At 45.9% G+C, this 144,179-nt stretch overlaps 2 long non-coding RNA genes across 3 annotated transcripts; one reads left to right on the plus strand and one right to left on the minus strand.

The window, feature by feature from the left end:
- Positions 1-4,891: 4,891 nt before the first annotated feature.
- Positions 4,892-92,374, minus strand: LOC111937227 (uncharacterized). 2 transcript variants are annotated; one of them, XR_015277922.1, is made up of 5 exons: positions 92,215-92,374; positions 27,576-27,702; positions 25,625-25,720; positions 24,224-24,441; positions 4,892-9,341 (listed from the first exon to the last, which is right to left on the minus strand). It is a non-coding gene; the product is annotated as an uncharacterized LOC111937227 (long non-coding RNA). The 2 variants fall into 2 exon arrangements; XR_002868502.2 differs by lacking the exon at positions 25,625-25,720 and having other exon boundaries at positions 92,215-92,370.
- LOC147649790 (uncharacterized) lies at positions 50,028-60,903 on the plus strand. Its single transcript, XR_015277921.1, has 3 exons — positions 50,028-51,124; positions 54,698-54,991; positions 56,779-60,903. It is a non-coding gene; the product is annotated as an uncharacterized LOC147649790 (long non-coding RNA).
- Positions 92,375-144,179: the final 51,805 nt, after the last annotated feature.

The raw sequence follows: 144,179 nt of genomic DNA on the forward strand, positions 1-144,179 counted from the left end.
CAGTGCTCCCTATTGCATCCCTTCTGCTACTCTGACAGCAAAATGGTTTTCTAAGGGTTTTTTTTCTAAGGGGGGCCCATCTGAAGGGATTTTGGGGATGGGAGGGAAGGTTCACACTGAGATGATGCTCGTGGCACACCCTGAAGGTGCTGGGGGGGACCCACCATCCCACCAGGCATATGCAGGAAACTTCAGTGGACGTGGTTTAAGCCATAAAGATGGATGTTTTCAGTTGGGTCAGTCTTAAATAGACTGGAGGAAAGGTTGGTTGGGAAAAAAGTGAACAATAATCATGTCCAGAAAGAGGAATGAGAAAACAATAGTTCTTTCCTAAAGGAGAACTGAGGGGGGAGCTGGAAAGTTGTGAAGGGCTTTAAAAAGTATCAGGCAAAACAAATCTCTTTTACCACGTTTTTTTAGCTGGTGGAAATGTTTCAGTGACAGAAGTCTGTTAGTGAAGCAGAGTCTTTTATTACCATGGGCTCATTTATCTGCTGGCTCTTGATCTTCAGCATTTGTGAGCTTTGGGAGTACCCAGTTGTAGCTTGGTGCTGCACAAACAACACAGCAGTGCTCCCTCTCCTGAGCACAACTTTGAAAAGTACCTGAGGGGGTAAAACAGAGTGGGGATCCCCCAGGAATGTGATTAGGAAGAAGCCTGGGGATGAAGTTCACTTGCTGCCTGCATGCCAGCCAAGAGCTTAATAAAATCCCAGCAGAGCAGAGATTTCAAAGAGTCCAAAGAGAATTGTATCAGAAGTTACAATTTTGTGGGAGAGGGAGGCATTTCAACCTCTTCAGGTGAGGAAAAGAGTCTGGTGACCCACTCAGCCTCCTGGCACTGAGTTCCTCTGCATGTGTTGAGCCACATCTTCTCCTGGTTGCCCCAAACCTCCTTCCTACTCAACACCTTCTGTTCCCAAAGATGCTGAGTCCTGGAACCTCCCTGTCCCCTGAAAAGACCTGCAGGGTTTTGCATGCCAGGCCCATTTCCCTGGGGAGTGAAAGTAGCTTCATTCAACCCCTGAGGCCCCAGGAGCTTCTCCCACAGCTGTCATTGCAAAGCTCTACCTGAGCCCCAGCTGGTGGACAAGTGGTGATGGGTTGGTGGCACCAAAGCCAGACTGTGCTCAGTGCTCTGTCCTGGTGTGGCACAGCTCAGTGCCATGTTCACTACCTCCACTGATGCTTTCACCCCTTCCCCCATTTATATCCCATTTTAAGGCCTTCTTTGGCAATGTTCCATCTGCATAAACGCTTCACCTTACAGCAGAAAGGGGGATGAGGCACCACACAGACCCCCAACAGTCCCTTCTCTTCCCTGCCTGCCTTCAGCCCCTCAGTGTTCACACAAAACATGACATGAGAAGATCAGAGATGGTCACAGAGCCTTGGCTCCATGAGACCACGGTCCCTCCCAGCATCTGCAGTTCAAATCATAAGCTGGGAGAATGCTGGGCTCGTGGCAATGGTCTCCCCAGAGTGTCACAGGAGGTGAGCAGAGAAATCTGCCTGTGCTGCTCAGAATGGGCATAAGGTGTAGCCAAAAGGATTATAAAAGGGTAATTACTGGGAAATACATTCTAAGAGCAAGGCTTTTTGGGGCAGGAACAGGGGATGGACACCCTCCCATGCTGTGCAATTTCATTCAAATGGAAAAACCACGGTGGTAGCGAGGATGAGGCATCAGTCACTCACAGGCATAACCAAATGGTGCCAGCACCAGCAAGGCACAAAATCTGAGGTCTTCCCAGCTGAAAAGAAGATTTAAGAGTGCCATTTCTTTGGTATTTCAAGGAGAATTAAGGCTGGAATAATATGGACATGCCTTTGACAAATTGTTGTGGTTTGAGCCCAGCTGGGATCTCAGCTCCACTCACTCACTCCCCAGGTGGGACGGTGGAGAGAATTGGAAGAGTAAATCTAAGGAAACCTGTGGGTTGAGATAAAGACAGTTTAATAGGTGAAGCAAAAGCTACACAAGCAAGAAAAACAAACCAAGAAATTAATTCCAGACTTCCCACGGGTGCTCAGATGCTCATCCCCAGGACAGCAGGGCTCTCACATTTGGAATGGTGACTCGAGAAGGCAAACACCATCACTCCAAAACTTTCCTGCTTCCTTCTTTCCCCACTTTTATATGCTGAGCATGATGCCATATGGTCTGGAATATCCCTTGCACCAAGTGGGGTCAGCTGTCCTGGCTGTGTCCCCTCCCAGCTCCTTGTGCATCCCCAGCCTCCTCACTGGAGGAGCAGGAAAAGCCTCGGTGCTGTGTAAGAAATGAAAACACCCCTGGGTTATCAGTACTGTTCCCAGCACAAATCCAAACCACAGTCCTGTGAACAAAACCAGCTTTACCCCAGCCAAAAGCAGCAGACAAATCACTTCGGAGTATGATGTTTTAAAAAATCAGTATAGTTATATTGCTATTTCCTCACATGCAGTCACATTTGCACTACTATAAAGAAGCTTTAAATGGCCACAGACTGGTCTCCCCGTATTGGACAAGCTACAGCAATACCAAGCAATTCCTACAGCTGAATATCTGCACCTGCCACAAATCCCTGGCATTAAATCAGTAGAGCCTCGATATCTGTGCACAAGCCCATCAAATGTGCCTTTAAAAACTCTTCCCAGCACATCAGGCTCAGCCACTTAGGAATACTTTCTCCTAAATACTTCAAGCTTTTCCTCCCCCTCATTTCCAAGGGTTTGAATACCTTGTTGCACACCTTGTAAAGCTATTTAGGGATCTGTGATTGATTGGTTTTGATCTGGGCCATAAGTAGTTTTGAAAATCCCTCCACATATGAACAATGGCTTTTAAAAAGAGGTCATGCAACCAAATTGCTTTGAACTCTAATAGCATTTAAGCCTCTAAACTCTTTAGGCTTATTTGAAAATCCAGCCATGAAGTTTAGATTGTTTTAACCTAAGAAGAATTGGAGGTAAACTACTGAAAACCACATCCCTCCTGGGCCTGCAGTGCTGAGCACGTGTGTGGGAGGGGAAATCAAAAGTGGCTCTAAATAAAAAAAGTAACCTCTATAGTGTTTAAAAAAAAAAAAAAAAAAAGCAGAAAAATGAAAACATTAACTATGAGAAAATAATTAGGTTATTAAAATGTTTCTGGTATCAATAATCAAATCTGCCATTAAGCACTGAAAAAGCTTAGGCTTATACACAATGCAACATTTGGATTTTAGGACTAATCCAAATTTTGGATTTGTTTGAAATAAAAACCAAACCCACACCAACCTTTACAAGGCATCCTATGAGCATCAAGTGCCAAACTGATGGTAAGGAATTTTTATACAGTGAGGGTGGTGTGGCCTGGGTTGCCCAGAGTGGGGGTGGATTCCCCATCCCTGGAAGTGTCCAAGGCCAGACTGGACTTGCAGCAACCTGGGATGGTGGAAAGTTCCAGTTCCCAGGGCAAGGAATGGAATGAGATGAGCTTTAAGGTCCCTTCCAATCCAGAGCATTCCATGATTCCATGATCTTGGAGGAGACACACAGCCACAAATGCCACCACAGCTCTCCTGCACTGAAACCCCCAGGAGTGTGAGCTCAGCACAAGGATTGACCCAAAGTCTTCAAAAACCATTTGTCCCCCCATTGCTGTTGATGTGCTTGGCACAGGCTCATGAAGCCCATTTCAGAAAGGTCATTGAGGTGAGACCTGCTGCAGCAAGGGCTTTCAGCCAAACCTGGAGTGTGGGGAAGCTCTTTGCTCTCTGTTTCAACTGAAAAATCCAGAGAAATTGAGTTTTCTTTACCAGTGCAGTTTGACAAGGCAGCCACGTGTGCCTGCTGCTGTGAAATCCATCCTGGAATTCCTGGAAGGGCAAGGATGGGGCTGCTGTGCCCATCTTTGGTGCTGACTTTGTGCCACGGGGAATTTCATCATATTCAAATATCTATTTCCTGTGGAAATGCTGCCACTCAAAGATCTACAGAGATAAAAGGAGTTTATACCCCAAGGTGCCCTGGAGATCAGAGTGTGAGACTGCTCTGCCAGGGTGGCCTTTGGGTGCAGCACTAAAAAGTCAAATTTCCAGCAATAATTTGGTCTTTCCTGCCCTGCACTGAGTGATTTTGACTTGCACTGATTCTCACTTCTCCCACATACACACTTCACACACAGCAGCAAGTCTCCAGATGAAGGGGAAAATTGCCCATTTTCCTAACCATTAAAAAATTCCTTGATTGTATTCAACAGTTTCTGGGTTTTCTCTCCTCCCTCCCCTTCACTTGGTGATATTGTCATCCTTCTCCCTTTGGTGCTATTTCAGTATGAAAAAAACCTGATTTTAATTTAATTTAAGAATGAAAAAGCACACATTTAATAAAGTTTACGGGTACTGAGAGGCTGTGCTCTCTTTTTGCTGGTGGCAGCAAGCTGGATAAAGAGGGGGCAGGTTTATGAAAAATGGGGGAAAACCACAAAATTACCCATTTGTGTCTGATTTTAGTCTCCTAAACCTAACTTCCTCCACGTCTCTGCCTCCTGTGAACTCCCCAGTGGCATCACTGGCATTGTTCCTGTGACCTCTTGTCTTCCACCACATCCAGGCCAATGCCATGGATTGGTGCAAATCCTGCAAAAACCCTAAAAACAGTCAATTCTCCCTTGGCTGTCCCTGCCCTGCCACGTCCACAGCTTTTCTCCATGGGGATGGATGAATTCCTGCTCCCCCTGACCTGGGTAGCTCAGGAATGGTCCCAGATCACAGTGCACGGTGTGAAACCCGAGGGGAAAGGAATTCCTCAAGAAATATATACAGTGGAGAAGCCCCCCCTGTATCAGGTTTGCTGTGTGGTCAAGTAAAGTGATATTCTATTTACCTTTTCAGATGTATAAACAGATTAAGTCCCAGGGAAAATATGCTCCTAAACTTCATAATATTTTATTAAACCACCGAAGTTTAATATAATCTTTTGGCTTCCACAGAAAAATTTTCCATTTCTTTTCTGAGCACCTTTGATTTTATTTTCTTTTAATTACCATTATCCGGAGTTAACAATCTAGGGTTTGCACTCCACCCAGAAGGGACTATCCAGATTAGAAGTGGAGAATTCTGCTGAAATACAGAAATATCGATGTGACGCTAAGAAGTCAACGACACCTGGGCAGAAAACTCTGGAGAAGCCAACGTGCAGAATTAATTCTGCTCAGCCAGGCAGAGGCAAGGCTGCATTCCTCAGTTCACAGCATTTATTAGTGAAGACATTGGCCAGCCATGGCTTTTGTAAAGAGTTATTTCTCCTTCATCTTCTGCCTGTCCACGCGGCCTCCATCGGAGCTGCGCCTCCATCCTGGGGCAGCTCCGTGGGGAAAGGTCTCGTTAATCCAGGGCTCAGCCCTGCACCATGGACACAGCTCTGGATCCTCATCCATCAGGGTGTGGAGCTGCAGGAGGAGGACACCACCGTGCCGAGCCTCCAGCACACGGCTTGGCCCCTGCCCTTCCAATTCTGCTGGATGAGGAATGCCCTGCAGGCAGTGTGGCTCGTGGGGAAAGCTGCTGGGAGCCCCCCTGGCTCGTGGGGAAAGGTGCTGGGAGCCCCCTGACTGGTGGGGAAAGCTGCTGGGAACCCTCTGGATCATGAGGAAAGCTGCTGGGAGCCCCCTGGCTCGAGAGAAAAGGTGCTGGGAACCCTCTGGATCACAAGGAAAGCTGCTGGGAGCCCCCCTGGCTCGTGGGGAAAGCTGCTGGGAGCCAAGCAAAGCCCCTCAGGAAAGCACCTGCACTGCAGCATGGTTAATTAGCAATAATAATGACCATCATCGTGGCACAGTTCTTTAGACAGCTCAGAAACTCCTGGAGGCCAAATCCGCGGCTGTGAGCGTTACCCCAGGGCCTCAGCACAGCTGAGGAACTTCAAATGTTGCTTGTCAGCCCCACCTGTGTCTCCCTACAGCTCAGATCAGTCCTGGAAATGGAAGGTCCTTCTTCCCAGACACACCAGCCTCTCTGAGGTTCTCCATTTGTGGGTTAAACTTGCTTGGCCAGAGTTTCTCCAGCTCATTTCTTTTGTTCTTCCCCCAGCCGCTGTGATCTGGGGCGTGTGAGCAGCACTCTAAAGGAAATGACTGGGAGGTATTGGCTGGGGAGCACTTACCTTCCCTTGTACAGGGCTTATGGAAGAGAATCAATAGATTTTCTATCCAGTTCACTGCTGGGGACCCCCTGGCTGGGCACAGAGGAGATGGCAATGGACTGAGAACACTCTCTTGAGAAGGACGGAGGAAAGAGGCCAAACGCATCCTATCGACAGGGCAAACACAGTCACCAATCTAATTACTCACCTTTCTGCACACTCACAGCTCTCCAGGGCTCTGCCAGTGCAAAAGGACCACCAGTGGTTTTCTGGGATCCATGGCTTTGCAATTTGGGCAGGCTGCAGAGAGGAGCGGGGCTGGGGGAGGCAGAGGGAGCACCCAGCAGGGCCCCCAGCCCATCACCAGATCTGATGGAATGCCAGGGACCATTTCCCTGCTGGGTTTTAATCAGCTCTGTAGAGTTCAGACAGGGTCTGTGGACCAAAGTGAAGCTGCAAGTCCAAGTTCCTGTCCCACAGGAACATCTCTACCCACCTGCCATGGGAATTACAAAGACAAAACCAATGGCAATGTCACACCATGACTTAAAACACCCCTCACTGTTACCCTTTGCTTTGGCTCAAGCCCAGCATTGTCCTGAGACCTCACTCCCTCATTTTCCACAATGGGAAGATTCAAGGTTAAATGAAGAAATTATTTGTATGACTCCTGGGAGCTGCTGGGGCTCAGGGCACAGCCAGCTCTGCCTGTATAAATTGGATGTTAACCCTGGACATGTGAGTGAGCAAGATGTGAGCTCTCCCTGGCCTGCAGTGACCCTGGTGTCTGGAAGATGCTGCTGATGTAGTAAAGGACTGCACATACACATCTGGGATCATGTCTGGCCTTTCACCAGCTTAGAAAAGCTTGTAAACAGCAGAACTGACCTTTTTCCAGCAGAGCCTGGTCCCAGATTTAACATTCCACACCATCCCAGAATGGCTTGGGCTGGAAGGGACCTTAAAGATCATCTCATTCCACCCTCCAGCCATGCTCAGGGACACCTTCCACTATCCCAGGCTGCTCAAAGTTCTGTCCAACCTGGCCTTGGACACTTGCAGGGATCCAGGGGCAGCCCCAGCTGCTCTGGGATCCCAGGGAATGGGCATCTGAAGTCAGAGTTTTATGTTTGAACCACCTAAACCCCTCCCAGACACGATGTGCCCTGGCTGGGGAGGGCGTGGGGACAGGGAGGGGTTCGAGGTGCACGTTGGACCCTGGGCATTGTCACTCCAGAGGGCAATGCCACCAAGGAGCCTGCAAGCACTGCCTGCACAGCCAAACTATCCCACTAGCCTGGGAAATTCATCCTGGCTTGACAGCCCAGATTTTACCAGCTTTACTGAAGAGAAAATTGTCATATGCTTCCACTTTTCAAGGAGCTGAGCTGTCCTTTTGATAGCAGCTGCCAGCATAAATATACATGAGAAACAGGTTTTCAGTTCCTGAGAAATGTCTAAAAATTGTAAACAATCCTCAAGTCATATGGGGATAAACAGTCAGAATTTCAATATTGTTTATAGTTTAAAAAAGCAACAGTTGTCTGAGTCGAGTCAAGCCAAGTCCTTTTGAATAGATAATTTTCAAACATTTGGTTTCAATTCTCCCAAAACTTCAGCAGAGAAGTCCCATTCATGGAATATTTAGCTTACAATTCAAAATGAAAAGTATTACAGAGAAAACTGGATATTTCTATTTCAAAGAATAAATGGCCTCAGATACTGAATCATCTTGAAAACCCTTTTTAGAAAAAAAGGAGAAACAAAACCACTCAGCCAAGAAGTTTATCCAGGCTGTTCTTCTGCCTAAAATTCCAGTTTTGCTGAGTTAGTTGTTTGTTTCGCTTAACAAACAAGAATATTTCATCAAAAACACAGTCCTGCTAGTCAGGCTGAGAGCAGACATGTCCCTCCCTGTCCCCCCACCCTCCAGCCCCACTCCAGCACCGAGGTTCTGCAAGGGGGAGAGTGGAAAAGAGAGTTCTTTCATTTCCTCTTTGCATTAGAGTTCATTAGGAAAAATCCACAGGAAAATTTCCCTCATTGTGCCTGAATTTGCATGTCTTTGTGGATGTTTAAATTATATTTTCCTGTGTTTGGGGTTTTTTTCTCTCCTTTTTCATGTGTCTTTCCTGTATCACTGACACTGGATTACTTCCCTGCTCACGATTAATTGCTGAAATAATTTATTTTGCTTCTGTCACTGTTCCTCAGCTGGATGGCTCACAAAACCAGAATTTGCTAGTTCTGTTGGTAGGAAATTATTTATTTAAGCTATTTGTTGGTATTAGGGAATAATCAGTCAAATTTCATGGCAGGACTCCTTTTCCTAGGCTGGGTAAGACATCTCTCAGGACTAAAGGAAAAGTTACTAAAAAGCTTTACTGGATGCATTTTGGATGCTTCACTTCCCCTACTAAAATCACAGAACAATTAAGTTTGCAAAAGCCCTCTGAGATCATCCAATCCAACCATTAACCCAGAACTGCCAGGTCCACCACTAAACCACATCCCCACTGAGCCACATCTGTGCATCTTTTTAACACTTCCAGGGATGGTGATTCCACCACTTCCCTGGGCAAAAATGCACCAGTCCTGATGGTGTTTTGAACCAGAATTTAGTTCTTTACTCAGAGGGTGGTGAAGCCCTGGCACAGAGAAGCTGTGACTGCTCCTGAATCCCTGGCAGTGCCCAAGACCAGGCTGGACAGGGCTTGGAGCAGCCTGGGCCAGGGGAAGGTGTCCCTGAGCATGGCAGGAGTGGAACTGGATGAGCTTTAAGGTCCCTTCCAACAGAACCCATTCTGTGATTCTAATAAATCAACTGACATTTTGGTTTGGATTATTGTTGCTGTCCTCTGATCCAGATTTCCTAGATGGACACGGGTGTGAGTTTGTGCACACCAAGGGTTCTTCCTTGGAGATTGGAGCATTTGGAGCTCTGGCAAATCCTCTGTGCAGAGGATCAGAGAGTTCCTGCCCTGAAACACAGTGGAGGCAGCAGAAAAAATTAAAAGAAAAAGGCTCCCAGATGTTTCACTTGACTTTCTATCAGGCTCTTTGCTACCTGTGTGGCCTTGGCAGAGCACTGGGGTTTCTTGGATGTGAGCTCCCGTGCTCCTGCTGGATCCATCCCAAGGTAGGGAGCTGGCTGCTGGTCAGAGAGGAGACGCCAAGCTGCAGCTATTTCCTCCTTTCTCTCCCAACCCGTAGGCTGTGCTCCAGTATCTCTGCTGAGAGAAGAAGTTTTTTGTTAATCAAATGAAATAAAGATTGGAGGGATGAAAGGGAAGGTTGGAGGGAGCTGCAGGTGGGGAGAGCCCACGAAACTGGAGCAGCAGCTGTCTCTGTAGGGCTTGGTCTTGCAGAAGTGTCATTTGTGCTTCATCCTCCTTCTCTACTCCATCTCCAGCCTGGCCTTGGAGCAGTGAGGCTTTTCCACCTCTTCCTTCCTCCCAGCCTTTCTCCCCCTCACACAGACACTGAGTGTGGTTTTGGGCACTGGGTAAGAGCAGCCACCACGCTGAGCACACCGCTCACCACCCAGAGCTACCCACACACTGCTCGGAGAAAACAGTGATTAATTCTGCCAGATACAGGGTTTGGGGATTTCCATGCCCAGCCCTCGGCCCTCATCCTTTCGTGTGCCAACCACCCAAACCCAGAACGAGCAAATGAATGAGCTCCAGGGCATAAAAATCACTCTCTGCCTTAGTAATCTCAGTTCCAATTTATTGGCGTATAAACTACCAATTTCCTTCGGTTACTCCCTGCTGGAAACTCCTTTTCCAAGCTCTCCTTCCTTTGCAGCACCACCACACCCATGTCCAACCAGACATGACACCAACAGCTCCTGCAGCTCTCCGTACACACAGGGTGTAGCTCCATCCTCGGCCTTAGGTTCAGGCACTTTGCCCCACGGTCAATTGGAAGCAGAGACACTCAATCCCCCCCTGTTCTTTTTATACAACACCCTGCAAGCACTGAAATTCAGCCAGGTTTGGGAGGTATTGATAGATGGGTGGACAAAGTGACCCTTGAGCCAGCTCAGGAGGATTCTGTACCCCAAGACAACGGAAGAAAATTTCTGCTTTTACATCAAATTCCTGGCCACCTTTAGGCAAGAGGCTGCCACGCTTCAGGAGCCTGTGCAAAGGTCTGGTTTGAAGATTGGCATCCTTGCACTCAGGTTAGATACTGCAGGACTTGTACCATCCACATCAGCTCACGTGCAGCCCAGCCAGGTCCTGGTCCTGGCTCCCTCTCCGTGCTGCCAGTCAAGAGTCCTGCAGCTGGTGGGTGCTGCAGTCACTGCAGCCAGTTCAAGCTGCAAGGTTCAGTCTCCAAGGAGCCAGAGGAGCCTGTGGATGGAGCTGGCTGGCACCTGGAGGCAGGGAACCTCTCCTGCCAGGGCCCTGCGCTGTGTTTCCACATTGAGTCAGCTCTAATGGGAAATGACAGCTCATGAAAGCTGCTATTTATGGCCCTCTAAAGAGTTCATTTCCCCCTGCTCATCCCAGCCCCTCAATGAGGTTCTCTCTGGCTTGACTCCAAGCCCAGAGACAGAAGTGTCTGGAGAATCCGTGGTGGCCCCAGGAGCTGGTGCTGCAGCAGGGTTTTCCATGGGTGATCCCAGCTGTCTGTGGAGCACAGCCAACAGCTGGCTCCTGCCCCACTGCAGAGCCCAGGCCCATCCCAGCTCTCCTGTCCAGCTCATGAGGTGCTTTTGGTGGTCACCAAGGCCTGTCTGTGCAGTTTTCTTCAGTATTTGAGTGCCTCCACAAACCCCTCCAGATGTGTTTGTGTTCTGGGACACACAGAGCAGGCACAACATCAACCACTCTGCCGTTTATCTCCATCTGGCCACATTTGTCCCTCCAAACCCTAAATGACTTCTCCAAACATGGGGGCTCCTAGATGTCCCTCTTTTCTCAACTTTCCTAGCTCTAAAAACTTCTAGAAGACTTTTCATTTCAAAGAATTTCAGTTTTCATCACTAACCACTGGGGTGGCTGCACGAAGGACCTGGAACTTAGGTCGAATCCTGTGTGTAAGGTCCTGCAGCTGCACACCTTGGGATGTAGGCTGAGAAGCTCTAAAAGGATTCAGAGAAGACACATGGGAATGGGTGAAGCTCTGGAAAATCCTGGAAATCCTGCCTTAAATCAAGCAAAATCTATCTTGCTTAAAGGCAATCTTTTCTCAGTCTGTAAGAGAAGAGATCCAAGACTTACAACAACCTGAGCTTGGACCAGGGCCTTGGGCCACTCCTTTGGTGCTAAGTTTGATCATCCAGGTCTGGATTTAATCGTCCTCTGTTGCAGGCTGGCCAGCTGTGCTATGGGGTGGGAATTAATTCTTCATTTATACCTCACAGTTCTGAGACTTAATTGATGGAAATTACTCTGCAGAAACCCACCACGTAACTACCAGGAAAATAACTCCAACTCACAGGCCCTAAGACTGTGAGACAGGCAGTCACATGAAAGGGTAAATGCAGCTTTTTGAAAAGAAATCTCAAAGAAATCAACTCTTACCTCCAAAACCCTGACTGTGGCATCATTTCTCAAGGAAGGGGTTTCTGCAGAGGATACTGAGGTGTTTCAGCAGGATGACTTGGTGGATAATGAGGTGGTGGCAGGGGGCCAGGGTGAGCTGCTGGCTCCTCTCAGAGTCCTGTGATGGTGCCACAGCTGTGGCCAGCAGGAAGGGACAGGATTCCTTCATCACAACCTGACTTCTCTGGGCTCACCCATCTCCTGGGACAAGCCCTCCCCACCTCTGCACTGACTGGAAATGCTGCCCAGAAGGGAGCTCACCAAAGCTCTGGAGCTGATCCCTGCACCCATGGGGTGCTGTCTGCAGGAATGCTCGTGCTCCAGCAGCTGTCAAAGCCAAGGGTGTGACCTGAGATGGACCAAAAGAGTGTCACCACCTCCCTAAAGCCACGTGCCAAAACTGAATCAGCCTGAGAAGAAGCAGGAGTATTTAAAGGTGCCTCGGGATGACATTCATGAGACAGCATCACTTCCATCCCTGACATCCTGGAACCCAACAAAGCTGATTTTTGTGTCAATCCAGCACTTCTGGCACACAGCAACACTCTGTCTTCCATTGTGGGGGGAGAGAAAGGGGTTCCAAAGAGCCATCACTAAGGTATTTGGCCAAATAGTGCCTCATTGTTTTTGTGCCTGCCCATATCCATCTCCTGCTCATCCTCCCTTTCGCTTTTTGCTAAGGACCTACTGCAGGCAGATTTTAGCCATCCCTCTCTGGTGCTGTCACAGTGGAAATCTTCATGTCCAGAGGAGCTCAGTGTTCAGCTTCTCCATGAGAGTGGGGTACTGTGGCTGGGATTTTGAGAGGGGCTGCTCTGAAGAGGAAGGACCAAGGGATTTGTGTCTCCCTGGAAGGATTTACATTTCCACAGCAGACTTTCAACAGCATTAACAGCCAAAGCCCAAGAAGCAAAATGTCTATTTGTGGGTAATAAAGGCAGACAGATGCCCCCTGCATGCAAACTGCCAGTGCCTCTGAGACAAGAGGCTCTAAATAAATAATAACAAATCCTAGAGCTGAATGCACAGTTGCTATTTGCATCATAAATAAATGAGGAGGCTTTTATTTACTCATTCTGGGGGCAGAGCACAAACCAGAGGAAATCCTCAGAGCCCCCACACCAGGGGCTGTCATTAGCTCAGCACAGCTGCCCAGTGCCCTGCAGCTGTTTGCCCCAGGAGATGCACCCACTGCTCACCAGAGAGGAACAACCCACACAAGGTCTCCATCACCATGGGGAGATGGAGAGTGACCTGGGGGTCCTGGTCAGTGGCAAGCTGGACATGAGCCAGCAGTGCCCTGGCAGCCAGGAGGGTCCTGGGGGCATCGGGCCCAGCGCTGCTGGCCAGGCAAGGGAGGGGATGTCCTGCTCTGCTCTGCACTGGAGCGGCCTCATCCCTGCTCCTGTATGCCTTTGTGGGCACCACGATAAAATAAAGATATTAAACTACTAGAAATCATCCAAAAGATGCCATGAAGATGCTGAAGGGCCTCGAGGAGAAGCTGTGTGAGGAGTGGCTGAGGGCACTTGGTCTGTTCAGGAGAAGACTGAGGGGAGTCGCAACTTCCTGGAGAACAGCTGCCACGAGGATGGCAAAGCAAACTGGTTTTGTTTCCCATTAGAACATTCATTTTTAGCTCAAAAAACATTGGTTTACCTTCTGGGACATACACCTTAGTGTATGGCCTCTTGCTGTTGAAGGAGGGTAGCTTTCCTATGGGCCCTGGTGGGTCATTTATTCACAGAATTGCAGAATGATTTGGTTTGGAAGGGACCCAAAGAAGAATTCCAGCACCTGCCATGGAGGGACACCTTCCACTACCCCAGGGTGCTCCAAGCCCTGTCCAACCTGGCCTTGGACACTTCCAGGGGTGGGACAGCCACAGCTTCTCTGGGCAACCTGTGCCAGGCCCTCACCACCCTCAAAGGCAGGAATTTCTTCATAAAATCCTAAATCTGTCCTCCTTCTGCATAAATTCAGTCCCCCTTTTTCCCATCACTGCATGCCATTATCCAAAGTCCCTTTCCAGTTCTCTTGGAAGTGCCTGAAGTGGCTCTAAGGTCTCCCTGGAACCTTCTCTTCCCCAGGCTGGCACAAGAGTTGCACAAGAGTTGGAGGAATGCTGGCTTGAACTTCTCCAGGGCACAAGACTTTTTAGCTTTATTGTTTGCTATTTTTAAACAGCTGGGGTTTGGGCAGCTTTCTAGGTCATAACAAAATTAAGAAAACCAAAATTTCTCCTGTTGGCACTGCCTGTGTCATGGAAAGCACATGGGTGATACATTTCAGCTGAAAAGATTAAAGTTTTGCTGTCCTATAAACAACTGCAAAGAAGCTCTGATAATAGGAAATGTCAGAATTCTTACTAAGAGCAGAATTAGTGCCTGCCTGTAGCACATGGTGCTGCCTTCAGCCAGCTTTTTCTATGTCATGTCAGCAGCTGCAGGCAAGCTGCAAATAGTTTCCTATCTCCTCTAGCCTCCAGTCTCCAGGAATTGACTGACTTCCCTAGAACTCTTTTGGATTTTCACTGGCTGTGCTGCAGCCAGGACACAGCAGCCAGGGTAGACTGAGGCAAGGCACTTCTTGCTGCCCCAAAACCTGAGGAGTCGGGGTCTTTACACAAGGGGAGGATGGAGGAAATGCACTGTGGAGCTCTCCCTTTCCTTGGCAGAAATCTGCATCCCTCTTCCAGCTTGAGTGGAAGTGGGGCCTTGGAGGAGATGGTGAGAGCAGAGCCCTGTCCTGGTCCTGACCCCAGCAAGAATTCCCAGTTCAGGGAAACAGCCCATTCCAGTCTGGATGGAGGGTGAGCACACCACAGGCCAGACTGGGAGCAGGAGGCTGGCCTGGAACAGAGGCTGGACAGAGCTAGGAATAAAGTAGGGATTTATTGAAAGGCTTTAAAGGACACACCTTGGGCAGCACAAGAGCCTGGCCAGGGCCTCACCTAAGATGGACCAAAAATGGTCCCAAAATGCACAACTGGTCACGAGGTCTCACATTTTCATCAGTTTTGGTCCATCTGCATATCAGGGTTAATTGTCCAGTCACTGCTCCAGGTTATGGAGTCCCATCCTTGTTTTCTCTCTTCATTCCACCGTTGTTTCTGCTTTTGGGCCTGAAACTTGTAAGGGCTGTCCTTGGTATGGAGCTGGAAAAGGAATTGTTCTGTCTGCCTGCTCTGTGAAGAGAGCTCACTGACACTGAACATGAAGCTCAGAGCTGCACACCTGGGCAGGGCAGAATATGAAAAATATAAAAGCTAAAACTGAAGGCATCACCTCTGCTGACAATCTGGCAGGCCCACCATCCTCCCTGATGGGGTTAACACACCTGCACTGCATTGCTGCCTCTTCCACTCACCTCCCCACCACCACCCAGCACATCTGCTGCAATTAAGCAGCCAGGACTCAGTTTCTTCATGCAGGAAAAGCCCCATCTTTATTGAATAGTTCATATTTTTACAGGCTTATCAGAATGCACTGTGCAAGATCTAATTGGCTGACAATACCCTGACACTCAGTTTATTGGTTGGTAAATGGTATTTTGCTTATCTATTAAACTTTTTTATTTTTGGTTAGTTTACATATTTTTTTTTCCCTACTGATTCTCCTGGGACTGATTTCTTGCTTTCACAGGTGCAGACTGTTTTTCTCACCAGAGCAGGCTGTTATTTAAACTGATTGTCATTCCTCTGATTCTTTCTCAGGGGAATTAAACAGGCTAACTGCACTTAGCCAAAGTAGCAGGCCTAAATCATGATTTTATAAAGCCTTTCTTTTATGATATCTCTACCTGTATGCAACACACAGCCCTACCCCTGCCTCCTGAGCCCAGCCCTCCCCACCACATGCAGCATTCCTGAAGGCTGCTCAGGCCATTCCCTAATCTCTGCTAATGGATGGGATTTTGTCATGATCATCCCCTTAAAGTCCTCCAAATAATCTTCCTGGTGTTTAAGGCTCTTTCCCACATGGTATCTCTAAAAATACAGCAGGAAATGAAAGAAATCAGCTCCCTGAATTTTTTTTTAAGCCAGAAAAATAAATGATGTGATTAATTATTCTGAAAAATACTGTGTATTGTTCAGCCTCTATAAAATAGAATGCCTGATTAATTAAACTATCTGAGAATGTGCTGTTATTCACTGCAGCACAATCAAGACCTAAATCTGTGTCTTGCTCTCCCTCCTCTGAGCTGGAAATGGTTTTATATTCCATCTTGCTTTAAATTATACACATCAAGTTTGTAATAGGACACGGTCTATTTTGTTGCCAAAAGCTGCTACATAAGATCACCTATTAAACTGTGCTTTTTTTTTTTTTTTATGACAAACAAGAAAAATGACAAAACAGCTACTGAGCATCTGCTAACGAGGACCAAACGAGTCCCCAGGCACTGTTTCTGCTGTGCAGGGGCTGTGTTATTGTCCCCCCACTCACCAGACACCCAAAGGAGCACACAGGGCTTTATAAAACCCAGTGTCAGCCCCTGAGAGGTCACAGCTCTTGCTGGGTATGAGATCCTGCCCAGGAGTTGTGTCCTGGCAGGCTCCAAGCAAGGAAATTCATCCCTTACATGGAACAAGGTGGTGGGAGAGACCCTGGCTGGTGTTCAGCCTCTGGCCAGGGATGAGGGGGTGGGAAAGCAAGGCTGGTGTGAGATGAGTTAAAGCTGAGGTTTGGAGCTGGTTCCTCAGCCAGTTCAATCCTCCTCCCAGCCCTGGGGGTGAGACTGCCCTACTCCTGAGGGACCTTCAGCTGGAACAAGCCATGAATCCTGATCCCCCCAGGAAAGACTGGCCTAAAAAACAACTTTGAGGAGCCTGCTTGTGGGTGGGCACAGGGCAGAGAAAAATTTCCTTCACTGCCTGCAGCCCCACCAAGCCCTCCAAAGCCTGTGAGCAGCACAGACTGTAGGGAACACCTTCTGCCACCCAGCAAGCCCACGCAAGCTGGGTGAAACCAATTTGTACCTCAAGATTTAGATCACCCAGGCAGCAGGACCACTCCAGGAATGTCCAGGAATGCAGTCCAGGAATGTCAGGCCAGTGGGTGCCCATTTCAGCAAGGAGGGGATAGACAAGCCTCTGGGCAACACTACAGAATTTCAAGATCTGGAGCTTTGTCAAAATTCTGCAGCTTTCCCATGGGGTAACAGCACAGTGCAGGGCTGGGCCATGGATCAATCTTTCCTCTCACACACCATATCATCCTTTCTCCTAACTTGCCATGCTCAAAAATGGTTTTATTTTTCTGTAAAGTGTGACCACCCCCAGCTTTCCCCTCAGCTACAGCTTGGCAGAGGAGATGCAGGTCCCCCTGCACCCCCTGCCCCTCCTCAGTGCCAGCTCCCCCTGCCCAGCCCCACAGCAGCTCTCAGAGCAGGGCAGGGCTCAGACCATCCCCTGCAGGATGTCCCTCCCTCCCTCCCTTCCTCACCCTCAGCTTTTGCATGGCAAAGCAGGGAGGTGCTGTAAATGCAAAGGCAGACTCCATCAGCTGCTCCTCCTCTGGCCCAGCTACCCCTGACCCTCAGAACCAGCCAGGCACTGGGCCAGGCTCACACAAAGCCTCAAGTCCATGTTTCATCCCTGGGGATGATGGCAATGAGGAGATGCTCCAGTGACCAGCACAAACCTGCCCCTGGCAGCGTGGGCTGTGCTGTACCAGCGCCTCTTCAGCTTCCAAGGAAGAAAGCCAGCCCTGAATGGAGAGTGGGAGAGCTCTTAGAGAAATCCCTTCAGCCTGGGGTTTCTTTTACTGTGCCAGACACTGAAACAGCCCTGGGATTTTCCTTCTGAGCGTTGACTTTGGAGGTTTCCCTTAGCTGAATCATTACTTTTTATGGCACTGAGCGACTGTTCTGCCTGGCTCTGTGCCACCACCATGGCAGTGGCCACGTTCTGCAATGCTTTGGGTTTCCCCATTAGAGCAGAGCAAGCCTGCCCATGTTTTCTTGGCAGAAAAGCAGGCTATGACATGAGATCTGTGGCCAAAAATCACCATAAACCCAGTGCTATTTCATTTGAGACATCAGCTCCATTTACACTGCGGTGGGAATGAGGAAAGGCCTTCCCCTACAATCCCATTTGTTTATTTTTCCATGCTCATTACTAACGAGCACAACAGCAAGTTTTTAACACTGGGCATGTCAGCCCATCCCATTACAATGAACTCCTTCTGTATTGCATGAGTAGTAGACACATGAATAATTTAACCATGGTTTAATCAACATTAAACTCAAAGTTTAATCAAGACCAACTATAACATCTTTCCCTAAAAGAATTACAGACCACGGCTCTGGCTCTGGTTTCACTGCACTAGGAGGACACACAGATCCTCAGTGAGGTTCCAAGCAAACCAGGGAACATCACCTGGCTGCAGCAGGAGCAGCGAGGGGAGAGCCAGGCAGGAGCTGGGTGCTCCTGTGCTGTGCTTGCTGCAAAGATGGAAATACCATGGGAAACGCAAGGAAAGGGGCAGAGTAACTCAGCTAGTGGGTGTGAAAAGAGCACAAACACTGGGGCTGAGCAGAGAGCGCTGGGAGGAGCAAACACACACAGGAGGCAGGAAAATCAGCCTCAGGATTACCTGGTGTAATCCCCAGGTACCGGGGGAGACCTGGTGGATCAAACAGTGCAGAGAGGGTCATCCATGAATAAACATAGAGAGGAACATCCATGAATAAACACAGGGAGGATCATCCATGAATAAACACAGGGAGGATCATCCATGAATAAATACAGAGAGGGTCATCCATGAGCACAGAGAGGAACATCCATGAATAAACACAGGGAGGATCATCCATGAATAAACCATAGGGAGGATCATGCATGAACAACACAGAGAGAGCCATCCATGAATACAGAGAGGAAAATCCATGAATAAACCACAGGGAGGGTCATGCATGAACACAGAGAGGGTCTTACATGAACAAACACAGAGAGGATCATCCATCCATGAGCACAGAGAGGATCATCCATGAACACAGTGAGGAACATCCATGAGCACAAAGATCATCCATGATCAACACTGAGAGCCATCCATGAATACAGAGAGGAAAATCCATGAATAAACACAAAGAGGGCTGTCCATTAGCACAGAGAGTGTAGTCCATGAGCACAGTGAGGATCATGGATGAGCACAGAGAGGACCATCCATGAGCACAGAGAGGATCATCCATGAGCACAGAGAGGATCATCTATCCATGAGCACAGAGAGGATCATCCATGAGCACAGAGAGGATCATCTATCCATGAGCACAGAGAGGATCATCCATGAGCACAGAGAGGATCATCCATGAGCACAGAGAAGATCATGGATGAGCACAGAGAGGATCATCCATCCATGAGCACAGAGAGGACCATCCATGAGCACCTGCTGGTCACACAGAAGGACCAAAGAAGCACATTCCTCTTGTCTGTGTGGGAGCCTTCAGTCACTGGCAGAGCTCTGGCTGCTGCTCAGCCCATGAGAGCTGGACCTGCTGGTTTCAGGGGTAGGTCAGCACCTGCCCCTCTGAGGTGCTGCTGGGCCGTGGGAGGGAGGATTTGATGCTCAGTCTCCACTCCCCAGGAACACAGCTGGGGATTCACGAGGGTCCTTTCAGGGAACATTTCTGGCCTCAGCCAGAACATCTGGGACAACACCTGTGAGGCTGCAATATTCTGTGTTTTCCATTTTCAGAGAGGAGCTAAAACTCACCACAGAAAGCGCTGATGAAAGTGGCATCTTTTACCATTGCACTTCAACACCTGAGGTGCAGAATATGTGGCTCACACTGGCACATTTCTAATGCCATCAACAACAGGGAAAGCAGCTGCTGACATCCAGCTCCCCTCAAGCAGCACCAGCCACTTCAGCATCCACATTTCACCAGGGCTGTTTTCACCAGAGAATTTTGAAGGAGAAAAATTCACCAGTTACAAGCTGAAACTCAATGGCAGCCAGGCAAATCCTCCCTCTCTGGACCTTTCAAAACACTTTCTGAAGCCCTTGTGCAGCCCAAGCCTCACTCTGCCCACAACCTCTGATTTATTACCTGTTTTAAAGGACTTTATGGCTGTTTCTGCAGTGGGAGATCACCACAAAGGCTCAGGCCACACTGCTGGCTCAGGGCTGCATGTTTGTTCCTCTCCAAAATTCACAGCCACGCTGATTTTATTCCAGGCAGCCAGGGCATCCTATGGTCCAAATGGTTCATTATCTCTGGCTTTCTTTAAAAGGTCAAGAAATACTCTCTGCTTGGCAGCTGGACTTGGGTAGGAGTCATGGAGTCTCAGGATTTGTAGCATAACAAGGTTATTAAATTGCAGACCCTGAACAGAAGCAACACCAAAAATTTGCCTGAAGTTTTTAAAGAAAGGAAAAAAAAAAAGAGTTAAATTTTGAGAAAATTGTATTTTCCCATTTCTTTACAAAAAATTATAAAATATAAAAATAATATAAAATAAAAATATAAAAAGAAAAATAAATATCTAAAAAATAAAAATAAAAAATAACATATAAAATATAACATATAAAATATAACATATAAAATATAAAATATAAAATATAAAATATAAAATATAAAATATAAAATATAAAATATAAAATATAAAATATAAAATATAAAATATAAAATGTAAAATGTAAAATGTAAAATATAAAATATAAAATATAAAATATAAAAAAGTTGGCTCACAAGGCAAATAACTCTGCTTTCCAAATAATTTAATTTCTCATTTTTTATTTATTTTCTGACCTGTTGCCTCCAGGCTCTTCTTCCCTTTTCCTATATTTTTTTTTCCCCTGCTGCAGCAACTGGAGAAAAGAAGGAAAAGACAAGAAAAGAATAGGAACTCCCTCCTCCAAAAGTTACCTGTTCAACAGCTGTTCAGCTCCCACTGCCTTTGTGTCAGATTGAGAAGTTCAAAGCTCATAAGGACCAAGTAGAACCACCAGCTGCAAGTGCAGGAACAGCTCCTGGTGCTGCAAGTGAGCATCTTTGGGTCCAGGGCTATTTTGGGATGGATTGGCACCCACACCCTAAAATCCCACCTGGGCACCGGGAATGGGATCACAGAAATAGAAATAAAACAGCCCAGCATTGAAAAATCCACATCCCCTCTTCACCTCTTTGCTACCGAGTCTTGCTGACTGCTTAAGCTAGGAGAGACCAAATGAAGACAAATGCACTTAAAATGATGAGTCCCCAAAGCAGAAAAGCTCTGGGAGTTTGTGGTGCTCGGATCTGACCGCTGTGAAATCCAGCAGCAAAACTCCTTGGCTGGCAAAGAAGCACTTTGGCTCCAACTTCCATGGACTGGGATGCTCAGGAGTCCTCGTTACCCTTTGTACCCCACAGGTCTCCATGGAGCACTGGACAGAAATCATGAATGCCAGCCCCGAATTCCAGCCTGGCAACACTCAGCAGAACTCAGACTTCAACCTCTACAGGGCTTTATGGAGCCCAAACTGAGTTTTATTGACTCCAGGAGCTGCCTGGACAAAGCATTCTTTGTAAACCCCATTAATTTCCTGCTTTCAGCAAACACTTTTCCCTTCCACATTATAATTATCTGCTAACAAAGCAGAAACCACTAGACTGGCAGGATCCACTCCCAGGGTTTGTAACACCCATTTCTCTGTCACAGGTACATTGTCACCCTGGCACAACTGCTCTATTTTTGCACTCATAGGAGGAGGAGCAGAGGGAAGGTGGGTGCAGGGGGAGGTTGCAGGCTGGAAGAAGAGGGGCAGGAGATGAGATGATCTCTGGGATGATGTTCTTGCTTCAGCTGCTGCTGAAGTAGCACAAAGGGTGAGGACGGTGGCTGCAGATCCGGAGGTGCTGCTGCAGGCAGGGAAGGATTTCCCAACCTCAGCAGCCCCGTGCCTCTCATGCCACGGGCCCAGCTGCAGTCTCTGCTGGGCAATTCAACCTCAGGCTTCCAGCCCCAGAGTGATGAGAGCTGGTCAGGGATGACAGCCACAGCTGGTGAACCTGCACAGCAGGAATGAACGTCTTGCCAAGCTCTGGGGTATCCTGGGCTTCCAGTGGCTCCAGGAATGGAAACTTTGAACAAAAAAGTGATGCTCCAGAGGATCCCCACATCCTCACACACACCTGAGCACTCTGCCACGTACAGACCTGTCCCAGGAACAGAAACACAGACAGACCTGTGCTATTCCTGTGGGAAAAACCACGTGGGATGGATCCTCCAAAAGGCCACGCTCCATCACTCAGAGCAATACTGCCTGAACCCCCTCCAAGAATTTATTTATAGGTGGCACAAATATCTTTACACACCTCAGAGCAGTTGTCCCTGGGACCTGACACCCTGGTTGCTGTCACCCTCTGAATTTTCCCTCTTGGATTTGCCCCTCCCTGACACCCAGACATTGCCCAGCAGACCCCAGTGCTGGCTGCTCCTGTCCCAGACACCTGCTGCCTCGGGTGGGGATGCACCCTGAACCAAATGGACTTGTTCCCTTCCCACTGCACTCACTCAGCTCCAAGGTGGGTGTCTGTGCTCCCCATCAGCTCAGAGAAGACTTTCCCCTGGGACCAAGGGCTGCTGGAATCCAGGGGAGCATCCCTGGGAACGTCCAGCCTTGCTCAGGGTGTCCCAGCTCCTTTAGCTTGTGGCCCAACCTAAACAGCACTTCAACAGCATCTTCCTGCTCCCTGCTCACTTTCTTTTTGTCACCTGCAAATTTAGATTAACAAGGAGGTTTGACAAAGTGCTCCTGTATATGTTAATAAACCCATTAGTGTCGGCCCGCCTGACATATAACCTGCAGAGCCTCCAGTGTTTACTAATATGATTGTCAAAGCAGAGGAACATTACTTTTTAATGACATTTCATATCACTTCAGTTGAAGTAATATCCTGGGACACGATAATCAGAAAGCCATTTAGCCACAAAACTATGTGCAGAATCGAGGCTGGTGCATGAAAAAATGCTCATTTTGTCAGAATTAAAACATTTGTGTTTGCTTCATAAGTTGTAAGTGCACTTGTGGAGGAGAAACATGTTGTGAAATATTTATTGGAAGCAGCCAGGCTCAGGTAAATGGGGCTTCAAAATGAAATGCTGGGAAGGGTTATTATTCTAGTCGCTGTCTCTTTTGCATGTGATACATCAACTGACAATTTAAATGTATGAAATGCTTAATAAAGCAACGAGATTTTAGAACTCCTCTTTAAAGAACAGTTCTGAAGCAGTATGAGTGGCCATAAGCAGCCCTGCTGAATTTACTGCTGCTTTCAGAGTCAGGGAATGGCTGCAGGACAGACTGACAGGGAGTTTGATTTTATAGTGCACCTCACATGCTCCAGGTGATTCCCAGCTGCTTTATGAAGAGTGAGTGAGGTACAAAGACAGCAGAGGCACAGGGACTGCAGCCCTGCTGCTCTTAATAGTGATTCTCTCCCCAGCTTGGCTGTCCAGGGCCATCTCTGAGCTTTGCACTGAACTTTAGAGGCAGCAGATTGAGGAGCAAAGGGTGCTCATCCAGGGGAAAACAAACTCTGAAACTCCCTGAAACATCCTCAGAGCTGCACTGGAGTCATTGAATAATACAAACAAATGATCCTGGTTTAGCTAAAGATACATAAATTAACAATAAATTTATAATTTCTCCTTTTTTAGAAATAAAGAACCAAGGGGATCCCTCTTTCAATCTGCTCAGAACAACCCTTCTGATAGAAATCACAGCAATTGATTTAGTTCAAGTCTCCTGTTGGATGGTGGAGAGAGCTGATTAAAGCTATGCATGTACTCCTAATAGGAGCAGGATGCCTTTCTGTCATTATTATTAATTATGCTGCTGTGATTACTATCTGTTCATCCACCCACTCACATCCCTTTCTAGCATCCCAGCACTGGATACCACATATATATGAATACAAATTCTTACTATCTTTTTGTACCAGGTTTTCCAGGAAGGAAAAAAAAAAACCAAAAAAAACCCCAAACAAACAAACAAATAAAAACAAAAAAAAAAAAAAACACAAACAAACAAAACCAGATCAACCCCCCTGAATTAACAGGATCTTGTAATAGAATGAGTGTGAGTGTGCCTGTGTGAGAAAGTGGTGGGAGATGTGTGGGTGGGATGTACGTGGGAGCATTTGGCTGTGACAAATTCACACAGGGAAGGTTAAGCCAAAAAGAAAAAGAGGCTTTGTGTTTTGTGTTGGAGCCACAGGGCTCTTACAACCTCCCCCTGCCACAGAAGCATCACCTGGGAGCCAGGTTTTTTTAAACTCTTGGCCACTGGCCTCAAGACAGTCAGAAATTTTCCTTCACCAATAATTAGACGGCGATAAGAGGAAACAAAGGGCCCTCGGAGCAGTAAGAGCTGCAATAAGAGATGAATTATTAGGCCAAGATGGAAATCTCTGTTGATAAATGACTGGCCCCAAGCAAGGAAGGACTCAGCAAAACACGAGATCCTTGTTGTGACACCAGGAAGGGAAAGGAACAACATTATAAGGTACAACAAAGACTCCGTGCTGCCGCCTTGATCAATTGATTAATCAAGCAATATTAATATTTTTACCTCTTTCTTTGCATCAGTTCCAGCCTCTAAATGTGGTGTGCAGGATGGTGTGTCCAGTTCTGGACCTGGTTTGAAACCATGGAGAGGTCCCTGACAAATATCACCCTGGGGAAGGAGGGTAGAGTGAAGATGCCAACACATCCCCAGGATTGGTGCCAAAATCCAGTGGATCCTCACAGCACTTCAAAGTTATCACTCCAGAACTGAGCCTCAGCAGCCTGGGAACAAAAAGAAAATGAGAGAAAACCAGGTTTTTCCTTTTCTCCCCTTCTGTGGGAGTCTGGCTCAATAGGGTGAGTGATGCCTCATCCTCCAAGTGGAAGAGCTGCCATTTATTAATGCCCAGTTCCTGGGATTTTTAAATCCTAGTTCAGAGTGGGGGAAACATCCACTGGCATCACTGAAAATAAACCTGACAATGAGGCATTGGGTGAAGCACTGAAATCAGCAGGTTTTAACATTGCAGCTGCTCTGGGCTTTGGGAGGGGAGGGTCAGAATGTTTTTATGCCAACGAGGTGCAAGAGGAACCCAGTCCTCTGTGGATTGGTGCCCTGCCATGATCAGGGACACTGTTGGAGTTCCCTGTAGCCTGGAATGCAGTTATCCCTGGGGGCTGGCACTTGGGGCCTCTGCTACCACTATTTTTAGTGGAAGAATTAAGTAGAAACAACTAGCAGAATGTACATATATGTATTTCTATATTGTGTATACACACACCTTTAAAAAACTGAAATGGCTTGGTCTGGAATTGCTAAACCTCTTTCTTTCCTTATCCTCCTCCAGCAACCACTACCAAAACACAGCTCTCCATCTAATGAGATTAGCAAGGTACCATGCTAGATCTTTATTAGTTAAAGCTGACCATACTGCAAAACTTAGCCTGAATTGCAATGAGCAGACTGCCAGGGTGAGGAGTGCAGCCAGCAGGCAGATTTATTCCAAATGGGGCTCTGCCTTAGGGAATGTGCTTCTTTCTCTTTAACTCCCTGAAAACTGGTAGCCAAAGTTCAGCTCTCCTTGCCTGTGGTGCCACTGCTTCCTGCTCACACTGGCTTTACAGGGGCTGAATTCCACTGCTGTGGTGATTTGCATGAACACAAGGTAAGAGAGAAATGAATTTATTTGACCTGATGGCTCACAGCAGGATTTAGCATTGAGGACAACTATACATGGCAAGTCCTGCCTTCTCTGCTTTATTTGACTGGCAGATTGGAGAAACCGAAATATCAAATATTAATACTGCTGGTTGTTGATATCAGCAGTACTTATTTTTACAGGCATCTTCTGCCCTCAAACAAGTTAGTTTTGATCCCAGTGTTTTATTTTGTGAAATGGGGGCAGGGAGGAGCAAGTGAGAGACAGAGAGAAGTTCTACTATCAAACAAACAGTGCTGGCCTACCCTTACACCTTGATGTGGTCCATCAGAAATCTTTCAGGCTTTCCCAGGTCATGCCCAGAACTTCCTTTTAAAGGTCTCAGGAGAACCAGCACGTGCCTTGGGGAAGGAGCAGAGGCCAAAGCATGGCCATGGATGAGTGTTTCACTGGAGCAGAAATGGCAAGCATATGCAGAAGAGATCTGGTTTCCATCAGCCTGTTATTTATAGCACAGCTTGCACACCATGGCTTAGATCCATTCATGCTTGTTCTTTTGGGCTATCTCAGTGCTCTGCTGCACTTCCTCCTCACCTGAGCAATGAATCTGTGTGTTCCACCCTGCCATGGTGAGGCTGTTCACGTCTCATTTAGCTGTGTGTTCACTAAATGTGCTCTGCAGAGCTCGGCTGCTCCTGAAAATGGGGTTTGAAAGCAGAGCATCTCCAAAACATCCTTCTGAGCCTTGGACTGTGGTGGTGAAGACAGCCTGACTTATCAGCTGTGCTCAAGGGAGAGACCTGGAGCCTTTGATTCATGAGCCCCAGAGGAGAAACTCCCTCTCTACAGCTGCATCAATGGCATGGAGGAGAACACAGCCTGGTGGAACAGCCAGGCCCTCTGCTATGCTGCTGCACTCTGACAGCAAGGACTTCAAGTCCCACCCTGGCCTGTGCTCAAACCATTCCAGACAGCAGAACTCTCTAGCTGGGCCTGAAACAAGCACCAACCCAGCACAACTGGTGAGGGAATCTGCAGCCCATCCTCGTGCTGATTGCTCACACAGAGCAGAGTGAGAGTGGTAGGTCCCATCTGGCATGCCTGGAGTCATCCAATACTTTTCTAAGCACTGAGTTCAACAATGGCTGTTTGGTCTCTGCTGTTGATCAAATGGGACTTGCTGTCCATAATAAAGCTCCTGGCATGTGATCAGCCACTGGATATAAACCCAAATTACACTGCAAACAGCCATGGTACTGTAAAACAGCTCTAAACACCGTTACAGCAGGGGCCATCCCAAGTCCAGGCATTGTGAAGAGCCATGAGAAATGTGTCAGTGCTGTTCAGGACCCCCAGGTAGACCTGCAGGATGATGGCTGATGGTTGTCCTTGAACCAATGTCTGAATCCCAGCACAAAGGCTGGGACAATTTCTTGGATACCTAGAACCAAACAACAGGAGGTGACACAGCTCTCTGTCCCTGAGGCCACAACAAACAGAATCAAACAGTTTAACTGCTGGATTTCACTGGCAAAGCAGGACATGGGCCTACATCAGCAGCATGTCTTCCTCCCAAACCCACAGAGATAAAGCTGACAGGAGCCCAGGCCTCTCAGTCATACCAGGGGCTCCATAACCACAACAGATGTAGCACCACAGTCTTCACCACCTTCTGGACCCTGGCACCTTAAATCAGTGCTGGCTTAATTACCAAAAAACCACTTAAGAGCTTTGACTGAGCGAGATGTCCTCAGGAGAGGAGGTGACAGGTTTGGTCTACCACTACACCTGTCAGTGGCTCACTTTAGGGGAGATGTACCTTACGACCTTTTTCTGGAATTTGAGGCTTCAATCAGGTGCCTAAATGCAGGCAGCTGCTTCCAGTGCCCCTGCAGAGGTGGCAGATCTGCCAGATCCACACAGAGATCTCATGATGGGCTTATTGGGAAACCAACTAGTATCCAAGCAGAATTCAGGATAAAAATGAAAGTAGAGATTGAGAGTTGTGGGGCAGAGCAGAGCAGAGATACTGAAGGTGCTTAATAATTTAACTTATCAAAAGGAGAGGAAGAAGTATCTTATTAAAGATGAAGAGCACTTTCTAAAGATGAGATCTCTTGTAACAGAACTCTATTTAATCTAACAGACAAAGCCATATCAATATCCAATGGCTGGAACCAAAATTAGACAAATTCAGACTGCAAAGAAAGTGCCAGTTTGTAATTGAAAGAGTAATGAGCCATTGGAATTACTCACCCTGGGCTGTGATGAATTCCCCACCATCTGAGTAGATGCTGTTCTAAAATGCAGCACACTGCAGACACATATTTCTGTGTTTGGGAAATAATGGTAAAGCCTTTCCAGCTTGCATGAGTTTTCTGTGCTGTAAAACACAAACAAAAGAAGTATCAGACTGCTCAGTCACAGATGGAGAAGGAAAGCAGAGTGAGTGTAAGTGGGCAGCGTGGATAGTGATGCCTGGAGAGGCTCCTGGAGCAGAGGCTGGGCAGGGTTAAAGGAATAAAGCCGGGATTTATTAAAAGCCCTTCCAAGGATGCACCTTGGGCACTGCAAGAGCCCGGCCCTGGCTGCAGCCAGGATGGGCCCTGGCTCAGGAGTTTCACCCTTGGATCAGTTCTGGTCCATTTCCAGTTGGGCTGAATTGTGCAATTGCAGCTGCAGGTGATGCAGTCCCATCCTCCCAGGTTGCTCTCCTCAATTCCCTGCTGGTTGCACTTTTTGGGCCTGGAGCTGCAGCGCTGTCCTTGGCTGTGGGGCTGGAGAAGGATTGTTGTGTGTGCCTGAGCTGTGAGGAGACCTTGCTGACACTTTGTGTGGAGATCAGAGTTAGGAACCAGTGCAGAACCTGGAGAATGTCACAGCTGAAACTGAGGCATCAGCAGGACTATGGAAGGGACTTGGGATGCTTCAATGCCATCAGTGCCTGCCTGTGATGTGTCCTTCCACTCTGCAGAGCAGCCCAGCCCTGGAGCAGCCTGCACTGTGCTTAGCACCCTCAGCAAGGTGACACTCAGCAAGAGAGTAAACTCAGAGTAACAAGGACAGGGGAAACACAGAGACCATCTCAGCCAAACACCCCCAGAACATCTCCAGCCTTTATCCAGTACAGCTGAGCTCTCAGAGCCCTCCAGAGCACACCCTGCAGCACGGCTCAGTGCTCCAAGGAAACCTGCTGCCCTCCTTTCCCTGCCCATCCCCATCTCCTGCACATGACACAGCACAAAGTACACCTGAGAGGGATATTTTCATTTTATTTCAGGCAGGAAAAAGAGAAAACCACAGGGGAAACAGTCACGTGCCAAGACACCTCTGTGCTTATCCTGGACTTGGATACCCCCTCACTGAAGAAGTCTGTATGGCTGACTTCAAGGGCATGTAATAAAAACTAGGAGGAAGGGCAGACAGAGGTAAGAGCTGGACTGACTTTCTCTTGGCCCTGGGAAAGAGGTAACTCCTGGAAGTAGGTGAATAAATGATTCCTTTGCTGCTGTTGCCCTGAAGTGAAAAGCACAAAGATTATTTCACCCCACTCAAAGTAAAAACAAATGTTAAAGATGTATTGAAAACAAATAAAATATTTCACCAATTTTGTGCAGTTTCATTTGGGTGCTGTGAAAAAGGCTCTTGAGGAATTAAATGTAGAAATTAAATTCTAAGACACCTGCTTTGAAGTAACCAAGACAAGTGTGCCAGCTTGGGAATGAAAAATCCAAACCATTTGAGTTGGAACCATTGGGGATAGAGATTAGGGAGTAAATTTGTGGGCATTTTTTATAAAACCCCTACAGAAGAACTGGTAAGATTTTATATAGACCAAAACCAGGACAGACTCAGCTTGGAGAAGTCCAGAGAAATTCTGTTCCTCCTGCTTTGCCTGCAAACACATCACAGCAGCTACCACAAAACACCGTTCATCACAGGCAGAATCCAGGAGCACAAGGTCAGCTCTTACACCAAGGCTGGGAGCAGAATGTAACCAAAATCTTAAAAAGCAAGGATGAAATAGGGAGCCCTCTGAAAGTTCAGACAGAAAGAAATGTTACTGCTTCTCAGGCACACAGGACAACTTTATAAAAATATTTTTAGCTTTATTCACTTGAATTTATTTATTCACCAGCAGAGTGGCTTGAGGCAGAATGCAGCCCTTGGTGGTGATATTTTGGGTTGATATGACCACATTCAGGCTCATTCTGACTTTTGTTATGGGAAGCAAGCCTTTGGTTCAAGAGCTTTGCTGCCTGAGTTTCATATGGGCCTCCTGAACATCTACAGAGCTCCTAGAAGCCCTCCAAAACCTCAGTATAATTTCAGGAATAGCTATGGCTCCAAGTAAACAGCTTCCAAATGATGGAGAAGCTGCTGGAAATGTCCAGATCTCTGTTGAGAAATTACAGAGCTACAATTTACCCAGGTTGCTGTGGACATGAGAGGGATTGTTAATTTAGTAACCTCATTTTTCAGGTGGTAACCTGACCACAGAGAGATCGAAACCACCATGCAAAGGCACACAGGATATCATATTGAGAAAGAGGAAAATTCACACAAGCTGTTTTCTTGAGTACTTCCAAAAAAATCAGAGACCCTGGATGTTTTCTGGCAATTATTTTGAGTTCTCTCCTAAGAAGAGCAGCAAGGCTACTAAGACTTGCCTCCTAAGCAGGACAGCCTAGGGTTCATGCAGAAACAAACAAAATATAAAAATCAGGAAGTTATAGTCACTAGTCTGTGCATCCTTCCTGCTCCCAAACTTCCCAGTTGACTGTTTTCTGAAATGCTTGCCCAAGTTTGGATCAGCTGTGAGGTTTGAGGAAGCTGAATACACACACTCCTTTCCTTGAAGCAGTGGCTGCGACACTGCCTGAACCACAGGAAAGGCAGGATGGGTGAGAAACTCTTCCCTCACTTTGGGAAATGAAGCAGTCAGGATACCAGGAGGGTGGTCTGCCTGTTGACTCAGGAGACAGAATTCAAACTGAAAGCTCCATGTGGAGCAAATTAGCAAAAACTAATTCTAATCCGTCCCACAGAGGACGCTGGCACAGAGGCACGTCAGCCCTGCTTAAAATTGCACCTCCCTTCAGATCTGGGCTGCTCCTCGTCCTGCATGGAGAGAAAAAAGGATGGGGAGAAGCTGCATTGCAGCCAGAATGCAGATGGTCTGTGTTACTGAGCCTCAGGAGGATCAGCCACCTGCCCCCGTGCCCCAGGATAAATCCCAGCCTCCTCCAGTGCCCCCAGGGAGGAACAGCGCTCTCCAGACTCTGCCAGGCTTCAGTCTGACTGGTTAAGGAGATGTAAATACTGAGCCCCTATCAGCCTGTAATCGTCATCATCGTCCTGTTTGGGGAGCTACTCACATCTTTGAGCAGTTATCCATGTCTCCTCTACCTGAGGAGAACGTCTGGAGCCCATTTCCAGCAGGCAGCAGGGCACTGGTTTTCTTTAGCTGACACAAACAGAGTTTGTCAGCTTGTGCATTCTCCATTTCTGCCTGGTTTAGAGTTGCTGCCGATCCTTGGGAGCAGCTCAGCAGCTGGAAACGGAGACCTTGCAACCCTCACCACAAAAGGGCTCATTCAGCTGCCCCAGGTCCTGCCCAACAAGAGCATCCTCTGTGCAGTGACCTTCAGGACACGTCCTTGATCCTGCCTGGGAGGGGGGAAGTGACACTTGTGGTGACTCTTGTGGAAGGCAGAGCCAAAACGTGTGAGTTCACTTTCTTCTGCAGACAGAAAACTGAGGAAACACGCAGCTGGGCCAAAATAAATATGTTTGGCATCTTTCCTGCTTCTGCACTGGCATGTTTGTGGTGCTGGAACTGAAAACAGGCCTGAGCCTTATTTACACTAAAGTCTCTTTCCATCACTTTGGCAGTAGGAAGGGGCTTAGTCGTGGTACATATTATATTTTCTTTTCAACATGTGTAAATGAGGATCAGGCTTTTGTAGGGCTTAAAATAGATGCAAATGACCCTTTACGCTGTCAAAACAGTGTTGAGAGGCCTTTCTGCAATTAAGAAATCAGCCCCATTATGCTTTTATATCATGCTCCGTTCATTTAGTTTTAGTATCCCAGCCCTGGGCAATTCCCCTTGACCTTGGCAATCTGTTCTGAGATTTTATGCAGCTTGGGACTAAAATCAGGAGGCTGAGGAAGGTGCATGAGCTCAGACAGAAAAAACACCTCAAAATCTTCGATGTAAACTGAGCTTGAAGGCCCCCTGGAAGACTCCCCAAAGGCCAACTGAGATAGGTTCATTCGTCTATTAGTTGCTCTGATGACTCCTTTTAAAAATTTGTATATTTTACTCATCTTTACAAAACAATGAAAGGAGAAAAAGAGGCAGAGAGAGAACAGCAAGACATGCTGGGCTGCCATCCGGGTTTAGATGACTCACAGATGGACTTGCCATGCCTCAGACCCAGGAGAATCCACCACCACACACTGTGGGGCTTGAGGGACACGGACCATGCTGTGCAAGTAAAGCCAGTTTACTACACTAATCATTTGTATTTCTAGCTCTCTGAGTTCTGTACAAAATATTCTACTCAGACCCTTCCGTTCTTGTTTCTTCAGGAACACGAGGAACATGATCTGTTTGGTTTTCAAGTCACTGGGCACTGTTAAGTAGATTTTGGGCTGTGTCTGCCCAAGCCTCTGGTTTTGCTCAGTTACCAGTTTGCTCTGTGCACATCAAAGGACACTTTCCTGGTGAGAAAGGAACTGGACTTCCCTGCATCTCTATTAGATGTGTTAAAGTGTCCTTGAATTGTTCTGTGGGCACTGAGCACCCAGGCCAAAAAACAAAAGCTGTCTGAGCTACCCGAGGTTTTGGTGCTTAGGATGGGTGATACAATATCCATCCCTCCTGTCTGATTAGTGCAGAGGAAACCCATTAGCCAGCAAGAGCTGACCAAGGAGCAGGCCCCAGACAAGGGGGCAGCTTGGGAAGATCTCTGTGGCTGAGGCAGCCCATGTCCTTAGGCTCAGGCCTGAAGGGAGTGTCTCCAGCTACCTCAGGGATGCAGAACACTACTTTTCCTCCTTTTTGTCACACTGTATGGCAAGTAAATTACTAGGGACCATAAAACATATTTCCAAATTGTTGACTTTTGCCTGTGAGAGACTCTGGAGCCAAGAAGAGGATGGCTGTTACTCTGATTGATTGCTGTGGGTGCTCCTCGCTGCCTGCTGCCCCCTTTCAGCTCTTGCTGCTGCTGTGCAAAGAGAAGGGCTCTTCATTCTGCCTTCTGCACTGTTAAATCCTGACGCCATCCACCTCAGTGCTCCACCAAATAGTGTCTGTGGACAGGCAGCAGGGTTCCTTAGGAGTGGCCATCACATGCAGGGACACCCTGACAGGTCACCAAGGCCATCACCAGTGACACTCAACCCAGCTGCAAAGTGACTGGGATTTGCTGAGGCTGTGTCAGCCTGGTCCATCCCCAAACCAGAGCCCCTCTGTGGGCACTGCCCAGCCCAGCACCCTCTGGATAACCCAGCTGAAGGGCAGAACATTTACAGGAACTATCATTTTCTTTTCCTTTCAGAAGAATGCACGAGGGATTGTCAACACTTTCCTTACCCCCCTCCTCTTTTTCTCCATAAAATAACCCTCGCTCCAGCTTTGCCTGCTGAATGCTGCTTTGCAGCTTTGCTCCAGGAGCAGTTGCAGTTGGAAACACCCAGACAAATCTTATCCAAGAGTTTATGAGGCATAACTCAGAGGCACCCTTGAAAACTGCAGCATGCTACCTAGAGTGCTGCAGATTATTATTACTTTTTTAATCTTGGTATAGTTCTGGGTAAGGTTTTAATTGGGCATAGTATTTCAAAGCCAAGGAGCAGGATCTATGCAAAGCACTGGATGGTTTCTGTATTAATTGACCATCAAATCCTTCCCCTTTGCATCTGCATTTTATTATTAGAGAATGTAAAGCAGTTTATAGGGCTTTTAACCTCTTCAAGCAAACACTCCGTGGAAGTTATGCTGCTGCAGGGATCATATTAGCTTTATAGACTTCATTTCTAATCCAAGGAGGGGGAAAAAAATGGAGAAGAGACAGAGCAAATGAATGATTTTTGATGGTATAAATTCAGCTGGTGTAAATCAGCACAACTCCATTAACTTTGGTAGAGTTATGCTGATTTATGCCAGTTTAAAGATCAGACACTTGATCTGCAATGAGGTCCTCGTTCCCAGAAGACCAAAATGGTATCAGACCAATCTTCACAGACCATTTATCAGCCTTCACAACTACATTCTTCCCTGCTGCATGGAACAGCCCTGATCAGATGCCAGGGAGCCATCTGGCAAGCTGGGTCCCACGGCAGGCATGCACTTGGAGGAAAATCACCTCCCAGCAAGGCACTTCCATGAGCTGTGTGACCCCCAGAGCTGCCAGGGTGAGGGGTGCCACAGAAAGGCAGAGCCTTGCCATGGAGCCTCAGCTGAGCCCTGCAATCTCTCAATACTGAGCTCTGCTTTCCTCAGAGTCTCGTGGTTGAGTTCCTCAGGGAAGAAGAACCACCCCCGGCTCAAGAGAATAAGGATTTGGAGCCCAAACTGGTGTGGGTTCCTGCATACAAGGGTGAAAGCTGCCCTTACATAACCAGGCAAGACAAGCCATGTTTTATCTCCTTTTTGAGTTCTGTGCATGAGGATAAGAAGGAAAATTCACCATCTCACCTCCCTTCTTTCCCTGTTTCCTTCACACAGTTATTCCACCAGCCCCCAGCAGGTGGGATTCCCATTTTGCAAATCCCTGCCCTATTTCTTTGTTCCACAGTAATCTCAAATGCCATCAGACAGAGCCCAGGACAGTGATTATGAGCAGGCAAACAATGGGATAAGGGCCAATATAATTATCTTGTTCCTAAGCACTTCACAACGCTCCCAAGTATCTTGTATTTAGTTACTCAGTAAGGTCCTGAACGTCTGACTCTCAGCCACTATGCTTTTATTGCTACAGAATAAGCCAGAAACCATTCAAAAGCTTCTAAAAGGTCTTTTTAAATAGTCAGAATGAATTTACAGTGTTGGCTGCCTGGCAAATGCAACAGGCATTTCAAGTGGAAAGGAACAGTCCTTTATTGCATCTGCTCCTGGCATTTAGGGCACCCCGATCGCTAACAATTCCTCAGCTTCAGTGCTCAGCAGCCTGCAGGATGCTGGCTGGCCACAGCCAAGGTGGAGACAGGCTGGGAAAAAAAGGGCCTGCATGAATGGAAAACCTGGAATCAGACTGAGCTGGAAATTTTCCTCTCAAAATTTTCTTTATGGTTTATCAGAAAATGATCGTTTTTCACTTAAAGTGTCACAGAAATTCTTTGGTTTCAAACACCTGCAAGTGAAGCACAAAGTGGGCTCCACCAGCAAACCTTCCCCAGATTTTGCTGCCCAGACTGTGCCCCACTTGACTCTCTGAGTGCCACCTCATCTCAAGGGTCCAGGTTTGGAGAGCTTTTGGCAACTGCTCTTGAGCTGAATACTGCTGGTGTCCTTGGGTGGCACTGCTGAGGACACAAGGCTGAGATGGACCTCAACCCTTCCTCCACCCAAGTTCATGGCTACTGACACCCCATCTCAGCCTCTTCATGACATCACCTTCATTATTTACCCAAGCTGGCACCTGGGCACCTGGTCTCAAGCAGCCTGGGAGAGGGGAGGGACAGCAGATGACTTTTGATGGTCTGAAGAGCCTGGAATAATTTGTTCATTTTTGTGACCTCCCCATCTCAGTTGTTTCCTGGCTTGGTTACTGTGTTCTGGAGCCCTTATCTCCCCATTCTGGGCACAAATAGAGATATAAAAATTGTATTTCTCCTCCATCAGCTGACAAATCTCCTACATTTAGGAAAAATTTACAAATATCAGAGCCAAGTCCCCTGCCCTTCCCTTCAGAACTTCTGGAAAATGCAGGTTTCCTCAGGGCACCGGAGAAAGGCAATTAGCAAAGAAGAAAGTAGTCAGGAAAACGCTTTAAAAAGACTAACTAGAATAATTTAAAGGTATTATTATTAATGATGGCTATTACAGTACTAGAAAGCTCAGTGATTTTTCAGACAGGACTGAAAAGGGAATAGGAACAAAACAAAGTAAACTCTACAAGGCTGCAAGAGATTCGTAATGAACTCTGAAAACCAAAAAATATAAGTCTCAGGACAATCAAGCCAAATCCTCTGCTTCAGGACATCAGTGGGGGTTCCCAGGAGTTCAGGGGCTGGGGAAGAACTGTGGTTACCTCCCTCCAACCAGGGCAGAGAATATTAAAAATGAGCTTTCCAAAGACCTTTTGGAAAGCTGGCTCACAGTCACTGCAATTAAATGAGGAAAGGAATTCCCTTGAGGCTGGGCAAAACTCTCTGCTGTGTTCTGCTAACCCACCCTCCCAGGAGCCATCAGAACCAGGGTCACCCACCCATCCCACCCTGGACCACCTGCACCTCTCTACACACCACCAGACTCTCAGCTTGGGACATTTCTTGAGGACTGGGCAGAGGCCATTGAGCCCAGAAGTCCCTAATTCTCAGGAAACACCCACTGCCTTTAATAATTGGTAATTACTTAAATGAACCTCCCCTTCAGAGTGTCTGAGCCAGGGTCTTTCTTCCTAACACGTCCCACTGAAGTTTTATTTAAGGTAAGATAAGAGGAGGGTTCCACACACGAGCTGGGCTGCACCTGACTAAATACTGGGCCCTGGGGATGGCTGGATGGCTTGAGCTGGGCTTCACCACCTCCCTCTCCTCTCCCCTGAAGGATTCCCAGTCCATATATCCTTCATGCAAATCTGCCTCATTAATCACTGCATCCCAGGTGCACCACGAAGTTATTTGCTAGGAAAATACCGTTCCAACCCAAGGACAGAGCGTGGTCTTTATGAGGGGTAATATCTACCGTAGGGGTGACTTGGAAATCTGCCAGCCTCCAAAAATTATTCACCCTGCCTGAGTTTAAATCTTGGATGCGGGTTATTGCAGACAGAGCTGCCTCTGCAGGCAGGAAGGATCAGTCACAACCATGTTTATATCCCCTCCCTGCCCATGGCTACAGAACCCTGGGGTCGTGTGAGAACCCCCAGCTTGAGAACTTGGGGTTTGGATTATGAGCTACCCCAAAACAACCACAATGAGGGTCTCTAGAACACAGCCTCATTGCATCAGTCAGCTCTGAGCACAGAACCAGCCTGGCAATTTGCTTCCTGAGACTTCACTAAAAGCTGCAGCCTGTGTTTATCTCACCAGAGCGGTTTTGAGAAAGATCTTGTTTGTCTCAGTGATGTATGCTTCTATAAGCTGAGATCCAGTTCCCAAAACTCCAAGAATTTCTTAGATTTTAAGATTTCTGGCCTGTCAAGAGATTGTTTTGTCCCTGATACAGAATTCTAGTTTGACAACAGTACCCCAAGCATCTCTAGTTCTCACATGTTCCCACAGCATTTAGCGTACTCCCAAAATCTTATTTACAGTTGTCCAGAATATGCTTTGCTAATGAGACCTTTGAACTGCCCTGATACAAACCCATGAGATACTGTGGAGTAGCTGTCAAGCCTAGGACTTGTTTTTCAGAAAAGGTGCAGCATTAAGTTACCAAAAAAAAAAAAAAAAAAAAAGATTAATTTAAGTCAAAAGTTTTGCAGTTTTGCTGTGGCAGGAGAAAATCTCAGGATAACAAAGAGTCAAGGGAGGAATATGGTACTCAGCTGAGGCAGTGGGCAAACAGACACAAAAGCCTTTCTACAGCTTTAACAAACAATATCCTCAAGCCCCTGTAGAGCTTAGCTCAAACCAAAAGGACAGAAAAAGGAGACAAAACATGGAATTAAGATATTTCCCCTCTGCCACATTAACTTCAGTAATGTGGTGGCATACAATGGCACAAGAAATCCTAAAGTTCATAAGAAAAAGTAAACTAGAAAGATAAATAGAGTGGGGATTTTCTGTTACATCCCAGAAAAGGACATTTTAGACATTTTAGACCTTTCAAACCACAGCAGAGGTATTCAAGACTTTATCCACATTGACCACAGGCAGTAAGAGCTGTCAGGCACCAGCAGCAGACAGTGGGAGCTCTCAGTGGGTCTCTGGCCCCACAGTGCTGGAGCTTAGCTCTGACCACAGATTTTTATAACCCCAAAGACAGAGAGTTGGTTGAGCAGGATTTATCAGGAGCAGAGGCAAATGGCAACATGGGACTGCTCAAAGACAACCATCTGCCAGCAGCTTTACCAGCAGCAACGCCCTGCAGTCAGCTGAAAGGAGGTGACACATCTCTCCTCAGGGTCAGGGCCAGGTTGGATGGGGCTTGGAACAGCCCAGGGTAAAGAAAGATGTCTCGTTCATAGTAAGGGTTTTGGGACAAAATTATCTTTAAGGTCCCTTCCAACCCAAACTGCTTTGTGATTCTATGATTTCTGTCCCTCAATGTGTTGAACACTGCACCTCTCAACACTGAGGGCCAGCTCACCAGACACCACCACCGGTGCTACTGCTCCCCAGGGAGGTCCTGCTGCACTCCTGGCTCCCTGGCTGTTATGTCCAGACAGATGTAAAAATTACTAGGCCAAAGTAGTCCAGGAGTGAGCAAACAGGCACCAGGGACAGGGTTCCCTGCCTTTCACCAAAATGCTTTGACCCCTGCCCTCCTGGAATTAAACCAACCCCTCAAAACACCCACCACGAGGAACAGAAAATTACAAATGACTTAAAGTGGGATGGAAAACCCTGAGCTCGACAATCACAAGCTGAGGCCACTAATCTTCTTGTCATGGGAGCAGACTCACCCAGCAGAAGGGAATTCCTGCCTTTGACCAGACTAATTAGAGACACTGAACTCTGCTCCCATTAGGGCTTGAAGTGCCCTAATTGGATGTGACGCTCGCCATACGCGAGGGACACGGACGCACACGCGGTTCTCGTAGCTCACAGGCATCTGGCACCCGTGGGGCTGTGCCACCACCACGCTCCCTCCCTCGCCCCCTGGGGAGAGCTGTGTGGGGTGAAGAAACACTCACACCACCCCAGAGCCACCACCAGCACTGGCTGGGTGGCTGGAGGCTGTAGAAGACTCCCCCATTCCAGGGAGAGAGGTATGAGAACAGCCAGAGAGGCTGAGAACAGCCAGCACTGGGGTCCCCAGCTCTGCTCAGAAAGGTTTTTGGGTGCCCAGTTGGAAGGTGACCTCCTTCTGCCCATGAGATGGGATTCTGACTAATCCCAAAGAGCTCATGGAAGCCAGTTCTCCCTGGAGAAATGGATGATCCATTTCAGCATGTCTGGTTTGAAAATCCCTGCCTGGCTGGAGCCACCAGCCCACATCTGCCTGACTCATCTCCATGATTTTGGGAAATGTGGGAATCCTCCTTCACCTTCAGGATGGATGGATGGATGGATGGATGGATGATGGATGGATGGATGGATGGATGGATGGATGGATGGATGGATGATGGATGGATGGATGGATGGATGAAGAGCCTTCCACACGTCTGAGGATTGTTCTTCTCCTCCAGGGAGACCAGAGGAATCTCAGGGCAGAAAGAAATAAAAAGCAGATTCTCAGACTTTTAAAATGTAGTGCTGAGAGTGCTGAAAGAAAAGGAAATGATTCTTCTGGATTCACTTAATGCCCAACTTTCAGAGACAAGATTACTCACACACTCCCTGTGGGGAGGGCAGAAATGAACATCAGGGGCTCTGACATGATTTGGGCAATTACCCACCCTAGCCTGGCTGTGTGAGGTTGGTGAACATCCTTTTTCAGTGATAGCTGTGCTAGATTGAGTGATAGTTCTGAGACAGATCTCCTGGCAGGGAGCTGGGGTGGAGCAGAGCCCTGTGTGCCCAGTGATCACTTTGCCCACTCTTAACTCATCTCTTGCCTTAGTCCTTTACACCAACCAGCACCCTGCTTTGGTTTCTTGTAAAGATATCTGCTTATTATAAGTGGGTGAAATCTGGTCATGCTGTACTCTTTATTAGTCCAAAACTGAGGTCAGGCAGGTTGGATTTCTTTCCCGAGTGCTTTTATAATATTTGTGTTAGCTGGGCAGCTAAGTGCTGTCAGATGTAGCGTCAATGGAGCTTGCTGCTGTTGAAATTTTTATGGTTTCATGCATTTTACAGCATCACCTGTCAGACTCCAGCAATCATGATGTCACCTGTAGTGGAATATATAAATTTGAATAGAGAAAATCTGAGCTAGGGGAATTCTCCAGTAATCTGGGCTTCTTTCTCCCCTCCTCCTCTTCTGGTGGGGAGGCTGGGAGATCCTTAAGACATGACAAAAGAAAAGGAGCAGACCTCTCCTGCCCTGGGCTTTGCCCCAGCTGTTCTGCATGATCTGGGCAGAATCACTGCCTGCAGTCAGTCTGTGGTTTCCATACTGGCTCTTTTTTTGGTGGCTGTGTCTCTGGGGATTTGGCCTTCTGTGTTCATCCTGAGATGTGTGAAAGGCTCGAGCCCTGGGGAGGCTCCAGTGGCTGTGCTGTGCTGAAGGCTGGGATCCTGTGTGTGAGATGGAGAAGCAGATGCCATGGGGCTGGCAGGGATGGATGATGGATGGATGATGGATGGATGGATGGATGGATGATGGATGGATGGATGATGGATGGATGGATGGATGGATGGATGGATGGATGGATGGATGGATGATGGATGGATGGATGATGGATGGATGGATGGATGGATGGATGATGGATGGATGATGGATGGATGATGGATGGATGGACGGCTGATGGATGGATGGATGGATGGATGATGGATGGATGGATGGATGGATGATGAATGGATGGATGGATGATGGATGGATGATGGATGGATGGATGGATGGATGGATGGATGGATGATGGATGGATGATGGATGGATGATGGATGGATGGATGGATGGATGGATGGATGATGGATGGATGGATGGATGGATGGATGGATGGATGGATGGATGGATGATGGATGGATGATGGATGGATGATGGATGGATGGATGGATGGATGATGGATGGATGGATGGATGGATGGATGGATGGATGGATGATGGATGGATGGATGGATGGATGGATGGATCGCTTTCCTGGGCAAGTGTTTAAACATTCTTGAAGGGAGCAGGAGATGGGGCTTGTTCTTGTGAATAAGCACAGCCTGCACGCTGGTACCTTCTGGTGGCCATTCATGGTCTCACCATGCCCAGCTCTCCCCTCCCAGGCAGTTTTTGGGTTCAGCCCAGTTTTAATGTCACTGCAGCTTGGATTTACCATTTACAACAATGACACTCTGCAAAATCTGGTGAAGGGAGTGTGATGAGTGTGAGTTGGTGAGGCCTAGCAGAGGTGTGAGCTGCATGCTGGAGGGAGGGAGGACACGTTCTGCTTGGGGTGTGGGGCACTGGGATGGGTCATATCCTCAGATTGCCCATGGTCTGCACGCTCCACTGAAAGAGGGGTTCAGAGATGCAAGAAAAGATTCAAGCACAGGTGAAGCAGCAGCTCTGCTCTGCTCTGCACTTTCAGAAGCAGGAAAATGATTGTGTTTTATCCTGGTTCTCCTTGCTCAGTTCAGTCTTATCCCTGCAAACACTCCCTTAATTACATATCAAACCAGCAATAAGATGTGGCATAGCGGCCCTAGATGAAGACATGGAGCCCTACTGCTGAGCTGTAAACCCTCAGTAAAAATGGCTTAAGAACAGACTGATTGGGTTTTAAGAGCTCTGTAACTGATACACATCTTACCGTATCGTTAGGCCTCAATAAATCTGTTTCTAATATTCATTATTTACTGAGGTTTCGCAGCTATGCCAGAGGTACGTATCTGTTACCTTGTGGTCCAGCCTCATAAATGTGTTTTTAATAATCAATTGGTACTTCAATAATAAACAATAATTGCTTTATTACATATGAATTTGAACAAGTTCTGCATTTCGGTTGTACTGAAATCACTGTCTATTTTTATTTTTTTTTTACTCTGAAGGAGCTTTTACTGACCAGCTATTGGTACTAGTGTGCACCAAATTACTGCTCCTTATAAAGCATTGCTGACTTCACCTGATTTATAAGTCATAGGAATATTTCAGAGCTTTTTTTCTTCCCCAAACTAAGCAGTCTGTCAGGAGCTTCCAGGCAATCTTTGTAGGAGGAATGCTGCAATCCCTCTTATGGATCATTAACTGGAAATGGAACTTGGGGCCTTCGGATTTAAGCACAGTGATGCCATATGACCCAGCAAGCCAACACTTCTAGTTGACAGTACAAGTAGCAGAGGTATGGGATTCTAATCTTTTGCACAAAAAAAACAATAATTGAAGAGGAATGTTGATTTCTTGCTGTGTCATTGAGGAGGCTTAATTTTTTCCAGGGTCTCAGCTCGGTCTCCAGAGCCTGGTGCTCCATCTCTGCTCATGTGCCCTGAGTGCCCTCCCTGTGGCGGGTGCTGCTCTCTAAGAGCTCAGCAGGACTGGGGAGCACTGTAGGGATGTCCTGTGCCTTGCTGGCCACTCCGTGCTGCTCCGTGGTGCTCTGGAGAAGAGGGATTTTGGCTTAGAAAAATGAGATTTGTCTCCTTCCCACCAGTATCTAAGGAGAGTTCTCCAGGGCTGCACCAGGATTCTGCAGAGTGTGATGCCTTTCCTCTGGACTTCGAGGGGTCAGTTCTGAACAGGAGGTGAGGATTCACATCACCCTACCCAGACATCCAGTTGGTTCATCCTGCATCTAAATCTACTCTAATCTGAGACCTTCACTACCTTGTGTACCACCATGCTTGGAAATATGATGTACTCCTGAGGCACAGAGCTGATTGTTCCTGTACCTGCACAGGAGAGAAACAGGCACCGCTCCTTCAGCACCTCCTGCCTTGATTTCACTTGAGCAAAGCTTTGAACCCCAGTCCCATCCCCACCTTCTCGAACATCCTCGCAGTGTTGGGTCAGACCATACCTCTCTCCCTTCTCCCTCTCTCTCTTCTGAATAAACCACAGGCTCCAATTTCCAGCACCCGTGTACCAGCCAGTGCCACCCCAATATAACTCATCCCAGGGACTGCCCCAGCACCAAAACCAGCTCCCAGTAAAAAATATGTACCCAGCTGTCCTGTGGAGTTCAGCAGGAGTCTGGTTTGCTGTTAGATAGCAGCAACAGTCTAGTGAGACAGGCAGACAACAGAAGTTACTGGAAATACATCTATGGCTCCATAAACACTCCCTTTATTGATTGGAGAGCTGTTCTTGGAGCTCGCTGCTCTCGTGGTGCACAGGCAAGATGGGGAGGGAGCAGAGCAGAAGGTACCACTAGGGTTGCCCAGCTCTGGAGCTGAGTTCTAGATAAAACAACCATCATCATCCTCCTCCTCATCATCATTCTCATCCTCATCATCATCATCAAAATCACACTCTTATACAAGCAGTTACCATAACCAGCAGTGATGGTAACCATCCAAGCACAGCTTTTGATATTAAAGATAGACTTCTTCAAACTTTATTTGTTCAGCCAAAGAGAAAATGTTACTGTGAAATTCTGTGCAGTGTTTTTTGATCACAGGGTTTTATCAAACACTTCAGTGGAAAGTGGATGATCATTTTCTCACAAAAATCACTTTTTTTTTTTTTCACTGTTCCAGATCTCCTCTTTCTATTAAAATAATTAGTGAGAGATCCTGCAGATTTTTTTCAAACAATTTTTAGTTACTGAAAAAATATTCAAAGTAAAAAAATTCAAAAACTGGACTGAATTAATTTAATTTTTTTTTTTTTTTTTTACATAAATGGCTCCCTGTTTGGCTCACAGGTTTATGAGGGTCAACATCAGCTGATGGAAATGTCATGGCTCCAGGCACATTGCTCCAGGTTTGGAGCAACACAGGGCAGCAACTCAGTGAGGAACATCAGCCCTGGGAGCAGGAGGACAAAGAGTTACCAGGTAGGACTTCACCCTTCCTGCTCCAGTTCTTGCAAGTCTCCAGTTCACCAGCCAAGTTCAGCTCCAAAACCCACAAATCCACACAAATACCAGTAGGTACCAAGAAAACTGAAGTTTGTTCTTTGCAGTCACCATCATGAAAAGCCAGAAAAATCATGAAAAGTCAGAAAAATATTTAGACACCTAATTTCAACTGAAATAAAGGGGATGTCCTGCTGCCCATGGAAAGGTTCCTGCCTAATCCCTCCCTGGATCACATCCCATGCTTCTCCACTGCAAAACACATTGGAAAATGCTAATGGGACTTCCCAGAGTCCTGTTGCTCCCAGGTCAGGTTGTGTGAGGGCTCAGCTACTCTAATTAACACAAAGCCCTTACTGGGAAATGAGCTCTTCCCAACCAACACAGGAGAGCAGCTCTGGGTTAAAGTGTCCCATATCCTTCTGCTGCCAGCCTCTGGATAATTTCCTGACCCAGACTCCAACCTAAAGGCAGCAGGAGCCCCTGCCTGGATTCCCTATGGATGGTACTGAGCTGTGGGATCACTCCCATCAAGGCAGGAGATGGCACTCCACAGTGTAGGGTAATGCCTGGGCTTTGGTGCCCCAAACCCCTCCCTTCTGTCCCTGCCAAGCTGTCCTTTCCACCCACCAGCATCCAGGTGAGTCCTCAGGTGCAGCAGGCCTGTTCACCAGGGAGGTGACAGCCAGCACAAGAAGGGGACAGAGCCACCAGGCAAGAGCAGGCAGCTGTGACCAGCACTGCTCCCACCTGCAGCCCTCCAAAGGCATCTGGCTGCCAGCAGCTTCATTTTGCAACCTTAGGGTCCCTTTAATGCATCCCCCCTCTCATTTTTATGGAATAGGCAAAAAAGTCATAGTAACTGATCATAAAATTTCAAACTCATTTACCTTTCAGGAGGCAACTCAGCACAGGCTGTTACAGGGCAATTTGGTACATCATAAAGTTTCCTATTAGGACAGAAAATAGGGCTGCTTGCATGAGCTGCCAATTGGAAATAAAATAGTAGTGGGGTCATGATCATTAGCACTGCTTTTTCTATTAGGTTTGCTTTCCACCAGGGTGGGAAGAGGAGGGAGATTTGGATGCAGGTGAAAACAGATGAGGCAGGTCTGGAAGACAGGGGAGAGGAGAGGAAAGGTTATTTTTTTGGGGAATGACGGGTCTGTTCCTGCACCTATTGAATTTGTGGTGAAGAGCCCCACAGGGTGATTGTGGGTCCAGAATGAGTCCCTGGACCACACTGGGGTGTCCAGTCTCCTGCAACAGCAGCTGCACGAGCAGCTCAGCAGAGTGGCAGCTCCTTTGTGGTATTTGGGAACACAGCATATGTTTTCAAAAACAAAACCAAAACTTACCTAAGCTGAGGTAAAGAAAGGCCAGGTTGGTACTGCAACCAGACACTGCTGTAAATAAAACATCTCATCCAAATCTACCCTCAGCCTGAAGCCTTTCCCTCTTGTCCAGTCATTGTGGTCCGTGCTCTTGAGACTGAAATCTCAAGGACATCCTGAGTTTCCTGATGTTATCATCCATGGGACAGTGGTACAGGAGGAAGGCATTTTGCTTCAGGAAAGCAGCAACAGAGCTGAAAGCAGCATAAATAATTATTTTATTTATGTGGAGGAGAAAAAGCTTCTTCCCCCTATCAGGAGTTTCCTCATGCTGATGCTCATGCTATGAGCATGCTGACCCAGGTGAGACGCTCAGCTCACCTCCACACACTGACTCAGCAACAGATCCCCACCACAGAAATCAGACACCATGGAAGAAACTGGTCCATAGAAATCAGAAGGCATCAGCTCAGAATTTGGGGCACTCAGGTCACACATGGCTGTGAAGCCCAGGTCATGAAGCAATAACAACATGATCTGTTTGTTAATATTCATCCCATGGTTCCCATAAAAGCCCTCATACCCTCTCGAGGGCTCTGTCCTCTTGCATTATTTCTCACCATTTATTAAGACAAATTGTTCCTACACCACAGTTGGAAAACAACCAAAACCAGCAGCGCTGTCTCCATCTCGTGGGGAACAGAATCCCAGCCAAGCCATCTCACTGCTCACTGAGCACATCATGGGTTTGTTACCTCCCCATTCTCCCCTTGGCTTTTGGATGGTTTCCTCCCAGTTGCAACCTCCAACTCCTCCTGTCCTGGCATTGCAATCATCCCTGGAGCATTCCACCCCTTCCTGCCCCACTGCAGGTGCTCCTCCTTTGTGGAGATTCCAACCAAGGGCACAGGAAAGCTTCCCAAAACTGTGTGGGAAAACACTTTTGCCAGCAGAGCACCATCTGGACAAAGAGCCCTGCCACAGCCATACCCATGGGCCTTCTCCAGCCTTGAAAAGCACCAGCAGACACAACCACCTTGTGCCTCTTCAGCATAGAGCCCATCACTCATGGCCTTACAGCAGAGAGATGGGGAGGGCACAGCTCCTAGAACTCGTGGAGCTGCTGCCTGGCTTGGCTTCCATCTGCCTTCACCTCCCAAAGGAGAAGAGCCAAAAGCTGGGCTCCCTGCAAGGCAGGAGGTGTCTCCCAGTGCACTGTCTGCTCCATCCCCTCCCAGGGACATCACCCCTTGTGACTGCTCAGCCTGGGAAACACAGCCAAGCTCTCACCCGGGCACACACCCAGGTGTTCCCAGCGAGGCACCATGGAAATAAGGGAGTTCTGTGGTGGGATTTTTGGTGACTTCCTGGCAGGTTAACGTGGGGATCCACTGAAAGGATTCCTGCAGCCCTGCTCTGCGTGAAAATGCACCCATGGCACAAACCCAGCTGGCCCAAGGGCTGGAAAGGTGCAGGTTCCCACTGTGCCTGGTGTCCCTGGACTCTGCACACCCCACCAGGTGATCACAGCAGCAACATGAGCACTCACAGCACCGGGAGCACTGCGGGGAATCGCTCATCCTGCGGCCAGGGAGCTGGGCCAGCTTCTCTCCCTGCACACACAGCCCTGCCAGCCAAAAGCACACCCAGCCCCACACACCAGCTAGCCATGACACTCAGATGGGCTGAGCTGCTGCTTCTAAAGCCAGAGAAGTCAGCAGTGAGGCTGAGGTCAGTGTTTGATTCCAGCAGGTGTGTGAGGGTTTTCTGGGGGTCTGTTGGGGATGGAAGTGAAAGCTTTATGGAGTGCTGGTGGGTGCTCCTGACAGCTCTGAAGACAACACAGATTTAGCACAGACTGCAGCAGTGCTATCCCCTCACCATCTGATTTCTGAGTTCCAAAGGCTTGGGGTGACAGATAAAACTTTGCTACACCATATTTTTAGGTTTATGTTCCACCGAGTGGCTCTTCACATTTATTCTGAACATTCTCCTAAAAAAATTTTGCTCCCATTAATTCACTGTGATGGATTTGATAGCCTATAGAAGAGCTATCAGCCAACAGCAGGTAGTCCATGATGCAACTTTAAGTCACAGTCATCTTTTATGACCAGGATTCAGTCCTTAAACCTTTTCTTTTCCTTCTAGCTTGCTTTGATTTGGGCTTTTCTTATTAATTAAATGACAAGTTTCAGTAGCCTAAGATTGAATTATAAGTCTTGTTTAGAAGAAGGAGAATGATCAGAGCAAAGGGTAGAAGCTATATATGTAATATATACATATACTTAAGACATGGAACTTTGCTTCCAGACGTTTGGAACAAATTAAATAGAGGATCAAATTAACTAGTGATTGAATTAAGTGGAAAGCATCTCATTACCTAAAAGATGGAAACATGTGTCATTTTATAACAGCTAAAAATAAAGCAAGAATGGGTTGAAATGAAAAGCAGGAACCTGAAAATGTCAGCCAAATTTGGGGTCTGGTGAGCCCTCCAAATGGGAAGGCTGTAAATAATGTGGGTTTTGCTGCATAGTGCTGGGAAATGATAGGCTTGGAAACCAGATGTTGTGAAAAGAGAGTGCTGCACACCACATTCCACACGTGTGCAGGTGAAGAAAGGTGTGCAGGGACAAAGGGGGCTCATCCAGCTAAGTGGGGTGCCCAGGACACCCTCTCCACCCCCAGATTTGGTATCCAAACCACCCTTGGGTTTGGTATCTGCTGCTCTGCTGAAAATCCAGAGTGACGCCGTTCGCTCGGCCAGTGGGATGAACACTGTCAGTGAACGAGTTCAAACTCTGCTGCTCCCAACCCAGCTGCTCAATCACCTGGATTTCGAGTGTTTCACAATGAGGAACAAGACTAGGGGGTACAAATGTATCTCTTTAACCCAAGATTAAGACATCCTTTCACTGCCTTAATTCAGCACCTTTATCGGAGGGCTCGCTCTGCTGTTTTCCAGACATTCAATTTCCTTTGAAATACATGTGAAAAGCAGAGGGAGAATTCAGATCCAGGTTTTTGTTTCACCATTAGAACAGAGACCGTTCCACACATTCCCTCCCTCCTGTGACATTGATGTTCGTCTTCCTTCCTGCTCATCTGGACCTTACAAATTCCAGTCACTTCTCTTCCTGACACCACATTTCACTTAGGGATGCATTGCATGGAAATTGCACTGAGCTGCCACAGAGAGCAGGAAATCAGTTTTTCACTCCACCAAACTCCAGCCCCAAATTCAGGATGAGGAATATGGCCTTAGCCCCTTCCTATCTAATGTCGTATTTTTTCCTTTTGTTCCACTTCTATATATATATCATGTCCTGACAAATGCAAGTGGAGCTTTTCCAAGATAAATAACGTTATCTTTGCAGAACCCTACAGCACCCCATGGCAACTCATTATTTTTCAATTAAATTTACTGCTCATTGGCAGTTGCTCTGCTTTAATTTTCTACTATTTGTTTACTGAAGACCAAAATGCATAACACAAAGCCCTATAAAAGTCAGGCTAAGTTAATTAAATGTGAAACTGGGAAACCCTAACTTTTCCTCCTGAGCAATTTTATCATGATATCTCCTTAAAAATGTCACTTTTTGCAGAAATTTATTTAGACATATGTAACCACGATTAATTAAATGTGTGGTCCCTCCACAACTCACTCCAAAAAACACTTAGCTGTATTTTGCAACCACTGATTGGAGAAACAAGAGTTCACAGGATTCCCAATGCCAGAGGAAGAAAAGAGATTTCAGTCAGACCAATATTTTTAGATCCCTTACATGTTTCTGAGTTATTTTGCCTGAATGAAGGATGTCTGAGAGGTTTGGAAGAGATGCACCACATTATTTTCCTTCTATTGTCAAGAAAACCTGGTTTCTTTCCTTGATGGAACCATGGATTTGATGGATTGCAAAGCAGTCAAGTATTTAGGTTTATATCAGCCATTTTATGCAAAATTTTACATTTACATTTTACAAAAATACTCTGGTCAATGTTCACTACAAGCTGTTGATGTGGATCAAATGTAAAAGACAAATGAAGGCACAAACCTTGGCTGATAATGCTCCTACACCATCAACATCAGAAATAATTTTTTCAGTAACTCTATTCCACATTTGCATTCTCCTCTCCAAGTGAGCTAGGCAGACCATGTAAATCCCACTTTCCTACCATGTAAATCCTACTTTCCATGTACTTTTTTCTCCACATGACTGATGGAGACCTTGAAATCATCTCAGGCATGGATGTCTATGATGCAAATCATTGTCTCTGTTCAGGTGAAGTCTCTCCTCATGGTCTCAGGGTGGGGTGTCCATCACAAACCCTCCAATCAGATACCTTTGACAGCCATGGAAACACACACCTGCATCCAGCCCTGAGAGAGGAAGGCAAAATAGAGACCAACCACTTGAAAATTCCCATTTTCCACCACTGTTTGTAGCAACAGCCCGTAGAATTTCCTAAGACAAGTCATCAGATGTTAGGCTGAAATCTGGAGGCAACTTATTGAAATCCAAGAGCAGAATTTAACATGTCAGAAACATTTTCCAGTGCTAAAAGACTCCCAGCTTGGAGTTGGAAACTCCAGATTTATTTCTAAACCCACCAATCATTTGTAGGAGGAGAGGAAAAGGGCAATCTTTTCTGAGAGTCACAAATTAGTAACAACACAAATAATAAAATAATGAACAAAGGACCCTGAAGATGGATAAAAGTCTCCACTTAGGTACCCACAGTTTCAAGGAAACAGAATCCAAGGCTTCAATATTTTGTTGAAATAAATTACTTCAAAAGGGAGAGGTACAAATTGCACCTCCAAAGGTTTGGCCAAGGTTCTTGTTGCAGGATGAGCAGCTCAGTGAGAAGAAGGTTTGTCCCAGTAGGATCAAGGCACAGAGACCTGGGCAGAGCCCATCACATGCAGCATGTGATGTGTTTGATCCTTGTTACTGATCCCAGGAGGCAGAGCTGTGCCTGAGACAGCAGCACCTCCAGTCAAGGGAACGGCGTTGAGGTGAGCTTTGCGTCTTGGCCAGGGTGAGAGAAGCACAGTGTCAGCAGCTAATAAGTTTATAACGGGATTTCTTCCTCAAGCCAAAAGCAGCCCAGATTTATAACTCTCCCATACCACTCTGAACTTTGCGACACTCCTCCTGAAACATTTCATTATTGCTCAATTACTGTCATGTTCTCTTAAAGACCTGGAGGGGGAAGGTGGTCTCCATTTGGAGGCCAGATGCCATTTCCATTTCCTCGAAAAAACTGCTCTGTGCAATAAATAACCCAGTCACCCTTCAGAAACAGCCTTTGAGGCTACGATAAGTTTTAAAAAAAAAGTGAAAACTGTGACATGTTCTATGTGTAATGGAAACTAAGCAGAAACTAAGATGTTAAATTAGTGGCGGGGCACCTTTGTCTTGCGGCAGGGCCAGACTGTCTGGCTGGCTTGGAGGCAAGAGCAGCAGAAACTGTGCCCAGCTGCTGTCTCACTGAGGCTTTCTAGGCTGGGCTTGCCTAGAAAGGGTTTGGTAGTGTGGGGGCTACAGAAGTGGCTTCTCTGAGAAGCTTCTGGAAGCTTCCTCAGTGTCTGACTGAGCTGATCCCAGCTGGCTGCAGGATGGGCCTGCTGCTGGCCAAGGCCGAGCCCATCCACCACATCAGAAGCACTTTTGGGACAAGGGATTTATGAAGGGACAAAAAATCCTGCAAAGCTGCAGCGGGAGGGGAATGAGGAATGTGAGAACAGCTCTACAGGCACCCAGGGCAGTGCAGCAGAAGGGGCAGGAGCTGCTCCAGGCACTGGAGATTCCCCTGCAGCTCGTGGTGAGGAGCTGTGCTCCCACAGCCCGTGCAGCCACGGGGGAGCAGAGATGCACCTGCATCAGAGCAGATCCACCAGAACAGCTCAGCAGCTCCCAGGAGAGCCCTGGCATGCTTCTGGAGTATCTGCGTGGTTTTACTGACCTTGGAACGTGACCCTGGGGCAGGGAAGCAGGGAAGCAGAAGCTCCAGGAGCTCCTCACAGAGCAGGCCCAGGTCCTTTGGGCCCAGGAGGAGCCCATGCCACAGCAGATACATGCCCAGAGAAGGCTGTGTCCCTGTGGGAAGCCCATGCTGGAGCAGGCCTTGTGATCCATGCTGGGGCAGGCTGTTCCTGAAGGACTGACACAAAGAAAGGGACACATGTGGAGCAGCCTGGCCCAAAAGGACAGCACCCTGTGGAATGGCCCCAGACACAGCAGCCTGTCCCTGAGGGGCTGCACACCATGGAAAGGACACAGCAGGTCATGGGGAACTGCAACACGCTGAAGGACTCACACTGGAGCACTTCATGGAGAAATGTCTCCCTGGAGCAGTGGAGACTGAGGAATTGTCACCCTCAGGAGGGAGGAGAGGCAGACACAGCATGTGATAGACTGACCACAGCCCCCATTCCCCACCCCCTCTGCACTGCTGGAGCAGGAGGAACGAAAACAAGAGAATTTGGGACTGAAGTTGAGGCCAGGAAGAAGGGAGAGGTAGGGAAAAGTCTTTTAGATTTGGTTTTATTTCTCATTCTCCTACTCTGATTTGATTGGCAACAAATTAAATTAATTAATTAAATTAATTTCCTCCATGTCACGTGTGTTGCCCCTGATGGCAGTTGCTGAGTGACCTCATCCTGATTCAGAAGCCTTTTGTTATGTCTTCTCTCCCTGGCCCAGCTGAGGATGGAGCAGCTTTGGTGGACACCTGATGTTCAGCCAAGGTGACTCCATCACACCCCCAAACATCAGGGCTCTCATGAGACAAGCCCAGAACAGCCCTACAGCACCAATCACAGCAGTCTGGGACAGGGGCTGGCCTGGTGGGCTGGCCCAGGATGGGGATGATGCACCCCAAGGGAGGCTAATGCTGAGAACAAGGACCTGAGCCCACTGTCCTGGACAAAATCATCCCCTCTGCACAAGCAGGTGCTCAGCACCCACCCAAGATGAGCTTTGGAAAACTAAAAATCAAGTATTTTCCATACTGAAAAGCAATTTTGATCTCTTGTTCCTAAGGTCTGGGTGGATTTGACTTCAGACATTACATCCTACTCCAGCATGGGAGGTCTTAAATTCTGCATCCTTGCCCAGAAAATCAGAGGCCCTATGTACTCATAACCCCACCCCTGAGCTCAGTGTCTGTCACAGGGTTTGTGAATCACCTGACAGCTCTCATGCATTCACCAGGCAGACACTTCCACAGCACATTATCATCCAAAATGTCTTTTCTGCTTTGATACTGGTAACAAGTATCTGTTTGTACACATGGAAACCACATCATATATTCCAGATGGAAATTCATTCTCGATTTCAGAGAAGGAAACGAGCTCCTCCATGCGAGATGCATAATTTGTTGTGTGAATATGAAATACGTGACTGCCTCATATGTTATGTTGTGAGCTAATCAACAAAAAAGGAAAAAAAAAAAAGAAAAAGAATGGAAAAGGTCCCATCTGTCTCTAAATCCTATGATCCAACTGTTCTCAGCTAACTCCAGCTCTTCCAGTACCTGGTACACGTACAGCAAGGAGAGGTTCCTGTGCCAGGGAGTTGGTGAAAAACAGAGGAGCAAATACGAAGCTGCAGCTGAAGTTACATCCAAGGCAGTGAGGAAACATCTTGGAGGGAATAGAGACCTTATGACACCTCTTCAGCTGACTGAAGTCATTCCCTGACTCTTCAAATTGTTCTTGACCTGTCTTTTTATCCAGGCTCCCCTGTAATTATCTTCTTAACATAATTTCCCTGGGGTTCCCTGAAGAGCCTTAATGGGATCACTGGGAAAGATCCAGATGCACATTAGAAAGTGTGGGGGCAAAAAGATGATGGGAATATTGCCACTCACATTGGTGAGGCTGCAAGTTCAGACTGGGGCTTGCTGGCCTCAGCAGCAGCTCTGCCACACAAATTGAGTGGATCTGAGTTAAGTCTGACATGCTTTGCTCCTTCTGTCATGGTCTCATTTATCTGCACCAGGTTCCTGAGCCTGACTTTAAAGTTCTGCTCCAGTATCACCAAAGGAGCTCCCCCCCAGCATCCAAGGAACAGAATTATTCCAGAGGAAATAGCAATATTTGCCTGCTCCTTTCAGTGTGTTACTGCAACTGCTTCAGCTTGTTTGCCTCAAAAAATACAACAGGTTTGAAACAGCAGCACGAGGTGGAGCCCAGGCCTGATAGGACATTTTCATGCAAAAGAAAAAGAAGCCCCAACTCTCAGCAAGCAGCTACCAAAGCAGTGAGACCACAGAAACCCAGGTCATCCCTGGTCATCCCTCCCTCTCTCCACTGCTGAGGGCAATGATGTTCTACCTTAGATGCCATAGCTGAGTCCCCGACTTTAATGGGATGAATCTTTGCCATCCTACAGGTTTAACCCACTTAGAGGATTACGTAAAACTGCCTGGATTAAGATAGTTTTGTGTCTTGAATCGATTTAACTAAGCAATGCAGATCACTGTAGCTGAATCTCTTGTCCTTGGAGATTTATCCAACCTGGATTTTACCAGCACAGATTTTAGAGGGTTTCAAATTGACAGTTCCTTCAGGACTTGATTCAGAGTCTACTGCAGTTAATTAAAGACTTAGGTACAACAGGGTTTAGATCTGCTCCTTTAGCACCCCTGTTAGTTACAAACCATGTCCATGTTTTAATCAAGAGACCAGCACTAATGATTTAAGAATTACCCTGTGTTGGCCAAACAAGACCTCGTGGATATCTTTCTGACAGGATCTGTCTTCCATCACACCAGTGACTGGCACCCATGAATTTTGCCATCTCTGTTGAGAGAGAAGCAAATTAACAAAGGAGTGAATTTACACTTCTCACGGTTCCCAGAGATTTCTCCAAGATTTCTCTTTTTTTTATCTCGTGCTTCCCAAGCCTCCTCTGGTGGAAATCTTCCTGTGCTGGGATGTATCTGCTGACAGCAAAAATGGTGTTGGAAGATACCCAAAACCTGTAACATGGAGAGGAAGGTGGGAAATGTGCAGGATTGGCTCAGCATGTCACACAGCTTTGGGAAACTGGTCAGCTCTGGTTGTCAGCTTTAGCTGAGATTTTGAGATTCACCAAGGACAACTGCTGCCTTTTTTGGGTCCTCCAAGTCCCACCCAGTGGCCACAAGTGTCCAGGGAGAGCCATTCAATACAGAATCACAGGATCACACAATGAACCAGGTTGGAGCAGAACTTTAAGATCATCAAGTCCAAACTGTGACCCAACACCTCCTCATCAATTAACCATGGCCCTGAGTGCCACTTCCAGGCTTTTTAACATGTCCAGGGGTGGAGACTCCAGCACCTCCCTTGGGCAGAAGATTCCAGTGCCCAAACACTCTTTCAGTGAAGATTTTTTTCCTGAAAGAAAAATACCAACAGAGTGAAAGCAGCACTTGCTCTGATGGGCTTTACCTCTGGCTCTGTCACCTTTTCTCTTGACTTGGTTATAAATCCCTCCTGGATCCTTATAATACTGAGCAGGGAGAGGGAAGAATCGCCTGGTTTAAAACAAAGCAGCTCATTCAAAAGCTGTTGTTTGCCTTGGGCGGCAAACACTGACTTTTACAAACAGCAGACATGTCCTGGGGATTTGGGGTGACTGCTGCAACATTTTCAGGCTGGATAGTAAACAGCTAGGTAAGCACTGACACTGCCCTGATGCAGAGTTTGAGGCTCCGTTCCTCTTCCCTGGGGAACATAAGCCATGATCCTGCTAGAGAAACAAATGATTAATCATAGCAGGGGTACCTCGTTAAGATTTATTACAAACCCTTGTGATAGCACAGGAAAACTGCTTCCAGGAGTCATCCAATAAAGCAGAATTAACAAGACAGCCCCTCAGATGGAACTGTGCTATCCAAATCCCTTTATGCTGACCTGCAGCCCAGAACTGCCAGGACAACCCCAGCAGCTGCCCAGCTTTAGCAGAGCTCTGCAACTTTTAGCAGGAATCAGGCACAGAGCCCCAGCCACAAAGCTGATGAACAAAGAGAAAGGGAAAAAACACAACATTATTCCACAGCTATTTGATTGTTATTTATGCCCACTCCACCTTGCCTTTTAGGAGTAGAACACCACAGGATGCACAGAAATGCCTTTGGTCTCGTGCAGGCAGCACATCACTGCAACGTGGGCTGCAGATTGTCCTGCCACCTGAACCCAAAGCTTGCTCCCAGCAGGAAGAACATATGCAAGTCCTGCATGCTTTGATGCTTTGAGGCTGCTCACACACCTCAGGTTTCCCCACAGCACAGTTTGCAACACAGACCACAGCGCCAGATCCCTTGAGAGCATCGCTGCCTCAGCTGCTCTGGGAGATTCAGCAGCAGACTCCAGCTCCAGCTGGAGGAAAGAGAAGGTGAGTGACACCCACATCTGACAACCATCACTTTGCCAGTTCTCAGAACCAGGATTTTTTGCTGTCTCCTTTCAAAGTGAAATTTTTGTTTGCCAATCGTGTTTTAAAGAAAAATGGTTCAACACAGAAGACAAATAATCCCAAGACCCAAGAACAATATTGGGGTAAAATTAAACATTTCAGTTGTCCCAATATTATTTTGTTTTCCAGGGAAAAAAACCTTGCAACAGGTAACCAGGTCTCCCCATTGAAGGAGTGTAAACCCAGGACCCTGCATTGCCATTAAAGTAACTTAAAAGGTGCAGAGTCCAGAGCAGCTCCTTTCAAAGAAAGAACTTGTTTCTGTGGTGAGCTCAGTAACACAAGAGAAAGCTGCCCAGTGAGTGAAAAGATCCAGGACAACATTTTTCAGTTTGTTTTTCCCATTGGTGTGTAATGTTATCCAGCTCATACATAGCTGAACTAGATCATGCCTTCCAGGAAGATATCCAGGTCTGAGGTGAAGCATCTGAGTAGAATTAATTTCCCTCTTGCCCTGGTCAGTTGTTCTGGGTAATTATTGTGTTACTCCTCAGTTGTCTTTCCAATCTAACCTCAGCATCCATCCACCAGATCTTCTTCTGGTGCAGGGAGTTACCTACCATCACCTACCACACTGCCTCCAAACGTCCTTTTCAGCAAGCCAAACAGCCTGAGCTCCTTAAGCCTGACTCTCACTTCAGACCTGAGCTCATCCCAGTACAGCTGAATTATCCTCCAACATGTATCCAACAGAACAAAAGCCATCATGCTGTTTGGAGGGTCAAAAACTTTGTGCTACCCACTGAAATTGCCTCAGATGCAAACACCAACCTGATAAAACTGAGGGGTGTGAGAAGGGCAGCACTGGAATGGGCTGCCCACAGAATCACCCTTTGGAAATGGCCCCAAAAATGTGTAGATGTGGTGCTTAGAGACACAATTTAATGGTGAATCTGGCAGTAGGTTAATGATTTGACTGGATGATCTTGGAGGGCTTTTCCAGCCTTTAATGATTTGGGGATCCCATGAAGGAAATCCCAGTCTCTGTAGCTCCTCCAAGGCTTTCCCAAGCAGGAATTGTGAACATTCACTGACTCCAGTTATCCATCAGCTCGTGAATGTCTGGCAATCTCCACTCTGTCAGGGAATTCTGAAGTCTCTTCTTTGCCATGAGCTGTGCAAGGTCTGTGAGTTGTGTATGCTTTTTTGAGATGGTTTCACTCAAAGTGGCACCTGTCCATGGGGAAGAGGAGAATTCTCCAAACAAATGGCTTATTATTTCAGCACTTGCATGGGAGGGCTCCTAGGAACGGTTTTCATCAACAAAACTCTCTCTGGGTACCACTGACAGCTAGAGCTTCCAGTCAAGGCATGCTGAGGTGAAAATCCAAGGAATGCCATTCCTTCTTGGAGCCAATTCCTTCGGTGTCAAATCGCCAGCCAAAGAAAACACATTAAAATCAATGCCCTTAAAAATGACAAGCTCCAGAAAAACGCCCCCTGAAAACAGAGATGGTCAGTCCAAAGCTGTTCATGAGGCTGCCTCCAACTGCCAGGCTCCCTGTCACAATATTCCCCCCAGTTTTTCCCCAGTGAAATATGGTTCTCCTGGCTGGAGCCAGTGGGCTGCTGCCCCTTTGCTCAGGCAGCACTGCAGGAGTGTGGGGCAGGCTGTGCCTCACTGTGTTTGCTCAGTCCCAAGGAAGGCAAATTTCTTCCTTGATTCCCAGAGTCACTCTGCTAAATGTCTTTATGTTTCCCCACAGGCTGTGCTGGTGGTCTCCCAAACCAGGCTGTGGTGTCTCAGCAGCAGCTCTAATTATGGAGCCCAAGGAAGCAGATAAACAAGAAGCTGGATGACTTTGTGAGTGAATTTAGGCCTGTGATAACAAAGACAAGCCCCGCAGCTAGGCACAGCCTGGGGGAACACCACAGTTTCTCATCTAGTTGGATTAAGGCAAGCCATCAGGAACCTGCTGAATCAGCCAAACAAGTGAGCTGCCATCCTCTGCAGAGCTCCAGTGATTCCCAGGATCTCATCCCGCTCTGCCAGCACCCCTGAGATCCCCTGGGACAGCAGCACTGAGCCCTCAGCGAGCCAGCAATAAACCCAGCACCAAGAGCTACTGCTCAAAACACGCTCAGCATCCTGTAACCTCACACTTCAAGCCTCCTGTACCTAACCTGTGTCTAACCTGACCTGCTGCAAACTGCAGTGAGCCACAGATCACATCCAACAGGAGCAGCAAGGATAATTACTGCTTCCAGACACAGGCTGGGCATTAAAGGAAGCTGTTAAGGGTAATGGTGGGTCGTCCACCTCGTGGTCTCTTCAGACTGAGAGTGGAAAAGATATTTCAGGCAGAGATGGGTTAGTGGGCTCCGTGTTGAGGTTAGTGGACAGAAGTTTATGGTCTGCAGTTCACAGCAGGTCAGGCTAGATAAGGCTTTAGATGTTTCCAGCACTTGTATGTCCCCGTCTCTGAACAAATAATAACCAGGGTCCCCAGGCCAGTCCACTTGTAATTTCAATTATGGGGAAATTGAGGCAAGTTGATAAAACAGCTGGGCTTTCCCCAGTGTTTGGCAGCAAGGGGAACCAGCACTTATCTCTATATTCAACACCCTGGATGATTTTCCAGCACTTTCTGAAATGCATCCACGTCACTGCAAAGATCCAAACTGCCCACCAAGCACATCCTCACTTGGGAGCAGTGGCTCGAGCCCAGGCTGTCCTCAGATGCCCAGGCTGTCCTCAGAGGTCCCAGGAAACACAGAGAGAGGAGAGGGGTGATGTTGGTGTGAGCAAATATCTGTTCCCTGAGCCAACAAAGCCCACGGGATCATGCCCTGGGCAGGCAGCAGCAGCTCCATCTGCTCAGCCCGTGCTGCCTCAGTCACAGCTCCAGCTCCTGCAGCAGAGGAATCACCATCAGGGCACCAAGAGCTCCTGCTTCAGCAATATTTCTCTGATGCCTGGGAAGTAATTACCAATAGCTCTTCCCACTGTCCTCTAATGGAAGGTGGCCTCATTAATTACATTACACTGAGTCAGCTTAGCATGCTCAGAGATAATCAAAACACTGTTAGTCATTCTTCCAAAATAAGCAGCAAATTTGCTACGACACCTCCTGTTTAAATATTTTCCACCGTGCCTTAAACTACCTGAACCAAATTTCCTATGAGAATCAGTTCACGTACTCCTGAACTGCCAGCACCAGACAAAGCACAAGGTGGCATTTTGGGGTACCCAGCAGAAACAGCAGAAGAGGATGGAACGCCCCAGTTAGACTTCAGAGGAGCTTTGGTACTGCTAGAGACGTGCAGCACCTTGAAAGCATCGTGAGCCCTCAGCAGGGTGACCATATTTCACAGCCTGACCTCTCCTGGCCCCTGCCACAGCCACTGCACGATGCTGGCTCTGAGAAGGAACCTCCTGTGCTGGCTCATCAGCTTCACCTAAATGAGTGTGGCTGTTAATATTGACTAATCTGCATATTGCTCTGCTCGTGATGTTAATGCCTTTCCCTTACCCACTCCACGGTTTCCCGATGCCTCTGCTCTATGGCACTGGACATTTACACCCTAAATGTGCAAATGAGCCTCTTAAACACTGCACAATATAAGCTGAGCTTAACAGAGCACATCTACACCCCCAGGTTTGTCCTTTCCCTTAAATATATGAAATAACGTTATTTAGGTTACACTATTTATTAAATAACATTATTTAATCCCTATGGTTATTAGAGAAAGGCAAAAGGGCTGAATCACCTTCCAGAGGAACCCTTTTCTCTGATGTTATTTTAGGGAACCTACAGGAACTAGGAATAGGAACCACCTCGTAGTAACTACTACATGGTAAGGAAGAGACCCCAGCTTCTTTAAGGGAGGAAATGTGGTCATATTTGAGAAAAGAAAAAATGTTTCTGCTTAGGATCTTGAAGATATTTTGAAATGTTTAAGTTTTTCCTTCCCATACAATTGTTTCAGAAAAAATCATCAGCATTTAATTTTTAAGGAGGGATTTAAATGGTTTCAGAGCATGCAGCTGAAGCAAAATGAATCAAACAAAACGTTCAGGGTCCCCTATTTGTTCTGCTGAATAATCTTCCTCTTAGTGCTATCAGAAAGAAATTAAGAAACATTTTTTAGTTTAACAACTAAAAGTAGAAATCAATTATTCAGACTTCTAGTTCTGAGCTCTTTTGAAAAATCTACCTTCTTGATATGCCTGAGATCATTTAAAGATATTAAGAAATATGGTTGCGTGCACCAAATTAAAGGAAGCATCAAAATATCTGATACAAAATAAAAGCTTTAAAACAAATCTCCATAACCATCAGTGAAAACATTTGACAATTATTTATATTTCAAATAAAACAGGTGATTTTTTCAATTAAAATGGAGATGCAATCTTTCTTAAAAGTAATGAAAATGCAAATACTCAGTACTAGATAAATTAGACTGGGAAAATGCATATGTACAGAAAATAGGTCATGTTGCACCGAGTGAAAGAGGGAGGGAAAAGTAGAATATTGAAGAGAAAAAGCAAATTGAACTCAAGTTCTTATTTCTCAACAGCATCCTTTAACAAAACCCACTCTTTATGTTTTCTCTACAAACACTGAACCAACAAGGAAAAGGTCACAGGGATCTGACCTCCCTTTAATAATACATTGACAGTTTTTCCTTTGGAGGGAAAAACATTTTGTAAGGGCAAAGACAAATAATCCCAACTAGATTAATAAATTACTTTAAAAAGAGAGCTGAAAAAGAAAGCCCCACAAATTGACTCTGCTTTACAACTTTAACGAGTTGTGGAGTCTTTTCCACGTATCAATCATGACAGACCTTCTGTTTTTATTTTAGCACTTTTTTTTTTAGTACCTTTTCTTTAGAAAAAAAAAAAAAGGTGCATAAAACAATATTTGGAAATAATATTTGGAATACCACGGGGTGTTAGGGAAAACAGAGCCTCCCCTGAACTGCCTGGAGGAGCTGAGTCCCACTGGGCAGCCAAACAACGAAGCACTGAAGAGGCAAAAAAGCCCTGCATGAAGAAAACCCACTTTCCTCCTCTCCTTCTTGCTTTCACCCCTGTCTCAGAGGTCACTGGAGTATTTATTTAATTAACCAAGTGGCATCTCCCAGGGCTGTGGGGCTCATTCCCCTCTCGGTTATCCTGCAGGAGAAGAGCTGCAACCACAGGACATCAGCTCTGGGTTTCAAGATAAAATTACCCACCAAGGTTTCAGGTCATATTTTTGGAGGAGCAAAAATAACAGGGGAGGAAAAGTAGAGGTCAAAAATGGGCATTGCTGTCGGATTTGTCAGACACCCCTTGAAGCCAGCAGCCAGATTCCTCCATGTGAACGGGGCACATTGTGGATCTGCACGATCAATCCATCAACAGGAAGGAGGCAACAGCCCAGACTTCCCACTGCAACACCAGAAATGCCCATGAGGAAGCTGGGTTGTCCTGCAGAGCATTTTCACTCCTCAGGGAGGAGTTCTGCCCCAGCAATGTCCATCCTGAAGTAGCCCAGAATCAAGAGGAGAACTGAACATTTGAGCTCAAGGGGAAAAGATTTAACCAGAGACACAAACCATGACATGAACCAGCCCTTCTCTCTGACCCAGGCACAAAACTCCAAGGGACAAGTTTCACCCTGGCCCCAGAGAGCTGATCTTGCCCTGAGGTGGAGGCTGGAGCACCTTTGACATCCCCTGCTCTCTAATCTTGTGCTCTTGCTATGACTGTTTTAAAAACAACAAAAAAAATCCCAACAAACCCAAATACAGAAATGAATTCTTACTGAAATTCTTTTCATGATTACTGTGTAAATAATATTCCAATAAAACAAGAGATGCAAATCTCCTTTAAGACCACATTCACCAGATTCCTGCTCTTGCCTTTCAAACCTCAGCATCAGCAGCGTAGTCTTTCGTCTTCTACCCATCAATTGATACTTAAATAATGCATAAAACTGTCTTATTAAATGCATGTTGAATATTTATTTGGAAGCTCATCACAAGTTGAAAGATAACCTTCATTTTCAATTCCCTTTGGGATAATCAGCTAATTGGGTATGAGCTGAAGCTCAGCCTCCTCAGTCTGCTGACAGCCAGCATGGGAGCCCCTCCTAACAATGCCTCAGCAGCCCTTGGGGGGCTGTGGAGCTTTGTCCAAGCCGAGCTGAGCCACAAGTTCCACATAAAAGGAAAGATAATTCACGTGGTCACTGTCATCCACACCTTCAGTGCTGCCTGTGCTTTTGGATTTGGGCCAGACACGGGCAGGACAGAGATCACAATTTGAGGTAACTGCTAAAACCACGTCCTTAAATCAACCCTACGGGACCTCCTGGCAGGAATGAAGCGAGATCTCAGGCTTGTCTGTTCCTGATACACTTTGCATTAAAGCATCTTGTGATAAATTCAGTTTCCAGAATTCGAGATGCTTTAATACAGCCTGGATTGTTTCTGATCTGACCAGTGGAGTTGTTTCCTGTTCATCACCACCAGGTAAATGTTCAGGAGGTCAGGTCAGCAATCATGGAGCAAAGGCAGAAACAAACATTATTTTCTGTTGAAGAATCCTCTCTCCTCTCTGAAGAGCACACTAAAGTTTGGAGGGTTGCTGCAGATCCCCTGCCTCAGCCTCACCATTGAAAGGCTGCTGGTATATTGCCATTTATTCTGTTTTGGCTTATTTTATTTTATTTATTTTATTATTTCATTTTATTTATTTTATTATTTTATTCTATTTTATTTTATTTTGTTTTAATATTTTATTTTTGTATATTTATTTCATTTTAATATTTTGGTTTATTTTATTTTATTTTAAGATTTTATTTTGATTTATTTATTTTATTTTAATATTTTGATTTATTTATTTATTCTATTTTATTTTAATATTTTGGGGTTTTTTGTTTATTTTTATTTTAAGATTTTATTATTTTATTTTATTTTATTATTTTATTCTATTTTATTATTTCATTTTATTTTGTTTCAATATTTTATTTTGGTTTATTTATTTTATTTTATTTAATATTTTGTTTTAATTTTTATTTTGTTTATTTTATTTTAAGATTATTTTATTTTATTATTTTATTTTATTTTATTTTATTTTATTTTATTTTATTTTATTTTATTTTATTTTATTTTATTTTATTTTATTTGAAACATGACTCTATCAATGAATTAGGACACAGGTATTACATCAACCTGGTAAAAAGCCACAGAGGACTGCTCAGCCCAGACACATCTCATTTCAGAGTCACATTAAAATCCCCCTGAGCACAGGAGCCACCAAACCCTCTTGCAGAGGAGCAGCTCCCAGTCTCTGACACGTTCCGTGGTGCAAGACCTGACAAACCAGCACATGGAAGGAATTTAGCCCTGCCCAGAGCTGGCTGGGTGTTTGGCAGCTGCACAGGAAGCAAACAGAAGCTCTTGTGTGTAATACCATCTTCAGGCTTGTCAAATTCACTTTGAGAGGAAATTCAGTCAAACAAGGCTTGTACAGCAAACACCCACTGATTTTCATACACCTGATCATTGCAAGCTTATGTCTTCCTCCTCCTCTTCCTCCTCCTCCTGCTGCTGTGCTCCATCAGCAAGACATCCCATGGGATACAGCAATCCTGCTCCCACCTTTGCACTTAGGAAATCTTCTCAGTCACACACCTTTTCCCCCTGAACACCTGCATGGGTTTCAGCTGTGTGCTTCTTGCCTGGGATCAGCAAGGAAATGCAGAAGGAGCTCCAGAAATTCCTGATAGACTCCGATTTTCACCAGCTCCTGCATAGAAAGTGATAGCACGTGGTGAAAATCCCAGCGTGCATTCCCCAGACTCACCGACTTCTAAAGCTCAGCGTGGATTTTCTAAGAATCAGAAGTAAAGTGACAAATTGGTTTGTGATTTAAAACCATTTGACGACCAAGTCCTGTAAGAAAGATGAAATCTGTGGCGTTTTTGTCCAAATTAAGTCTGATAACAACAAATGAGAGGCTTTAGGCACCTCTGGAATGAGACAAAAGCAGCACAGAGGGCAGTGAGGACCTGCTTCAAAATCAAACCTCGTGGAGTGAGGTGTGGAGGGGAAAATCAACACACAGAGTGGCTGCCCACAGACACAGCTTGGAAAGAAAAAGTGGAACAGAGCAAAGCAAACACTTTCAGGGCTTTCTTTTTGCTTCTGACAGGCACCTTGTGAGGAGAGGAAGCACACGGAGGGCTGGGCTCTGTCCACAGCCCTTCCTTCACCTGCTGGTGTCTCCATGTGGGCAGCACAGCCTGGCCTTGATGTAGAAGATCCTTCCAGCCCTCAGCAGGTAACTCCAGCTTTACCCTCCACATTCCCTTTCCCAGCAGTATTCCCCACCCCAAATGAAAAGGAAGTTTCTTTTCCCAGTCTGCATCCATCTCTGAGGGGCATCCAATTCCTGGGCCAGGAATTATTATCCAGACATTATTCGGGTCTCTCACTGCATCCACTGTCAGGAAAGCACGGGTTCTCTGGAATTCTTGGGACTCAGGATGGAAAAGCTGCACACAAAGTCTTCAGTTTCCAGATATTTTGAGTTTTCTATGTATATTTGGAAAAAAATGACTCTGCAGTATTAAGACTGGTTGGTAATATTGGGTTTGGAGGTTGGGGGTGACCCCCAGCTGAAATGTGTGGTGGATCTTTCACTGGTGTTTTACACATACAGAGAGAAAATGTTTAAAATGTGGCAACTGTTACTATTTAATTCCTCCAACTAATTAAAAAAAACAACAAAACTTTAGTTTTCATTCTGCTCTTCCTTTCAGTTTTATTTTGGGTTGTGACTTCCCAATCTTCCCTTCTTTCTTAGATAAAAAAGGGAAAATGAGAAAGGAAAAGTTCAGCCTTCCCCATACTTTAACTTTTTCTAAACTGCTCTGAAGAACAATTTCTTCCAGGCAGGCCCCAGGTAGCCTTTGACATGTTTTAAAAACTCAGTGTCTGTAGATTCCTAATTCCATATTTCCAGCACCAAAGGTGTGAGGTGGTTTTAAATAAAGCTGAGCCTGAAGCTACTCCCAATAAATTTCACATCCCTTTAAAAGCCCTGTTGTTTGGAACTGTTTTCATCCTTTCATTTGCAAGTTGCCTTCATTACTCCCCTTACACCAGGGGAAGGCTGCTGGTGACATCTCCCATGTTCCAGGTGCAGAACCATAAACTCAGAGTAACTCCACTAAATTTAATGTGCTTAACGTGGCTACTCTGGATTTGCTTTGCTGCAAATGAGATCAGAGCCCTCCCAGCCACAGGAGCCAGAAGGAGGTCAAATGCTTTCCATGCATCACCTCCCTGCCAGCGTGCTAATGCTGTGCAGCTCTCAAATGCTTTTCCCCAGACACCACAGTTCCAGGAATGGCACTAAAAGCACTCTGAGGATACAAGGCAGAGCTCACAGCAGAGCAGGTGTATGGCTGGAGAAGCTTCCAGCCTCAATGAGCCTCATCTGTGTGAGCTGAGGGAGGAAAAGATGCTGCAGCATCCAAAAGATGGCAACAAACCCACGCTTGGTGATGCCACCACCACAGAATCACGGGATATTTGGGATGGAAGGGACCTTAAAGATAATCTAGTGAGGCAAAACAGGCTCAGAGGTTTGGTCAGTGCATCTCAGCCTATTTATACTGGAAGTATATATATATATATATTTATACTGGAAGTGAAGGTTGTTTGCTCCAGCTGGTCTGAAAACTGGAGACTACACTAAAAATTAAACAAAAAAAGTCACAATACTCCTCTGCTCTGACTTCTTATTAGCAAACAGAGCTACGAGGCACGATTGTGGGCGCTCATCATTGCATTGTAATTATGAGGTATCGTTTGTAACATGGTTTTAAATTTGCCTCTCAGTAATTCGCTGAAGAAAATCTGTTCATTATTTGTGTTCTTTGCGTCAGAGAACAACAGAACTGGTTTGTTTTGACCAGTTGAGCAGACACGTTTTTTGTGGGACAAAAGGATTCCAACAACTGCAAAAAAGAGCAAGAAACAATTAAGGTTTGCAAAATTAATTATGTCCAATATTAATTACACAGTTTGGATTTCTTTTTTAAAAGCACAGATGGTTTAGCAGATGAAAGGTGCCTCTCACCCCTGCTATTCTGAACTTCCAGGATTTCACCAAAATGTGCAAGAAGTTTCTTCAGGTCAGTTTTGGGACAGCTTTGCTTTTGCAGTGAATCACAGAGCTCCAGATCTCAGAGGTCCAAAACAAATACATTCTGAATTTTAGCATATATCTGGCTTATTACATTCCTGAGAAAGAGTCCCAAGATAGCACTGACAGTGAGCTGTGGAGTGTTTCTCAGAGTCAGCATAAACATCCGATTGCACATCCTTTATCCTGGCTATTCCCCTCTCACCACTTAATGCTTGACAAAATTCTGATAGGGTATTAGAAAAATAAAAAAAGATATTAAAGGCAATCATATCAACATTTACACGAGGCACTAACTTAAATTCTGGCCTGTTCTAATCATAAATTTTCTTAATATTAGTTAAAACTTTTTATTTTGGTGTGATGTAATTGCCTGTGAATATCTGCAGTACGGTATCAAGTTTTAAAGCTGCTAAATGTTTCTTGGCCTCAGTTGTTTACACAGCTTTGCCAAACTTTAATGATTTGAGATGAGATTTTACAGGTGAACAATCTGCCTTCAGCAATATTTTCTCTTTAATTTATATCTAAAATGACCTTCTTGGATGAGGATAGAAACAAAAATAACTTTTAGCTAAGTTAAAGAGTTCAAGTAAATTTTTCCTTAAAAATTCTTCCCTGCCTTTTTCAATTTGGATCAGGCCTTTTATTGGGGATGTCCTTCAAACACTATGGGCAATCTACAAGCTTTTGTAAAGTCAGGGTTTGCATGACCTCAGAAAAACCTGCACTTGCAGAAACCTCAACCCATTTGGGGCATGTTCTGATGCCTCAGTTTCAGCTGTGACATTTCCCAGGTTCTGCACTGGTTCCTAACTCTGATCTCCACACAAAGTGTCAGCAAGGTCTCCTCACAGCTCAGGCACACACAACAATCCTTCTCCAGCCCCACAGCCAAGGACACCGCTGCAGCTCCAGGCCCAAAAAGTGCAACCAGCAGGGAATTGAGGAGAGCAGCCTGGGAGGATGGGACTGCATCACCTGCAGCTGCAATTGCACAATTCAGCCCAACTGGAAATGGACCAGAACTGATCCAAGGGTGAAACTCCTGAGCCAGGGCCCATCCTGGCTGCAGCCACGGCCGGGCTCTTGCACTGCCCAAGGTGCATCCTTGGAAGGGCTTTTAATAAATCCCTGCTTTATTCCTTTAACCCTGCCCAGCCTCTGCTCCAGGAGCCTCTCCAGGCATCAGCCCCAAGCACAGGGATGGAGCTGGCCTGTTCCCAACTCCAGTGGCCACTGCAGGCCACACCAGTTTGGGGGCTGAGGACAATGGGTGGGGTTTCCTGTTAGGAGTTGTTCTGTCTGAACTCACCATCCCTCAGCAGAGCATAAAAAACTCTTTGTGTGCTGCCAACATGGAAGTTTTTGTGAGCCAGTCCTGCTCCAAAGGACACCAAGATCAGGTAAAAGAGAAATCAGTGCTGCCCATCACCAGACACATGGAGGAAAGGTCCTTATGAAACCTGCATCAAATGAACCCTCCCTGCTCATGAGAAAACCCAGGAGATGATTTCCACTGAATGAGGAAGTGTGGAGCTTCCAGGCTTGGCACCGGGAGCACCCAAGCACAGCCAGGACCAGGAGCTCTGATATCCCTGTTCTGAAGGACCCACCTGAATCCCTCAGAGGGGATCAACAGCCTCAGGGCCAGGCAAGGCCAGGAGCTTTCCACAAGTCAGCCCCACTGGCAGCATCAGGAGCTTGGCACTAACCAAGTCAGAGGGCCTGGCTCAGAAACGCAGCTCAGCAAAGCCAAAAAGAACAGACTGACCTATTAAACCTTCTGCAAACAGCACTGCAAGAGCCTTTATATTCCCTGAATGTTTGGCAAAGCTCGAGTCAGGCTGGATTCTAGAAGCTGGCAGAAATGAGGGGCTCCTTTCTGCTTTGAGCTGACTTGTTCCCTCCAGCTCTGCACACACTCACAAGGACTTCTGGTATCTGAGACTGGGGTCACTCAAACCAAGCAGACAACAGGAGCTGATGGACTGGACAGCAGCTGGTTTTAGGTTGCAAGGGAAGGCACTGAAGCATTTTTCCTTTCTTCTTCTGCCTTCCCTCTACTTTTTTCATTCCCCAATTCCCTCTTTTCTCAGCCCAAGTCCCTTAATCTCAGTGCTGATAATTGTAATCACTCTAATACCTCGCCATCTGAGCAGCTCAGAAATGTCCATCTCGGGCCAGTCCGTTCTGTGGTGAGGAAGGATGAATATGAAAAGCACATGGGCTCCTCCAGAATTTTAATTTAAAACAAATAGGGAGTCAGGTTCAGATTAATGACATTTCCACCAAAGGCTGCCTTTTGTTGGGGGTTTCCAAACCCACGCTGCTCTTTAATCAAAGAAGGAAAATGATGATGGGGGGTGACAGTTGGAAAAGCTGATGGGGAAAGGCTGGATTTTCTCCAGGCTCTACTGTTCTGACCCACACCCAGAGCTGTGGTTAACAAATCAGGGACATGATTCCCCCCTTCAGCTGCTGGACTTGGGCAAAATATTCAAAGATGGTGGGTGGTCAGCAGAGAAATCACTGCCCAGCCTCTTCCAGGGAGAAATGGCACACAGAAAGGCAGTTCAAAAAGTGACAGTGAGAGCAGGGCCTGCAGGGTGGGAACTTCTTTCCCAGGGCAAAAGGAACTTGTTTCACAAGCAGCAGAGGGATGGTGGGCCCTGGGAGGAGCTGATGACCTCATTAATGCTTGAAGTGGGTCAAAACTTTGAAGTCTTTGAGGGACAAGTCAGGATGGGCATTAAAAAGCAGCGATTGTAATCTGGATTTGTACTACTCTACACCTCAGGTACACAGGACATTGGCATTCCAGCCATGTACCCAGTTAGAGATTGTAATTTTAAATTAATTTCCTTAGTAGTTCTTGAAGGACAACAAATTTGTCTAACAAGACAACCCACTTACTCCACAGCCCAGCATGCTTCCAACACCGCAGATATTCAGGGCTGGCTCCCTCTTTCTGTCTCCACAGTAGTGATTCCACCAAATGTACAACAGCTGAGAGAGGTTTGACTAGAAATGTCAGAGCCACAAGTGGATCTGGTTGATAGTTTTCCAACTTTCAGACATTAGCTGACTTCTAATTTACCTCACACAGAGTTTTCTTCACTGAATTCTTTGCTCACTCCTACAAGATTTGGGGTGAAAATGCTCTAATTGTTCTTTAACCATCAGTAAAGCATTGGTGAGACATGATTTATCAATAAAAAGACTTAATTTGGTATATAAGTCCAAGAAGGCAGCTACCAGTGATACCCCCACACTGTCCAAGCCCAGGAGTGGCTGCCCTAAGCTTCAGCTCCCCCAGCAGCTGGGGACACGGAGCCCACAGCCCATGAGAAAGCCAGAAGCATCAAGAATACAAACAAATGCTCTAAGCTGAAAATCCAAAGCCTAAGAAAATCTCCAGCCCAGGATGAGAATGAGGTGACCCACTCCAGGAGCAAGGTGACCTGTTTTCACCCCATTTCTGATGCTCCTGATCCTCTGAGTCCCCATGCAGCCTCACTGTGAAATCCATTTGAAACATCACAGAGAGTTTGTGCATCAAACTAAAAATGAATTCTTCTACCAGCCCAGCCCCCTTCCAGGCCAGCAAAAGGCTCCTGCTTTCTCTGCTACAACATTTCACTGCCCTCTGCCTTGTCAGCTCACGTTCTTCATGGAAATCAGGCAAGCATTTGATTCCCTTGGAAATCCAAATTGAGATGCTTGGGCTTATTTTATTCCATTTTCTTAAGCCCAAATAGAAAAATAGGTTTATACACATAAATAAAAAAATAATAACCTGCCATTTAAATCCTGTTCAGTCAATTAGCTCAGTGCCTCGCTCTGAGCTAATGCAATCGTCTTTCTTTGTTTGCTCCTATTTATACTGCTCTTTAAAGTTCATTAAAATCACTGCTGCTATCTCACACAGAACAACTGTTCAAAACATCAGTGTCATGCATTCAAAAAATTTATGCTTTGAAGTTCCCTCCTTTACTCATTTTTATTCAGCTTTTTTCCTCTCCTTTTCTTTATTCTTTCTTTCTTTTTCTGTATTTTTCCCCCCCCTTAATGACTAAACCAGTTTTATGCTCTTCACAGTTATTCCAAAATCTGTTCCTCCTGACACGGAGCTGATCCATCATTCCTTGCTCATAACCCTTTTTCTCATTTTAATCATTTCTCCCCTCCCTCGCTTTGGCTCTCTGCTAAGTCCATCACAGCTTTGTTTTTATATCCTCGTCGCTGTATTTTATAGCCCAGTAAAACCTAGAAAGCTGCTTCAGACAAACACAGCCATGCCAGCCCTTTGATGTTTGTGTTTGTGTGGCAGCTTGCTGGAACGTGTCAGCACCGAGACAAAGCCCCACCGAGCCACCAGCTCTGGGTGCATCACGGAGCAAGGGCAGGGACAGGGGGACAGGAGAACAGAACAGGCATCCCCACCTGACATAAATCACCTTTTTGCCCCATTTCCCCTCTCTGCAGCCAATTGCTGCTGATTTTCCAGTGTGAGAAGCTCCATGGGACAGAGGATGTTGATTTTGCCAGGGTATCAGCCCTGGGAGATCCCTGCACGGTGCCAAATAGCAAAAGGTGACATCTCCAGACAGGGAGAGCTGCTCAGCAGTGCCAGCCAGCCACAGCAGAGCTTGCCAATGGCACAGCCAGGCCCGGGAGCAGGTGGAGGATGCCTGTAAAAATAATGGGGGTTTGGCTGTAAGCTGGCTGGAGCAGGACGAGAGGGCAGCTTCACTCCCCTGCATCCTGAGGATTGTGCTTGACAGTTCTGCAGCAAATCACTTTTCTCATCCAGTCCTGCCCCTCCTACACCTGCAGGGAGCCGTGGGACGAGGTTTCCAGTGGAACCTGGAGATTATCTCCACTGTGGCCAAGGACAACCTGCTCAGCTGCCATAAATCCATCCTGAAGGAGAGGGGGGAGCCCTCCCCAATTCCAAACCTTGCCCTGACTTGCACCAGGGTCCCCCCATGTCATATCTTGGACAGGAGCTGCTGCCCCAAAAGCTTCTGTGCCTAAGCAGACAACTCAGAGTGCCTTTTCTAGGGCGCAAAACTAGTCCAAAATTAATGAACGTTAGAAAGAGAATTATTTTCAGAGCAGTGCTGTACCTGGCATGTAACACTGCCTCTCCTGGGACCTGCACAAAGGCCAGTTCACAGAGCACTGGGAGGAGAAATGTGGAGTGATTCTGCATGTGTCCATCAAGTCCAGATCACAGACTGCCCTGTTTTAACCAGCAGCCTACTCTCTTCTGCTGGTCTTCAACAGATTTTCAAGGCTTATAAAGACAAAATAACCTGTGTGGTTATTCAGGAACGCATCAATAAATGATTTTAGTTGCTTATACTCAAATTTTGTTTTGAATAAAACACTTAAAAACACTGTTCAAGCTGTACATAGGTTATGTTACTCTGTAATTTTGTACCTATGCCCTTTAGAAACTGAAATTTCCCACTCCCCCAGAGGAACTGGAGAAACTTCTGTACTGAGAGTGAGCAGAAGACCTCTGTCAGGAGCCAGCATTGGTTTTCAGCCTGCAGCAATTAACAAGTGCTGTAGACCATCACTTAATATGATATAAAGAGCACTGCCAAATCTCAGGATTATATCTGGAGCTTTACTCTCAGGTCCCCTGTGTCTGGAAACATGTGATTCCAAGAAAATCTCTGCTTTAATTTTTTTTTTTTTTAAATGCTCTTCTGAATTTTATGTCTGCAGAGAAAATTCTGAAAATGCAAACAGTAAAGGCCATCAAAAGCAGAACCAAGAGTTCTGTATTAATGTATTTATAGTTTTAAACCTTTTCTTCTAGGCAGTTTCTGGAGTTGAGGACCTGTTTCATGGTGTCACAGTGACCAGTGGATGCTGTAAGTCATCCCTTAGTAGTTTTTTTTTCTAAAAAAAAGACTTTTGGCCCTAGCCCAAAGGGTCAGCAGGTGCCTGGGACACTTCACCACCACCGTGCCACCACCATGAGACACCACCCCATCTTTGCCATGGCTTTTCAAAGATTAAAACACTATTTCCACTTCTAAAAGCTGGGTAACACCAGCTGGGGGATTCTGTGGTTTGGCTTAGCTGAATGCAGCAGTTAAACAGCTCCTGGTGCCCAGGTTCTGTCCACAGCTCTTTCACCTCAAATCCTGTAAGAATTTGAAGGGCAAAGCTCCCTTTCTGGTGAGCTGCTGAGGCACACACATGGCAGCAATGCCACGCTCAGCTCTCCCCACCAGTCGCTGTTGTCTTCCTCTTCTGATGACAGCTTGGGAGCAGTAGAGAAATCTAATTTCTCAACATCAGATTTACAGCTGAAGTGGGCCCCTCTGACAAGGGAAGGCATTGTGCTTATTCAAGCTGATCAAGAACCTGAGAGCAATTTCTAGGGAAAAAAAAAAAGGTCTGCTTTAATAGAAAGATATTGAAAGTGAGCTCAGAAATTGCTTTGGGTTTCAGGTGAACAAAGCACATGAAGGATTTGATTTTCAGCTGCTTTCCCTTTCTTCTTCCCCCAAAACCATGCTGTTTTCAACAGGAATGTGGTACACAAACAGCCACAATGCACTGCCCAGACCTCTGTGCTCCTCATTTTCACACAACAGGGAAAGTTGCTGGGGTTTGATCCAGCTTGTACATCCTCCAGGAAAAAGAGTCTCCCACACAATGCCCAGCAGGAACTCAGTGCCACCTATTGCACAGGACTACTAAAACACAGTGATACAGCAAACAAAACCCCACAGCACAGGGATGGTGGGGTCAGAGCTTGCCCCCTGTGCAGCACACCAAGGGTTAACAGCAGAGGGCAATAAATGCACTCTCAATTTTGGCCAGTTTTTACACAGCTAACTCATCTGCCCTCGAGATATTCTCCTCCAGGTTCTTGACCACGAGCCTGAAGTACGGGGTGGACAATGAGCAAGATTTTAGGGGGTGAAGAGTCCTGAGCAGGTACCGTGCCCCAAAAACCCTGGAGAGAAGTTCTGGGTTGAAAAGCCTGAACCTGCAATGGGGTGGAAAGGTCTCTGCTGTGGTTATGGTCCCTTGGGTGGGGACCTAAATGTTTACCACTCTGGTTGGAGGCCTGGGATTCAGACTTGCTGACAGTGGAGGTGCTGATGGGCACACAGAGAACTTCCAGATACAGCACAGCTGGGAAAGACACTGAGCTGGGACAGACCCCATACCTCCCTCTCCTCATATTACTGCCCCTTTCTAGCCTCCCACGATGCTGTGTCACCCAAACACACAGACAAAACCCAAACTGATTTGATTTTTGATGGTTTGTCATCAAACATCTCCAGCTGCAAAAGCAGATTCTGATTCCCTGTCTCCTCAGATATCAATTCCCTGCTTCCCCTCACCCTCCTCTTGCCAGTGCCAGCTGAGTTCTGTTCTAGCTCCACACAGATCCTGGCAGTCCCCTGGCCATGCTCAGTAACCACAGCACAAAAAAACTCCTTGGTGGATATTCACAGGCTCTCCCAGGCCCCTCAAACCCCTCTGAAGGACTCCCTCAGCAGCCCTGCTCTCACACAATCCCCTACTCCAGGACAGGGATGTTTGCCCCCAGTAACAACACTAAAAACAGGATTTTGGGGTGTCTAGCCCAGGCAAGCCAGCAGCTCAGGAGCTTCTGGTAAGGAGCCTGCATGTGAAAAGAAACAATCAGAGCGAAACTGCAGAAATATCTCTGAGGATAATCATGTCCTGAGCTCCTGCCATGATGCTGATAAAGCCAAAGCAGGCAGCAGTCCAGAGAGAGCCGCTGGGGAACAGGAACGAGCACACACAGCCCCTCGCTCGCACAGGCAGGACATAAAACAGAAGCACAGAATTTATCCCACTCCACACTGGGCTGGACTGGACTCTTCCCCCTTTGGCTGGTGGAATAGTGGCCAGTACATTGCCTCTCACAGCAACTCTCAGTTTGTTTCCAAAGAGTTTTGCCTGTTTGCAGACATGCTAATCTCTCACAGACCTCATCGCTGCTCCAGGGGAAGGACCAGGCTGAGCCCCAGGGGCTGCCAGTCTCTGTTCATCTTGTGCCCACCTGCCATCCTGCTGCTGCTCATGGAGACAGCACAGAGAAAACAGAGGGGTTTGGGTGCCCAGATTCTGTGCTTCTATTTGTGGGAAAGAAAATCAGTGGGAATGTTCAAAGTGGGAATTTTATTTGCTTGAATGCAAGTTCAGATGGCGAATCGGAGCCAGCTTGTCCAGGGGACTTGCATGTGGCTACAGCCCTGCCTTGGGCATTTCCAAGGGCCCCAACTGCTCATCTTTGCAGCTTGAAAGACCTTTCAAAGTAATTTTTCAAACCTCATAACTGCTTCCAGAGTCCACACATTCCTTCTGCCTAGCATAAAACTCCAATAACCCTTTTAAACCACAAAACCAGCAAGGAAGCACTCAGAAGCAACCTGACAAAAACGAGAACTCCCTTGTACTCCAGCAGCCTCAGGCCAGTTTCTGGGAGGAAAGCAGGGAATGGACACAAGGCAAGGGATCCACTGCAGCTGTGAAGGAAGAGATTCCTGTTTCCAGCACAGCAAGGTGGCCACACCTTTTTGGCCCTGCTGATGACAATTCCCTTGGCTCCTGAGCCCTCTCTCAGTAGACACCGTGCCCTTTCCATACAAAACTCATCCCAGCTCGTTCTTCAGGCTGCCCCTCTGCCACAGACACAAAGGATGAACATGGCAAATGGTTTCTGATGGAAAAAGCTCCTCACTCTGACACAGAGAATGGACCTAGATGCTCCATGGCAGTCCAGAGTAAAAAACTTCCCAAAGCAACTCATAAAAGGAACATGAAGAACTGCTTTTCTCCTATTTCCCCTCCCCTTTCCACATTTCATTCTCTGGAGAGTGAATAACTCCAGATTCGATGGAAGAATGGAGAGAAGGACTCCAGGAATGACTCACTTGCTGCTGCCATTCTTCTCACTGACTTTTCCTCCCTTTTGAACATGGCCTTGGCTGGTTTCCCAAGCAAGAACTGAGCGAGCTGACTGTTCATCCATCTCTTTTTAAATTACTTTTGTACTGCATTGAATAATTGTGCCTCCATTTTACTCCAGGGGTAAAGGTGACTAACTTAAAGGTGATTATCTTTTGTTAATAGCCTGCATTACTGAGAAGGATCTCAGAATTACCTTTGTAGTCCTTCCCCACACTTTAATGTTGCTATTATTATTAATACTGCTCTTTCAAACATTTTTCTCCTGTCATGTGGAAGCAGCAAATGCTGCTTCTCAACCTGATACTATTAAGCAGAAAGAACCCAGGGCATCACATCACTTTTTTCCCTTAAAAGTGATGGGGGTCAAGTCCAGCCATGAATGAGAGCATCACTCGATCAAATCAATGCAGAATGGCTGCAGCCAGGTTTCCACAGTCAATATCCAAAATCCAGTATCCAAAATCTGGGATCTGGGAGCATAGAGGAATTATAAAATATGTTTTTTAAATAAACCCATTTTCACCCTGCTGATAGCCCTGCACTGGTAGCCTTTCTTCCACCTGCTCCACACTGCAATGCCATCCCAAATCAAGTGTTTGCAAGCCCATCTTCAGAGGCAGCATCAGTGACTGCAGGTTTTTCTCCTCAGGTTTCAGAGGAGCTCATCAGCATTGCTTCAGGAGGATCTTTACCCAAGCCAGGTCACACAGGACCTGAAACACCCCATCAGGAAATCCCAGCACACCATGAATAATCTGTATTAGGCTTACATTTTTCATGGCCCTGACTTTCTGCAGTGTCTGCTCTAACAAATCTCATTTGTCAAGCTTTCTCCACATTGTCTGCTGAACACTAAGTCCCAACATTGCTTGATAGGTGTTTGTGAGCACTCAAAGGAAGGCTCTGCAAGGACTCTCTGCCCAGCACCACTGCTTGACCACAATTCAGTGAAGAAATGTAAAATCTAAAGCCTGCTTGGTGCAACTTCAGGCTTTTTCTTCTTGTCCTGTCTGTTGTTCCCTGGGAGCAGAGCCTCACCCCCAGCTGGCTGCACCTTCTCTTCAGGGGCTTGTGCAGAGCCAGAAGTTCCCCCTGAGCCCCTTTTCCTGCTCCCTCAGCCTCTCCTCATCAGATTTTGTGCTTCAGCCCCTTTCCCTTCTTTGGACACATTCCAGCTTTGCCCAGGTCAGACTGGGAGAGGAGATCATGTGGGGCTACTGAAATCACTGGAAATCCAGTTCCACTGCCTGCTCTGACCTGGATCTGGGCTGGAAACCAAACCCACGTGTGAGAAATACAAGAGGCCAACTCCAGAATGAAAATGTTCCCCACCAGGCACACAGTGTGGTTCTGCCACCTCCTCTTCAGTCTTCCCATGCACAAGGAACCAGTGTGAATCTCTTCCCAAAAAAATGAAATAAAGACCCAGTGAGCAGCACCCTGAAGGGAAAGGAGCTGAGGGAAAGAACCCCTGAAGAAAGCAAAGGCAGCAACACAAAATCACACAATCTGTGGAAAGGCCACACGTCCCCAGCCCACTCCAGGGAAGGGAGAGCCCCACTCCAGGCTGGGAGCACCTTCCTGTGCCTGATGAGTTGTGCAGTTATTCAACAACTCATCGTCTGTCACTGCTAACAGCTTCACACACAACCAGAACTCCCTCAGCCTGCTGTGCACATCGCGGCCAGCAAATAAATGTCCATGGCTGATGGCCTCGTTTCGAAGCAGAAATTCCACTCTGGGACTGACTACAGAATATTTAAGATTAGTCATTGCACTTGTCAGATGATTAAATCCACTCAGCATTTGGCCTCTCATCTTGTCATACCCATTTATATTAAAATCATCAGGGCCTGCCCTGCCCACAGCACTGGATCATTCAGCAGAGGCTGGGCTCAGGTGGATAAAGTGCTGCTATATATCTCAGGCCTGAAAATAACCTTTCAGCTTATTTCCACTGTGAAACCTGCATTTTTGTGGCTGCAGTCAGGCCAGAGAGCTCTCCAGGATGTTTGTTTAACTGCCCAAAACAGTGAGCCAGGCAACAGAGCCAGTAACACAAAACCCCATTTCTCATCCTGGTTTTCAAGTAGGGTTAAGCAAGTCAAGGGAAATGGTCTGAGAGGCAAGAGGGAAGAAAAATATATGAGAAACTACATGTAAAAATGTCTCTTTGAGAAAACAGTGCTTGGTTCTGAGAATAAAATTCTTACTAGAGTCAGAATAGTCCTTCCCTGAAGCAGAAATTTTTCCAGTGTTCCCATAAAAATGAAAGCCATAAAACAGATTTTCAATTCCAAAACATACACATTTTCAACTGAAAAGCTTTCAAATGTAAATAGTTCTGTTGAACCATGATGTTCTGGCTTAGAGTTACTGCTAAAGCGTGGATGCTTTTTGAAAGCAGGAGATATATTCCACAGAAATTTGTATTTAATTAAAATGCTTCTTTTATTTTTTATTTTTTTTTAATGAAAAAGAGTTTTGGCAGGGAAGTCAGAACAGGCTTAGCTGTGGTAAGGACATTTGAGTGTGTCCAGGATTTTTTTCTTCTCTGAATGATATCTTTCCTTTGGCTTCAATTGGACATTGCCCTGCAAAAAAAGTGGTTTTAACCCACAAACACCCCCATCAGCTCCAAGTTTGACACAAATACATATTATATATATACATAATATATTGGTATTATATCACCAATAATACAAATATATTATTAGTGACAGGAAATCTTCAAGTAGTTCACTAATTCAGTTCAGCAGCTACATTTTGATAAGTTTGTCTAAAGCTGCAAGACCCAGAAAACAAGACTTGAGAAATATTCCATATGACTTCCCCTGAAGCTTGTAGGAAAACCACAAGAAGAGCTTTTCTTCAAGGTATTTGGAAACCTCAGCTCCCAGCTGGATTGGAGAAGGGCAAAGGCAGAAGGAAATGAAAATCATCTGGGGAAATGTTCTTAGGCTGCTTAAGAGCTCGTGGAAGCCTCTGTCTGGATTTGGGTGAAAGAAAGAGGCAAGGGCAGCTTCAGGAAATGAAGATCGGAGGCAAAGATGCTGTTTGCATTTCAGCAATCTCGAGTTTCAAAATGGCTGAGAAAGGTGAAATTAGACCAAAGACTGTCCCACCAGCAGCTGTGATGGTCTGAACTGGTAAAAGCTCTAAAGCAGCTGAATTTAGAGGTGGATAAAGGATCACACCCAGACCCATTCCTCAGTCCCACATCTAGTCTTTAATCTCAGCACGACAAACGTGTCCCTGTCCAAACTGAACAAATGAGCAAAATTCTCTCTGAATGGGGTGAAAAAGGAGACTTGAGTCTTTTCAGTTTAAAAAAATCCTCTCAAATTACTGCACGCATGCAAATTACATGTAAATGGGGCCTGAGCTACATAATCACCAGGAAGTCAGATGCCCAATGTCCACGTGGGGTTCCTGGGAGTTTTGGCAGCTCCCAGCTATGGAACCATCACTCAGGATAGAAAAAACCTTAAGGGCATCCAGGATGTGACTGATCAGCACCAACACCACCTCCAAGCTTCTCAAAGCTCGTGGCTGGCTCACCAGCAGCATGTTGGCTGAAGAGAACGTGAGCTACAGGTCAGATGTACAGCAAATATTCTGATTTACAGAGTTGAACTGCAGCAAAAGTGCCTGTGCAGGTGGGAGGGAGCAAGGAGGAGTTTCCTTCCTCAGCCTCCTCCATCTGGCAGAAGAAATCATTCAACACCAGGCAGAGTGGGCTGAGGAGCAGCTGAGGGAGCTGGAAGGGCTCAGCCTGGAGAAAAGGAGGTTCAGGGGGGATTTTCTGGCTCTGCACAACTCCCTGCCAGGAGGGTGGGGCCAGCTGGGGCTCAGGCTCTGCCCCCAGGGAACAGGAACAGCCGTGGCTTGACCTGTTCCAATCCCCAGCTGGAGCCACAGAGGGGCCTCACCCATCTCAGCACAGTCACTTTTCATGGGCAGGTGGTGAGAGCAGCTCCAGATCTGGCTGCACATCTCACACTCAACACCTCCATTTCAGGCAAGGCAGAGGACAGCACCAGTACTGTGTCACCCAGCGATGATGGGGCCACAAACCATCCCCAAAAAGGCTGGTGAAGACCACCAGCTCCCAAGGAACCATCCCAGTTTACTCTGGGGCAGATCTAACTTTGCTCCTGCACAAGACATAGTAGAAAAATATGAAAGCCTTGCTCATGAATCACTGTCAGCCTGTGACGAGGGCTGTCCAAGCTACAGCGAGATTAATTGCTCCAGTCGTGATTCCCTCTCCAATCCCCTTCCTGCCCTCTCCAGAAGTTGAAGGATTTGGAAGCCATAATCCAGCAAACGTGGCTTTTCTTTTCCTTTAACCTGATGGTATTTCGTGTGGATCAGCTGCAAAAACATTTCAAGCCCCTGCACAATCTTTGAGCAGCTCATGAAGGGGCCACGAGGTCTCCTGGGAAACCAGTGCCTAATTATGGAGGCCAAGATGTCCTGCAGCACCATGACCAAATAACTCTTATGTGCTGGGCACCCCTCACAAATTGCTCCTGCTGCTGATTTTTATATTTTTCTCTGTCTAATCACCACATGCAGCCTAAAACAGAGCAGCGTGTAAAAAAGTCAGTGCTGTGGAGGAGCACTAAGAAGGACTCTCCTCATCAGGGCAGGAACTCACATGTGGAATGGAGAAAATACTGGAGAGTTCACCAATAGCAAAAATCACCCCACTATGATAGTTTTTTGACTTTAAATTACTTATTATACACCTTAAGATTCTAAAACCACATCAGTTGTTGGAATAAAAAGAGGAGGGCTGAGATTTCCCTTGTGCATAATATTCCAGTTCCTTTTACTGTTCTCCAGAAGACAGGAAACCTGCCCTGAACTTCATCTGTGACTGTCTTCAACCAGTAAGAGATGAGAAATGGGAAACAACTCAAATGCATCTCAGTGAGAGAAAGAAAATCTGCTCTGATTCCACCTGAGCCCAGGTGACCTTTGAGTAGGAACTAAGGTGAGGATTTAAACTGAATCTCCGTGGTTTGGTGTGCCACAATTGTTTGAAATTATTGTAGTTTCAGCCATTCCCTCCCTTCCCAAACCAAAAGAGTAACTCAGTGACTTTTGCTATAGAATGCTAGACCCCAGGAACATCTGCTGACACCAAAGGGGTGAAAAGTGGAGGTACAGCCCAGGGTGATTGGATTGAACGCTTGTTTGAGCTGTGCTGGCATCGTTCCCCCTTCTCCTGATAAAAGGAGGAGACAGCAACAACTTCTCTCCATGTAGGAAGGAGACAGCAGCTCCTCAGAGTCCCAGGTTTGTGAATGATGCTTCACAAGTCCCCTCCATTTTCCACAGCCACACAAAACTGCAGCTGGCAGGCAGACCAAACACCAAACCCAACAGAAAACGTGATCCTCTCGGAGGAAAATTTTACCTTCTCAGCCAGAAAAAGAGCAAACTGTCCCAGAGTGCCTTGAATTTAATAAGGAATGTTATTTTTAGCTTTTATAGATGAAAATGTCATTAAAAGCAAACATATTTCTGGGGGGAAAAAAAACTAAATTCCTTGCAGTTTGGAGTCTTTTGAAGGCCACCTCTACTTTCAAGAGAAGATGATGGGTTATAATAATAATAATAAAGCTAAACAGATTGGACATGTTTTTCCTTTCCACACAAAGTGCTGCAACATTGCTTCCAAATAGATAACAATGTAATTTCCTTCCATTTAAAAATCCATTTATTGCCACCATGTAACTGAGAGCCCAGCCTTCTCCTGCCAGAGGGACCATCTGAAGTCTGGCTGAAGGGGCAGCACGTGGAATCCCATCACCAGGCAGATGGCTCTGAACCCAGCCATGTACAACTATGATCAGCTCAAATCCACATTCATAAACTGAGCTAAACTGAAAACTCTGCCTCAGCAAGGAGCTCAGCTCATTTGGGGGTCAGTTTTACTTGTCCTAAGGGCTGCTGGCACAGAGGGTAAAGTAGGAGGGTAACTTGGAACCAATCTTCACAGAATGCTTTCATACCCCATGAAAACATCCATGAGCAAAGTAGTTTGCAGGAAAAAAAAGTCACCTGGTGCTTCAGTTGTAGGAGCAGAAAGCTGGGCTCTTACTCCATCTCTGGGCATTCAGCAGCACTCACAACTCAGAGATGCAGCTCTTCTGTGCCAGTGGAAATCAGTCTTCTTTTATGACAGGACCTAAAGCTGGATTTAGGAACCGTTCTGGGAACCACATGGTGAACGTTTTTGCTCAAATCCTTGTCAATCTGAAAATCTTCCAACACTCCTCAAGAAATATATGTCAGAGGAGTAGTTTAATGACTTTATCCATGTGGATCTTGCCACCTCCTTGCTCTCCACAGCCCCCTGCACTGGTTCTCAGAACTCACAAAGTGAGGAATGTGGAATTTTCTCCAGGATAAACACATCCACCTACAGGGTGAGGGGGATCTGACTCTGCTGTAACATTAAGAGAGCCCCTCCTGGACAGATGGAACATAACCAGCATCCTTCCCTAGGTGTGATCAGTGCTGATCCCAGAACCCCTCTGAGCCAGATCATCGTGGTGCCCCCCGTGGGGAGCAGCTGGAGGAGGGCGAGTGTCGCTCCACTGGGAACGGAGAGAACGACACAGACTCTCTTGTGTGTTGAACAGGAGAGTGAAGTTTATTATTCTTGATCTTTTATAGACACGTTTGAGAAAGTCCAAGAGGTAAAACTCTCATTGGTCATTAAAGCAACACATCACCAGCACTGGTTAAGTGGAACATCAGCCCTTGACTGTTCCCCTAAACACCACCTGCAAAGATTGTTGTCCTTTACCAAGGACTGTTTGGATTCTTCCTCATGTTTTCTCAGGCCAGAATGAGAAGCCTGTGACTCAGTTTCACACAGGCTCTATTCCCTTCTTTTTGCATTTAACATCCACAGGTGAGAGGCTCCAGCTCTGCCTTGCAAACCTTTCACTGCAGGAGCTGAAACCCCACAAATCCAAAAGCTTCCAGGTACTGCTGTCCCTCAGCCCCCCACATCACTGGGGCCACAGGGGTGTCATTCAGAGTCTAATTTACTGATGGAATAAAACATCACCAGGAAAGCTTTAAACCAAGCACAAGTTGTATTCTCAGATGTTTACGCTGAAGGATCCATATTCTGTTTCCTCTTTGCAGCCAGGAATCCAAACAGGATAAAGCAAATGGGAGGGTTGGACAGAGCAGAAGTTCCAAAACTGTACATTAAACACAGAACCTGCACATCCCTGTGCCCAGGGAGCAGGGAAGCCTCAAGATATTTATGGTTTTCTTCTGAAAAAGCCATGCAACACAGTCTTGCTCAGTATTAACTCAGGAAAATATCATTTCTGACAAGGGTGGGCTCTAAACCAGAGCTTTAACTCTATTAATTTTAATCTCTGCCTCTCTGGGCTGTCTTGATGAATTTATTCTTAACACCAGAATAATTTCCCAAATGATGTCAACCAGCTTTTCTTGGAGGCCAGTGGACCTCTGCCAACCTATGGTGATCCATATTTACAAGGTTCTTTAACAGGTAAAATTCAGATACTTTGAGAGGTCCAAATAATAAAAAAGTAGCACTGAATTAAAGGGCTGAAAAGGGGGACAATGGGCAGACAGATTTCAAAAGCCTATTCATGTGCCTTTGCTTTGGAAGAAAGAAAAAAAGTCAGAAAAAATCCCATATTCATGTCCCCACAGCCTAATTCAGGGAAACCACAGTGAAGTGGGAGATTGTTACGTACAGGTAGAGATATTATAAAAATAAAAGGCCTTATAAAATATGGTTTAGGCTCTGCTACTCCAGCTAAACTAGCAGCTAGCTTGTAAGTTCCCATCAGAAAAAAATCAGAAGAATGAGAAGCAGTTAGCACAACAACCTCTTCTGGTAAGAGAACCATCTGCACTTACAGAAACAAGGAATCTATCCCATAAAAATCAATACACAAAATATATAAACTACCCAGAAAAAGAGAGCTTTGATAGACATGTAAAATGTCATTTCCCCACCATTAAATTGAGTAGCAAGAAAGTCATGAACCAATTAGAATTACACACAAAGTCTTGCAAAGTGTATAAATGTGGACTGTAACATTAAAAATTAGCTTTTTCTGCATAAGCAACTGAGTCCAGTCTGCTTATTATTGCAACAACAGACCTGATTTATCAGTGCCACAAGTAGATGGAAATCCAGAGGATGCTTCAATATACAAAGCCCTCAACCTCTACCCACTATGGATCAGAGGCATAATTTTTAGAAGTTTTTAGAAGGGGTGAGTAAGGAGTAAGCAGGTTGTCAGGTCAAGCAGTTCCATGTCTGTAGGACTGATGGGCAGCTGTGAAAAACCCTCCCCTCCCCAGTGTGTTCCCAGGAATGGCTGAGTAAATGTCCCCAGAGCAGGCAGCCGTGCTTCTGCTGCCACTCAGCTCCTTTACAAACCCCTGCCTCCACCACAGCCAGGCACAGACAGCTCTGCTACTGCACAGCCTTTTTTTGGCCACACAAATATGACACGACAAAATTTCAGGCTCTAACTTCCTTCCCAAATAGCATGAAACGAGTAGAAACAGTTCAACTCACTTTTCAGTCTGCTCTCAGTGCAAATTAACTCACAAATTCTGTCTCTGAGCATCCCAGCATGTCCCAAGCTTTACTACAGGCAGAGTGAGATCAGCATTTGCTTGATGTGGTTTTTCTGAAGTGGAAAAAAAAAATAATAAAAATTTAAAGAGTGGCATACTATTCACAAAGGGGTCAACAATACAACAAAATAGGTCATGTCATCTTAATTGGGAAATCATAAATTTGGGGCTGTCCCCACCCCGGTAACACAGCAAGGATCTTTGTTCCAAGCATTAGGCAAAAGCCAGTACCCTTAGCCAAAACAACTTTTTAAGCAAACTCTCATTGAATAAATCTTTCACACTGAAGGGAACATTTTTCAGTACTCTGTTTTTTAACACCATTAACTTTAACTGTCAAGCCTGACAAGTATGGAAAACTGTTTTCTTACAAAAGTTAACACAAAAAACATTTTCCACTAAAAGGACTTTTACTCACTACACATTAACTCTCCATTTTACCATTTAACTCTAATTGCTATTTTTCTCCAAATTTCTTTTCCTCTCCAAGATCTGGACTTTAAAGAGTCCAAGCAGCCAGAAATCAGCACTTGTTTATAGAAGTTCTGTGACATGGCTAGGTTGTAGTGAAGTAATTATATTATAAAAAGAAAGATCTGGGAATAACCATGACCCATTAATCACATTCATTCACATGCTGCTATTCATTTTTCCCTACTGTTTCCAAATGTCTAGGTGAATTCTCAAAAATACTCAGGAGTTTAAAAACATTTGGGCACTTTCAGAGCTGAATCAGAACATGAATTAACAGCCACATGAGAATAAAATCAATTAGAGGACCAGTGGGCTGCAGCCACCAGGCTCAGGGGGCATTCATCTCTCCTCACTTCACCTTCTGAACATCACATTTAGTCCTGGGTATCTCCTTAGGCAGTGGAAAGCATCAGTACCTCCTGGTGAGGGAGTGGAGCCTGTCTTTGTGTGTGGATGTGCCTCTTGTCTCCAAAGAGGGGAGGAATCAATAAGATGCTGAGTGAATTAATCTGTATCCAGATTAATTCTTAATTAGTCTGTATCTGTGCTTTAGTAAATAACAAGGTTTTCAGAAAATTCAGTCCTGGGTTCATTGTTGGTTTTTTTTTCCTTAAAATCTCCATCTAAGCTGGTAAGAAACAAATAAAACCCCTGAACTGCTCCTAGATCAGCCTGTTTTTGTGAGCCCTCCTGTTGTGCTGGACACAGGCAGCTGAGCTGGGAGCTCACATCGTGTCAGAGGCCCTTGGAGTAATCGATGACAAAACCAGATGAGACCACTGTGATTTTGACTTCTGACCCCTGGGATAACACAGGTCACAAGACTTCCCAGAACTGATTCTAAAACTAGAGCAGAAATACTAGGAAAAGAAAAACCATGTAAAAATTTCCAATGAAACAGAGAGCTTCGTATTTCTCAGTGTGCTGTTGTGAGTAGTTAATTGCTCTCACTGCTGAGTGTGGTTTATGTCTAGTCTGAGTTCCTCTACCTTTGGTTTCTCTCTGCTGGGTTTTATTGCCTTTATTTGCTGGACTGAACTCAGATTTTTCACTGTATTTATGTTTCTGCCCATCAGAGTGATCAAAACTCTCCATCACCTTCCTCTCTTTCAGATGATGCAGAGTGTCTCCTCCAGTCCCCAGTGGCTGGATGTGCTTTCCAACCATTTCACGAGCTCTTTTTCTCAATTCTCTCCAACTGTTGATGACAACATTTTCCTTCAACTGCCAAAGTCACCACTGCAAACTGCAGGAGGAGTCCCTTCCTCTTTGTCTCTGATATTCCTATTTTATACCCCCAAATATGACATTTTTCTTCTCTGTCACACTCTCACACAGGGGTCTGTGCTTGCTGATGGTCCCACAGCTCCACACATTTTTTTCAGTGCCAGTTCCCTGGCCATGGCTCAGCTCTGCATGGGTCCTATTAAAACCTGTTGCTTGTTTTCATTTAGGTTACTAATGGGACCTGAATCATTCTGCCCTGGTGATCTGTCTTTTATTTCAGTGATCTTCAGATTACCACAGAGGTAGATCTGTGATAACCCCCAGGACTCCATTAGAAGCATGTCCATTCACTGATGAATTTCCATTTAAAACTGGAGAGCACAGCAGTTTCTTATCTATTTCAGTGGTGCCTAAATGGTTTTCTATCACCCCAGTCTTGTATAAGGAGTTATTTGTATCCAAATGCAATATTTGCAAGGGACCACTGGGTGTTCCAGGTTGGAAAAGGCCTCAGGAGGTCACTCCCTCCAACCTGCAGGGTCAGCCATGGGATCAGATCAGGATCCCCAGGCCTTCCCAGAGGTTCATCATATCAATACTATTACATTTATCAACACAATTTGTAATCTTCCCAGAAAAAAAAAAAATCTAATTAGACAAGAACTATATTCTATAAGCCCATGTTGATTGACACTACTTGCATTAATCCCTTTAATTCTTTACTAATTACATGCCCTATCAGCAATTCCATTATTTTGCCTAGGATTAATGTCAGGCAGAAAAATCCGTAGTTCTGTGAGCCACCTTGTTTATCCCTTAAAAAATAATGGCACACAGCTAAAGTTCTTCCACACAGATGTAACTTGCTGGTATTTATTATCTCTAATTAAGAGCTGCTATACAATCCTCATTCAGTATAAAAGGTATTTTATTGTTAAAGGACATGATCACACAGTCTCCCTTTTTCCCTTGAAAGGAATAGAAATATTTATTGAACTCTTCAAAATTCTGTTCAATATTACTAACAACACTATCATTTTCATGTGGCACTGAGCTATTGTAAACATAGTTATTCCACTCAAGAAAGAGAGCTGCATTTCTATGGGGATTTCATTTTGAAAGCCATATGTTGGAGTCTTGTGCTGCAAATACTAAAAATGTGCTCGGAATTCCTAAAATTATACTTGAAAATATCCAGACACAAAAACAATTGCATCTAACATAGAAGAAATTCTATATTAGACCTCATTTTTGCAGATCAAGGGGAACTGATGACAGAATGTAAAAATATAGCAGCAGCTTAGGTACAAGAGACTGATTTGATTACATTTGTTATGTGCAAATAGAATAAAGTCCAAATGAGTAATGTATCTACTTGATGATTTTCAATGCCAGCTTAACAAAGCTGAAAATAATTACAAAGCAAAACAACTGAAAGAAAGAATTTGAGGGGGAATATGTGACTGATAATTGGGAACTGTTCAAGATCATTTTCCTCCCTACACAGAGGAGCCACAATCCCATGGAAAAGAAAGAAGGCTGAGCTGGCAAAAAGCTGCTCTGGCTTGGAGGACAAGCAAAAGCCAAATCATGAAGTAGAAAATAAATGGGAAATTCTTCTCCATAGAAAAGCAGAAATGGTAATGGCAATGAATAGAAGACAGCAGTAAGAAATTTCACAAAGCTGATAATGGATGTACGGGCTGAAGGAAAATAAAGATATGGGTGACAAAAGAGGAAATGAAAGTTTTTTGTCTCCTGTGTGCAGGTCACAGATTCAGGTCAGTAAAAGCAGCAAAGGTGCAAGACAATGTGCTGGCCACTCTCCTGGGATGTAGAGGCACAGAGGAGGTGACAGCCTGGCAGGGACAGAGCCAAGGAATGACCCATCAGGATGGGTTCCTCTTGCGGTGGCCATGGCACACACTGGGTGCCCCTGCACCATTAGCAGCAGGACCCTGGGACAGGATTTTGCCCAGCCAAAAGCTTCAAGGCATCTTCTAGAATTAAAAACCAGCATTGCTGCGCTCAGCTCTTCCCAGCTAAGCTCGGACCCGTGGCTGCACAAGTTCTGGGTAGTGACACACATTACATCATAATGCAGTGATGTAAAAGCCCATTACATCATCATTGTGCTGTGCTGCTGCTCCACCCAACCCATCTCCCGTAAAACAAAGGACCAGGAACAAGGGAAGTGCAGAAAATCCAAGGCTTCAGAACAACCACATGTGCAGCAGGCAGAGCCATTCCCAAAGCTCTGGTTCCCAAAGCACATGAATGCTCCAAAGCCTCCCTGACCCCCACATCTGCCAGGTTTCCCCCCACAAAAATACCCCAGGACATGATGACCACGAGATCCTGATATAAAGTGTGCTGGGTCGCAGAGAAGCAGCAAAGCTCCTTGAGAATGAACCCACAGACAGTCCTGGACATGCACAATGTCCAAAGATCCAAAACCTGTAACTTCATGTCTGCACTCACTGAGTGTCTCCCAGCATCACACAAACTGAGCCAGTTCCCAGCTAGGGAGGTCAGGAGAACACTGGGGCAGGTTGTCCCACAGCTGGAGCTTCTGCCTTGTTCATGGCACAGAAGACACTGGCCTCACCAGCCCCAAATCTCTTGTCCTGCAATGACACCATCCAACAAAAAAATGAGGACCCATAGAACCACAGTTGGACTAGATGATCTTAGAGGTCTTTTCCAACCTCAACAGTTCCGTGATTCTCGTGAAGATCCAAATGTTCTGTCAGCCTTCTGTCAGATGCTGCCCCAAATCCAAGGTGCTTCTGAGCACTTCACTAAGAGGATACACAACAAAAAGCCATTAAGGTGGCTCAGGTTCACATGGCTGAGCCCAGAGAGAACAAAGAGTTCACTTTGTATTCCTCCCCCAACCCAGCATACACAGGATGATCTGCTTTAACACAGTGGAACAGGACAGACACAACCAGATGTCCCACAAGCACCAGCTGCTCTCTGTGCACACAGCAAACCCTCCCTCATGATGCTTCCATGACAAAGATTTCTTTGCAAACCAAGGTTGTTGAGGAAAGTCCTTAAGGGTTAAATTCCCTCGCTGCCTCCTCCTCTTCTTCACTCACTTCCCTCCTCCCCTCTCCAGCAAAGGATCCTTGTGAAAGATCCGTGTTCTGTACTCGATATGCACCAAGAGAGACTCTGGTCTGGCCTTTCTAATAAAGGGCAATTCCTTTGCATTCTCAGAAGTCCCTTAAAAATCAAACTCAGATATTTCTGCTGTATTATTACCCTGGTCTGTAGATGTCTTCAGACTGAGGAAAGCCATTTGCTCTGCAGGTGTGACCTGCTCCTGCACTGCTGAACCATTTCTCTCCGGTAAGAAAAGCCCCTCTAGAGAAACTGGTGCTTGGAGCCAATTAACAGAGCTCTTCCACCTTCTGTTTTGCCAGTTTTTGTTGGCAGCTGTGTCCAGTCCCCGTGGCTGCGACGCCAGTCCTTACAACGTGCCACATAAAAGCCAAGCTGGGGAAACAGCGTGTGGAGCCTCAGGAAAAAGGAGGTGCCTGGAACACTGCTGGCCTGACTTTTTTCCTAACCTGTGTGCCATTTTTAATGATTCACTTCATGATTCAGCTTTCACAGCACCGCTAATTAACTCTGGAGAGCGTAAGGGCTGTGTGGCACCGAGATAAATTTAACTCTGGAGGTGAGCAGAATTCCCAAAACAACGAGCAGAGGAGAAGGACTGTGGGAGTCAGCCTGGCTAAGGCACAGGGTCAGCTGGATTTCACCCCTGATAAACTGAGCCTAAGTTTTAAGCCCTGGGAAATATTTGTTCAAGCCAGGATGAGCCCAAGTTCTCCTCCCAGGAGCCTTTGAGGTTGTTATGTTAAATGTTTCAAGTTCTGTTCTCCTACTGGTTATTTGTGTTTTGTTTCCAGAATGTTCCTCCCCTAAGGTTATATATTGTTGTACCCTCCTTTGTTCCTGTCTTTGGCTGGTTGCCCCCCCTCCCACCCCCAGAGTTCCCTGGGTTACTTTGTTCACTTTTTGGGCATCATCCTTATTTTCTTTTATTCCTTATTAAATTATTCTTTTTCTGGTGCCGACCATGGTTCCCACTCCTAATTATCTTCTCACCATCCCTTGGCCCTGAAGTCTGGGGACCTAAAAGGTTTGTCATGGCCACCCTTGCAGTGACAAAGGGTGTTCCTGGAACCAGGGGGAAGTGGGGAGTGAATACCTGGCTCCCCAAGATGCTTCTGACCACAGGGCCAGCTCTAGTTATCCACAGAGAACCACCTGGGATGGGAAAGGGCCGTTCTGTAGAGCCCAAAGGGAAAGCTCAAGCTCCTCAGCATCTTGGCCAAAATCCTCACAGATGAAAAGACTGCATTAAACTCCTCAAACTACTGCCTAAGAAAGCCCTTCTTGCTTTTCCAAGCAGACAGAATGAAGCAGGGAAGGAATTTAGGTCCACATTAAGTTTAAATGCAGGGCTTGGAATCAAGGGACTTGTTTGGGTTTAGATTCACAGATTCTTATCTCTTCAGATGTGGTAGCCTGACCTCCTGCATCATCCAGGTCATGCAATTACATTTAAAAAAATCTGTATTGAGCCCCTTAACTTCTGTTTGAGCTCTGGAGTATTTCTGAGGAAGACATGCATTCTTGATTTGAAGAGATCAAACCATGGAGAATCCCTCACATACCCTGATAAACTGTTCCAGAGTTTAATTACCCTCACTGTTAAAAATTTGTGCCTTATTTCCAATTCGAATTTTTCTGGCTTCAGTTTCCAGCCATTGGACCTTGTCAGCGCCTTTGAGAGCTCAGTTCAGGAGCACTAAAGCATCAGATACCATTTCCATCTGTCAGTGCTTAAACACAGAAACCTCAGTAGCTGATTCTCATGAGGTTTTTGGCAGGATCTGAACTACCAGCAGTAACTTTTCTGTCTGTCTTCAGAACTGACTTGGAAGCCAAGTAAAAATGGTGAATGAAATTGTTTTTTTTGTAATTAGTGATTCTTGAGAAAGCTGGGAAATACATAGATCTGATAAGAAAATCTTGAATGAATCCTGATTTTATCAGAATTCACTCTTTTCTCCACTGAAATGTTTTTCTGGAAGAGCTCAGCTCAAAGGATGGCATTGACACCCTGGGAGCTGAGGGTGTCACAGACCCCCGTGGCATCCACCTTGGAATGGGAGAGATCTGGACACGTGGAGTGGCTGAAACTGCACAGAGTGATGGAAACATGAAACTGCAGCTCCACTGGGGGCTGGATCACAACTGAAACAACCTTCTCTATTGTGACTGCAGTGGAAATGAACCCAGAACCCCAGAATGGTTTGAGTTGGAAGATCAGCTCATTCCACCCCAACACCTCCCACTATCCCAGGCTGCTCCAAGCTCTGTCCAGCCTGGCCTTGGACACTTCCAGGGATCCAGGGGCAGCCCCACCCTCACAGGGAAGGATTTCTGTCTAGCATCTAATCCAAATCTCTCCTTTTTTCATTTAAAACTGTTCCCCCTTTTCCTATTGCTATGTGCCTATCACTAGCTGCTCTCTTCCATCCCCAGCAGCTCTGGAAATTAACTCATCCTGCAAGAGTGTTGAAGGGTTTTCCTTCTCCCACCTCCCTCCTTCCTCTCCCATGGAGCAAGTTTTTGACAAGCAACTGGCAAAAATAATCCACAAGTTCAAAGAAACATTGAATGCCTTCATCAGCGATGCGATGGGACAGGCACTCCTTGGCAGCTGTCCCTCTGCAAATGGTGATGTTTTCTCTCTCTAAAGAACCACTAACAACTTTTAGACAACAAAAGCAAGCGTGGAGTGAGAGCCAGACACGACTCCTGCATCCAGGCTGCCTGAATTTGAAAGCTTGGCACAGTCACCCTGCTGCTGGGTGAACTTTTGTTTGGGAAAGTGGGGACTTGTGATGGAACTGGAGTCACAATCTCATTTCTGGAGCCACCACCACAACTCCTGCGTGGGAGATGTTTCCTCTGTGCTGTTCACGAGGCAGCTGTTGGGATGGGCTCTGCTTCCTGCAGAATGGAACTTGCCTGATTGAGGCAATGGTACCATATTCTGCCACTGAATTAATCTGCCATAGGACAGGCAGACAGAGTGCTTGAATACGCCCAGAGCCCAGTGCATTTGGCTCTCTATCACCAGAGATATTCCCTCTATGCAGGCAGCCTCCATCATGATCAGGGAAAAAAGGAACCAAGTTTATATGCTAAACAAATATATATTTTCCAGCCTGTCAGCAGATTATTACTTCACCCTGAGATATTGCTTTCCCCACTGCTTTTCTTACTTAGCCTGGAAGCAGAAGATAAAATCACAAAGAACAGGACTCTCAGGTGAGACTGTATGCAAGATTTCCCAGCTGCATGAACTTGGATAAATATTGCAGTAAACACTCAAGGTGTGTTCAATTCAACTACAGACACTTTTTCTCATGGTAAGTGTTCAGAAAATTCAAACAGGTTACAAAAGTCTATTCTTTCCTACAAAACACTAAGTGCTCACCTGAGGGAGAGTGATTCCTGCACCTGACATTCACTTCTATACGGCCAGATCCAAAATGCTGCAGGGAAGAGACTCAGGCAGGAGCTCAGAGGCATTTTTTGGAGGATGATAATTCATTAAGAATCTGCTGCAAAATCAGAGACGAATCTGGAAATGGAAAAGACCTCACAAGCTCCCCACCTTTCCCCTGGCCAGCACAGGATTGATCCCAAACCTTTATCTGTCCACAGAAGAGGAACCCTGCAAAAGGGATTTCTGTGAACCAAGGGAACCCAAATGTTCTCTGACCTCTGGGCCAGCCCAGCCCACCTTTGCCTGCTGCAAGCCTGGTACCTCTCTCAGAGTCAGATTTTCCAAGAAATCAGTCAGCAGGAGGTCAGGCTCTTTCCCCACATTCTTCAGGTCCCATAGATTCCTGTTATGAGCCTATTTTTGACCCTGTAACCTTGGCCAACTTAATCTTTCTATTATCAGGAGGAAATAGTGATGGCTTTTATTATATCTACCTGTCTTAGATTTCTTGTACCCAGAAGGATGACTATGTTTTCTATTAAGAAGTATCTTTATTTTACCATATCACTAAGGAGGTATGCAGGTCCTGAAAGCTGTTCAGCCCAACCATCTCACACTTAATATTTTTCTTTGCTAAAAAAATGTCAGGAGTTACTAAGGCCCTAAATTAGCAAAACTCCTAAGTATAAATGTAGCTTAAAAATACATGCTTAATTTCCATTTAGATCATGGGAAATTACAGCCCAATCCCAACAGGCACCTCCAGTTTTTTATATATACATTTATAGATATATAATTACAGGTTAGCGGAATAAGTATGCCTCAAAGCACGTGCCTGAATGAGTTGCTGAATCAAAGCTCCAGCACCCTCCATACCAACCCTGCAGCAAAACACGACAGCATTATTTGAAACACCATTAGCAGCAAGCACATCCCAATAAAATACAATTTTAATGCTAGGAAACATCCTGTGTTATCTAACCCAACAAAGCGCCAGTGGCTGCTGCATGACACGACCTGCATTTGATCTCGCCTTTGCACAGAACACAGGAACACCAGCTCATAAACAAGTTAGGAAACACATTTAACCAACAACCCACAACTTACTTTCAACAAGCTCACGATGTCAGCACACCGATAAAATTAGCCGCTTGGAGTCTGCGATTTTGGCATGATTATCTGCTAATTGCGCTCTGTAAGCTGAGAGGGGTGGGCTTAGCAGCTCGCCGGGGGCTGCTGGCTGCCTGTCTTCCCACAAAATTTGCTCACAAGGCATCTAAAAATAACTTTATAGACAAATCTTCCTCGGGAGGGAGAGGCAGGGCAAAACAAAAGAGCGTAGATAGCTTAACCTCTTCATGGCCAAATATCCACACGTGTGGTGAGGTAACAATACCCACGTTGGCAGAATGGAATCCTTTGTGGCTGTACATGGAGGATCCAAGGCCTAAACTGTGCTGGTTTTCTCATTTCCTCCAAATTCAGTTTCCTGTACCCTCACATCTGTATGCTCTCCTGTCCCTATAGCATGTGGCCATTGCCTCTGTTCCATGAGCTGGACACTTTCAGCCCCACCTGGAGCTCTGGGGCTCTGCCACCACGTTCCTGCCAGCTGAGAGTCCCCTGGCTTTGTGCCCAGAGGTGACAGGGTGTCCTGTCCTGATGGCAGCAGGCTCTGTGCTCACGCAGGAAATGTGAGCAGAGGTTTGCCCAGCAGCTTTCCCCTTTCCAGCCTTCTCTGCCCTGCTTCTACTCACCCAGCAGCAGCTGCTGACTCCCACCCAACTCTTGTCTTATGCACATCCATCCCAATTCTTCTCAAGGCTGAGAGTTATCTCTGTCCTGGAGTACACGGGGGAAATATGATGATGTTTATTGTCAGGGGCATATGGCAGGCACGTGATCGTTTTCACTGGCTCTCCTGGTGGAGCAAATCTATCAGAAGACTGAAACAAGCTAAGTGGATGAAACACAAGCAAAATTTTATCCACTAAGCAATTCTATTAGGTTACAGACCAAAGGAGGTTATTGATTCAAAGAGCACAGCATGAGGGACTAAACACTTAGGAGCATCAAAGCCCCACTGCAGTCAATTACTGCTCACAGCCAGTGACTGGAGCTTCAGGTTAGGAAAGGATGTGTTGTTCCAACAGCAGTGATTTGGTGGAAAATGTGCTGTTAGTGCTAAATGTGATAGAGCAAATACAAGGACTAGAGACAAATGATTGTGCAGGGGATGTTTAAACTCCTCAACAATGCTGCTGGTGAAAAGCAAGCCAGGAAGAAGCACAGACACTCAAATACAGGCTACACACAGCACTGGCCTTTATAGGAAGGTCAAATTCCCACTTTTTAACCCAAAATTCATAAGAGAACAAGCTCATCCACTTCTTGGTCGTGGTTTTCATTGGAGGGTCATCCTCATATTCAGTCTGATAAATGTTTGTTAGTCGAATGGCAGCCAGCAACATTAACAATTTCTAGGGCTGAAGTCTCCCTGACACAGCAGGTGGGTGACATCCACAAATAATACACAGGTAAAAGGAGAATTACAAGGAGCAAAATACTCCTTCAGAGCTTCAAAAAAATAAGAGCATCTCCAGAGAAGCAGTGTTAGAGGCAAATGCTGGAGCTAAACCTCAACAGGGATCCCAAACTTAAAAAATTCCTTCATACTGCCACACAGAAAAGATGGATTTCTTTAAAGGCTTAATTTTTGGAGGCTGCTGGAAAGGCAATGAAGACATTTGCACATCCTGTTCCCCTCTTCTGTCTTTTAAGCCAGAATGAAGACATGATCCAGGCCTATTTTGTATTAAACCAAAAAAACACACTTGCAAGTCTCCTGATATTTGTCCTTCATTATGTTTCCACTCCTAGATAAGGCTAAGCTCCAAAAGAACCTCAGTTCTGCTGAGGGAAATGCACAATATTGCTGGCAGAACTGAAGGACCACTTCCCTTTTTCCTCAGTAATCCCCCCTCTCTGTACAGCTCCTCTGTGGAAAGATTAAATTATTTTTTAAAGCTAGTTTTTCTTCCAATAGCCACACCACTGTTTTCCAGTAGAAGCAAATGCACATAAACACGAGTTCCATGAGTTCAAGCTGGTTTAACAAATCCCCCTGTTCTCCAATCCCATTATTCCTCAGCCAGGCTGGCTAACATCAGCTTTCAGGAGTCACAAGGAGTTTCCCCCTCCCCACAGTGTGGGACTCACCAGGACCTTTGTTTTCAAAGTGTGTGGTTTGTATTCTTTTTAATCCTCAGATGCTAAAAATGAATTGAGGAACTAGGACAGCTGCTGGAGGCTGTGCTGAGGTGGTCATTTAGATGGGTTTAGGAAGCCAGGCACCCTGCCTTTTACAGAAGACATTGTATTCCACAGAGACATTTTAAAATAATAGGCTAAGATAGGATACAGCTCTAATATTTTCCCATGTAAATTGCTTTCCTTCACCCTTTCTTTACTCTTGGCTGATGCCAAGGATTAAATAAAGTGTTGGCATGTGGAAATCATGCAGAGAAACCCTCAATAAACCATTTTCACCCAACCTGTAGATCATCAGGCCTTAGTCTGTGAGCTGAGAGACAGAAACCAGTGGGTGCCCTGTGACCTGAGCCTTTTGCAGCACAAAATGTCACCAGAAAAGATCCAATTTCTCTGACTGATATGGGATTGATATTGGGATTATTGGTTTGGAGCAGGGTGAGAGCTGCTGTGTGAGGACAGTCCAGTGTGGACACTCAGAGCCACACAAAGCCAGCCCATGTCCTCCTGGACACTTTCCTGCCCAGTTCCAGGCTGTGGGAATGCATTTCCATCTCCAGAGAGGCGAGCAGGGACACAATTCATGCTATCACTTACCCATGGCTGGACATAACACAAATCTGCCCCAGGAGCCCAAGCAGGAGTTAATTTTCTGTGCAAATGTCCTACTGGAAAAGGAAAAGCCCTGGTGCACACAGTGGAGCTGCACTTTCACCTCCAGCTCCCCCAGCCCTGCTGAGCCTCCTCTTCCCACCCAGCAGAATTCCAGCAGACACCATTTCTGTGCCATGCCCGAGAGAGGAGAGGACAAGGCACCATCACCTCGCTGCTCTCTTGCTTGCAGGTCTAGCAGTGGCCATCACCTACCAATTCTCTTTTTAAAAATTAAATTAAATTAAAATTTAAAAAAGGCTCAAAAGCCAGGGCTGTAAAGGTTGTGGCTTATTGGGGTACAAAACCCATCAGGTCATGAGTTTTTTGAAAATATCCATTTTCTGCCCAGTGGAGGGGTGTGAGTGCTGAATCACAGGCACAGCAAGTTAGAAAAACAACTTGTTTTGTTGAGAGCAAAATGTTTAATCTGAATGCTTGATCAGAACCAGCCCAGGTTTAACTGAAGGGTTGCCATGATCTAGGCAGGATTCCCACACTCTTCACGAAGCTTTAGGCTTAGAGCAAAGCTATCCTGCATGGGCTGGATGTTCTTACCACCCACAGGATAAAATATCCTGAGGTCTAAGACCCACCAAGGACTTGCTGAAGTCCAGGACACCACCAGCCATGCCTGAGGCTGCCCATGAAGCCCAAACCCAAAACTGCCAGGCAGACACTGAAACTGAATTTATCACTGCTGTTATTATCAGACAGGTCACTCCCCCCCTGAGAACCTCCAATGTTCAAGATTAATTTTGCATCATAAATACCTTGTTCACATGTTCAGAACAGATCAAATTAAGTAGAAACTGAATATTTCAGGAACTCTAAAAAAATGTTCCCCATGGGAGAGGGGGAGGTCAGGATAAAGGAGACAACTTGTAATGTTAACTTCATTAACCCCCTGAGACAGTCCTGGGTCCCAGCTGGTTTGGTATCAGCCCTTTCCACACAAGCACATGTTTCCTGCCACAGCCTGACTGAGCACACCGTGCCTGACACATCCTGTCATCACCAAAGCATTCCTCCTCCACATGGCATTTCAGGAGTCTGCAATGTGCCAAGTCAATTGTCCTCCTGCTGGCAATTTCACAGCGTCTAGACCATGGACTGCACTGGATTTTCTCCACTATTTCACTCACCCAACAATATCTGAAGTCCCTCTCCCCTCAAAACAAGTGTTTTGTTTTATTTAAAAAGACAAAATCAACCTACTGATGGTTTGGTACCAATTCCACAGAACAATCCGATACATGTATAAATTAATACTTCCATTAATCAATACTTATTCATAGACAAAATGAAGGAGCAGCTGTCTGGGCACATATGTTTAGCATCAGTTCATGACTATAAGCTAAATATACCTCCCATGGCTCCCAAAACCTCAAACAAAGAGCTGCTGTTCGCTTGAGATTCACAGCCAGGGTCAGGTAAAGGTTATGAGTTATCCCTATCTCAAGGTTACTTACACAGAACATAAACTCCAGGATCAAGTTGCAGAGTCAGCAGCAATTGCTCACTCAAAGTCAATCACCTTCAGCACAGACCAAGCAAAAGCAGAGGCCTTTGGGTCTGCCCAGCTTCCAGGAGTGAACTTTGCTGTTATCAGCTTTCCTTCTCCAGGGAGCCTCCTTAGATGTCAGGGCTCCTACTGCCAGCCCTGTGCAGATTCCAAACAGCATCACTCTTAACACTGGGCATATTTTGGAGTGACTTCAAGTTGAGCAGAGCAGGAGGAGCGAGGTGAGGTCGGGCTGAGAGGTGTCAGAGGGCTGTGTGAGGCTCTGGCTGCCCAGACTGTCCAAGGGAGCTGTGGGGCACAAGGACCACAGCTGGTCCTGTACACTCATTTAAACCCAGCATGCCACAGGGTGTGCCCAGCTCATCCTTCACCCCAAAGGTTTGGTAATGAAGAACAATGCTGTCTTTCTGAAGGACAGCCAGGAAACCCAACAGACCAAACTGCCCATGATCTTCACGTGTATTTAAGAGAATACATAGCCTAATAATATCAGGTAGGATAAAAGGATAAAAGACATGAATCACTGATATGCCTTAAATCTGTTCACTCAGTGAGGCAAATACTGAGAGTTCAACTTGCAAGTCCATTTGTCAAACACAAGCCTTTCCCTTAGGAAAACCCACCAAGATCTTGCTTGCTTTAAAGGCATTTCTTCTGAAGTACAGGCTTGGATGCACTGTCCAGATTCACAGTTCAAGCATCTGATGGGCTGCTCAGTATTTTGATGATAATCCATCTTAAAAGGGAAGAGCCAAACTGCTCACACCCTCACAAGAGAGCAAAGCACACATTTGGAAGAGGCCCCATTCCCATCTACCTGCACACTGCTCTCAGCAGCCTGAAGTCCTGACAAGCTCCTGTTTCACAGGAGAATTGCAAGGATCAGGTCTGCACTGTCTGCAAAGGGCTTTGAAACTCTTCTACCCAAGACTGAAATAAATACATAAATTAATAAATACAATAAATAAATAAAAACAATAAATATTGTTGTTGCATGACTGGCGCAGATTCCCCAGAGAGGCTGTGGGTGTCCTGGGAACAGCCAAGTCCAGGCTGGACAAAGAAGACTCTGAGCAAGTGGAAGATGTCCCTGCTCAAGGAACTAGATGGCCTTTAAGGTCTCTTCCCACACAGACTGTTCTGTGATTCCATGGCACTTTCCCTCTGCTTTCAGCCAGGCTGTGGAACTCTCCACATCCCTCATTTTCTGTGTCAAAGGGAGGAACCTTTCCTCCCTTACTAGATTACTCTGACTTCTTTGCTTAAATAAACACTCATCAGCTTTCATGTGCTTGTAGGACCTGCTCAACAACATCCCAGGCAGCCTGGAGCACCCCCAGCTGTCCCTGGCTCCCTCCCAGTGTCAAGGGCAGAGAAGGGGAGCAGCTCCTGCCAATGCAGTGCTTCATCCTGCATGGAAAACCAAAGCTTGGAGCCTCTGGACCCAATCCTGCACCTGCCAAAGGCTTTGTGCCCCTGGCCTGAGGAGCACATCCCAGCAAAGGCTGGAGGAGCCTTCACCTGCCCCATGGATTGCATTTCCCTTTTGTTGTGTCCTCCCTTTTTTACAGTGGTAGGTGGGAAAACAGAAGAACAATCTCACATTGACATCAGAAGCCATCAATCATCTGCTAAAAACGGATGAATAATAGAACAAAAAGGAGAAAGAGAGAGAGAAAAGGGTCAAGGCTGGTCCTTCAGTATGAAAATGCCTGTCCTGGTGAAATATACTGTAAATTAGTCTGAGACAAGGGAATTTGGAGCCAGCAGGATCTCCAAGGCTAGCTTAATATCAACTCCAGAAACATTACACTAATGGATTTTTAAATATGATTTACAGGATGCTGTATCTGGGAGCATCAAGTGGAAGGAGGAAAAGGAAGAGCTGATGTGCTTTGGGAGGGCAGGTGCTGCCTCCCTGCTGCAGGAGGAAGAGTTGGGTGGCAAAGAAAGAGAAGCATTTTGAGGGCAGCACAGCTCAAGGGTGGGTGGCCACCCCTGCACTTTGGAAATGCCACTCAAAGTACCCAGTTTGCAAATCTGAGCAGTGGGGATTTAGGCACACACTTCCCATCCACAAATGCAGTTTGAATATTTGGAAACCTGCACCCCATGGAGTTTTATTGACCTGGAACCCACACACAGCCTAACTTCAAGGGACAAAGTTCTGAACTTCTTTTGGGGTGTGTGAGATTGACCCACACACACCTCTATGCAGGGATGCCATTCTGCATGTGCTTCTGTGCTCCCTGAAAGAAAAGCCCAGCTTTTCTCCAGGACAAAACCTCCTAAATGCATTAATCACCTCTATCAGGATGAACCTCAGGTGGTTCAAAGGCAGAAGACAAAGCCCATCCACAGACCCCTTTGAAAATGCCTCTGCATAGGCTGAATCCCCTCCCAGGGATGCAGGAAAATCCCCTCCCAGCAGCACAAGGTGTTCCCTCATCAGCACTGGCAGAGATGGTGGCATGGGGAGCAGACAAGCTGCTCCCCACAAGAGCCAGCCCTCGTCAGCAGAGCAGTGCAGGCTGAGGGTGTCCATGGCAAGGACAAACCAGTGGCTCTGACTGGGGACAGGCAGAGCCAGCAAAGCACTGGGGCAGACATTTCAGTTTCAGTGTGTTGGGAACTGCCCCCTGGCCAGAAAAGCACTTACACCTGGGAGGAAGAGGAGGCTGGAAAGGCTTTGGAATTAAACACTGATGAACATGGCCAGGATGCTGTCATTCCAGAAATTTTCACCTGCCCAGACTTCTTTTTTTTTAATAGTTCATTTTTTAATTAAAATGTCATCCTAGAGAGAAAATAAATACTTGCTCAGCTTCATGCTCTGTTTCTAATCTGGGTCGATTAAGAGGGTAACCAAATAAAACAAACACAAATAACACCTCTATAACAATCTCCTATCACATCATTGTGTGATTCTGACAATGTATTTCAAATTATTAACAACTCTTAGCAGCTCTATTCATCATCATCTTCAGTGTCAAGATACTTCAAGAGTCAAGCGAGCTTTTAATGAGCTCTCAGACTGAAAGAGGAAAGGAAATACATATATCCAGTGCATAGTGCTTTAATGATCACCTAATTCCTTTTATTGTATCTCCTGTTATGATTTATGAATTAGGCAGAAAGAGCAGAAACATTTGAAAAACACTCGTGTACACAATATCCAGAATAAGACAAACTTGCATTTATGGAGATTGACAAAACATGGCTGGATTTTATATACAACACTGGAGATTGGTGCTGACATTTGTTTTTCCTTATAAGCCCAAGTTGTTCTCACTGCACAAGTCGCTTTGTAATTATGGATTTGTCATATTGATTTAAACTCCTACAGCCCATGGGCCCGCCTGCTCGCCTTTGTGTTTTACACCAACACAAAGAAAACAGCTCAGAAAGGTGGTTCTTTGGCTCTGGGGGTATTAATGAGCTGTTCCTTACAGGCTCTGCCTCTCTCCCTCACTGACCTCAGCTCACACCCCCCCAGTGAAATGATTTCCATCTGTTGGCAGCACAGGGGACAGGAGGCTCTGGACGTTTCACAAATGCAGGCGACCCCTCTGACCCTCTCGGTGTAAGCACTTAAAACTTGCTCTCACTTTTTATTTACCCTGCAGTCATAGCCCAAGAATAAAGGGGAACCATTTCCTTTCTGAGGCAGTGACTACTCTTGGTTAGGTGGATATTCCCTGCCTGTTGCAGGGTTTCAGGAGTGATTGGTGATTTCTCAGTGTCCTTCTGGAGACCCTGCAAAGAGCCTGGAGCTGCAGTGCGGCACCACACTGGGCTCTGAGTAACACCACGGCTCAGGAATCCATCACAGGGAGTGAAACAAAGAGCCTTAGCTCACATCTGAAATAAAACCTTCCCTTTGTAAAGAATAACAGAGACTGAAGCTTGGTGGGCACGCTGGAGTACAGGGAATAGGTGTGTGGTGTTGTACCTGGCAGGGCAGGAGCTGGGTGGAGGAGCCCAGGGGTGTGGGTGCTGTGGGCTGCACTTGTCCAGAAAGCTGATCCCTTGGCCAGGAAATCTGTCCCTGCTGTCCTCATGACTTGGGAAGAGCAAAAGCAGGGGAATGGACACCCCCAAGATGTCTCTGGAGAGACCTTCCCCAACAAACTGTGCTCCCAAAACCTCCCAAAATGTGCCCAGCACCTGCAGAAGCTCCCTCAGCCACTCCCATCCAGTGCCACCCCAGCCTTCACGTGGGGACAGGGTGTCATCTCTGCCCACCACTAGCAGAGGTGACACACAGCACCTGTGGCTTGTTTTGAATGTTCCCTCTCCTGGTCTGGCAGGGGTCAGTGCTCACAAGGGAAGGGGAACAGGGATCCTGAGCCCACGGCCACCCCGTGCCAGGTGCCAGCAGCAGCTGCTGAGGGAGCACACAAGGAGAAACCCTGGAATTGCACACACCAAAGCTCCCTCCCCTGCCTTTGAACCCTTGCTGCTGGGTCCTGTCCCCTCCTGGCACACCTCCTTCACTCCTGGCTACTTCCACAGCCATTCCTGGTGCAAAGCTGAGAAATGACCACGTGCAATGCAGGGACACTTTCCCTTTGGAGCACGAGCACACCCAGCTCTGGGCAGCGTGGCAGCAGCACAGGCCTTGGGCAGTGGCCCTTGCCTTCTGAGCTGCCTCTTTTGGGGCTGGAATCATCAACACCACAACCTGAAATCTGGAAAGACTTTGCTCACCAAACTTCTGGTCTCCAGAGGACAGTCAGCACAGTTTGCTCAGTTGTTGCCTAATAACAAAAGGGAAAAAACCCCATGTAATGGAATTAAAGTGGAAAGATAAAAAAAACAATTCTTCAGTGAAATCTTTCAGGTGCATGAGGTACAGCATTGCACACACATGACAGAGCATTTCTATAATGTTTATAAGGTTAATTAATTAGTATATCTAGCTGGTACATCCAATAGGAAATCAGTTATCCCAGTAATCCTTGGAGCGGGTCCAGAGGCTTCTTTGCCCTATTTATTTGTTATGTCTTGGGTTCTGGTGAAAAATAAGATGTCCTTGTCAGGAATTCTCTTCTTAAGAATAAGACTAAACAGAATTTCAAGAATGTGTTTGTAAGTGTTTGTTAAACTGTGAGAGAGGGCAGGAAAAATACTAGAAGCTACACAAATATATATTAAAAATCTACCGGGCTACAAATATATGAAAAATACACAAAAAGCAAAAAAATCTTTGGTCATCACAGTCCTTTGTAATAAGATCACATGCTACGGACCTGGGTATTGAGAGTGAGCAGGTGGGCAAGGCAGCCAAGAAAACCAACAAAACCCATTTCTACAACAGAATCCCAGAATTTGGGCTGGGTTGGAAGAGACCTTAAAGCTCATCTCATTCCAACCCACTGCCATGGGCAGGGACACCTTCCACCAAACCATTTTATGAAGGCTACTATTTGCCACTATCTTTTTAAGAGAGTTTAAGAAAGTTAATCCTTTCCAGTATTAATTTCCCAGTTGGAAAAGCTGCTGGACAGTTTCACTAACAAACACTTCTTCATGTCACTGAGGCACTTGTTGACCACCTGCCACCAGCTGCTGGCAAAGGGACCTAAAACCTTCATGGTGACCACAGGGACTGGGATCCCTCCAGGGCAGATTGTGGTGATCTCCCCAAGTGATGAAATTTCCTCTCATCCCAAACATCCAGCAAATTGAACCCAATTTTTACTTTACTCTCTAAGCTGTATCTCTCATGTTTTTCTGATGGCCTGGACATAACAGCAAATGTTCTTTTATTTTTACCTTTCAAATGCCAACTCCAGCAAAACTGAAGAATGGTTTGTTCCTTTCCCACCAAGCACCATAATTCCTCCAAAATTTAGCCCAGCACCTTCATATCTGCTGTTGTATTCTTCTTATCAGGAAGAACCTGCCCAGCACTAAAATTTGTCATAGCTTCAAGCCTGAGGAACACTTTGAAGTGTTTTATGTGGGTCATTTCTATCTCTGCCCTGCTCTGGTTCCTGGCAATGATGGAGATCTTTCTCATTGCTTCCCATTCCTTCTGTTTTACCAGGTGTTTTTTCACAGCTCTCAGACACCTCGCTGCAAATATTCCCTGAAAGCAGTAAAATATAAATAAAAATATGGACTTTGCTGTTTTTGCAGGAATCAAACATCACCTGAAACACCCCTGAAATAATAGGTGCATCTAGAAAACCCAGCCCAAAATGGAGCTCCCTGAGACAGCTGGATGGAGTTTGGACATGATCCCTTGGAAAGCACCGAGGAAAATCAGAAGGACTGTTCAAAGTGATCAGTTATCCTGGCATTGCTCTCACGTGAAAAATCTGGGAAGATATATTGATGCCTGGTAATCAGCCAATTCAATGAAATTCTGCTCAGGAGAAGAGGCACACCAAGTATTGTGACTCTCACAGCATCCCTCTGATGGTCAAGCATAATTCAAGACGTGAAGTAAATGATAGAGGCAAAATTAATGCCACCATCAGCTGGTTCCTGAGATGAAAAAGACACCTATGGGGAAATTAAAACCATCCTTCACATCACTGACAAAACAGAGTTCCAGCAGCCATTGGTTGTGCTTTTTACAGGCTGCTTGAAACATCCAGTACAACCCTCTCTGTCATTAGATAAAGGAATTCAGAGCATCTCACCAAATTCACTGTGATTTTATCACAGACAGAGCCCATCCCCAGCAAGGGCAGCAGGGAACGAGTTTGTACTGGGTAGAAGTGACACACACATTCTGCCACCAAGCCTCTGCAGCCTGTACAGCAAATTTATCCTACAACAACCCTGGATAAAGTGGAAGCAGCTGGTGATTGCCCTGGCAGACACCTATTAACCTACATCATACACAGCAATGACAGCCATAGCTCATTGCTACAACCCTCAGGAATACCAGTGTCAGTGTCCAGAAAAAGAGGGAGAAAAAAGGCTATTGATGAGTATGGGCTGCCCTCAAGCATGGTGAAAACAGGAGTGTGCAAGCTATTAATATATTAAATATAATATATTGAAGGAACTGATGACTTTGATTATATGAGACCACAGGCATCAGACCAAAGAGGCAGTTCCCCAAAAATCCAGAGATCTTTGGCAAGGCTTCCATAGCTGTGGCCTCCCTCCTGAAAATGTGAAATAACTGTGGAGTCTCAAAATATTTAAGGGTTGGATGAAAAGTTTCATTTTTCCCTTAGCAATTTACAGATATGAATCATGGGGAAAGAATGCTGCTGACAGGGAGAAAAAACTGAAGCTTCAGTGATGTGGTCCTGACATATCTTTAGGATTGAAAGGAAGATGAATGCTGATGCTAGAAATATTACTGGAGAACAAGCAGACTCTGCTGTCAGAAATCAATAGATCCAGACTTATTTACTTTGGTCTCATCAGACACTGAGATGAAAATAAACCTCAAGAAAATAATTACAGGGGGGAAAGCAGAGGATCTGTGCAGTAGAAAATGAGCAGTGGGAAGATGAAGAGGACAGCACTGCAAGGGATGTCCACACATGGAGAAAAGGACTGTGCCTTGCTCAGGTCCCAGAGAGCAGCAAAGAGAACCAGGAAAAGAGACAGCAGTGCCTGGGAGGGGTAGGAAGGCAGAGCAGAGAGAGAAAGCAAGGTGAGAAAAGGAAAGGTTGCAATACAATTTGTGTCCACTTAAAACAAGATTTTTGGGCTTTATCCTGTGTAAATTGTTTCTTTAACCCTTTCCAGAGGACCATCATAACCCTTTCCATTCCATAACTTTGCAAGAAAGGCGAGCAGAAAAATCAAAATATTTAATTTAGTGTGAGTAGCCCTTTCCCATACCCCTCCTACCCTACTCCACACACAAAAGGTGACCACCAGCACAAGGTCTGTGTGCTGCAGAACTGATCAGACTCTGGGGGATGTCCAGACCTGGGCTGGCCTTCCAAGAAATCCTTCAAGAGTCTCTACCCCATGCACAGGCAGGGAGCAACCACACACAGCTACACCCCTGGAGCTTTGCACCCCAAAACCTGAAAGGAAAAAGCCAGGACAAGTCTTTGTCTTGCTCCAGAGAGCAGGTTTGATGTTGTGTCTGTGTGCCTCTGTGTGTGCACAGACCCACCTGAGACCCTGTGGTGGTTTCAGCACTAGCTGAAAATCACCAGAGGATTTACTCACCTTTTGCTGTGAGATATGGATTAGGAGAAGGGTAAAACAGGCCTAAAACTTAAAAGGAATAATTGGCTTTTCAGTGGTCCAAAATGCTGTCAGTTCTCAAAACTGGCTAGCTATTGGCCTAATCTCAAGCAGAGAAGGAACTCCCAGCAGCCTCTCCCAGAGCCATCACTTCCCTGGGTGTTTTCCCCTTTTTTCTCCTAAATGCCAAATTGCCACAGACACACGTCTTGTGCACGCTTGGAGTGACACATGCCACCCAAAGCTGCCACTGAGGCAAGCCAGTTCCTCCTGCTTTTCCCCCCATCCTTTCCCCTGCCCACTGGCAGGTCTCTTCACCTTCCTTTGAACCTTTCCTTCCAACCCAGCCCTGGTTTTTTGCCCCAGCAGTCTCCCACAGCAGCACGGCTGTGGGGATGGAGCAGATCACACCGCTGTGCAGGGCTGCCACAAAACCTGCACAACAGGCAGCAGCTCCTCATACATTCTCAGAGATGAAATCTCTGACACAGGCTCTTAAAACTGTGATTTAAAAGCCTGGTCAACAGCACAAGTGGCATAGGGGGGAACATAATCCATCTGAGGTGACTGCCACTTTCAGGGGCTGCTGCTTGGAAAGGAAAAGGAGACCGTGAACCCAAACTGCATTTCCAGACCCCTGCTAGGACCAGCTTTGTGGGAAACATCAAGTACCCACTTGTCTAAAATCCTCCCTCTGCTGGGAAGCTCTGAAGCACCAAAATATTTTGACAAGAATCCAAATCGTTTTCATGATAAAAGGAAAACAAGAAGCAATTTGCAAGGCTGAGAGTGTAGAATGAGAAGATGCACGCACAGAACACACACCTCAGGTTGACTGAGCTGGTGTGGCTCGTGCAGAAGGTGATTTCTGGAGCTCCCATGGGAAGATGGAGATTACTGATAAGACACTTTATCTGAACCACATTTTTTTACTTCCAGACAAGTCTGAAGAAGTTTACTCTAAAATTCGTGGAGTCAAGGTTTATTTTGCTCTTTCCAAATACTTAGGGATGAGCTTTGCAAGCACCAAGAATAGCTCTAAGCACTTATAATTTCTCCACAGCTGAGCCCTAGCACTCCTCCTCTGCACAGAACCCAAACAGAACCATCTCCCTGGGCTGCTGTTGAGTTCTGCATGCTGGTTCACCCATGAAAACCATCCTAAAGTGGTACTCACAATCTAATCAAACAGCAGATAATGCCTCAGACTTCGCTGGGATTAACTCTGATTTCTCCTGGCTGGAGGGTGTGCAAATAACACCGGTTTCTTAAATGGAGAAAATAATTTGAGGTAAGACTGAGCCAAGCCCTGAGCCAGCAGGTCAGGGAGGGGATGCCTGTTTCCGCAGGGCTTTGGATCTTTGCTGCTTGACCTCGCTCTTGGGAGGTCAGGGACATTGTCTGGGGAGCCCCACTGATTTCTTCACAAGGGGCAGGACATGGGCATTGTCATGGTAATGGCAGAGCCCCAGGCTTGATAGGTGTTCCAGCCCTCTGAGATGTGCACAGGCAAGGGCACGCCTGGCTCCTTTGGAGGCCAACAATCTGCCAGTCAGTTCCACCCCATGAAAACTAAGGTGAATGTGAGGAGACCTCGCCACCTGTATTATAATCTGCAGCTGTATTGAAATTTTCTTGGCAGAGCTGAAATTTTAATGTTTAATTTACTTGAACTAATGTGTCACAAAATTCCCATCTACGCTGGAAATTCTAATGAACCTTTGGGTGGACAAAGAGACCTCCAAACTTTGATCCTTTCCATCACTGTATTTTAAAACAAGCAGCTCCTTAAGAAGGTTAAGGAAGCAATAATAAAGACTTTTTAGTGTGCATACATGATCATTCCATACTGATGCACTTCAGCTTTAATAATATTGTATTAAATTTTATTGTAACCTCGCTGACATTTACTGCAAGGGAAAGTGCATAAGCTTAACAGCCTTATAAAATACAGCCCAGTAATGTACCTATAAAGCATAATATTTCTATACCAATGATGAGCTATTGCAATTGCATCCAATTTAGTGGCTCATTATTAACGAGAGCAATCACCTTCTCAGTCACAGGCTCTGAAACACAGCCCGGTGTGTCGGTGCCATTTCACATTCTACAAGGCAGCTGCTCCAATTTCACTCAGCACTGCAATGATCTGACAGTGGAAATTCTCTTCTGGTTATGAATTAGCTACAAAACACACCTGATGATGAAGAGGTGAGTTCCTCATGCACATCAGCACGGCTCGAGTTTATTCAAGGGAGGGAAACTGGTTTGCACCACCTGAGATCGGGGCCATCTAAGCTGATGTGACTCCTTCCACTCCCAAAGATAGTCTGCCACTAAAAACCTCTTCTGCTACCAAATATTGGACTTTGGTAGAATTTAATTTGAATTTTGGTGGAATTTAAGTTGGACTTTGGTGGAATTTAGCACCTCCTTTCACAAAAGCAAGTCTGAAAGTCCCTGCATCCACAACCACTTGTTCCTACAAGACATTAAAACTCTCCAGTGAACTCACTGTGGCCCATTCCTTTTCTAACAGAACATTCATTCCCAGACCATTCTGATGGGCCAAGGAGCTGCTGGGATCCAGAGACCTGGCAAAAAAATAGCTCAACTGTCCTTAGAATCCCAAAAGAGGTCTCCTAAGCAAGTCCTCTGCATCTTTCCCAAAGGCACTGGGGACAAGGTGATGTCTGAAGTCAGAACAGTTGTTCTTATTAAAGAAAAGATGGACAAGGGTACAAATTTCAGCACAAGCAACAGGCTCAGTTACCCCCTCCAACAATCATAACTTGTCTGTCCTTCAACAGCCTTTTCAAAGCTGGGCAAAACTTGATGCTTTCACTGTCAAGCTGCAGATTTGCATCATTCAGAGACCAAATCCTGGTGCTTCCTGAAGAGCACAACTTTGAAATAGGCAGAAAGGGAACTCTTCCATGCCTAACACACCCACAAGCTTCATGACTACGGATTCCTCATCTCCTTCAGCTACACTGAGACAAAGCACAACAAAAAGACAATAGGACAAGACCCTACAAGATGTGAGGGGTGGCCCTGGCACGACCCAAGCTCAGAATGTCTGAGGATCTCTATCACGTGGGAAAATCCCAGTGCAGTGAAGTCCTCACTAGCAGCTGGGGATTTTCTGAGCTGTCAAGGTGACACAGCCTCAAAGCCATCAGTTGTTGCTCAGCAGGATGAGACAAACACAGCTGGTACCTGGGAGAGATTAATTCAAGGAGTCATCCTGGCTGGAAGACAGGCAAAGATTTGGAGACACTGTGTATGTGGTGTAAAGAAAATAAGTAGTTCATTTTCTTCGAGCATTAAGCTGTAATGGCTGTCAAGGGGGATTACTGATATTGTTATGCCAGTGTCAGCACATGTTGTAGAGCAGCTATATTTTGAATTTCCATACTTGCTTAATTTAATGTTCAGATAATCTGGCAAATGAAAGACGAGCCTCAAAGACTCTTTCTGCCCCCCTCCTCTTTAAAAAAATCATTCTATTAAGAATGTTAAATTCTTGGGAGCAAGAGCTGGCGTACATGGAGGGCACATACTAATCTCATTTATGCTGAGATTTGCTTTCTGTTAAGCAACAGAAAAACAGCTAATCAAGCATAATTCAATAATACATCATCTGCAGATGCAAAGGCTCAGAAGATTGGTATGGAGCTTTGCCCATTTACATGAACTGATGATCTAGGCCAGGTGCAATTGATTGCACGTGGGGTGTGGGTGCACACCTCCAAACCTCCTCTGATGGCTCCTCCTCAGCTTTGGGCTCACTGGAATCTGGGACAGCTGCCAGCACATGACTGAATATGATCTGTGCTTCTCTGTCTGTGGCAGCCAAGAGAGGCCACTTCCCTGGGCAGGGAGCACTGGCCCAGCTGCCACTGTCCCCATTGCCCAGCGCCACCAGAGGCGCTCCTTGCCTGAGGAAAACGTCAGGTGGAATCTGGGATCAGCTGGTGACACTGGCATGTCCTCTGCCACACCCCAGAGCATTTCCAGACATCCTCAGAGCAACTTTGTGCTCCTTGCAGAAGGCACAGCAAGGCCTGCTCAGCCCCTGCTGGGTGGCACTTCCCCATTTCCCCACTGCAGCCAGCACCCAGCAGGAGCCCAGGAGAAGTGACCCTGGGGTCCCTGCCCATGGGGAATGCCACAAGGAGAAAGGGTCCCTGTGCCAACAGCCCACAGACAGAGCCACACATCAGCCCTGTGCCCTGGAGCTGCTGCCCACGCCCCACAGGGCAGCCCTGAGTCCCAGTTCTGCTGCAGCTGAAACATTCCACACCCATGGCAAATCCTGCATCATGCTGCACTCCTCTTTTTCTTTGTTTCATTCAGATTCAAGCAAAAATGAAAAGTGTTTGAAATTCCCTACCTAAAAGAACAGAGCTGTAGTCCAGGGAGAGCTGCTGGGTGCTGGAGGCAGACTCTGGAGCCCTGGGCTCAGAGACACTGTGCCAAGGACTGACAAAGAGATTCTCTTAAACCTCTGGAACTGAAAACATCCTCACTAAATAATCTGTTTGGCAAGCTGGAAAATTCTGTCCTCTAAATACTTTTTTCAGTGTTAGCATTATACAATTTCTTAGATCACAATGTCACACCACAGGGCAAAAGCCTGATATTTCAGATTAACTTACAAGAGTCCAGGTTACACCTCTTACCAAAGCTTCCTCTGACTAGTAGCTGATATAAAAGGAAAAAACATTTTGGGAGGTTGGAGGTTTTGGAATGCTAGCAACACTAATGGAGTGGCAGAGTGCTGTGCATGAGGGCCATGAGCTGACCCACCAAAACCCACACAAACAGCAGAGAGGCCATGAGATATTTCTCTTTGTTCTCCATCCCCTGATTTGTTGTTAAGGCTCTTTGCTAATTTCCATGGAATTGCTACAGCACATTTGTAAACACACATGAAACTCAGCCAGCTCTGCAGTCGCTGCTGTCTTGGACTATTAAGTACAATATTTAGCTCAGACAGATGCCACCAGAAGTTCAGCAAGGCCATAAAACAAGCTTGATCACGTATTTTTGAAAATGAGGCTGTGAAGCCGTTCTGGAAGAGTTTACATGTATGTTTGTGCATTTGTTTCCTTCCATCTGGCAAATCCCCTCCTGAGGCAGCAAGATGAAGCCCAAGGGAGGAAATGTTTGTGTTCAAACACAGCAGCACCCTTCTGGAAGAGGATTGCCATGAGGCCCCCTGAGCCAGAGCACAGACTGCTGCTCGTGGCACAGAGGATTCCACAGGGAGCTGCTGCTGCTTTTGATGGCCCACAAGGGAAAACAGGACCCTCTGCTCTCTGCTGGGTGCACACCTCAAGGGGAGCTGGCTCCAGAGCACTGTGGAGGCAGCTCTGCAGGTTTTCAAGGTGCTACAACCCCAGTGTCCAGGCACAGCACATTTCAAGCCTTTCTCTACCCTTAAGGCAGTTTGAAAGGGGCTCTGCAGAGGAGAGACAATGCCACAAGTTTCATCCTCAAAAAGCCTGCACAGGCAGCTTGCAGCCCTGAGCACCTCAGTAAGGGCCTGATGGGGTGGAGCCATTACTTGTGCAGAGACAGAAAGGCATCACTGGATTCTCCTCTCTCTGCATCTGCTTTGAGGCTCTGGACACCTTCAGTCCTGTGCTGCTGCTTTCCTTGTTGAGCTGAACCCAAAAGCTTGCACCATCAATTATCTCACAGCAAAACAGGGCAGGAACAGGAAAGAGAAGGACATCAAATTATTAAATCTCTCGAGCTACTGCCCTACAATATATTTAATTATGATCTGGTGCAGAAAGTGTTGCAAAGACCAGAAATATGGAAAGATCCAGGTGGCACCCAAGAACAGCTACAGCAGGAGCAGCCAGCCAGGCACACTCTCACTTGTGCATCAGCTCAGGAGCGGGCACTGAGCACAGACAATGAGAAACCCACCCCAGAGAGGTGTGAAACCATCACCCTTTCAAGGAAAAAGATCCTTAGCCCCATAAACCCAGCCCTGGCTGTGTTGTTCCCATCCCCTCCAGCAGTCCCACCTCAGCACTGAGTGCAGTAATGCTCATTGACTGCACAGCTCCTGCCCAGGATTATTTTCCTCCTATCTCACCCACGGGAAATTTTCCTTGGTTTCACAGAGGTTTAATGCAATTATTTTGCAAATCAAACACCTCCAGGTGTCACAAGCCCCTGCTGCAGCCTCATGTGATTTCACCTTGCCCTGCCCCTGCACCCCATTTCTGACACAAGGTCCTAAGGGGAGATGTCTTCTCCCCGTGCAGGAAACCCTGCCTGGTGCAACAGAAGGCACCTCAGATGTTATCACAATACAAATAAGGTTATAACCCCAGTGCTAGCAAACAATCCAGACAGGTGAGTGGCTTTAAAGTTAATGCAGCCCTGAAGAAAATCCCTCTTTGTCTCACCCAGAGCTGGCTCTCTGCTTTGATGACCACACTGCCAAACCAGCAGCTCCAGTATCAAAGAACAAAAACAACAGAACAGGTGAAAAAACAAAGCTCTGGGCAGATGGGCAGTGCACAGGTCACACCTGCTCACACCCTGCAGGCTTCTCCCTTGTCCCCAGTGAGTAATCACAGAATATTGGAATCATTAAGACCTCTGAGATCATTAAGAGTTCACCTGTTGATCCAGCACTGTCAGGCCCACCACTAAGCCATGTCCCAAAGTGCCACATCTACACTTCTACATCTACATCAAGTGTTTCTTGAACACTTCTAGGGATGGTGATTATACCACTACCCTGTCCCAATGCTTGGCCACCCTTCCAGGGAAGGAATTTTTCCCAAAATCCACCCTGAGCCTCCCCTGGCCCAGCCTGAGGCCGTTCCCTCTCCTCCCTCTCTCCCTGTTCCCTGGGAGCAGAGCCCGACCCCCATGGCTGTCCCCCCCTGGCAGGGAATTCCAGAGAGGGAAAAGATCACTCTGGATCCATTTTCTCCAGGCTGAGCCCCTTTTCCAGCTCCCTCAGCCTCTCCTGGGGCTCCAGATCCTTCCCCAGCTCCGTTCCCTGCCCTGGGCACATTTCAACTCCTTAATTCCTTTCTCAGTTGTCTCCCCTTGATTCCATCCCTCAAAAAGGACACGTGAGAGAGACACAGAAAACAAAAAGCAAACTGAAAACACCCCACACCACAGCTGGGTACACAAATGAGTGACCAGGGGACAGGATTTCCCTGTCCCATGGCCAGCAGTTCCCTGGTCCCGTGGCCAGTGGGTCCTTGTGCCACTGATGCCTTAAGATTTTAGCTTTTATATTTTTCATATCGTATTTTATATATCCTGCACTGCATTAGTGCATAACTCTGAACCCCATACAGAGTGTCAGCTGCTGTCCTCACATTTTGGTCAGACAAAACAATCCCTCTAGGCCTGAGATCCAAGGACACACCACAACCTCAGGCCCTGAAAACTATAAAAAAAGTGAATTGGGGGGAGCAAACTGGGGGAATATGACTTCATTACCTGAAGCTGGAATTGGAGAATTAACCTCTGATACGCAAATTTTCCAAACTTATAATTGCCTGAAAAACTCATGACCATCATCCAGCTTGGGTGTAGGCCCTTTGGGGAGGCTTCATCTGCCCTCAGTGTACCTTCATTAAATATATCTGCTTTTATCCTTCTTTGTCTGGTCTCTGGGTAAGCCTGAAGAAGGCATCCCCACAGTTCCCTGTCCCATGGCCAGTGGGTGACCTGGCCAGGGCCCAGCCCTGTGCACTCGTATCCTGCTCACAAAATAACCAGAGAGCTGCTTGCCAGCCCCCAGGTTTATCCACAAAGGAAACCTGAGGTGCTTGGCCCTGCCCAGAGCCAGAACACATGTTTGTGGGATATACAAAGTGCTTGAAATAGAGGCCACAGAGGACCCATTAGAAATTCAATATTAGCTTTGTAAAATTGCTAATAATTAGCTACAGCTCTTTTCTCCATCACAGCAGCTGGTGACATGAAAGTGATTAAGTTTCTAATGAATAGATTAGGGTTACTGAATATATTAAATAACAAGGTTTTTAATCAACTGTTTATTGATTCCAGCAAGACAGTTCTGACAGCAGAAAAACCACTGGGTAGCAGTGGAATTTATTTATGGGCTAGTGTTCTACATCAGAAATAATTAAAAATAGATTATTTTTCACCAAATCTAGAGCTTTTTTCTCTTTGAGGCAGGTCAATATGGATTAAATTAACTGCAAATAATAAATTAAGGGAGAATTGAAAGCTAAATTCAGAGCAGAGAGGTGCTCGCAGCTCGGCAGTCAATCTTTGTTTGCAGTTGTTGGGGCAGAACCAGCCACATATTTATTGTCTGGTTTCAGCCAGGAGAGACAAAAAGATTGGACATCTTGGGCAAAGAGTTTCTGAGTCTCTACCCCTGTTGTCCAGTCCCATGGGAAGGATCCATACAGATCCTATCCCAAAAGCCACCCGGGGATAGAATGGTGTTAAATAACCAGAAAGAAAATTTTTATTTCCTTATTCAGTTCACTGGGTGCCAGGTGAGCTCCCCATGGAAATTCCTAAGGAGTTAAGCAAGTCTGGAGCCCTGAGTCTTGTCTTTTTTAGGATTTTTTAGGATTTTTTTTAAGATTTTTTTTTTTTTAGGATTAAGACAGCAGTCCCACCTTGTAGTCTGGTGTTCAGGACGTAGTCAACATGGAAAAACAGCTTTTCAGCTTTTCAGCTGGGCTGCACCCCAGATCAGGTGTCAGGGGCTGTGTGTTGAGAGCAAAGGATCATCTGGGGGGTCACTCCCAGCTGGAAAACCCTCTCTGACCACAACATCAGCTTCCCCCTGGAAGGCTGTGAACCTGCCAGAGACATCTCAGGTCCCAGCCCTTGGAACCAAAGCTCAGGAGCAATTTCCCTCTGCCCATCAGAGACCTTCCCAGTGCAGCTCATGGATCTCCAGGGCCAGCCAGGAGACGAGCAGCACATTCCACATTCCCTGTAAGCATTTTCCATTTCTGCTTCTGTCAGGTTCAGAGGCCACGGCTGCATCCCTCCATGCAGCAGGATCCAGGATGTCCTCCAGTTTTAAATACTCACAGTGGAAGGTGGAGGAAAAAGAAGAAATGTTTAGGAGATCCGATTTTTCCACAGCTCCAAAGCACAGAACAACTTTCTGACAGTATATATAGCTATCTTGGGGTCTATTATTTTATTAAGGGATATCTGAAGTGCTCCACAACACAAGCAAATCCATAATGTATATATATATATGTGCAGTGCATATGCATATGGACCCATTTATAGAGCAAATCTTTCTAGCTCTGATCGTTTATAAGGTAAAAGACCTTTAGTCTGACATTGAATCAAAGCCAAAAGCTTCATGTGCTCTTTAAAACAGCATAACACACAGAAGATGTTTTTCTTTGGAGCCTCAGTGGAAGCAGGATTTCTTGGAAGGTTTTGCTCTCAAAATGGAATCTGGAGGGTTTGGATTAGTGTGAGTGGTACCTGTAAAAAAGGTGTGCAGAGGGGCTGCTGAGGCTGTCAAAGGACCATGATAAATCAGATTACTGTGCTTGTCTGGAGGGAGCTGTGGAGTTCCCAGAGCTGCACGTGGGGTGTGGGCTGGCATTTGGAGAGAGAGCATGTGGAAACAGGATGGACACACGTGGCCTTCACAAGGACCACTGCCATGCCATGGGAGGGCTACAATCTCCTCCTCCCTCCTGTTCTGACTGTCTGCTAAGTCATCTTTCCCTCAAGAAAGTAAAGCCCAGATGCCTTCCCCACCAGCTGTCCTTGCACTAATGTCACAGTTTTAAGACCAATGAGATGTGAATTGCAATATTAATATCCATGCTGATACCAACACTGCAATTACATTTATACAATGTAATCATTAGGCACAAAGATCATCTACATCCCAAAGCTCTAATGCAATTCCAGCAAGATTTCCCTTTATTTTCCCTTTTTTTTCATTCTGCTGTCTCTCAGCTCTTAAATACAGGAAGAGGAGCTCTTTGGAGGAAGGGAAAAACTCTGGAGCATGCTTGCCAACAGGGATTCCCTGAGGGATCCCTGGCTTGTGCCCCAATCTCAGATACACCCTGGATGGGAGAAGCTGGAGAAGGTGATTAGAGCATATTTTCCACACCACAACCAAAGAGGACCCAGAGCTGATCTGCAGTCCAGGTGTGGAGAGCAGAAAAACTTCAGCAGAAAAGAGAACAAACCCCAGAGGAGGGGACAGCATCTCCTCTGTGTACCAGGAGTGTTGCAGGAAGCAAGTCCTAGCTGGCATCAGAGGTAATGTGAAATAAATGAAGGTACCTTCAAGACATCCTTTTCCATCCCAGCATCAGCCTGGCTTTTTTCTCTCTCAATCATACAGCTGCTTCTCTCAGCACACAGCTTCTTGAGCTAAGCAGCTGTCTGGGAGAGGTCTTTCCAGAGGTGGCTGGAAAATTAGCAGGAGAGGTAAGTGGGAACCACACATCCAAGTCTGGGAAGAGTCCTCAGCATGTTCCAGCAGGACCCAACCATGCTGGCACCTGATGCAGCTTTCTGTTTAGTCCCTGAGCTGTGTGGGGAGTGGGTCTGTAGGAGATGTGTGGCAGGAGGCCACAAGAGCCAGGGAATTGGTCTCTGAGGTTGTGGAGTCACTCCTAGAAGCCACTAAGCCTAGAGCTGAGCTTAGCAGGACCAGGTCAGGTGTCAAAGGGGCACCACAGGATCCATCATGAAAACCCTCTCTGATCATTACCCCCTCTTCCTTTCTTTCACCACTGCCATCTGATGAGTTCCTGGGAAGTGCAAGGTCAAGAATGAAGTAGTAAATACTTCCAGGGAAACACTGCAGGGCAGAAAGACCAGGAGAATAAATCCATCCTGGGCATTTCCACCATCTGGTGCAGCATTCCCTCAGATACACTCCTTGAGGGGATTACCCCGTCACCTTCAAGCTCAAATTACAATTTATAAAGAAACCACAGGAAAATATCATGTCAAAGCTCTTCAGAGAAGGCAAGTGTCACTGGGCTGCCCCAGGATATAATCTCCTGCTCTGCCTTTTCCTCCCCTCTGTGCAGCATCAGAAGGGGACCAGGCAGTCATCCACAGGCACATCCCACCACAAATCCACCCAGGTGCCCATCCTTGCTCCAAGGAGAAGCATTTGCACAGAGCCAAGGAGGAGTGCTCGAGGCTGCCCTTATTGCTCCTTGTCTGCCTGAATCCCTGAGAGCCCCTGGCAATCTGAGATTTGTCAGCGTTTCCCATCTCACATTTCCTACTGGAAATCCCTCCAGCAGGCAAGATGCTGTAACAGGACTGCTTAGCAAGCTAATTAAATCCACGTGTAATTGCCAGGAAGACAACTGACACGTTAGAGCTCTGAGATGTGCATTTGCCCTTGTGCAGTTTATATCTCACGGCCTGGCAGCTGCAGGGATGGCAAACAGGCAGCATTTAACACCACTGCAGGTGTGGCACCTTCCCTCCCCACATTAAAATTCTACCTGCCTGGAAAGCTGGTTTTACATGGCACAAAGGAGCCCACTCAGTCCTAATCATTCCCACCTGCAGCTGGAGTTGTGACCATCCTAAATACTTTAATAATCTGCAAAATCTGTCACTTCACCCTACATTTCAGTCACAGGGAGCTCTGTGAATGAACATTCTCCAGCACGAAGACTGATCATTTTTTCTTCAGCCAGATCAAGCCCAGGGAAGGACATGGCTTCATCTCCCACCCTAAATGAGTGTAAAGAACCTTTGATGATAGCACTTGAGTAAAGATTTTTGGAAATCCAAGTAGATTCTGCAGTTTGGATTGAGCTTGTTTGCCAAAAATATAAATTCTATACAATCAACTAAAGCACATTTTCCACAGGTTGAGCATGAATGTCCCTTGGTGGAGAGAAAGCCAAACCCACCACATGGATCTTTACATCCAAGGCCTATGGCTCAGGCCAAGGTACGACTTTAAAGGAGATCCTCTGATTTTTCTTTAGAAGCTTCTCGATGTGTGAACACATATCCAGACAACCACAACACATTTGGGATGGGGTTTCATCTGGAAATCATTACAAAGCACAGACTGGCCCATGGGATTTCCTGCACTTCCTGCCTGACGTGGGAACAGCCTGTTCCTCATCACTGGGCTGCTCCTGTTCCTCGGCACATCAGCTACAGACAGGAGAGGCAGAGCAAGTGTCTCCACACCGTCAGCTGCCTGTTCTTCCTGCCCTTTTGAACCATTCCTTTGTCCCAAGCTGCCAGCACAGTAATTCCCCTGCTGGATTCTGTGAGCAGGAACAGGGAGATGCTCCAGGTTGGGGCACACACAGCACACAGGGACTAGGGAAGTTCCCAGTTTCTCTTGGCCAAGGCCTAAAACCAAATGGAATGGAGAGGTTTGGGCTTCCAGGTCTTTTTGGGTTTTTTTTTAACATATTTTGCTAACAGAACAGTGCAGGAATAGCACAGAATATAAACTTCTTTCCTTTTTCAATTAATTTCACAAACTAAACAGGATCCGTAGCCTTCCTGAGCTACCTCAGGGACTCCCTGGAGTGTCTCATGTGTTCATATTTCAGCCTCCTTTCTGTCTGCATTTTATGCATTCCTCCTCCCAAAATTCTGAACTCCCTCATCTCTGTCTTCCCTGCTTTTAGAGAGATTTTTACAGGCATTAAGAGGTTTCAGATGAAACACAAAGAGCCAAATTCTCTATTGCCATATAATTTTTGCAGTCAATTCCACTACTGAAAAGCAAAATAAAATATCAGTAAGGACATTTCTGATTTACACACACTTTCTGATAAATAATGGAGACCAAAAAATGCTATTCAGCTGCATATTCTGGGTGATTCTCCTGATTTGCTCACACATATTGAAGGTGGAGAGGTAATAGATGTTCTAACAGCTTTGATAATTATCAGGTGACCTCCCAGTCCTACACTGCAGAGGGGAAGTCTGACAAAGCAGGAACATCTGGATGTAGCCAGAGCAGTTTGTGCATAATTACTGAACAAGCTTATTTACCATCTAATTGTTTCCAAGCAGTTTAATGCTCTTAATGCCGTGTCAAGAGCAAAGACAGAGCACTCTACATATTTAATAACAGACTTAAAGCCCCACTATCAGGAGTCACCCAATGGCAGGAGAAGCACTGCTACTGTCTGAGCTTCCAACCAAGCAGAAAACACCTCCAGAGAACTTTCTGCACTGGGGTGGATGAGTTACAGAGGCCAGAAAACTGAGGGCCAATGAAAGACAGAGAAATTACATTTTGAAGAGCTCATCATTATTCACTAAACTCTGGAGTGTGTTTTCCTGAAGGAGGGTTGGGCTCATGCCATAAACAGTGGTGGAAGTGGCTGCTCAGCCCCCCACACTGAGGGGGCTGGATGGGAGTTTATAAAAACAGAGAGTGACTTTTTACATGTGCAGATAGGACAGGCTGTTAAATAGGATGTGGTTTTAAGCTAAAAGAGGGGTGGCTTAGACAAGATGTTTGGAATAAATCCTTCCCTGTGAGGGTGGTGAGGCCCTGGCACAGGATGCCCAGAAAAGCTGTGGCTGCCCCTGGATCCCTGGAAGTGTCCAGGTTGGATGGAGCTTGGAGCAACCTGGGAGAGTGGAATGAGTCCCTGCCCATGGCAGAGAGCTGAAATGAGGTGATCTTTAGGGTCCCTTCCAACCCAAACCATTCTGTGGTTCTGCAGGGGAGGGATGGATGGATGGATGGATGATGGATGGATGATGGATGAATGGATGGATGATGGATGGATGGATGGATGGATGGATGATGGATGGATGATGGATGGATGGATGATGGATGGATGGATGGATGGATGGATGGATGGATGGATGGATGGATGGATGATGGATGATGGATGGATGGATGATGGATGATGGATGGATGGATGGATGATGGATGGATGATGGATGGATGGATGATGGATGGATGGATGGATGGATGGATGATGGATGGATGGATGATGGATGGATGGATGGATGGATGGATGGATGATGGATGATGGATGGATGATGGATGATGGATGGATGGATGGATGATGGATGATGGATGGATGGATGGATGGATGATGGATGGATGGATGATGGATGGATGGATGGATGGATGGATGATGGATGGATGGAGGGATGGATGGATGGATGGATGGATGGATGATGGATGGATGATGGATGGATGGATGGATGATGGATGGATGGATGGATGATGGATGGATGGATGATGGATGGATGGATGGATGGATGGATGATGGGTGGATGATGGATGGATGGATGGATGGATGGATGATGGATGGATGGATGGATGGATGGATGATGGATGGATGATGGATGGATGGATGATGGATGGATGGATGGATGATGGATGGATGGATGATGGATGGATGGATGGATGGATGGATGGATGGATGATGGATGGATGGATGATGGATGGATGGATGATGGATGGATGGATGGATGATGGATGGATGGATGATGGATGGATGGATGGATGGATGATGGATGGATGGATGGATGATGGATGGATGGATGATGGATGGATGGATGGATGGATGATGGATGGATGGATGGATGGATGGATGGATGGATGGATGATGGGTGGATGATGGATGGATGGATGGATGGATGGATGGATGGATGGATGATGGATGGATGGATGGATGGATGGATGGCTGCTAAACTGTTGGTCCTGTAGCAAAAACCTCAGACTAGCTAAAAATAGGAACAATTCAACCGTTTTTCATTGACAGCTAATGTGTTGCTAAGGAAGGAGGAAAAAAAAACCAAACAACAACCAGCCACTTTTTACTGCCACTTGAATGTCAGCTGGCATACTGTGCCTTGGGAAAATGCTCCCTAATTATACAGCCAGCCTTCCAAACACACTCTTCAACTCTCCCACATGTGGCATTTACAGTTGCAGTAATAACACAGCAGCCAGCCAAGAAGCAGAGCCTAAGCACACCTCTGACCTGCAAGTGACCCTCTAATTAGTGGATGCACGAGGTTAACGAAAGGAGCGCTTCTTACTGGAAGGCGTGTTAGCAGCGTGAACTCCAACCTCAGTAAACTGGGAAATCTATGCCAGCAGGTGTTTACACACTCATTAATGGCGCTGGCAAAACAAAACAGCAGAAAAAGCCCTTTCGTGGTAATGTTTTGCTCGGAGTAAAATGAGAGGTCTCTTGGTTTTTTTTTCTGCTCGCAACAATTACTGCAGAGGCAGAATCGTAACAATGGAATTAGGTGTTGTGTTTGGAAGCTGCAGGCAAGCTGTTGGCCTGGGATACTTTGCCAGGGTTTGCCTACCATCACTACCAAGTCACAAATCCCGGGTTTTATTCCCTTTGTTGGTAGTAAAATGGTTCTGGATGCCTGAGATTTCGAGTGGATTAGCACTTCCAGAGAGCTGGAAGCATTTTGACTTGGATTAGGAGGGCACATCTGGCCCAGCACAAAGAGGAGAGACTTGGACAGCCCCAAGGTCTGCACTGGGGCAAGCAGAGCAGTGCTTCTGGAGCATCTCCCAAATCTGGAGGCTGCATTTCCACCCTCACTCTTCCTCCCCTCCCAGAGGCAGAATTATATCACAATAATCCAGAAAATCAGCACATCTGATTCTGCCCCAGTACTGGATGGGTAGAGACAGCTCAGCCCCAGTCAGAGAGCTGTAACTCAAGCCACCAACCCAGAAGCTTCAGTGTAAATGGGGTGAGATTTTCCAAACTTGCTTCTTTCAGGACAGAAAGGGAAGGCTGCTGCTGTCTCCAGTCAGATTTATCAAAGCAGCTCCCAGCTCTGTGCTTGTAGCAAATCAATAGCAGGGTTATTACTACAAACTGCTGATCCCAATTTCCATCAAACAATGACACGGGCATGTCCCAAAACGTACTCAATCCTCAGTTAAACCTCCCAAGGCATAATCTAGAGCTGACAGGAAGCATAACAGGTGAAAATTGCAGAGAAACTGATGTGAGCAGAGGCATCCCAGGATTGTGCAATCACAGCAGCACACATGGGGGAGGGATGGAGCATGAGCAGCTTGTTATTAGCAAAAGGGAGTTTGTTATTAACAAAAAGGGAAACAGCTATTTTTGTCAAAAGAGTAATTTTGGTGAGAAAGTCATTTTTTGACAGAACACCAGAAATCTGGAAGCTATTTTTACATTTTCTTTTTAAAGAAGAATAATGTAAACACTTCCAGCTTCAATCATCACAACCCCAATGGGCTTTAGGGATCTCTCACTTCAGAAAGGGAGTATCAGCTCTGTTGACAAAACTGATCATTCAAAGTTCTGTTAATATTTTTTCCTACAGAAATGAGACAGTTTTTGATCAGCCCATCACTCCCAGAGCTGCCTTGGTGCTGCTGGAGTGACACAGCCCAGCAAGGGACCAGTGCCAGCTGTCCTGGCTAAAACCTGCATCCTCCATCCCTCCTGCAGCACAACCACAGAGGAGCCACAGAGGAGGATTTTACACTTGGGAATCCTCTCTTCTTTGGACAACACCGACTTCTTAGGAGAGAGAAAAAGAAAAGTCTGATTTTCCTGGCAAATCCATGAGCTCTATCCGAGAAGTTGATCTCTCTGTTGTTCCCAATGTAAGGAAAGACTTGCCCTGCTGCTCCTGCTTTAGGGCAGGTGAGGAGCAGAGCACTAGGCTTCAGACAGGTATTTTTCAGCTGCATTTGGAGGCAAGGATTCCCTTTGATCCTTATTCTGAGCCGGGATTTTCAGCAAAGCTGATCCCCCCGAGTTATGGGAAGCAGCCCCACACACAAACCCATTTCTGGAGGGAAGGCTCCACCAGGGGTTTCCACATCAGCCCAGCTGAGGAAATCCAGACCAAGGCAGCGATGGCAATTTGTTCAGCAGCAAAGAAAAGGAGCAGCAGGCAGAGGCTGGGGAATGAGAGCAGTTTGGAAGGAGGGCTGACAGCCAGCACCAGGGGCAGAGATAACCCGGTGTAGTTTGCCACTCCCCTGATTTCCAACAGGGATAAAGAGAGGCTTTCCCTGGAGAGGCTGGAGTTGAGTTGCCAGTGACTGTGGTTTATTGACTCCACTCCAGCCCAGCAGGCACAGAGCAGCCTCTAGAGGGAAAATAAAAAACAAAGAGCTTTCCCCCCCCTGTTGGAAGATGAGGGGATTTCTGTCTAATCCCTAAACAAACACATCTAATGCCATTAAAGACTCGCTGGCATTACTGACACGTATCATTCTCATGCTGCTGCATGCAGAGCACAGGCTGGATTTGTTGCATTGCATTCACAACCTGTCCCCAGTGGTAAAAACAGCTCTTGTGTCACTGTTCACTGGAAATAGGAGAAAAATGGGAAGTTAACTTCAGGGAAATGGATAATTTTAAAGATTTTATGGCCCAATATCTCTAATTAATTTCAATAAACTACTGCAAATCTCAAACCAAACTAGTTCTCTTTTCTTTGTCTATTATATGACCTTTCTCTCCTTTATCCCAGTTTGTCTCTACTTCCCAACAATTATTCCAGCTCAGAAAGGAGAATCTCTTCTTTGGTAGGGCAATAGGGAAGAGAAGCACAAGGAAAAGAAGGATGACAGCTGAACAGGATATTTCCCAGCTCCTGATATTTCAACACAGAATATTCTCTTCTTCCCATCTTAAAACTGAAGGCACACACACAAAAGCCCAAAATCTCTATGAAGTTGCTCTATGAATCAGCTAAATTGAGCAGATGTCATTTTTTTTTTCAAATGACACTAAAATAGTTTGTTTCTTCTCTCTATTTTTATTTTTAAGAAGGAAAAATATTAATCAGCATGCTGTTTTATTGCGAATTAGTAATAATGCCAAAGCAATGCAGCATTTATAAGAAAAGAAAAGTCATTTCTGAAGCTGGGAGTATTTAATTCTGTAACATGATAAAAGTCTAATTATCCCTTAAAATGATCCCTTTCTCATCAAGGGCTATTTCAAAAACTGGTTTTCAAGACTTATATTTCCCAGACACTCCTGACCAGCTCTTCTCTGAGCTACATGGGTAGAGATGATTATGTGGTTAGGAATTCAAATCACTGACATGATGAGTTGGGTAGGGGTGGCCCAGCTCCAGCTTGTACTCAGAGCCTGCTACCACTTGACTCCTGCTCCACGGCCCGAGGGCAAAATGAGCTCTGCAGATGCTCATCCTTTGCCCACCACTGTGGGAGGTCTTCTGCAGGCTCCAGGTGAACCAGTGATGTTCACAGTGATAAATACTTGCAGAAAAATGGTTTTGGAAAGGATCTGAAATCATGTTTTTCTAGATTTAATGCAACACCTCTGCACAAAGGGCTCCTCCACCCCAGCTCTTCCCTGCTCACCATCGATCTCTGAAGCACATGGCTGCTCTGAGACATGGCCATGGATCCACAGGGCAATTCCAGCCTTCCCATGAAGCCTCTCCAAGCAGTGCAACTCCCTGTCCATGGAAGCAGCAGGAAGAACCAGTCCAGCCTGGTTCCTGAAGACTGTGCCCATCTCACTCCCTCCTCCTGCAGCAGTCTTTCCTCCTCACAAAATCCCACCTCCAGCTGCCCAGGAGCTGCTCTCCCCTCCCTGATTTCAACAGCACAACCAGTATAAACTGGTTAATCAGCAATTCTTCCCTGGTCAGACCAGTCCCACCCTGCTCAGGTCAGGGAGCAGGTACCAGAGCAGCTCTGCTGCTGAACATGGGGGAGAGGAGGGACAAACAGCCAGGAAAAATAATCACTGTTGCCAGCACAGCTGCAGCCTGAGGACGAGTCCCCAGCCTCACAAATGCCCTCTGGTTCAGGGCACAGACACTTTCTTTAGGAAGTCTGAGGGATTCTGGTTCTGTCTTCTCACCCTGCTCTGCCCCAGACTCCCACACAGGGACCTGCAGAGATGAAGGAGATGTCAGCACCTCACTGTCTCCAGTTCCTCCAACCCCAGCAGCTTCAATCCCATTTTGCTTCTGCTCCAGCAGAATAAAACCCCTGGAACTGCCACCGAGCTTGTGGCATTGCTGCAACACTCCTGCCATTCACCTGAGCAAAATAAAAACCCCTTCAGAAGAGGAAGAAAATGGTTTTGTAGGACTATAATGATGATGAGGAGTTCAAATCTAACCACATATATAAAACTTTAAAACTCTCATAAACAGATTTTGAAAGGGAGCCAGAGGCACTGGTGCAAATGTGAGCAGCTCCAGTACAAAGCAATATCAAAGACACAAGGAAAAACCTGAGTAAGGAGAAAGAAAGAATCAGCGAAGGGTTTTCCATTTTTGTGTGTGCAGAAATAGCTTGAAAACAGGATATTTTATAAGTAGGGAGAGATCAGGTTTATTTTCTTATTTTATTTGATTTTTTGCACCCCTGATTAATTGGTAAGCAGAGCCAGGACACAGACACATGCCAAATGCAGATGTGTCAGGCTCTTCAGGTGGCCCCGAGCCAGGTAAACATTTGACCACAAAGCCCACCTAATTTTAGTGGGCTGAAGTCTGGAAAAGTGATTAACTACAGAAAGGCCAGTGTATTGCTTTGTACCTGGGGAATGAGGGAGTGCAAAGCAAAGGCTCTCAGGTCCTAATTAAGAAACTGCATTTTCACTCCGTGGAAAGCCGGAGAGCCACGAAATGAAGGAAGCTGGTGCTTTTCCAACAGTGCTCATAAAGCTGTCAATAAGCAAAGAAAGTGGCCTTGATGGCGTGAAAAGCCATCTCCCAGAAAAAGAGGGGGAAAAAAAAACTCTCTTTGCTGTCCAATAAGGCCTAACAAATCATCTATGAACATAAATTGAACTGCAAATTAGCAGCGTTTAGGAAATCCAGACAGTTAGCCAGCTAGAAAATGTGAAAATCAAGAGCAGGAAATTCAAATTCAGCAAATACTTTTGGGTTTCTTTTGTTCATCCTGGGCTTCTCTATAGGTACTCCAGACAGCAGGGAGCTGTCCTTTTGGAAGCAAAATGTTCCTTTTGGGAACACGATGCCAACAGCAAAGCTGCTGGGCATGGCCAAGGTGGGCACGTTCCCTTCCAAAGGATCCCACCCTGAGGACCTTTCTCTGGCAGGATTGGGTAAGGTGGACACGTTCTCTTCCAAAGGATCCCATCCTGGGGACCTTTCTCTGGCAGGATTGGGTAAGGTGGGCACGTTCCCTTCCAAAGGATCCCATCCTGGGGACCTTTCTCTGGCAGGATTGGGTAAGGTGGGCACGTTCCCTTCCAAAGGATCCCATCCTGGGGACCTTTCTCTGGCAGGATTGGGTAAGGTGGGCACGTTCCCTTCCAAAGGATCCCACCCTGGGGACCTTTCTCTGGCAGGATTGGGTAAGGTGGGCACGTTCTCTTCCAAAGGATCCCAGCCTGGGGACCTTTCTCTGGCAGGATGAGGTAAGGTGGACACGTTCTCTTCCAAAGGATCCCACCCTGGAGACCTTTCTCTGGCAGGATGAGGTAAGGTGGACACGTTCCCTTCCAAAGGATCCCATCCTGGGGACCTTTCTCTGTCAGGGTGAGGTTCTGGTGGGTTTCCTATGGATCCATGGCATGGCACAGACGTGGCTTCCAGATGTAGCTCCCACAGCTGTGGGAAAAGTCCTTATCACCTTATCTTTACAGACTCCAGAAGACTCAAATGGTTACTTCTCTTCATAAAATTAATGGTGTGCTTTTTATGGATTTCAGCTACAGCTGGGAGCCTGATTCTGCTTAGAAGGGGCTGTTAATACAATTACCAGCTTGGTTTTACACTGTAAATTCTCGGCTGTTTGCTTTGCCCTGTTTAGGAGTTTCATTTAGACGTGCCGTGGAAATCAGGTCGGGTTGTTACCACAGCTGGACTGAAGGCTATGCTGGCCTTGCTTTATAAAAAACATATTTTCAGGGTTTATAATAGCAATAAAATTTTCCCCTCTCACCAAAACTTGGCATTGACACTTCAGCAGAGGTCCAGAGGACGCTTTTTGGACAGTTTTGAAGAAAATAGACACACATCACATGCAGTCTTCAAGTCCAGAGGTTTTTGGGGGCAGACAGGACTTGGGGGTTATAATTGTAATTATTGTAATTTTAATTTCTACAGTGTCCACACTACAGGTTACCCTCCCAAACACAGGCAAGCCCAAAAGGGACTTTAATTGTTTGTCCTCCATTAGGAAGTGGTACCACATTAATTTAATTGCAAGCTGAGAAATCTCCTCATGTGAATACAGCAATAAATGAGGTTTTTTGAGGTGTTTTTCATCTTTTTTTAGCTCCATTTCCTCACAGGAAAAATAAATTATACCAGTGTAAGTTCTTATACTGTTATAATTATCCCAACACAATTTTGAATGTGCAGTTATTTTAAAAAAATCACAGTTTTATCCAGTGTGACCATATTAAATATTAAATATACGCCACACTTAATCAAATGAGCAAGGAAGGGGGAAAGAGGAAGCACAGCTCAATTTAAGCATATTTATTTACCACTAAAAAAACAATCAGGAAACAATTTTCTCCTCCCAGAAGAGTTTGAGATTCCCAGGCAAAATCAGATGAAAAGTTAATCTCAAGAATATTCAGGTGTTGAAAGACAGGACAGAAAGGGGAAACTTCACTAGGTGCACGAAAATGGGAGAATGTTTTATTTTATCTTTATGTGCCTTGTTTGTTTGCCTTTAGACAAGATGCAATTTTCAGCCCAAACTAGATTTTTTAAATCTATTTCAGAAGATGTTGACTTAAGCCATTTATGAAGCCAACCAAACACAAGAGGACAAGAAGAAAATTTCTCACAAGGATAAACCTTGTTTAAAATCCAGGAAACTGGGGATGGTCAGATGGATGAGACCTTGCAAGGAGTGAGGCTGACATGGAGCCCTAGAGAGATCTGTGCCATTAAAAATGAGTGTTCATAAATGATCCAGAAAAGGGCGTGGGCAGCGAGGTGGGAAAGTTTGCTGACAATACTAATTTTGAGAGCATCGTAATGAACTCCGAAACAATTTTATGATACATTGCCAGGTAATTAAATGGCAGGTGAAATTTAATGCACATAAATGTAAAGGGAGTCACCTGGGAAATAAATACAATCAAAATTTCCTGTGTGAAATGGTGGGCTCTTAGTTGGCCCTAACCACACAGGAGCCTTGGGTTGTGAGAGATGGATTTGTGGAACATCATTGGTCAGCATTGGTCAACAGCATTTTTTTTTTAAAAAAAGCATCATTGGGAATTATTAGGACTAAAGAACAAAGCAGGGAATACCTTTATCCCCCTGTGCAAGTCTGGGGTGTAAACTGCAGCTTCAACACCGTGTCCAGGTGTTGTTCCCTGGAACAACAGAAAGAGACTGTGGTGTTCAACCCCTCACACCATCACTTTACTGGTTTGGGGTTTTGTAACCAGCTGTGCAGCAGTTTTTCCCAAATACTAAGATTTCTCTGAATTTTAAACTTCAGGACAAAGATCAACATAACAGATCTATAATCAACAGCCCTGTGTCCACAACTGCATCACATTCTGCCCAGGACACCACATGGTGGTGAGGAACAGCTGGACAGAGTTCAGAACTGGCTTTGATGGGCCACTGCTGGGCAAAACACCATAAAATCAGACCAGAGAGCTCTGTATGGGAAAAAAGCTACATCCATGTCTGGTCTGTCCCTTTCTTTCAATATTTTTTTTTCCTTACTGTGATTTTCCCTCTCATTTACCTCAATCAATCTCTTCTCATTTCCAGGCCAAAGACAATTCCGTGGGGATTCATTGCAGTTGTTATTTTCACGGGACAGCAGCCACGCCGAGTGCTAAATTAATTAGCCATCACCTTCCACTTCCTCTGCTTAGGGCAGATTGGAACAATTACTCCTTTTTAAAGCCCACCTTCAGCCCTGCCATCACCAACCTGCTCAGAGGAGACCCAGCCAGTCTAGCAGGAAATAAGAATGAACCCTAAAAATCTTTGCCATGGTATTTTTAGGATCAAGATGCCTAAATTAAGAGTGTGCTGCCACTGTGTGTCCATTGATTATAAGGTTTGAAGTTTGAATTAGAGTATGAGTGCTTTTGACAGCACTGACACAATGAAGAAAGAGGTGGATATGATCTCCCTGGTTTATGAAGGACATTTTTTTCCTGTAGATTGTGTTTTAACTACATAGCTAGGAGATTTCTATCCTTGCTCCAGGCTTTTTATCCCTCAGAAATGAGTAAGGGAAGTGTCTGGTTTGCACAGGCAGTCCCACAATGGAAAGGGGAGCATTAGTAGGTCAGCCCTGAGGCTGGACAGTGAGCTCTGTTGGGACAGCAGCAGCACCTCTGGTCACCCACTGGATGAACCTGTACCAAAAGCTGGCCCCAGTCTGAGCTTCAGTGTGCCCCAGGATCCCTCTCTGATGCATTCTCTGTTGGGCTACTCCAGCTTCCTGCTCTGCAATCAGCTTAGCTCTGGGCCAGGTTCTGATACTGCTCACATCTCATCACTCTAATGATGCTAATTTGGGCACCCTGTTGCCCACATCTGTCAGCTTTTTGTGATAAATGTATTTCTGATCATTGCAGTTCCCCTTTATCCACAGCCAAGAAAACGCCTCCAGCAACATCTCCAGCAAGTCTGGTCCATATGTTTGGGGGTTTTTTTAGCTAGTAGCTGTTAATAGAACAAGGGATAGCTCAGGGCTGGAAGAGACCAGAGGGGCACTGCAGAGTCACCTGCAGAGTGTCAGAGGGACACAACAATGAGCGCTACAGCTCGTTTTTAGAGAAGAAAGACACCTCATCCCTGGAGCTTTCCAACACTGGAAATACCTGTGCAACCTTCCCATCACTCCTGGCAGAAATGCCTGCAGGATGAACAGAAGGAGCTGAAAATGCACTTCTGTTCCCAGAGGCGGCAGCAGGAGATGTCCTGTTCCTGTGGGGACAAGAGAACAGGGGAGTCTCCTACACCAACCTCTCTGCTCCTCACGGGGAAGGTTCAGGCCACGTCAAGGCATCCTTCTGTAAATCTGACAGCAGATCTTTCAGGGCTGCTCTCTCTCTCCCAGGAATAAATTCCTAACCTGACCTTACCTTACGGCAGAGACCACCGCTGTGAAATAAAACATGACTTTTGGAGCTGTGTTTTTATGATCTATGAAATCACCCAGACCTTTTGGGTAAATAAATTCTGGCTATGAAGCTGACCTCTTAGCTTCTAGCAGATCACTAAAGCCTTAGGGTTTTTCATCAGGCTTCAATAACATCTACAAATCCCTGTTTTCTAGTTTTTCTTAAAAATCCCTAGGAGGTGAAGTTTTATGCTAAATTTTGCTTCAAATATCAACTAGAGATACAAGTTCAATAAGTGTAATATCTTAACTGCAGAGTGCCAGAGGCAAGCAGTGCTAATCACACAAGGCTGCTACGAGGTTATTTCACTGTGCTGCCTATGTTGTCTCTAAAATACTCTGTCTTCACAGCTCCAACTGATTTTGGTCACCAAGAAAGTGTGAGGAACAGCCTAATCCAGAGAAAAGCATCAGATTTCCTTCCTCAGCATCCTCTGTTGTTGGTCACCAAAGCCCAATTCGGCATCGAGGGGCTGCAAATAGAACCAGTAATGGATTAAGGACACAGAGAGGAAGGACAAGGATGAAAATCAGATGCTGAAGAAGCAATCCAATGAAGAATGCCTTCACTCAAAAGGAAAAGCAGTATCTCTGCATTTCTTACAGGTAGTACTCCAGCACTCTAGAAAGTGCAAAAGTAGAATCCAAAGAATCATACAATTCAGCTGCAAAGTTGACCAATACAAGAAGTTCTTCATGCTACAGACCCAGCAAGAATCAATACAATTCTTTATATTGCTTATTAATAAAATGAGCAATAAAAATATAACACATAAGAGCAGATATCAAACCCATCTAGACTTTTTTCTCAGTAAGTTTGAGGCACAACCCTGTCCCAGAGACAGGATACAAAACTGCACAGCTCTGACTACCCCTACACAATCAACATTGGCATGAGGTTTTCAAAAAAGATGTGATTATAATGAGAAGTCTAGTGACAGGCAAGACCAGGAGGAGCATTCCATGATCAAGGGACAAGAACTCCAAATATACTCTGCAGACCAATTTGTAGCACCTCTCTATCTTCAGAAAATGGATAACATTACTTGTAGAGAAAAAGTCCAGCTGTTGCCAATTATAACCCAGCGTATCTGTCTCTTCCAAAAAAAATGTGGCTGAATACCTCATATAAATCTTGACTTTCCTGAAGTCAATGCCAATTTGCCGCTGCCCAGACTGAACAGAACTGTATTTTGGTCTGGTCAGATTTCAGTAGGTGTTGTCCCTATGCTCCTCAAGCACTTTGGAACTCAAACACTTTGATGTGAACCAAGAAATCTCCTTTTGACTTCCCTCGTGCTTGAATCAGCCTCCACATCTGATGGAAAGGAACGGGGGGCAAACTCTTTCCCCTCCCTACATGAGCACTTGGTTCACATTAACTGTAAAACCCACACAAGATTACAGAGGAGTGATTCATAGGGAAAGGCAGAGAAGGAGGAATGGCAGCAAAGTCTTATGAGGAGGTTGTCTGGAACACACCCAGACCTTGCAGGATCCATCTTTCTGTGTGATGTAACCGAGCACACCCATGTGCCAGCTGGTTTGTGTAAAGCCCCTGCTATTGCCCTCCAGCCATTCCTCCAGCCCCTGGCGTGAGGCTTTCCCAGCCTGCTGAGCTCACTTCCCCTTGGAAGTAGGAGTTTTGATGAAGTGGAGCAATGGTAACCACATGGCCTTTTTCACCCTCACCAAGTCATCTGCTCCAGCAGCCTTCTGCTCAGGGGATGCAGGATTTCACACACTGGCTCATAAAGGCCCCAGCAGAAAAATAATAGACACATGAGATGAAGTGCACCTTGCTGCCTGCATAACTTTGGGGTTTGGTTGTTGGGTTTTGTTTTTTTCCTAAAGATCTTCATAGTCAATTTTCCTTCTGTTTTCATTTGTTGACTCAGCTGCGCTCACAGCCCAAGGTAATGGATCTGGCCTGGCAGGGCCTTCATTCCTGCAGTTCTCTGGCTGGTAACAGCTGGGATCACTGCAGGTCTGAGGGTCTGCAGTGCATAGGTTCTGATTTAAACAGGGAAAAGAAAAAAGTCCTCAGACTGCAGGCTAAAAACCTCCAGCCACGTAACATTGCCGTGTCTAGGACTTCCACTTTTCCTCCACCCTTATGTTCTTTAAGTCATTGAGATTTGTTCAGCCTAAAGAAAAGGAGATTGAGGGGAGACCTCATTGTCATCTTCAGTGTCCTCATGAGGGGCAGTGGAGGGGCAGGTACTCTCCTGACCAGTGATAGCATGGCCTGAAGCTGATTTAGGGGAGGTTTCATTTGAATAGCAGGAAAATGTTTTTCATCCAGAGGGTGTTGAGCACTGGAACAGTGGTGACAGCCCCGAGGCTGGCAGAGCAGTAGGAGCACACAGATAATGGTGTCAAGCACAGGGTGGGACTGTTGGGGTGTCCTGTGCAGGACCAGGAGTTGGACTGGATGTTCCTGATGGGTCCCACCCAACTCAGCCTTTTCTATGATTCTGTAATAAAAATGATGATCAGGAGATGGTTGATAGCCTAAGCAGAGCTCTGCTGTGGAACTGAGGAGCAGTAATTAGGGTTAAAGGACTATTTGTTATTAGTTAATAGGTAACCTGCTGTTCTCTGTCTGATCCATGACACATCCTGGGCATTTCTCTAACTGTGCCTTACTATCACTTTCTATTTTTGAGACATACCCTCCCCCAAACTAAAACCTGACTGAAGGTGTTGTATGAAGCTGTTCTCTGTACACTCTTTAGCTGTAAATTATTCCCATCCTGATCCATTGTCTTGATTTGAGAAGGGCTGCAAATTCCAGGAGTATTTTCTACGCCAAGATGTTCCATGCACCCACAAAAGGAACCATTTAGGCCTCAGAAACCAAAAAACCTTGAAAGCAAGGACAGACATTGTAGAAAATATCTGAAATCCTTTCATTAACTCTCTTCACAGAACATGATGAAATCCTTCATATTCAGAGGGCTCTTTGGTAAATTCCAATGTGTACAACATTAATACATGGCTGGTGTGACTCTCCCTGAATCACTTCTGCTCTAATTCTTTCCCCTGTGACTCTGCAGGTGAGATACACAGGATTTATGGGTACAGAATAACTATTTATTGGTCAATATCCCCCGTAGGTTTCTAGGAGTTACATCCTACCGGGATAAGTATTAGCACACGCAGTGAGTTTCTGCTGACCAAGGTGGAAATGTGCTCCCCTTCTTCACACAGGCTGATTCCCAGTATTCATTGCTGCTGTCTTATTCTACATTTTTCCTTACAGTTTTATAACTTTCCTTTTTTTTTTTAACTTTCCATGTCAACAGTTTCCCTCTTGAATCCTTAAGTCATTATCTCAACAATGACTCTCTGTTTTCCCTGTTCCTACCTTTCATGCCTTTAGCCGATGGACTTTCTCACAGCTCAGAAACAATTTTCTCAGCAAAACAGAGCCAAGGTCACACAGCTGTGCTCCTCCAAACCAGGCCTTGGGTCTGAGAGAGCCGAATTCCTGGGCTGCAGGTTACCTTGGGTCATCTTGGCAACCCAGGGCTCATTTTCCTGGCTTAAATCAGCTCTCTGCTGATTCCCAGGGCAGAAATCTTAACATGGCCATTTGAACAGTCGGTTTGAAGCATGAGCAGCCAGGACAGAGCCCCAAGGGCCAGACTAAGGCCAGGCTAAATCCCACAGCAGCACAAGGGACAGCCTGACATAGACCCAGCCACCAGACCCACAAGCAGAGAGTGCTGGTGACACCACTGGTGAGACATTCCCAAAAGGAAAAGACATCACGATGTCCTCAAGGCTTGAATGTGTTGAGTGGGGAAGGATGTGTTGCTGCCATTGAAGAACAGCAGCCACTGAACACCCCTGGGGTCAGTAGTTGCTGCCTGGATGCATTTCTTTCAAGGAAAAAGGCAGAAAGAAGAGGGGCTGAGCTCTCACAGAGCTTCAAAACAACAGCTGGGAATTCGCCCTCAGGAGTGCTGTGCTGTGCTGAGCCTCACTGCACCTCAAAGGCCATCACTGCATCTGCAGAGGAAATTACTGCTCTAGATGAGGGCCAGGGGATACCCACCCCAAAACAGGATGGGTGTGAGCCAGGAACAAGCATCATTTTTACATTTAGCTGAGTGGAAAGATTGTAATAAAGCATTGGGAGAGTGGATTCATGGGAAAACACTGATGGAAGTGAAATGGATTTGGAAAACTCTAACCTTTCCTGTCAAATAGGAATTTCTACCAAGACTAAGTTGACCCTTTACATCCACACATATACACACACACAAATACAAATATTTTGCAACATCAAACCTAAAGTCTCAGCAAAACCTTGCTTCAACACAAGCAATCTCTTTCCAAAAAGCAAATTTAATAGGCAGTTCTCAATCAGACCTGTCCAACAGGACATATTGTAATGAGGGGGCTGGATAAAATGAGCTTTCCTCCTTCTGAGCATCAATGGAACCAGCACAAAACACTCCAGCACCGTTTTTCACTTTATCCCCAAATCATTTAAACAATTAACTGCAAGTGGCAGCCACTGTGGCTTCAATCTTCATCAATTGTGAATGAATCTGAGTTTTCATGAGACAGTCCATGACTTCATTTCTCAAAGCTGTTCACCCCAGAGCTGGAATAAATAATTTTCACCCAATGGACCATTCACACCAGTGTGGTTGCTCCTCACTACCCAAGCATGAAACTGTCCATAGAGGTCACACAATATCATTCCTACTGCCTCATATAAATAACATTCTTATATATAATGTAATTCTTATATATATATCTGTATTTATATATATATATATTTATATATATATATATATATAAATAATATATATATAATATACCATATACAATATCAATATATAATAGATAATAGATAATATACCATAGATAATAGATAATATACCATATACCATATACAATATACAATATATAATATACAATATACAATATATAACATATAACATATAATATATATAGTATATAATACATAGTATATAGTATATATTGTATATTGTATATTGTATATAATATATGGTATAATATATATAATTCTTATATATAATATAATAACATTATATAAATAACATAGAATACACATTGTAAAGGCAGAAAACAGGAAACAATCCCTTCCCTGTTCATGCAGGAGTAGTGTGTCCTTTCAGAGGACAAGAAGAAAGAGCCCCAAAACAAGGCGTACAAGTAGGAAAGGATTCTTATCAGAACCTGAGTGGCCAGAGATAATCAGGAGCATCAGCCCCAGGCAAAACAACTGATGTAATTACTGAAAGTGATGCAGACATGGACTTTGCTTATGACAATGAGGAATCCACCTAAAGACAACTAAAAATGTCTAAAGAGCCCAGGATATCCCACAGAAAATACCAAGATGATTTGGCTCCAGCATTACAATGATAACATCCCACAAATACAGCTTAGATTATCTTTCAGAACAGGTTATCATCCCTTACAGTACATTTAACAAACTGATTTATTTCTGTTTCCCTGCTGCAACCCCCCCACCCTCATCCTTTGGGCTCATCCTGTTACCAAGAGCTGGTTAAAATAAAAAAACACCCTAGAGAAGCAGGCATTCTTTATCTGGCCAGATGCACATGAGATATCTCCCCCAGAAGTTGTGTGTGCTGAGTTGAGGAAAGTTTCTGTTTATAGACAGTATTTTACATACATATTCATGGTTTGTCCCAGAATAAATATGCATATGGTAATCGTTTCCCTAAATATCATTAACATATTTTCCCTCCTCTTTATGTGTGCGTTCTTCTGTCCTGGGGGGTCTCTCTGGTGGTTCCTGGTGCTCACAGACCCCAGTGCTGGCATTCTCTAGTGGGCAGGGCACTGGGGCTGCTGAAATTCCAGTTCTCCTTCTCACACAATGGGCATTGTGCAGTTTTTGAAGATTAAGCATTGTATTAGCTCACCAGGGACAGACAATTTATCACCTGGTAACAATCCCATAGCCAGGATTTCCATGGTCCCTAGCAGACTGGATACCTTCTACTGCATTTTCTGTCCTTGCAAAGGTTCATCTTCAGCAGCTTTCAGGCAGTGAATGCTTTTGGTTGGAAAGGGATACACCTGCCAGGTAGTGCAAGCTGTATTCCCATCACCTAGAAGCATTCCCAGCTGGAAACTTGACATTAAAATGTCACTCCTAGTCCTACAGCAGAGCTGGAAGAAAGCTGGCCCACAGAAAAGTAAGTTGCTAATACACCTGCTCCAGATGAGAGAATCAAGATTTAAATAGGCACCAAATTTGCATAATACCCTTGAGATAAGCAGCACTACAGCAAAGCCTTGCAATGCATGAAGGATTTATTTTGTGTCTTATCCATTTCTGTATTCCAGAAGAGGCCATTCATCATTGTGCCAATACTTCAGAGATTTCACTGAAAGCTTCAACAGCTCTAGATTATCAAGGAATTATATATTTTTCCCCACTGAATAATCATTCCCAAAAGCCTGCAAGGGGGAAAAAAATTGCATTTTCATCATGTAGGCTAATGACACTGCAAGCAGTGACATTCACTTTTAATGACTACCCAAAGACACTGAAAACTCTCTTTTTGACCAGCCAAATGGATTTGTTCATTACTGCTTCATTTCCAGCTAGATACACACTCAACAACTTACACACAGGTCTTCCTCAATGCCCTGGCTACACAGGACCTCTACAAAAGAAGAAGAAAAAGGATAAAATCCCAGAGTTACTGCACTATCACTGTAATGAGGGATTCACACCAATTCAGGAATTTGGAATGGAAATTCCTGTTCTTACGGTCTCTGCACTCAGCCCCCTGTGGCACTCTGGGACCACACACCACATCATGGCAAAGCCAGGGTAATCTTTGCCTGAACACAGGGGTCTCTGAAAACTCACTATTGCCTGCCTTGGCCCTTGGGCTGGCTAACAAGGAACACTGGAAGCTGGACAGTGGCAATGCATTTAATCCAGCAGTGACTATTTTGTTCACAACATCAGAGGAATCTGGGAAAGCCAACAAAAGCTCAAAACTTGTGGACAGGTGGGATATTTAGAGAGGTAGAACCTTGTATTGCGGTGGTTTGAGGGCTTAACTCACTTAAGCTCCTCTTGAAACTGCCAGGCTCAGATATATGGTGATGAGGCTATAAAACTTTCCTGTTGAGACTAATGTATTGATCAATCCAGAAGCTACATGAAATTTGTTCCATCTGGAGAGAATTCTGTATGTGATATCTTGCCATCAGTTGTCTGTGATAGCCTTTAAACCTCCAGCCTCTGCTTTGATACACATGTGGTTTAACTCAATCTGTTTTCCTTAAATAGAAAAGTGAACACATCTGGCAGTGATGTTTAGACTGGGAAAACCTTTTGATAAGGGGAAGGAGGTTACTGACTATAAAAGAAAGCCCTGTGCCATCTCTGCTGGAATCAGTGGAACTTATTGCTGTGTTATTCATTTGCTCTGAGTCTTCTGCTGTTCTGCAGAGAGACCCTTGGAAAACTATTAGAGATAGAACTCATGCTTTAAATGGATGCAGTCATGGATCACAGGCAAAAAGTGTGCACAAATGCCAATACCATGATCACTCTTTCTTTAAATGCCTGTTAACACTCCAAAAACACCTTCAAAGCCCAGTAAATAATACACTCAAAGGAGGGAGCCAGTGCAGGAAGTGGAACTACTTCAGCAGCTTCCTTGCTCTTCTGCTTTCAGCCTGAGTGCTAAAATCAATTTGTTAATCTGGATCTTCTGTCCTTGCTGCCAGACCATGGGCTGTCTCTGCCATGCAGACAGTGACTTCTGAGCCCAGTGACCCTTGCATCCCCCCAGCCACAGTGCAGAGCCTCCACAGGCACAACAGGCATGAATACCTTGTGAGACAGCTTGTGGCACAATCCAGACCTTTATCAAGCACCAAGGAATCCCAAGGAAAGACAAATGGCTTGAGCACTCAAACCATAGAACCCAGTCCCAAAACTATTCACAAATCTGACTCAGATCCAGTGAGCCCTCACTCCCCTCTCTCAAAACAGCAATCTGTGAGCAGCAGCGTTTTTCAGTCACCTTCCACAGGTGGAACCTGCCTGTTTTTGTCACAAGCTGAGATGTCTCTGACAGCACACAGAGATGGGACCAAGGGACACACCCCAGTGCAGCTCACAGCCAGGCACAGGACAGACCCCAGCCCTGCAATCCGCCCCATCCCACAACCCAAGCTGGATGACTTCATCCCTTCTCACTGCAGAGATCCCCACTGGGCTGGTTAGAGGACAGATGTGCACTGGTTTACAGCAGGAACACTCTTTGGTAGAGCAACAACGAGAAGGATAATCATTTTTTAAATGAAAACTGATCCAAAGCTGACAGGGATGCCAACAGAGACTAAGAATCCCAGAGGAGAGGGCTTTCTTGGGAGAGTTGTGGAATTTCCTGCTTCTGGACCAATTAGAAATAGTACAAGATCATAACAATATATTCTGATGACAGTGTACCGTGTCACTCATCGTTTTGGCCTGAAAATTGGAATTAGAGATGAAATAATGGGAAGAAGAAACTTTTTTCCACACTTGCAAGGTTTCCTCAAAGACTCTTCAGGGAGACAGGAGTGTTGTTCTTCCATCTGTATTCTCTCACCAATCCCATCTTTATAGACACTCACCTGGCAAATTACATCTGTTTCTGGAACATGTTCTCAGGAATTTGAGTAAAGGATATTATAGTTATAAATGAGAACATCCACACTGCCTGGCAGACAGTGCATCCACTGTGTTCAAAGAATTAATCAACATATTTCAGAGAGCTTCAGGAAAAAAGAAAAGGAAATTTAAGGGGTCATTGATCCCTGTGGATTAGGTATTCTATACTGTTAAAATTTCTGGTCACCTCGTAATTTTTCATGCACCAAAGCCATCAATAGCTCTGGGAGATAAGGAAGAATTGTTATCCCACTCTTCTGGTGGGAGAACCCAGGGGTGCAAGACACAACACAAAGCAAGATCTTGACTGTTGGCTTTATAAACCCTCAGTGGATCCCTTCACAATGGGTAAGGCTTCCTCTGAGTTCTGCTGAAACCTCAAGAGCCCTAAATCTGCCAGTGCCTCAGTTTTTGAGCTGGGAGAGGTGGTTTGTGCTCGCTGAGCTGCCATTCCCCACATTCAGCACTGCACGTTGCAGTTTCCATCTCTGACAGCGCCGTGGCTCCTACTGCTCTACAGCCCAAGCAAAGACTGGAGTGTTCACACTGGATCCCCACACAACAAAAGGCTCCCAGCCTCCCAGACCTCGTGGCATTGCTGAATCATCCTTCTTGAGCTGAACTTTTGATGTATCTTTGCCATGATGCTTCAAACCACTGGTGTCCAATCCCTCTCTCTGCCTCCCACCCTGATGGCTGCAATCCTCCTGGGTGCCCTTTTCCTTTCAGATGGAGCAGTTCTCCTTTCCATCAGCCCTATAAACCCTCCCATTTGACACAACACAGGCCAGTAGGCTGAGAAAGGCAATTCCTGTCCCCCTGCTCTGGTCAGACTGCACCTGGATGCTGTGTCTAGCTTTGGGCTCCTTAGCACAGGAAAGATGGGAACCTGTTGGAGTGGATCCAGAGGGGGCTGTGAAGATGCTCCAAGAGCTGGAGAATTGTCTCTGCTCTGGAGACAGGCTGAGAGCTTGGTTCAGCCTGGAGAAGTAAAGGCTCAGGGAAGATCTTTATTACAACCTTTCCATACAAAAATGAAGCCTGATAGAAAGATGGGAACAGACTTTTTAGCAGAACCTGTGGAGATGAGTCAAGGGCTGATGGTTTTAAACTGAAATAGAGCTGGTTTAGACTAGACAGAATAATGAAAGATTGTATGCCTAGGGTGGTGAAACACTGCTAGGAGAGAGGTTTCCCAGAGAGGTGGTACAGCTGCTGAGACCCTGGAAACATCCAAGGATAGACTGGAGAGGGCTTGGAGCTACCTGGGCTAGTGGAAGGTTCCCTGCCCGTGGCAGGGGCTTGGACTGCATGACCTTTGAGTCCCTTCCAACCCAAACTGTTCTTTGATTCTCTGATGGAAAAAGGGATGATGTCCATAGGAGAGGTAGCTAAGAAGTGGCTGAGGGCAGCCAGCAGCATTACCAGAGCCCAGCGTGGCTGAGGGGCCCTCAGGAAAGCAAGAGGCTGGGAATGGGCTCCAGGCCAGATGAATTGTCCTGGCAGGCCAGATGCTGCTCCTGGGCCAGACACTGGGCAGCCCAGCTTGAGACAATTAAACAGCAAAACCTCGTCACTGTTTATGGCCCAGTCCAGGTTCACATGCAAGCCCTGAATCCCAATCTTCTGACCCAAATGGAGGCAGCAGGTTTTCAAAATCTGGACTCAAGCCCAGAATAGAATTTCCAAGCTCTAGCCACCTTTTTTCACTGGTGCTTTTGCATTTCTGATGTCAATATCATTTTAGGTAATAATATGTTTCAAGTCAATTCACTGTCTGGCCTTCATACGCATACAAAGTCTGACAGGCAAATAAAGAAAAGAAACATATATTTGATAGATTTAAAAGCTGTTTCCATTTGGATTTCCTTTTAATAGAAACATTCTGTTGATCTTTGGTTTTGTGGATGTTAAGGGTGCTGGATTTTTTTAATAGAAAGTAATTCAGGGGCCAAATTTGCCTTAATGTGGTCCTGTCAATCCCTTCAAATACCACCTTGGAAAACTGCAATTAAAATGTATTTCAGCACAACAGGACAGACACTAAGTGGAAAGGGTAGACTGTAGAAATATCCTCCAGCTCATTGCCTGGGTTTTTGCAAATTCTGCATGACAGAAACATGCTTTTAAAATGCAGAGGCAAGCAAAAGAAAATAGAGAAGCTTCATAGGCAGAGGTCATGTGCATCATGAATAACCCAGAAGTAGTTGCCATCCAGGACTTGAGAAGAGCACTACCAACCTGGACTAGAGGTTCAGACACATGAAGACAAAGTGACCAAAACAACATAGGAAACCTAACCCTGATGGGCAAGTACAGAAATATTTACAGGTACATTTTTGCTTACACAATTCAACACTTCAGAATAAGTGTTTGATAACAGAGTAACACACCTGCTGTGTCAGCATCGCTACCCAAAAACCTCTCTGACAAAAAAATGGTCCTTAAGGACTGGAATTCCACTTCTAATGCCCAAAGGATTATAAAACATCTGATGGAGGAATGGATTTACAGATAGAGAGGATTGCTGGATTTATTACAATTACTGAAGAAGTTTATTTTGATAGATCCACGTTAGCACAAGTATCTGGCACAGAGCACGATGCCAGTGAAGTTCTTCCCATTGCCCTTGGAATGGTCCAGCAGGAGCTTTGCTGCTCCAGAAGGCAGCAGAGCCAAAATCCTCAGCAATGATCTTCTGAGAAATGCTCAAGGAGGTCTCCTGGCACACGGCTGAAGGCTACACCCACCTCCATCCTTCATGCAAGCTGCACATCAAACACTCACATAAATTAGCAGCAACAGGGTTTCCCACAGCCCAGCAAATTAGTTCAATGAAAGAGACTGCCAAATTTACCAGGCTCCTAAACCTGCCCTGAGTTTTGTGCTATTCTTTGATTATACTGACATCTAAAGGTCACCAAATTAACTGTGTTAAACTTCCTGGCACATTCTTTCTGCTCCTGTTTCCCTTATCTGGTGCCACCTCGAAAAATCAATGAACATTTGCTACATTGTTAAGAAAAATGGAAAACTGGTAATGCATTACAGATCTTTCACTGGTTTGGTTTTTAAATAAAAAGAAAAAAACCCCAGAAGTCTATGTCTGTTAGTACCAATATATCTGGGGGATAAAAAAGGTATGAAGGATCAAGAAGATAATAATCTATTTATCATACATCAGAACTGTAGACCTGATTCGTTATTTACTTCTGCATTACCCCATTGGCTTCTAAGAAGGAATTCCAGGTATTCAGCAATACAAGGAAGAATGAATCTGGCCCATATATCACAGATTTCAGCAGCAAATCTTCCTTTTACAACAATTCCAAGAGGGGACAAGCTGAAATCCCATTTTGTGCTCTGGAACATCCTGGCATCTCTCTTAATGCCCTATTCAGTTTTAGCAGCCTGCAGGGAAATAAATGGGGAACCAAATAGCAGTTGTCAAACCAGCCAGGCCACAGGCAGGACTTAGCCAAGTTCTCAGCCCATTGTCACTTGGTGTCACACAGCACATGCAGATGTCTGAGCTGGACCAACCCAGGGCCCATGAGGGGTAAAAGCAGCCCCACAGCCAACTGGAGCCACAGAAAGTGGTGCTGCTGGGACCAGGGGAGAGCTCTCCAGAGAGGGAGGTAAGGGAACAAAGTCACATCCCATCCTGGCCAGCCCAGCGTCCTCCCACAACCTGGGAGAGCCAGGCAAATCCCCAAGGAGCCTTCAAAAAGAAAGTCAGGACTCAAAAAGGGTTAAACAGAGGGAAACTAACTTATTCACATATAGTGTCTCCAAAGGGGGGGCATCCAAATGAAACAAGTCATTCACTCAGCCTTAACCCCTCCTGGCTCCTCTGAAGGACAACAACCCCCTGGGTTTCCTTTCTGCAGCCAAAGCAAAACCAAGAGCTCAGACAAAGCTGTGCAGTCCAGGAGCCCCACACTCTGCCCCAAGTGTTTGAGCATGTATATTATTTTTATTTTTATTTTTATTTTTATTTTTATTTTTATTTTTATTTTTATTTTTATTTTTATTTTTATTTTTATTTTTATTTTTATTTTTATTTTTATTTTTATTTTTTTAACAGGGGACACAAAATAGCCATCATCTCAGAGCCAGCCCCCTGGAGGGAATGAGCACCCTTCAGTTGAGGCCAAACACCAGCTCCTGAACCCCCTAAAGCAGGCTGTCTTCAGCAGGCTGGCACTGAATTAGGCACTAATCAGATTAGGATAAATCACTTTAATCTGACATTCAGGAGTGAAAAGCCCCCACACCTCCTCTGCCAGGGCTTTGAGCAACCCTGACTGCTGCAGCTTCACACCCAAGCCATGAAGTATTTGCCTTATTCCAGCCAGCAGTTTTATCATCTTAATCATGGATTTAACAACTGTATTTTGGGAAATAAAGGAATTTGGTTTAAACAGGCAGAACAGGGAATGCTGCTCTATCTCACAAGCAAAACAGCCTGGCTGGGGAAAATGTCCCCGGACTGAAGAGGGCAGAAAGTGGAGGGGTCTGAGGCAGCCAGGCTGAGCAGGGGTGAGGGTGCCCTTGGGTCAGCAGGGTCAGCAGCACTCACGGTGGGACCTTGGAGATGCCCAGCAGCACCCACCAGGGCCAGCAGAGCCCAGAGGCTGCCAGGACATGCAGGGATGCCCAAAGGGGTGCACAGCTTGCTGCCAGGCTGCCTGAACAGCTGCCTCAGCACCCCTGAGCTTTGCTGCACACACACACACAGTATTTGGGAGCAAGAGCAGCAAAACCTGGGGTTTGGTGCTTTTTGAAGCCTGAAACACACACACACACACACACACACACACACACACACACACACACACACAGTCCTCCTTGCTCCCTCCCTGCAGTCGCATCTTTCCACTCCCCCATCTTGCAGCCAAGAGCCATAAACCCATCAGCTCTGGGGCCTCTCTGCCACCATCAAACCCTGCTTCAGTCAGCCCCAGGGCCAGTGGAGAGGGCTGCCAGCTGAAAGCAGCAGACTTGCAAACACGACATAAACCTCGCTTCCTTAGGGGACAGAACAAAAAGAGCAGCAAGAGATGAAAGCAGAGAGCACTGCAGACACAGCATCAGCCACAATCAAAGCCTCAGCGCTGCAAAAGTGCAAGAGGGGGTTGTAACTCCACAGGTACATCACCACAAATGAGCAGAGCAGAGAGGCTGACACAGGACAGACACCTGCTACTCCCTCAGACACAGAAACAGTCAAACAAACACGGGACAAGCAAAACCAACACATGCTTTTTATTTAAAAACGCTCATCCTGAAGACGCTGTATCCTCCACAACACACAGAGCCCCAGCCCTGAAGCAGATCTATCACTGGTAACCAGGAAAAACATTCAATGAGGATCATTGGGATATTTTTTTGCCCAAGTAACACCTCCAGGACTGGGTTTCAGCTGTTTTGGTTTCCCTGGCAGACTGATGTCATTGCCTTGCTTAAACAAGGGCTTGAGTTGCCTTCCTTGCCATGACCTCCCCATGAAGAATTAGAAGGTTTATTTGTTCTAAGATAAAGTATGGCTATACATTAAAGATGCTCTCATTTCTCCTCTTAGATCAGCTTGACATCTGTTTCAAAAATGTTATGAAACACTCTCGGAACCTGCTGCGGAATTGAGTATTATGATATTTCACCGAGGCGCCGTTCAAGCGAACTTTCACCTCCAAGTGAAAGTTTGAGTGTCTAAAGTGAAAACAAACCATTCAGAGCCTTTCACTGGGACAGACCTTAAGTGACACTGGATGTAGGGAAATAATTGCAGATGGTATTGTTGTGGGGGAAACATCACCTGCCGTGAAATCTCACCCTGAGCGAACATTCAGTTGTTATAAGATCATGTCGTTGTGCTGCTTCGTGCTAACACATCCAGACTGCAGCAAGGTCATTCCACAGGAAGCCCTCACACAACAACAGGGTTTTGTTCATTGTGGTTAATGGTACCAGAATGGGGTGTGGGGGGAGGGAAGAATAAAAAAGCCTAGCTAAACATTTTTGCTACAGATAAAGCAGGCTTCAGTTAGAGGGAGAGCTTTTTCCCATGTTTGCAACGGGGAAACAAGAGCTACAAAAATCTGATGTTGATTGAAAATGAGCGAGGGAGTCTTTAACAAAAAAATTTAAAAGCTTGGTATATTAATCATGAAAAAAGGAGAGTGCTTGCCAACTTGGTGGAATTTTCTCACATGTAACAACCCAATAGTTCTGGTGTTTCTTGCAAAAATATCTTTCTCAAAGGTATCTTTCTCAGCCCTGGGTGATGCAAGATTTCCACTTCTCCTGGGGAAAGGAATCTGCAGAGTATGTTTTAGCCATGCAGAGGTGATACAACAGAAGAGTGATGCCAGCAGAGACACAGACAGACACTGGAGAGAACAAAGAGGGTGGGGATATCTTGGTGAGGGTCTGGAGAGACAGCAGAGAAAACTCAGGGTCCACAGTGAAAAACTGAGGATACCATGAGGCTCATCTATGACCAAAGCAAGCTCCTCTGTGGACTGAGACAAGAAAAGCATCAGAGTCTGTTCAACTACTTGCCTCCATAACCATGAAGCCATCCTTCAAATTTCTTCTCTTAATTTCTTTTAACTGCCTAAACAGTAATGCCCCACCCCAAAAAAAGAAAATCC

The sequence above is a fragment of the Cyanistes caeruleus genome, chromosome 19 (assembly GCF_971803275.1).
Source record: "Cyanistes caeruleus chromosome 19, bCyaCae1.hap1.1, whole genome shotgun sequence".
NCBI lineage: Eukaryota > Metazoa > Chordata > Aves > Passeriformes > Paridae > Cyanistes > Cyanistes caeruleus.